General features: G+C 42.0%; 1 protein-coding gene across 1 annotated transcript in view; it reads left to right on the forward strand.

Annotated features, from left to right (window-relative positions):
- Positions 1–137,234: 137,234 nt before the first annotated feature.
- LOC145405103 (uncharacterized protein KIAA2013 homolog) overlaps positions 137,235–144,179 on the forward strand; it is a 458,993-nt gene continuing 452,048 nt past the window's right edge. Inside the window, exon 1 of the mRNA XM_080276618.1 lies at positions 137,235–137,305. Coding sequence (XP_080132744.1) covers positions 137,250–137,305 — 56 coding nt within the window. The 5' untranslated portion in view covers positions 137,235–137,249. The remainder of the gene's footprint in view (positions 137,306–144,179) is intronic.

Genomic DNA, 144,179 nt, shown 5'->3' on the forward strand with positions numbered 1-144,179 from the left:
CAGTCAACCCAGACACACCTGCTGCCTTCCCCACCTTCATCCTGCCTATTGCCTCACTCACACTAGCAGCGTCAATCAAAGGCCAAGGTCCAAACACTCAGTACACCCAGACACACCTGCTGCCTTCCCCACCTGCATCCTGCCTATTGCCTCATTCACACTAGCAGCGTCAATCAAAGGCCAAGGTCCAAACATTGGATCTGCTGGCTCCAAAACTTTCCCTGTCCCAGTCAAACTCCTCATTCAACAACTAGCTATAATGCTTTCTCCATGCATCTTTAATATCCCCATCGTTCACCACTACCCTTCCTTCATCATTCTTCACACACTGCTCACCTATAATATCTCGATTATCCCTCTTCATCTGATTTGCCACCTTAAATATGATATTTTTCCTTTCCCCATGATTTAGGTTATCAAGTAAAAGTCTCTGTGACTCAGACCCCACCCTGTATACCGTACCTCTCTTCTAGCACTACACTTGGCAGCCAAGTATTCCTCCTTGTTACCACCCTTCTTCCATTCCCAGAAAAGCCTTCTTTTCTTAACTGCAGCTTCGACACCCTCATCCCACCACCAAGTTACTTTATGTCTTGGTGGGCCTCTCGTCCGACCGCATATTACATCAGTAGCTCTCAAGAGGTTGTTCTTGAGGGCTCTGTACTGTTCATTAATGCCTCTGTCTACGGTTCCGTGTTCAGCCACCACTCTCCTCATCTCGCTATAGAAGGCATCCCTTATTGCTTGGTTTTCCAGCTTCCATATTTTCCTCCTAGGTACATAAGTCCTCTTTTTCACTTGTTCTTTAAGCACCATATCACAAATCAATAGTTTGTGCTGCTGCACACACTCCTCGCTTCCTATAACTTTAACATCCGTCGCTGACCTATCAGCCCTCCTGACCAGAAAATATTCTATCTGACTGCTATTTCCCCCAGACTTGTACGTAATTAACCTACTCTCTCTCTTTTCTTAAATTGTGTGTTGCACACAATCATGTTCCTTGCCTCCCCAAACTCGAGTATCCTTTCCCTTCCGCATTTCTTATGCTGTATGCACATCCCCCATGTACTCCTTCATAACTTTGAGCTGCTTCACCTGCATGGCCACTTAGGTCCCCTCCCAAAACCACTATCTCATCCCGCATACCACCTACTACACGTATTGTCATACTACGTGTATTAAGTCATAGTGGTGATAATAATGAAGGTGGCCTTGATCATGAAGGGCGGAGGGAAGTTTATCACTTCGCGTCACACTCTCCTCACCCCAGTCACCCAGTCTTTGTGTCCTCCTCACTTTCAATTTGACTGAATAAATATTTCAGGCACTCCTCCTTGAATAACCCTTTCCCTGCCGTCGTGGTTACTTTCAGTATTGAAAGGGAATGGTCATGATTGGTTATGGATTTCAAATTTTGATTTCTCTGAAAATATATAAAAAACACTTATACACCTTCTTTGCTGGTACACTGCACTGTATATAACATTATCACTATAATACACATGAGGTACAGACGGTGACGTAATAGAAAATGAGGAATAAGATGGCCAGCCATGCGCTAACACACCCTCCTAGTCTGACTGCCAAGAGGACACTGAGCTATAAGCTGTTTGTCCTTGTGACAGGCTTGTGAGTGTTGCCATATATTTCCCTCAGACCTGGCCACCCTCATCTTTGACTCACCAAAATTTGACACATGTTCAACTAGCCTACAGCAAAAGTTTCTGTGATCATGTACAGGGAAGTTGCATCATAGTGCATCATCGGGTACTCTTCAGGTTGAAAGGACTTTGACTCGTTCTGCGTCATTGTGCGCGAGGGGGTTGTCACTTCACTAGCACCCTTGTCATCATTGTTAATAATACTTTAACCCGCGCCGTCCCGGCAACATGAATTAACGAGGCAACATTGCAAGGTCCCTAATTTGCACAATTTTCAATTTTCGCGAGTGATTTTTGGCACGTATACACGGGACACCTTCCTCTATTCCTCTACAAGATGCCAAGCAGGAACAATGCATTACACCGCATAACTTCTCCCCCCCCACCCCTGCACGCCATTGTCTCGGCAATTCACCTGTTACCAGTGACCTGGCCAATAAAGACGTTCAGGGCCAGAGTGATTCCCCAATCCATGACAATGTGGAGGACAAAGTTAACAGAGCATTAGAGGAAGAAACAGAAATGATGATCAGGTAATGTGGGAAAAAAAAAGGTCATGAATGGTGATGAGTTAGTGAGTGAAACAATGCTTATAATGCCTATATTACTGTTTGAAAACCAATATATTCTTGTACTACATATAAATTCATACCAAGTAAATAAATAAATACTGTTTATGAGTGGATAAAATAGTTACCCTCCCATAGAACTCGTTTTCTTTGGTGCCAGCCTGTTAGAAAACCCAGTCAGGTAAGGAAGTACTCACACCTAAATCCGGTATTTTAAACCTCAGGTGAGCGATTTCTGTATGAATTTTCAATGTTTCTCACCAAAAGCGGATATTTGAGCCAAAAAAAAAAAAGGTAAAAAAGCGTCGGGATGGGGCAGGTTAAGTATCCATGATCACTAATAATTTCATATTACTCATGATAATTATGAACCCTTTAACCGCAGGCATTGTTTTGACCTGACTGCCCCCCCCCCATGGGGGTTCCAACCAAAATGTAAACAATCTTTAAACCTTTATAACTTTGCACAGAATAAAGCTAGACCGAAAAATAAGGTACCATTAGAAAGTACTAACCTTCAGCTTTGCAATGATGTAGGTTTCATGATTTCGTTGACTTTCACTGGACGGGCAGTGCCATTAGAAGTGAGCGATCTAAAATCACTATTTTTCGCCCAACACACCATTACCAAATGCCAACCACACTCTGATAATAATACTATAAACATATATGAACACTGCACATACGATAAACACCCACTCTATGTTCGCTGAGGCAGGTAAAAGGCACTGTAATTGCCCGCACTTCACTGCCACATCAGCGCCATTGTCACTTACAAAGCTGGACAGATACTGATGTGTGTTTGGGCAGGGGTGGGGGGGGCCCTGGGGGGGAGGAGGGGGCCCCGGGGGGTGAGAGGAGGGAGGTGGGGGTCGGCTGGAGTGAAAGAACTTAATAGCTACTCTCCCTTGAAACAATTGGCGCTTGGAAAAAACACGCGGTATTCAAAATATTCACAAACATTCCAGAATAACACCCGCGGTTTGGTCCAGTTTTTGCAATGTCATTCTGTAATGACACCCGCAGTTAAGGGGTTAATAATGGCAGAACATAGGAGGAGATTATTCCGGGTAATGATATTTTTGTTTTAGTTTTAGGCATGAGTGTTCAACCCTGTCAGTCCTGGCATGGTTTCCTGTCACACTGCACCATGATTGGCTCTAGGCTGGGTTGGGATGGGTTGGGTTGGGCACAAAGTGATTCCTTTCCTCTTGGCAGCCTTCTCAAGTGCTCAGGGCACCTCACGTGACATATAATTATGATACTGATGGTTTTTGCTCTTTTTCAAGCACGTCTCTGTCATGTGGACCCCAGCAGTTCTGGTAGTGGTTGTACTGCTAACACATGTAGAATTGATGGTCTTAGGGATACAGAGAGTACTTCCAGCTGTGCTGTAAGCCTACTGTCCCTGACAAGTGGTCCATAAAGGTGATGTGTGCGTGGCAGGTCATGGCATCTTCACTCTTCACCTGAAGACACTCAGTGATGTCATCTGTCAATGTGCCTGCATTACTTCCAGAGGAAAGTCAAAGGAAGACAGTTTTTGAACACCTCTCTCAAGTTCATGAAGCTGCAGCTGAAATAATGCATCCCAGATCTCAGGCAGCACACTTAGCTGACCTGCAGATTCATCATTCCTTGGGGATTATGATGTAATCTTTAGGGTCAGGCCAGGTGCTCAGCCAGAGACCTGGGTTGGCTTCAGTGCAGAAATTATTTGGTATTTTGTGGCCCTTGGCAGCCGGTAGTTTAAGCTTAAGCCATGCCATGCTGTCTTGATCTCTGTGGAGTCTCTTGCTCCCAACTTCAGCCAACAGACCTCAGTTCACTAGCCGTCCTGGTCCTCATTCTTATGTTGATCTAAACTTTCACCAAGGTTCAACGGCTGGAGGTTCAGCATTCTGTCCAGATCAACGTTGATGATGAAGGCAGTGTTCCTGAGGGGAGGAGACAGTTGAGAGACTCAGTCCACTCTTGGCGAACATAGTGGTGGCTGCCTGCATGCAGGTGGCTTGCATTTATGTGGTTTAGTCAGACATGGTCAGATAGAGCAGGCAGAATCAAGTTGCCTTGACACTTTAGATTCCCGTGATGTTGTACATCTCTAACTGTTGCCTCCAGACTATTGGTGATGCTGCTGCTGATGTGCAGCCTTGCTGACTGCTGATCTTCTTGCTTCATGAAATGTTTCTTTGCCTTATCCATCTTGCTTGTTTGGTCAGATTCTGTTGGAGAGCCATTTCCTTGGACTGTACTTAGTCCAGCAATGGCTACAGTAATTTATAAGATCGGTCCCCTTGATTTTCTCAAGGGCAGGGTTGTTTGGCTGTTTCTTTTAAATTTGGGCAGCAGATGAAAGCAATGTTTTATATTTAAGAACTTCGTTTCATTCGTTTTCTGACTGTGTAATATGAGAAAAGCAAATAAGACCATGGGTAGATGAGAGATAGTGTTAAAAAAAAAGGTCAAAAGGTGGCATAACAGCTGCTTTGTTAAAAATTATAAACAGAAGAAAGCTAAAACCTAGATCTGTTCTTTTTGAATGCCTAGACACATTGTATAAGACTGGGGGTCACAGGCAGAGAGAAATACAGACTGAGGAATAAAGTTTCAAAGTTGGCTTGTTGCTTAAGTGAATGACTAAAAGTAACGGTTAACTCTTGCATTAAAGAGATGGGCAGAAAAAGGATGAGAGTGTGTTCTCAGATGGGTGCTATGCACCTGTAATTGAAAAGGAATGCAAACAGACTGTTCAGAAAAGCAGTGGCCATCAGTGGCCTTACTGACTCCAGTGGGAGTCAGCAAGAGGAGGGGAGTTGGTGACATGAAAAGTATGTGACTCCACCCTTTGTAGAAGAGCCTTATGTGGGAAGCCCCCCACCCACCCACCAAGCCACACACACACACACACACACACACACACACACACACACACACACACACACACACGAGTGTTGTGCTTCACACAGAGGGAAGAAGATCCTTGTACAAAGTCAACAGCTGTGCAGGGGTAAAGAGGTAAAGAATGCACGGACTTAAGAACTTAACCCGCCCCGTCCCAACCACTTTTTGACCACTGGTACCCCCCAATCCCGACCATTTTTCGACCCTTTTTTTTTTTTTGCTAAAACTTTCGTTTTTGGTGAAACATCGAAAATTCATAGAGAAATCGCTTACCTGAGGTTTAAAATACTCATTACAGGTAGGAGAGCCTGCTTACCTTACTGGGTTTTCTATCAGGCTGGCACCAAAGAAAACGAGTTCTATGGGAGGATAACTATTTCACACCACTCATAAACGGTATTTATTTATTTACTGTTACGAATTTATATGTAGTACAAGAGTATATTGGTTTTCAAGCAGTAATATAGGCATTATAAGCATTGTTTCACTCACTAATACCTGACCTTTTTTTGCCACATTTTGAAGTGGGGCATGTGTCATCTGTGACTCAACCTGAATATGAACTGGTAACTGAGGACAGCTGTGTGATGTCCTGATCCAAGCCTATGTATGTGTACTAAATCAGCTTTGTTCAAGGGTACCTCTGATAGGTTAATGTAGGGGGGAGGGGCTTGTATTACAGTGTTCTGATCGAGGTGTTGTATTGCTCTGCACGCTCTTTCATTGTTAGGTGTTGAAATATCTGGAGGTGGGATGCCACTGAAGAGGGTCTAGTAATGTTTGTATGGTGATTGTTTTGTGGGCCTAATTGTACTGTGAGGCTGTTATGTAATGAAAGGGATGTTGTGTGTTAACACGGGCTGCCACATAGTATTGTGTGCCTGTCACATTGAGAGAATCCTTAACAGTGAGGAATTTAAATTATACTGTACTTACTACAGGAATAGTATTGGTGTAACCGGTTATGAGAAATTTAGGACATTGTTTTGTATTGTCTACAAAGATTTGTAATGGGTGTTACATAGGATGAAGGATCTTGCCTGGGAGGCATAGGACATCACTGATGTAATACCGTATATTCTTTGTTTCTTTTTGTTGCCCAAATTCTGTCCCTGTAAGTGACCAGCATACGTTGAGTTAGGGTGTGCACTGCCTCTTCATGCCTTGTACATGGTCCTTGACGGTTGGTCCAGTCATATGTCACTCCAAGGATCGGCTTGGAGGGTTTGTGTGTGTTCGTACCTAATTGTTCTAAGTCTTACCTAATTGTATCTTTACAGGAATGAGTCATGCTCGTACTGTCCCGTTTCTTAACCCGCCCCGTCCCGACGACGTATGGGTACGTCACCACGATTTGCATTTGCCAGTCCCGGCGACGTACCAGTACGTCGTGCAATTGCAAGGTACCTAATTTGCACAATTTTCAATTTTCGCACGTGATTTTTCGTATGTATACACGGGACACCTTCCTCTATTCCTGTACAAGATACCAAGCAGGGACAATGCCTTACACTGCATAACCTCCCCCCTCCCCCCCTCACGCCATTGTCTTGGCAAAGGACCTGTTACCAGTGACCTGGCTAGTAAAGTTATTCAGGGCCAGAGTGATTCCCCAATCGATGACAATGTGGAGGACAATGTTTACATAGCATTAGAAGAAGAAACAGCCAGAAATAATGATCAGGTAGTGTGGCAAAAATAGGTCAGGTATGGTGATTAGTTAGTGAGTGAAACAATGCTTATAATGCCTTTATTACTGCTTGAAAACCAATATACTGTCATACTACATATACATTCGTACCAAGTAAATAAATAAATACCGTTTATGAGTGGATAAAATAGTTACCCTCCCATAGAACTCGTTTTCTTTGGTGCCAACATGTTAGAAAACCCACTCAGGTAAGGAGGAACTCCTACCTGGATTGGGCACTTTAAACCTCAGGTGAGCGATTTCTCTATGAATTTTCGATGTTTCTCACCAAAAGCGAAGGTTTTAGCCAAAAAAAAAAAAATCGAAAATACCTCGGGACTGGGGGATGTCAGAGGTGCGGAAAACCTCGGGACGTGACGGGTTAAACCATATTTATTGTACATATCCTTAAATTTATGAATTGTTTTGACACACACTATTTCATTCGGTAGTGCATTCCACTGATCAGTTACTCTATTTGGGAAACTAAATTTCCTTACGTCTTTATCGCCTCTCTTTTCATGCAGTCTTTTGCAGTGTCCTCATGCTGATGTATCCCCATAGGTTATGTAATCATTTATGATTATTTTCTCCTTCTCTGATATGCATTTACATATCATAATCATGTTTTCTCTTGTCCATCTCTTCAGTAGTGTAGGCAGATTCAGTTTTTCTAGTCTTTCCTCATAGCTTAGATCCCTTAAGCTTGGTAGCCTACCCATCTTGTAGCGGCCCTTTGAACTTTTTCAATCTTGTCTATGTGTTTTTTGAGATGAGGACTCCAGACTACTGATGCACATACTCCAGGGTTGGTCTGATGAATGATGTTATATCTTTTCTTAGCATGTCTTCATTTATGTATGTGAATGCTATTCTCATATTTGCAAGCAGTGTATACATGTTCCGTACATTCTCACTGATGTGTTCAGCCGGAGATAGTCTGTTATTAATAATCACACCTCGGCCCCTCTCTCTTTCTGATGTGTGTAGGGTTTTATTTCCTAACTTATAATCCCAATCAGGTCTTTTTCCACTTTTACCAAACTTGATTACGTACATGACACTTGTCCACATTGAATTCCATTTGCGATGTATTGCTCCATTCATGTGTGTGTGTGTGTGTGTGTGTGTGTGTGTGTGTGTGAGTATGCTTGGAAGAAGGAACCAAAGGCCATGAGCCCGCAATAACTGTTCCTTCCAAGAGAAAAACAAAATACAAGAGAGAGCCAAATTCAAGATCCGATCATTTCGAGATGCCTGGACACACTGCTTTTGAAAGACTGGAGATCATAGGAAATATGAAATAAAGACAGAGGGAGACAGTTCCAGAGTTGACCTGTTGCTTAAATGAAGGACTGGGAGTAACGGTTAACTCTTGCATTAGAGAGTTGGACAGAAAGGGGATGAGAGTTTGCTTCTAGACGGGTACTATGCGCCCATCGTAGAGGTGGAGGAATGCAAGCAGACAGTTCAGAGGAGCAGTGACCATTGAAGTAGCGATAGAAAAGAGATAAAGAGGCAGCAGTGCAGCGAAGAAGTAAGGGGAGCCAGTAAGAGGAGGAGAGTTAATGAGACGAAAAGCCTTTGACTCCATCCTATTGAGAAGAGCTGTATGTGGGGAACCTCCCTGAGTTGTACTCCACACATGGGCGAATAAAACCCGTGTATAGAGTCAACAATTGTGCAGAGGTCAGGAAGGAACGGAGTCGGCTTAGCATACCTAATCTCTTGGAAGCAGATTTTACAAGAGATGTAATATGATCTTTCCAAGCTAAGTCCCGGGTGAATGAAACCCCGAACATGTTCAAGAATGACGCAGGATTGAGCTGAATATTATTAAACGTTAGTGGATACACCTGTGGAGGATTTTGTCGGGTTGATAGGTATCAGACTTAAAAACAACAAGATTATTTTTTACCTTAGTCAGAGATACGAGCTATGTCAGACATTAGGTATGCCACAGTCTCATCCCTCGTTGGCTGAAGTAACTGCTGAGATGGACATTACGGGAACCGAATGGAAGGGTGAAGGGTGGAGTCATCAGCGTATGAGTGATTAGGGTTAAATGTGCAGTAGAAGGTCATTAATGAATAAAAGGAAGAGAGTTGGTGATAGGACAGAGCCCTGAGGAACAGCAATGTTGATAGATCTAGGAGAAGAACGATGGCCGTCTACAACAGCGGCTATAGAACGACCAGAAAAGAAGCTATAGATGAAGGCACAGATAGAAGGATAGAAACCATAAGAGGGCAGTTTGGAAATTAAAGATTTATACCAGACTCGATCGAAAGCCTTTGAGGTGTCAAGTGCAATGGCAAAGTTTTCGCCAAAGTCCCGAAAGAAGGATGACCAGAAGTCTGAAAGGTAGGTGAGGGACTCCATCAGGCCCATATGCCTTGTTAGTATTGAGGCCTGTGATGGCAGAAAATACATCAGCTGAAGAAATTTTAATGTCAGCCATGAGGAAGTCAGAGGGGGGAAGTGATGGAGGAACAGCACCAGAATCGTCTAAGGTGGAATTGGAGGAGAAAGTCAGAGCGAAGAGATCTGCTTTATCAGTAGAAGAAATAGCTACAGAACCATCAAAGTAGAAAAGAGGAGGGAAGGATGATGAGGTAAAGTTGTTAGAAAGGTTTTTGGCAAGGTGCCAGAAGGAGCGGGAAGAATTCGAGTTGGAGAGTTGAGAGCATTTAGTATGGATGAAATTATTTTTAGCAGAGCAAAGGACAGACTTAGCACGATTCTGGGTGGAAATGTAAAGATTATGTGATTCAGGGGTGGGTTGGCTCCGGTACCTTTTATAGGCCCTCTCCTTGTTGCGGACAGCATTAGAACAAGCGTGATTAAACCAAGGCTTTCTTGCTTTAGACAGAGGATATGAGAAAGGAATGTATGCTTCCATGCCCGAGAGAACAACCTCCATAATGCGCAAGGCACACTCAGATGGCTCCCGGCCATGGAAGCAATAATCATTCCAGGGAAAATCAAAGAAGTACTGCCTAAGGGCCTCCCAATCCGCAGCTCCAGAGTGCCACAGACGACGTTTCATTGGATGGTCCACAGGCCGTACCGGAGTGATAGGACAGGTTAAGGTGATAACGTTGTAATCGGAGGAGCCCAACGGAGAGAAAAGATTAACAGTGTAAGCAGAAAGATTAGTTGTAAGGAAGAAGTCAAGTGTGTGTGGGGGGGGGGGCACGGGTATATTAAGTGTGAAGTTAGGGGAGTATTTATGCTCATGCTTGCTACTGGTGATGAGTGTGGTGTAGATATGGCTAAAGTGATTTTCAGCCTCTTGTCCTTGACCCATGCCTTAGTGTGTTGATGTAGTCTTGTTGCAGTGTGCAGGCTGCCTGCAGTGTGGTGTGAGGTTGTTATAGTAACATCAGCTACATACAAGGCACCGGCAATGTTTCTGAGCAGTTGGGGTGTGGGAATGCCGTGGTTATTTAAGTTTAAGAACGTAGGTGAAAGAAAGGAACCCTGTAGGACTCTGTTAGAATAGTTTCCTGTTTGTGATCACTTGCCTTGAAGCATAGCATCTGCCTGTCTACCAGATAAGTAGTTGGCAAGACAGTGTTTGCTGTTACTGTATTCACCATAATTGTGTTGTAGATTTTGGTGATCAGGTTGCCTTCGGATGGCATGAAAGGTTTGCCTAATGTCTGTTATTGTAAGAAGTATACATTTTGTGAATTGCCTAGAGTTGATGCCATCAGGTGCTTGTTGTGTGAGGTTGGGTAATTAGGTGTTTGTGGAGTGGAATGCTCTAAAGCCACGTTATGGGAGAACAAAGGGGACATGAGGTGTGACCTAGTTAAGTAGATATTCGGTTATAATGGATGATATGCTGAGTATTGTTACGGGTCTGTACGAAGAAGAGGGGGTTGAATCCTTGTTTAGTTTAAGTTTGGTGATTATTGATCCATGCTTCCAGATGTTGGGAATATTTCTCTATGTGTATGAGTAATTGTTGATGATTTTGATGGCCTGCATGCCACGTGGTCCTAAATGTTCCTGGGGTCGGTACTGTAGTGTCAGTGTGTTGTATTCTCATCACCTTAGCAGGCTTTCTAAAACCACTTCTTGAGCGATTTATTTTTTTTTTTTACCACGTTTTACTATTGCCATGTATATCATCTATGCATTTCGAAAACTGACATAGGTGGCAGGATATTTTACATGAGAAACATTTCCCTTAACTCCTGGAACTGTATAAGTTTGCCTTTCCTCTCATACTTTTTTTTTTTTTTTTTTTGGGGGGGGGGTACTCGACATTGTCCGCACCATTTTTTCACGGGTGACTAAACGATCACAATGTACACTAAATCCCATTCACTGAGTGTTGAGCTCTGGTGGCGCGGGTTGCACCGAAACAAGGATGTAACAATGTCGCTGATCATAACTCTTTTGTCCGTCGGTGGAAACTTTCTTCACTGAACTACTTATCTCTGTTCTTTTGCTTGTAACTCACCCATTAAATGCTCGTTTCTCATTTAGGGCCTACTTCTTTTTTATAACACTCGAAATTGTAGCTGTAATCAGAAATTGGTAAAGGAATAAGTTATTATTATTATTATTTTTTTTTACTAATGCCTTGCTGAAATCAGGATATTAAATCTTCGCACAAACCATTTATTCTCTCACTTGTATCCGATTGTATCTGACTACAGTAGTCATAGTCAGGAGAAGCCGAACAAGAATATATACTTTATTACAAGACTGATTCCATCACTGCAGCATTATTCAATCACATGTAACATTTCAAAACCAGGCTTTGCTTTATAATCATGGTAATTATTAGCAGGGGCACCCGGCGTTGCTGGGCCAAAAAAAAGGCGAACACGCAAATCCTAGTTGTTGTAGTCACTCTTTCATTTTATTCCAGAAAGACCATGTACTATCACGATCCAAAGTTTCTTTACCCCCCTGAGTGGAGGACGGTCGAAGCCAAGGTTGAAGAAATGACGGGCCACCGAACACAGGCCAGTTCATGATGGAGGGGTTCACTAACCTGAAGCTTAGGATAATAAGAATCACCCGGATGAAACACACGAGCCTATTTATGAATCACGGTATCATGAACCATTATTAGTCTTGTATACTGGCAGTGTCCGATCATCTGGTCTTGCTACAACCTTGGCTTCGACCTTCTTCCACTCAGGGGGGGGTAAAGAAACTTTGGATCGTGATAGTACCTCTCATGCTTTTGAAGTGGGATTATAAGAGGTCCAGGAACTATTTCAGCTTTCGCAGACTAACGCACAGTATTTATGCGCACTTGTTGACTGTTACCAGTGACCCCAAATGACATCTGGTGGCCTCAAATGATCTCGGTTGCCTGTGTCCGAACTGGAGGTCATGTGAGTCTCCATGCCAAAAATTGGGCAGGTGGGTCCAGTCGTTCGAGTGTGTATTAACAGTGACCTCAAATGACGTCAGAGGTCAATCTTACGTAGCTCATGTCCGAACTGGAGGCCATGTGAGTTTCCATACCAAAATTGGGCTGCAGGGGTACTCGGCATTGCCCGGGCCAAAAAGGGGAACACTCTACTGGTGACCTCGAATGACCCAGATCTGAATTTTGACCGCCCTAAAACCATCCTTGGGTCACCCTGATTCAGAATATGTATGAGTCACAGGGTCTCTGGCCCATGGTTTGGGCGTGAGTGAAGGACAAACAAACAAAAATGTCGCACACATATATATATATATATATATATATATATATATATAATTTTTTTACTGTATTTTGGAAAACGTGATTTTGTTCCTCAGTCATTGCAGAGCTGTACTGTAACAAAATTTGTGTATACCATCTAACAGAGGAACTAATAGCATAAGAGCATGTAGTAAGGAAAGTTTACTTTGCAGAAGAGTTGTGGTGTTATTATCACCAGCCAATATGCAATGGCGATATATCCTCTTCTCGGTGCCACCCATGCCACCAGAGCTCAACGTTCAGTGAATGAAGCTTAGTTTAAGGTGTACTTTGGAATAATATAGCAATATTTGTTCTAGAATAATCTCAAAACACACTTTAAGCATGTGGATTTTAATGTTTCATAATGTTTGGACACTTCAGAGGGTTTCTAGGCCATTACATTGTTGAGTTATGGCTGTGGCAGCCATTTTTAAAGGGCTTCATTTCTTCACAGAAACTCGTTTTGCACAGGTGCCCGTGTCATGTAATCCCATGCGAAAGGCATAGATTTTCCGAGTACTAAAAAAAAAAAAAAAAGCTTCTTCTTTGTGAAATGGTATAACGCATCACACCGAGGAAAGTGCACATACTTTGCACAGGTGTATTTCTGGTACTGACATCACAATTAACTGTGGAAAGCAGCAAAAGGGATGCAAAATAGGTTCTGCGAGGTGACAATATGGCCATTTTAGCGAACATTGCAAAATGACTTACCAAATGCAGTACATCATCGTTTTGGAAATTGTATTATACACCCATGAACTATTTTAACTCAGCTCACCATAGTTACGGAGTTACTGTGGTCTGAAAATTCATAGCAAGAAACCGGCAACTATTTTGCTCAGTAAGCCATAACTTGAGCGTGACGTGCTACTTTCGATAATTTATTTCGTCTTTCCCTCTTCCATATGTCACTGTTGACATTGCATGCGATTTTATCATTAAAAAAAAAAGGGGGGGGGAGTTTCTAGTCATTTGAGCATCGGATGCTTACGCCATGATAAATGGATCAGAAAATGTATGAATTTTGTTCAGAGTTGCTAGTGTTCTTTGTTTCTGGATTTAACCAAGGATAAAAACTTCATGACGCTGCTCCCACGAGAAACTTTGTGGTGCATTGTTAAAAACCCCAGTCATATTTGATAGGTCACATGCCACCAGAGTTGACTGATACGGCGTAAGTCGCACGCCCTGAGTTAACATTTTTTTTTTTCTTTGAGTTTGATAAAACTGGTAATTCAAGCAAGACTTCAGTATTGATTTCATATACTCAGTCCATAATAATTGTGTATTAATTACCGAGACACCATTAAGAACTCCATGTAATATTTCCAAGTGATTTTCTTTCAGAAGAGACATGTAAATTAACTTATGTTACATAATTATTTTGTCATGTTTTCACCAGTTACAACACACTTTTATTTTATGTTGACTATTTACCTTAAATATTATATATAAATACAAATTATAACAACGTTCTGTGAATGCTCTTGCTTCACTCATATTTCACATTTCTTTTAAGTTTCCCCATATGCCATACCAATAGCACACAAAGTGTAATGAACAAAGTCAGCAGACGCTATATGTACCCTCTCAGAGTGCTTGTGGGTGAATGGAGACATCTGGTGAGACATGGGAACTTGAAAGGGAGAGTCCAGCAAGATTCAGTGATGCAAAACCTCTAAACATATATCTATAAATTGGACAGCTCCTTCCCATCCCAAATGTACAATACCGTATAGTACAATATGATACAGTCCCTGGTGTCGAGGGGTTAACTTAGCCATATGCAGAAATAAATGAACCGGTAAGGAAGCGGTACATGGAGGACCTTAACCAACCTGAATATGGCCGGTATAAAGGTGGGCACTTACTGAGATGCTGTAGTTGTGGCATATTGTGAAGGCAAGTGATGAGTGCGGAGGCCTCGGGGTCTGTGGTCACAGCCAAATTGATATCAATCAGGGTTGAGGATAGTTGTGACACCATACCTGCACTCAGTTGTCCTCGGAACACCTCCAAACCATCCCTAGTAACAGACATTGTGGTTTAGTTCAGTATCCTTTAATTTATTTTTTCTCAGTTTGTTTTGAAAGAACCTCCATTGACCTCTTTGCAGAAATTATGACTTATAGATTGATTCTGGTTACAGTACAGTCTCATTTACAGTAGCTTAGCGTTTAAGTTTTGTAGTAACTGCTGGTCGTAGAGCACCAGGCTATCCCTACTGAGGCCGCAAATTAATTTTCTGCGTCTCTTAAACTCCTTTACCACGGGATCTCTGTTAAGCAGAATATAAAATCTTCAGGCAGCAACAAAAAGCAGTTTGAATTAGCTTATCAGAGAATGAGATTTGCTGTACCATAGATGACAGAAAACCTGGATTTGACACGAAAATGGCCCCTTTGCGGTATGGGACCCAAAGCCGGAAAACGGTCCATTAAGTTGAAACCTCGAGATCTCGACTCGTAGTCGGCATAAATCGATGAAACTCATTGTGAAGCAGCCAATGGTGTCAAATTCAATGGTTTCGGTCTGTTACTGCAGCTGCCGGTCGGTTTCGCCGGCCCGTGTCAAATCCAGTCAGTGGCTATACTAATTACAGTTCCTGGAGGAAAAATTTTTATATTTTCTCTCTCTCTCTCTCTCTGTTCTTACCTAATTGTTCTTACCAAATTTTATTATGGAGGAAATAGTCAAGCTCGTACTGTCCCGTGAATTAAACCATTTTTATGATACATATCCTTAAATTTATGAATAGTTTTGGCACACACTATTTCATTCGGTAATGCTTTCCACTGATCAATTGCCCTATTTGGGAAACTGAATTTCCTTACGTCTTTATCGCCTCTCCTTATATGTAGTTTTTTGCAGTGTCCTCTTGCTGATGCTTCCCCATAGGTTATATATTTATTTATGTCTATTTTCTCTTTCCCTGAGATGTATTTTTATACAGCACCATAATCATGTGTTCTCATTTTCTTCTCTCCTGTAGTGTTTGTGGGTTCATTTCTTCTAGTCTTTCCGTAGCTTAGGTCCCTTAAACTTATTACCCATCTTGTAGCTGCCCTTTGTACTTTTTCAGTCTTATCTATGTGTTTTTTGAGATGAGGATTCCAGACTACTGATGCATATTCCAGGGTTGGTCTTATGAGTGATGTTATTATCTTTCTTAGCATGTCTTGATTTTTATGTGAATTTTATTCTCATATTTGCAAACAGTTTATACAAGTTACGTACCTTCTCACTGGTGTGGTTAGCTAGAGATAGTCTCGTTTTCTTTTTTCGTTTTTAAAGGCTCCAACATGCTTGCATGTGTCGGCCTTGGTCACCTAATGGCGGCTGTCCACGCTGCACGATCCATTGCAGCCTCCCTGTTCAGTCCCTTAACCCTGAGGTCACACTTAATGACCTCGTCCCATGTCTTTCTCGGTCTACCCCTCATAACCCCACCCCCAGTAGTAACACTTCTCACCTTCCTCACTCAGTTATCATCCCCCATCCTCTCCACAAGTCCAAACCATCTCAGTCTACCTCTCCTCATCACAACACCAATACACTCCAGTCCCATCCTACCTCTCAACTCTTCCATCGTAAACCCAGCCCCTCCAGGCCTTGGATGCAGGGACGCACTGCACATCCACCTAATCATTGTCATTTCTGTACGTCTGAGCCGGCGTATATCTTCCTCCTTCACTGCCCAGGTCTCACTACCATATAGCATTGCACTCCCAACACATGCTGCATACAAAGACCCCTTAGCACGTAGAGAGAGTCCTCTCAATGTCAGGAGAGGCAAGAGCTCCCTGAACTTCTTCCAACCACTTCTCACCCTAGCCACAGAGCTAGCTCCAGCCCCACCTCCAGCACACAATATGTCTCCCAAATAACAAAACTCTTCGACACACTCAAGAGATTCACCAACAAGTTCAATCCTTTCACGTCTGACAAGCTCCACCTGCTCACCCCGACACTCCGTACACATAAAATCAGCATTATCTCGCAGTCTACCTCTGATACCACTACATCTCTTATACACCCATTTATCACAAACACCGCACAAGATGGAATTACTTCCCATGCCCTTGTGGCAAACTGCACATGGCCACTTTCCCTCGTCTTTGACAGTACAGCCACCAGCCCTAGATATCATCACTTTTGTTTTATCTGCATTTACCCTTAAGCCCTTGTGCCCCATACCATCTCTCCACTTCTTAAACCTTTCCTCCGCCTCCCTTTCGTTCTCTGCAATCAACATCAAATCATCAGCATACAACAACTCCCACGGGAGTCCGTTTCTAAAGTCACATAAGAGGGCTTCAAGTACCATGATAAACAACATGGGACTCAAGACTGACCCCTGATGCACACCAACATTCATGGAAAACTCATCACACAAATCTCCATTCACTCTTACCTGGGTGTGAGCACCCACATACATAGCCATAACCACCCTAACCAGCCACGCCTCCAAGCCAAGCTTTCTCATTGCCCACTTCACCACCTCTCTAGGGACTCTGTCAAAGGCCTTTTCCAAATCAACAAAAACAAAATAAAGATCCCTTCTCCTACCAATATATTTTTCCTGCAGCTGTCGAACAATGAATATAGCATCAGTGGTCCCCCTGCCTGGCATAAACCCAAACTGCATCTCATCAGTATTCACTCTTTCTCTAATCATACCTTCTAAAACTCTCTCCATTACCTTCATTATCTGATCTAAAAGCTTTATGCCTCTATAATTTCCTCTTTCCAGAGAATCACCCTTCCCTTTATACACATTTACAATTACACTCTTCAGCCAATCATCTGGGACAACACACTCATATATAATCCTATTTATCAGGTCAGTGACTAACCTCACCCCTATATCGCCTGAGGCCTTCAACATTTCGGCAGTCAACCCAGACACACCTGCTGCCTTCTCCACCTTCATCTTGCCTATTGCCTCACTCACAGTAGCAGCATCAATCAAAGGCCAAGGGCCAGACACTGGATCTGCTGGCTCCAAACCTTCCCTGTCCCAGTCAAACTCCTCATTCAACAACCGATTATAATGCTCTCTCCATGCATCTTTAATATCCTCACTGTTCACCACTACCCTTCCTTCATCATTCTTCACACACTGCTCACCTGTAATATCCCGATTATCCCTCTTCATCTGACCTGCCACCCTAAATATCATATTTTCCTTTCCCCATGATTTAAGTTATCAAGTAATAGTCTCTGTGACTCAGACTTTGCCCATAACCTCTCTTCTAGCCCTCCGCTTGGCAGCCAAATATTCCTCTTTGCTACCACCCTTCTTCCATTCCCGGAAAAGCCTTCTTTTCTCCTTAACTGCAGCTTCTACACCCTCACCCCACCACCAAGTTACTTTATGTCTTCGTGGTCCTCTTGTCCAACTGCATGTTACATCAGTAACTCTCAAGAAATTGTTCTTGAGGGCTCTGTACTGTTCATTAATTCCTCTGTCTACAGCTTCCTGTTCAGCCACCACTCTCCTCAACTCGCTATAGAAGGCATCCCTTACTACTTGGTTTTTCAGCTTCCATATTTCCTCCTAGGTACTATTGCGGCCAGGAGTTCTTAGCCACCCGCGTCCAGCCAACCCGTGTATGTGGCAGTGTCGCATTCACGAGCACAGAAGTTGTCTTCGATGTATTTCTGTCGAAACATATTCCTTCAGCTTTGGGCTTGTGCTAATGAATGAAGCAGTTGTAATATTTACTTTGAAGGTTTGACTCATAACACGAATATATCATTCTGATTATTTAATAACTTGTTTCTCATATAGAGCCAAGCAAGTGACAAATATGTATATTTGGTTCCACTCCACGACTTCCTGTTGGTTTGAACCAGCGAACACAGAGTGAACAAGTTCGATGCATTCGTTTGTTAACAGAAGAGAGAGAGAGAGAGAGAGAGAGAGCTTGTATGGTGGGCGCCTGTGATTTCTGGAATAATGAGGTGGAGGCAGACTGACGAGCAATGGATGAGAAACCCTGGATTCCTGTGATCCATTGAAAACAGGCCACAGTGTGAATATTTCTTCCATCAGTCACTAGAACTTGCCTTGCTCTGTGATACATACATACATACATATATATATATATATATATATATATATATATATATATATATATATATATAGGATTGCTTTCGTTGGAGTAATGAATTAGGAGATAAATGCTGTTGATTTAACAAAAAGATGTGCTTAAGAAAGTAATTTGCCTGTCTGTCCAGAGAGAGATATCCAGTTAATGAGAAAAATACTCATGAGTGCCAAAAATCTCCAGGTGCCAACCACAAGAGAGAGAAAAAAATGCGAACATAAGGCATTTAACAGAAGTTACACAGCCTGCTAAATTTTTTGACAGAGTCAACTGGCGTTACCCAGAATAAAACCCATCTTTCATTTTGTCCGACGAGACGTTATCCTGGGATAAATAAACTACTTCGTCATCAGCCAAAGGAAAAATTCCCTGTTTAGCTCGAGCACCTTATTTACTCATATCGCATAAAATCACGTGTCTGTAGCCGGAACGAAGCCCCTTATCTACATGCTTGGCAACCTCCCTGTAAAGAGTACCCGGTACTATTTTCTACCGACAGACTGAGTTAAGCGGTGAGACTCATCTTTTGTGTAAGGAAATCCACCCCGCCTCTGTGTGTGTGTGTGTGTGTGTGTGTGTGTGTGTGTGTGTGTGTGTGTGTGTGTGTGTGTGTGTGTGTGTTGAATTGAGAATCATCTGACTTGTGGAGCATGGTATACTGGTTGGTAGGTTGGTGACTGGGTGGGTGGATTGGTTAGTGTAGGCTGGTGGTTTCACAGGCGGATTAGGTGGAGTGGGTGGGCGAGAGGGAGGGAAAGGGTTGTTGGGCTGGTTAAGTGGGGTGGAGTGGGGTTCGTGCATTGTTCAAGTGGGGTGGGTGGTGGGGCTACCTGTAGGACAAGGCAAGAGACGGGTTTGTGTCGTCCTGCTTTAGAGACATACTGTATTGAGTAAGGTTGTGGGTATGTGCGTTGATGGGTTGGTGTGTAGGTGGATGGATGGACTGTGGGAAAACAGGCCACTGGGGTTAGGTGATTTGAGTTAATGTATGAGTCGGGAAAATCGGCCCACAGGTGATATTATTCTGGAATCATGCTTAAGTAGGTATATATATCCAGTGGGTTACAACAGGTCCATCGTGCAATACGTCTGTTGGTTAAGAGGTCTGTGTTTCAACTGCACGCATCAGTGGGTGATATAACCACGTTGGATAACAGGTTTATGGGGAAAATAGGTTCATTGTGAAAAATACATCCATGGGTATACGTCCATGTAGGAAACCTGCATCCATGGAGAGATTCAAGGTCGATGGAGAAATTGGTCCGTGAGGAGAAAATACATCAATGGGGAAAATTAGTTCGTGGGGAAATAGGTTACTTAGAAAAGTAGGCGTTTTTGAAAAAAAAAAAAAAAAAAAAAAAAAGGCATTAAGGAAAATAGGCCCATGGGGGATTGTGCTCCGAGTGGTGAAAATATCCATTGATAAAAATATGGGATGAAAATAGGTCCATAGAGGCATACACGTACTGTAAACATCTATCTATCTATCTATCTATTGCCAGACGCCTCAATCCCGTTTGGGGTGGCCACAAACAAATCGCCTCCAAGTCGCCCTGTCCCCCGCCATTTCACTCCCCTGCTCCCAACTCACACCCCCCTCTCTCATATACCTCTCCACCCCATCTCTCCATCTCATCCTCGGCCTCCCCCTCCCTCTTTCCCCCTCCACCTCACTCACATACACTCTCTTCGTCAGTCTTTGACCCTCCATCCTCTCCACATGGCCAAACCACCTCAGTGTGTTCCTCATAACGCTTCCTATCACATCCACATCAACACCACAACGCTCCTTTATATCCTCATTCGTCAGCCTGTCTCTCCATGTGACTCCACAGGCTCCTCTTAAATAACTCATTTCCACTGCTCTCACTCTTGACTTGTGTCCTTCCAACAACGTCCAAGCTTCACTTCCGTACGTTAGAGTTGGTATCACAATACTGTCATGTAGTAACTTTTTCACTTCCATGCTCACTTCCCTGTTTCTCATCACTGCTTTCAAAGAACCAGCAACCTTTCTTCCCTGCTGTACCCTTTCAAGCACTTCACCCTCCAAACCTCCATCCTTACTCATCACACTACCCAAGTACTTAAACGTACTGACATTTTCCAATTCCTCACCATCCAACCTCGCTGTACATTCACTGACTTCACCTCTCTCAAAGACCATCACTTTACTCTTCCCTACATTCACCTTTAGATTCCGTTTCTTACACACTCTCTCAAACTCATCCACCAAGCCTTGCAGCTCCCCTTCGTCTTCACTCAACAACACGGTATCATCTGCAAACAACAGTACAGGGAGTTTCCAAACACTATCCTCTCTCACCAGGGCCACTCCAACATCCACTGCCCTACCTTGTACCTCTTTTATTACCCCATCCATGTACAGATTGAACAACCATGGAGACATGACACATCCCTGTTTCAACCCAACTTTCAAAGAGAAAAATTCACTTAGTTCACCATCCACACGCACTGCAGCCTTCGCACCATCGTACATACTCTTCACAGCATTCAACAACTTCCCATCTATTCCATATATTCTTAACACTTTCCACAATCCTAGTCTATCCACCCTGTCATATGCTTTCTCCAAATCCATGAAAGCTGCATACAACTTCTTTCCCTTCTCTAGAAACTTTTCCACTAAAGATCTGAGAATGAATATCTGATCTACACAACCTCTTCCCTTCCTAAAGCCTCCCTGTTCTTCTCCAACTAATTTCTCTGTTCTTTCTCTAACTCTGTCAATAAGTATCCTACCATATACTTTTCCTATTATACTAAGAAGACAAATGCCCCTATGATTACCACACACTTCTTTTTCCCCTTTTCCTTTGTACAAGGGAATAATTATACCTGACTTCCAATCCTCCGGGACTCTACCTTCCTCCCAAGCCAATCTGCACATCTTCCACATCCATTCTACTACTATCTCTCCCCCATGCTTTAGCATTTCACCACACACTCCATCAATTCCTGGAGCTTTCCCCAATTTAACTTTCTTCATTGCTTCCACAACTTCTACCCTACTGATTTCTTCCTGTCTTCTCACCTCCCTTCTTCTTCCAGCCACTTATACTCGCATAACTTCCATCCTCCACGTTCAACAATTCCTTAAAGTGTTCTCTCCATCTGCTCACTTTTTCTCCCTTCTCCACTAGTAATCTACCATTTTTATCTTTCACTCCCCTGCTAACTTCACTTCCACCTTGTCTTACTCTTTTCACCTCTTTCCAGAACATTTTCTTACAGTCCCTTCACTTTACACTCAAATTCCTTCCAAATTCCTCATCCACTCTCTTCTTACTCTCTCTTACTAATCTTTTCACCTCTCTCTTTCTTTCTACATATAACTCTCTCTTCTGCCTCTCAACTTCTTCCACGCCCCTATTTCTCATCCATTCATTGTATGCTTTCTTCTTTTGTGCCACAGCCCGTTTCACCTCTTCAGTCCACCACGCTGTTCCTTGCACCCCCCCTCCGTCTTCTCTTCCTTCCACACACCACATCACATGCTGCACATATTTCTTCTGTAAATATTCTGCACACACCTTCCACGTCCCCCATCTGCTCCAACTCATATTTGCCCAATCGTTTCTCCACTTCTCTCTCATACTCTGCCTTTTTCTCATCCTCTTGTAACCTTTCCACTCTCCTTGCAACTACTCCTTCCTCTCGTCTTTCCCTTCTTCTATTCCTCCATCTTACTTGAACTTTAACTCTGGCCACCACCAAGTAGTGGTCAGAAAGTCCACTCCCCCAACCTCTATAAACTCTTGCATCCAATATACATCTTCGCATCCTTTCATCCACACACACATAATCAATCATTGCCTTCCTTTCACTCAATTCACCACCCACCCTTCTCATCACTTGCCATGTATACCTGTGGATCATTTTATGCCTGAAGAGGGTATTGGCTATCACCAACCCCCTCCCAGCACAAATGTCCACTAACGCACTCCCATTCTCATCAATCTCAGCAGGCACACCCCACTCACCAACTATTCCATCCACCTTCACATTCCCAACTTTACCATTCATATCACCAATCAAAAACACTCTATCATTCCTTCCAAACTTTTCCATGCACACTTCTACATTTGTCCAGAACTCTTCTCTCACTCTTCTAGCACGATCTTGCGTTGGCGCATACACACACACAATCGCCCACATTTGTATTCCAACTTTCAACTTTACCCACACAATCCTTGATCCAACTGATCCATACTGTCTTATGCTCCTCTTCCATCTTTTACTCACAACTATACATACTCCTTCCTTTGAGATATTTACAATAAATGGAACCTAAAATATCCAACTTTTAACAGCGATCATTGCCTGGAATTAGGCTTACCACTGCACACCTTGGACCAAACAACCATTAGCCAGACCCTATTACCACTTCGTCATCCAGTCATTATATTTCATAATTTACCTTCATTTAGTCATTTAGGCATAGAAAGCCAACCGAAAAGAAAGGAAAAATCCCTGTTTAACCCCTTAACCGCTGGGCGTCACTTTTGCGACGCTCGGCCACAATGGATCATACCGCGGGGCGTCACTTTTGTGATTCTGTGTTATTTTGAATTATCCCGGGCTCTCAAGTGGTGGCTTGTATCATCTATCAGTACTGCCAATGTCCAGCACTAGTCAGCACTCCAAATCTCATCTGTACTCCCATCCATTGTTGACAATTTAGCGATTTTACCCCCTTTGTGACTCCCCTCCCTACCTGCCCTCCATTACCCTGTCCTCTCACCTCCCACGCCGCGCTGCGCTACGGAAATTTCCCCTGGATTTTTCCACAGATTTCATCCATTGAAATAAGCCCTATGCCCTATACTTATACAAAATAATATATACCAAAAAGAAAAAGGTAAGTGATAGTGTTATACACCAGAAATTGGCTAATTATCACCTGACAAAACCTCACGTGCATTCATTCGCTACATTACCACAGTAATTTCCCCTTTGATTTATGCCTTGTAATCGATGTCTGTAATAAAAATATATATCAGAAAGGAAGGGAGAATCCTAATTGGCATTTACATTCACCTGGAACTACCTATTTGTTTATGTATTGCCGAGATTTTCTATCTATAAAAAATTAGCCTGTAAGTTAGCAGCAGTCAGCCTAAAGTGTCATTGTCAACCCTTCCCTTCTCAGATAAGCCGCAGCATTTAGTTCCTTGTCCTCCGCTGTAGAGAAACGATGTCGCACTCGCGCCCTGCCATTCCTGCCATTTCTGCGCCCATTGCAAAGGGCCCCGTGACCTCTACTCCTAAGAAAAGTATAGAGGCAAGCAGGAAAGGCCTTAGTGACTCTGCAGTGGCACATGAACTGGCAGAATTGTCCATGATTATGATGGACAGTGACTATGACGATTCGGGTGAATCGTGTGATGAGCCGGGTGAGGTTATCTTGCCAGAAACAGCAACAACGAGTGCTACAGTAAGTGAATCAGTGTCTAGCTCCAAGGGAAAGGAGCCTTTAGTGCAGCAAGTACAGGAATTTGGGAAGGGAATGAAAAGGCGGCGTGTTAGCCCCAGAACAATGCCCCCACGTGACCCAGCCCGCCATGAGTCACGAGTGCATTCATCTCCCCGTTCCCCAAGCCCCACTTCACTCATTTCTTCATCATCGTCGGCTTAGTTATCTCCGGAGTCTTCGTCTTCGGAGTCACCACCAGCATCAACAGTGAAGGCAGGCCGTAGAGGTAGAGGTAAATCAAGGAGAGTGAAAAGTAGTGTAGCTAGTAGGGTAAGGGCTTCTAGTGCTGTACGGCAACCAAGGGTCAGTGCGAGTGACCTTGACCGAGATAAACCTCCCTCACAGCCAACCTCCACCACCACCACCACCACCCGCCCTACACCACTACAACAGGGAATCCTGGACGCCTTCGCGTGGACGGAAGGGTCAGATTTTGTGCCAGAAAATCTAGTTTTTGATGAGAGCTCCTCAGGAGTTCAGCCTGCCTTCACTATGGACGAAAATGCTGAGTGTGTCGACTACCTTTTGGCATTCCTAGATGACAAAGTCATGCAGCACATATGTGATGAGACCAACAGGTATGAATCACAACGTGCTGCAAGTGGTACAGGTGCAGCCAAGATGCAACAGTGGTCCATGCTGGGAGTGCAGGAGCTGTATGTGTTCTTTGCCCTCATGCTTCTCATGCCACACTCCAAGAAGCATGAGTTGGAAGAATACTGGTCCATGGACCCCTTACTACCCTCACCCACCTTCAATAAGTACATGGCCAGAGATCACTTCCGGAACATCATGGGAAACCTGCACTTTGCCGACAACGATGTACCTTCCCAAACCGACCCACTCTGGAAGATCCGGGAGATTCTGAGCAGAATGAAGGATAAGTTTATGTCATTCTTCCACCCCTTTCAGAAGGTTGTCATTGACGAATCCATGGTTTTGTTCAGAGGACGTCTTCGGTTTGTTCAGTACATTCCAAGCAAACGCCATCGCTTTGGAATTAAGTTCTTTGTACTGTGCGACTGTAAGACGGGGTACATCCTTGACTTTGTCATATATTCAGCCAGCACTGTCGATCTGGATAAAACGCACCCCCTTGGCTTCTCAGGCTGTGTAGTGAAAGTGCTCCTAGAAAAGTATTTTGGTGGGAATCATGTGCTGTATACAGACAACTACTATACAGCACCGAAACTTGCCAAATACCTTTCTGAGCACGGCATTGGCTCCTGCGGCACTGTGAAAAGTAATCGTGCCCACTTCCCCAAATTCCCAGAGGCGGGAACCTCGCAGCGAGGAGACGTGCACCTACGCAAGTGTGAGAAGATGCTGGCAATACGGTGGCATGACAAGAGGGTCGTGCACATGCTCACCACCGTACATAAAGGGGAGATGAGAGACAGTGGGAAGGTCGACCGTAGGACAGGTGAACCTGTGATGAAACCTGATGCTGTGTTGGACTATAATATCAACATGCGGCTGGTGGACAAGTCCGACATGATTGGTGAGATCGACTGCCTCAGGAAGAATACTAGGTGGTACAGGAAAGTTTTTCTGCATCTGATAGATATGACGATGCTGAACGCCTTCATCCTGTACAAGATGAAGGTCAAGCCACCAAAGTCCTTCTCCCTGAGGTTGTTCGCCAGGACTTGTGTCCAGCAGCTGCTGGAAAGATATGGTAGGGTGACAGCAGCAACTCCAAGGCGCCATCCAGTAACACTTCCCGACCGACTTGAGCAGAGGGCGTATATGGATCGGCACAGACTTGAGCTTATGCCTGCCACAGGGAAAAGGAAGGCTGCGATTCGCAGGTGTCAGGTATGTGCGCATACCACCTGCCGCACACCTGAGCATAAACGCACCTCTTGGCAGTGCGCTGAGTGCCAGGTTCCCCTCTGTGTTACCTGCTTCTTCGATTACCACAGCCAGAAGCAGTTCTAACAGTGCAAGTGTGGAAGCAGAATGATTTGGAAATAATGTGTAAATAATGTGTAAATAGCAGGTGAAAGCAATGGATGTTCAGTTCATATGATTGAACAGTGTATTATAGTTTTATCTTACTGAAAGTGACAGTGAATAACATAGTGTAAGTAAAATAGAAGGGTAAATATTGAAAATAGAATAGAAAATGTAAATAGTAATGTAAGTAATTATGATGTTTTGATCTGCGTTGCAGACTTTAATGCAGTAATGGGCTGTTCAAATGAGGGATTTGAGGCATGTATGGGTAAGATGGGAGTTGGTAGTAGGATGAGTGAAAACGGAGTGAGGTTTGGAAGCTTCTGTCTAGCAAATGACTTAGTCATTGGGGGCACACTCTTTCAGCATTGCAATATACACAAGACAACTTGGGTGTCGCCGTGTGGAAAATATAAAAATCAGATTGATCACATCGCTGTCAGTAGGAGGCATAGAAGTTCTCTGCTAGATGTTCATGTTAAACGGGGAGCGGATATTGGTAGTGACCATCAACTCAGCATTGCAAAAATAAGGTTTAAACTTAAAAATCAGAAGAAGGAAAAATCTGGTGTTGGTAGATACGATATTGTTAAGCTTAGAAGGGAAGGAGAAGAAAAGGAGGAATTCAGATTAGAATGCAGAAATAGGTTTTTGGTGTTGGAAACGTTGGAAGAGGGGGAGAGAAGTGTAGATGAGATGTGGGAGGATGTGAACAAAGTTTTGCATGAGACTGCTGAATGTACGATTGGAAGGAGACATAGATTCAGGAGAAAGAAATGGATATCAGAGGAAACGTGGGATATGATAAAAAAGAGAGGTGAGGCTAAATTGAGGAGTGAGATGCAATGCGTTGATGAACGAGAGATTGAATTAGCAAGAGCTGCGTACTGGAGTTTGAATTCAGAAGTAAGAAGGTTAGCTAGGAGAGATAAAAGAAGATGTGTGGATGAAAAGGTTGCAGAGACTGAAATCTTAATAAACAAAAATGATAGACAGAGTCAAAGAATAGCATATGAATCGATTAGAGAACTGAGTGGTAATGCAGGTAAACGCAAGGAAATACCAGTTAGAGACAGGGAAGGAAATTTATTGACCAAAGATGGAGATATTAAAAATAGATGGAAAGAGCATTTTGAGACAGTTCTTAATAGACCAATACCACCAGAAGAGGATATACCGTCTGCTCAGGAAGATTTAAATATAGAAACAGGAGAGTTGAGGCTTGCAGAAGTGGAGAAAGCAGTAAAACAGTTAAAGAATAATAAGGCACCAGGGGAGGATGGTTTATTTCCGGAAATGTTTAAAGTGGAGGGGGATAGATTAATAATGATCTTGACCAAGCTATTCAATAAGGTATGGGTGACGAGGTTACTACCATCAGTTTGGAAGAATGGTGTAATTGTTAAAGTTCCGAAGAAGGGAGACCTGAGTGAATGTGGTAATTGGAGGGGAATCTCTTTGTCACCGATAGCTTTGAAAGTTTTCAGTAGAGTGTTGTTAAATAGGTTGGAGCCGGTGGTTAAGGGTATTCTGAGGGATGAACAGGCTGGTTTTAGAAAGGGACGTGGTTGCAATGATCAGATCTTTATAGTTAGGCATTTGATGCAGCAAGTTAATGAAATGAGAGTACCGTTAAGTCTTTGTTTTGTTGATTTTGAAAAGGCTTTTGATAGTGTTTCGAGAGAGACTATGGGGAAGATCATGAGACATTATGGAATACCAGAGGAGTTTGTGAGGGTCATTGTGAACATGCATGAGGCCACATTTTGTAAAACGATGGTCGATGGTTGTCTGAGTGATTCGTTTGAAGTCAAGTCCGGAGTAATTCAAGGTGGTGTTCTATCGCCTTTACTATTTAAATTGGTCATTGATTACATTATGAAACACGTTGGAACAGAAACCGGTGCAGGTATACTTTGGGGAGAGAACAGGAAACTTTTGGATTTAGATTATGCAGATGATATAGTTTTGATTTGTGATGGGCCAGAAGAGATGCAGAGAGTGTTAGACTGTTTGGTGAGTGAAGGTCGCAAGGTGGATTTGGTTATTAATTGTGGAAAAACTGAAATAATCAGTATGAATATGGAAAATGCGCAGGAATGTGTAATTGGAGGTATGGTTGTAAAGCAAGTTGATAGGTTTAAATATTTAGGTACTTACTTAGCCAAGGATGGTTCTTTGAACTTTGAATTCGAGGAAAGGTTAAAGAAGGCTAATCAGGCAATGGGAATGCTTAAAAATATTTGGAATAATAACAATTTTTCTGTGCATACAAAAATAAAACTTTATAAGGTAATGTTAGGAGTATCTTAATTTATGGACACGAGTCTTGGTACAGCACAGTGACTATGGAAAATAAATTCTTGGTGTTTGAAAAAAAAGCACTTAGAAGAATATTAGGAGTTAAGTGGTGGGAAAGGATACCAAATAGTAGAATTAGAGAAATAACGGGAGTGCAGCCGGTCGATGAATATGTTAGGTTCTCACGATGGAAGTGGCTAGGACATGTGTATAGGAGACAGGGAATAGTACGAGGTACACCAGGGTGGGTGGCACTTGGTAGGAGAGGTAGAGGAAGGCCAAAAGAGACGTGGGTGAGGACAATGAGACGGGAAGCTGGAGATGAGTGTTGGGGAGATCTTGAGGAGTTAGCACAAGATAGGATGTGGTGGTGTGAGTTCATCGAGGCCCTATGCATCCCCGAGGGTGCCACAGGAAATGATTGATTGATTGATTGAAGTAATTAGTAATATAAGAATATGAGTACAAATAATTTATGTTGTAACAGTGAAAGTGAATCCGTGGCTCTCTACGTATTTTACTGAATGAAAAATTGAATGACTTCAGTGACTACTGAAGGAAACTTATGGAGAAAGACTCCAGATATATATAAGTGTGATATAGTAATAGAAATATAAAGTGTGAGGGGTTTTATGAATAATAAATGACAGAGTGCCTAGAGCGAACTAGCGCAAGTGCGACGATCAGACGCGCTCATAATTTCCATTGCTTTCACAGTTTTTTTTTTTTTTTTTGAGTATGGATCCCAAACTACTTGAAAATTATAGAATAGTGTTTATAGTGTTTGTATCTGGCTGTGGTAATCATATTACGGGTTGTCGGGAAGAGTAAAGTGGAGACTTCGTTACCCTACTTCAGAGGTCTCCACAAGTCCTACGGTAACCGACGAAGGCTCAACAAACATTCCAGGAGAAAGCTGAAGGTATGTGCCAGAAGCATATGTAATTTTATTATTCTAGGACTAATAACTGATTTTTGGCAAATATTTTTTGAGAGCCTGTCGGAGCCCGAATAACCCTCCGGGACACGCAAAACATTGGTAAACAAGCCCGCGGTGTAGGGGTTAACTTTGTTGAGCACCTCATTTCTCCACCTCATTCCTCTAAAATTCACGGGTACCCGCTACTCTCTCTCTCTCTCTCTCTCTCTCTCTCTCTCTCTCTCTCTCTCCTGGTAACAAATGAATGCTTCGAACTTGTTCACTCTGTGTTCGCAGGTTCAACCCAAAAGGAAGTCGTGGAGTGGAACCAAATATACATATTTGTCACTTGCTTGGCTCTATACGAGAAACAGTTATTAAATAATCAGTATGATATATTCGTGTTATGAGTCAAACCTTCAAAGTAAATATTACAGTCGCTTTATCCATTAGCACAAGCCCAAAGCTGAAGGAATATTTTTCGACAGAAATACATCGAAGGCAACTTCTTTGCTCGTGAATGCGACTCTGCCACATACACGGGTTGGCTGGACGAGGGTGGCTAAGAACTCCTGGCCGCAATAGTACATAAGTTCTCTTTTTCATCACTTGTTCTTTAAGCACCATATCACAAATCAGTAGTTTGCGCTGCTGCACACACTCCTCACTTCCTATAACTTTAACATCCCTCATTAACCTCCTATCGGCCCTCCTAACCAGAAAATAATCTATCTGACTGCTATTTCCCCCAGACTCGTACGTAATTAACCTACTGTCTCTTTTCCTAAAATATGTGTTACACACAGTCATGTCCGTTGCCTCCCCAAACTCGAGTATCCTTTTCCCTTCTGCATTCCTTATACCATATGCACATCCCCCATGCACTCCTTCATAACCTTGTGCTGCATCACCTACATGACCATTTAAGTCCCCTCCCAAAATCACTATCTCATCATCCCGCATACCACCCACTACACGTATTAAACGATCCCAAAATCTGTCTTTTTCTGCTTCATCCAATCCTGCCTGTGGAGCATATGCCGATGTAATCGCAGCTATCTTTCTACCCAGCAGAATTTTCACTACTAATATCCTATCGCTTACTCTCAAAACATTCATAACATATTCCACCCATTTCTCCGCAACCATCACACCAATACCTCCATATCCGTCTGCCCCCCCCCCCCTGCCAAAACAACTTATAGCAACAGTCCTTCCCAACAATCTTCCTGGCTGATCCAACCCTGTACCGGACTTCCTGCAAACACGCCACATCCACCCACCTCCTACTGAATGCCTCAACGACTTCCCCCGCTCTTCCCCTCAAACTTCCCACATTCCATGAACCCACCCTCATCCCCTTGGGTGATTTACTGTCCTCAGGCTTGCTTTGAAACTGTTATTGATAATCACACCTAGGTCCTTTTCCCTTTCCAATATGTGTAGGGTTGAACTTCCTAACTTATAAACCTAAGCTGGTCTTTTTTTTCACTTTTACCAAACTTAATTACATGACACTTGTCCACATTAAATTCCATATGCCATGTATTGCTCCATTCATGGTTTATTTAATTCTTCTAGTAGCTCTCTGCAAGAATCTAAAATTTTCCTTTGTATTTTTGCTTCATCAGCAAACATATTTAGATAGCTTCCATTTCCAGTGTTACTGTGTCATTTATATATACCGGTACGTTACTAAAAACGTAATTGGTGCCAGCACTGAGTTCTGTGGAACTCCGCTAGTCACTTCTGTCCATAATGGGTAATTTCCCCTTAGTACTGTTGTCATTTCCCTTTTTCTAAGAAAATCATGCATCCAACAGTACAGGTTGCCCTGGATTCCTCTTTGATGGTACAGTTTCCATAAAAGTCTTTGGTGCGGTACTTTGTCAAATGCTTTCTTGAAATCTAAATAGATACTGTCCACCCATCCTTCTCTTTTGTGTAATGTTTCTGCTACTCTGTCATAGTAGCTTAATAGATTAGTAACATGATTTTCCCTTTCTAAAACTGAACTGTCTTTCTGTTATCATATTGTGTTTTTCTAGATGGTTTACTCAAACTTTTCTTACCAGCTTTTCTAGAATCTTACTTACAACACTGGTCAGTGACACTGGTCGGTAGTTGAGTGGATTCTGCCTATTCCCTTTCATGAATAGGGGAACAATGTTTGCTTTCTTCCAAATATCATGTAGTTTACCTTGGCTTATGGATTCCTTGAGTATTAAATATACTGGTCTATTTAACTCTTCTGCACATTCATGGAGTACCAAACCTGAAATTTCGTCAGGACCATATGCTTTTCCTTTGACTAATTTACATAACTCTTCCTGTACAGCTTTATCTGATATTTGTATATCTGGCAATATGTGTGGGCATGCATATTCCATATCATCTCTTTCAAAACTATTTTCTTCTGTAAAATTTGATTGGAAGTTTTTATTTACTGCTTCACAAATATCTTTCTCTTGTGTATAGCCTAGATGATCCCCTCGTCTGTAATGGACTGTATTTTATCTTTAACTTTGGTTTTGCTTCAGATGTAGCTGTAAAGTAGCGTAGGTTGATCACTACTATTATTTATAATGTCTTCCCCACAGAGAGAGAGAGAGAGAGAGAGAGAGAGAGAGAGCAGGTGTGTGATGGGAGGAGGAAGAGAAAGGGAAAAGAAATAAAAGGAGAAGCGGGAGAGGAAGAAATTAAAAGAAAGGAAGAGAAGGGAGGGTATCAGTAAAGAGGCAGCAAAAATAACCTTTAAATCACAGTAGCACAAAGGTCATTGTAAAGGTGAGTATGGAAGTTAAGAAGTCACTGCATGATAGTATTGTGATCCCTACCATGATGTATGGCAGCGAGGCATGGATCTTGCTAGAGGGGAACAAGTCAAGAGTGAGAGCAGTGGAAATGAGTTACTTTGAGAGGAGCATGTGGAGTGACATGGAGGGACAGGTTGACGAATGAAGAAGTGAAGGAACGTTGTGGGGTGGGTGTGGATGTGGTTGAGAAGATTAGGAGAAATACACTGAGGTGGTTTGGACATGTGGAGAGAATGGAGAATGAAAGACTCACTAAGAGGGTGTATGTAAGTGAAGAGGAGGGAGGGAGAAGGAGAGGAAGACCGAGGATGAGGTGGAGAGATAGAGTTGAGAGGTATATGAGGGAGTGGTGAGTGAGTTGAGGGGGGTAGTCAAATGGTGGGTGACAGAGCGACTTGGAGGCCTTTTTTCTGCGACCACCCTTTGCAGGATTAGGGCGTCGGGCTATATATATATATATATATATATATATATATATATATATATATAGTTAAGAAGTGAGATTTGCCAATTAGGTAGCCAAGATGTTTTCCACGTTTCCTGTACCGTAGCTTCGGTACGAGTCAGAGTTGCCAGTTTGCCTGCTGTTTGTGAGCGTAGTTGTTTCGTAAGTTATGCATTAATTTTTGTGCTCTTTTTCTCTATAATGTTTGTTATGTGAGTGCTTGTTAAATTATGTAATTTAATTAAAGTTTGTATGATAAATAATTTACAGTGTTTTGTAATGTAAGAAAACTCTGGCATGTTTTGGATATCTCTCAGTTGGCAACTGTTGTTCTCGTAGAATGTAGAAAACACCAGAATATAGGAAGCTTATATAAGCATGAGGAAGAGACTAGAGCAAGTTCAGTCGGTTTTCAGTTCAGTTTGAGTGTTGGTGCAGAGTCAGAGTAGTTTGTATATTTTCAGTACATGTGAAAACAGTGAAATGTTGTTGGCAAATAGTGAGGAGTTATTGAAGTTTGTATATCATCGGAACTTCTGAAAATAGCGAAGTGTCGTCAAGCATTAAGTATAACTGCAGTTAGTAAAGTTTGTATAGCTCCAGTGCTTGTGAGAATAGTGAAGTGAAGTTAGAAAGCATTAAGTGTAATTATTTGAAAAATAGAGTGAACTTAAAAAGCCTCAGCTGATCTTTTGTACTGTACTTGGCAAACCATAGAAGAACAACTCACTGGGCAACATCCTTCCTATACTGAACTACTGCTGTTGGAACCTGTGGCAGTGTGAGATGGGAACGTAACACTGGTGTCAGGAGTGGGATTATGTAGGGCTGCAGTGAGTCTAACTTTCCACATGGAAGCAGAAGGTGTGCAGACAAAGTCTTGAGCTGGGCAGCGGGAGGAAATGTCCCTGGCAATAATTGTGAAACTATTACAGGCCCAAAGTAAAGAACAGAAAGAGCTCAGGAACGAAGTCAAAGAACAATTACAGGCACAGTGAAGGACAGAAAGAACTCCAAGAACAATTACAGGCCCAAAGTGAAGAACAGAAAGAGCTCAGGAACGTAACCAAAGAACAATTGCAACCTCAGAGTGAACAACGTCAAGAGGCATTACAGGAGCAAAAGGGGGAATTACAACTGAGCATGCAAGGACCGCTAGATACTTTCATGAAGGAAATGAAGGAAGAACTGGAACAATTGAAGAAGGAGGTATACGCTGAGCTATGGCAGCAGAAGTATGAGGTAAGCAATAATGTGACTGAGTGCAAACAGCATGTAGATGATCAGTTGAGGTCAATTAGTGAGGAAATAGTGACGGAGTGCAGACAGCATGTAGATAACCAGATGAAGCATGTATAGTTGACCATGTGACAGACATGGACATGATTATAAAAATGATTATGATTTGATTTTGATTATCGTCTGGAATAGTTTTTGATTGTGATTGTGGGGTGGTGCACTGCTAAGCTTTTAAACCATACTTGGACCTGGAACATGTATGTAACTGGCTAATTTACTTGAAAGAAAACTGCTCCATGGAAAATACAAAGAAATAATCACAATAATCACATTTTAATCATTGATTATTGTCAGGAAAAATATGATTATGATTTGATTATGATTAATGCTGCAGTGTAATTTTTGATTATGATTTGATTATGATTACACTGCTTGCCTAATTTTTTATTAAGATTTGATTATGATTACATAATCAGAGCCCTGGATTATGATTTTTTTTTTATTTATAATCATAACCATGCCCATGCCTGCCATGTGTAGATAATTAGTGAGAAAATTAAGGCTGTAGAGAAATATTGCACTGCTGAGCCCCAGGTTTGTGTACAGGGGGCATATGAAAGTAATGGACAGTGTATGGTGAATCTTGACTGATCCCAGGCATCTAAAGGTAACATCACGGGGCTGAATAATCATAATGCAGAAGTTTTATGTCCTGGCCTTAATTATGATGCCCCAGTTTTTAGGCCCCAAATCAGTGAAGTGCTTGGCTATAATGGGGGTCCCAGTTAAAAAGAAACCTCAGGAATTTGATGTTAGAGTATCTTGGGAAGCTTATCGTGCACAGTTGGAGTTACTTGCGGATCAGAATGGTTGGGATGATAGGCAGAGGGTAGTGCAGCTTGCTACTAGCCTTAAGGGTGCCTCAATGGAGATTCTGGGCCAGATGTCAGTGATGGAGGGGAACAGTTATCAGTCCCTAGTAGAAGAGCTGGAGCGCAGATATGGAACCATGTACCAGACTGAGGTTTACAAAGCAAGATTCCGGAGCTGTGTACAGGCTCGAGGAGAATCCCTACAGCAGCTTGCTTATGACCTGGAGAGTATGGCATACAAGGCATACCCTGAAGCAGCACCTAACCTGTTGGCTATTCTACTGAGGTACCAGTTCATCGATGCTGTTGATGCGCAGAGTTGAAAGTGCAAGTGAAGCAGGCACAACCAAGAGGCATGCAAGAAACACTAGCCAGGGCTCTAGAATTTGTGTCCTATGTCAGGTTCAGTACATCCACTTTTCAGGCAGGTCGTAGTGCAGGATTCAAGGCAAGAAAGGCGCAGGTACGGGAAGTGGAAAATTTTGAAGGACAGTGCCGGTACTGTGAAAAGCCAGGACATCGGAAAGTGGATTGCAACAAGTGGAAGAGAGAACAGGAGAAGACCGGAAGAGGTTGCTGGTTCTGCGGGAAGCTGGGACACAAGAAGATGGATTGTTACAAATGGAAGTAGAAGCAAGAATAGAACAGTGCAAGGAAACCCATGATTGCAACAAACGGGTGTGGGACATTTCAGCTATGAGTGTCCAAATGAGAAGGATGAGGATAAATTAGTGAAGGCTGGAGACAAGAAGCAACAACCAGCCTGTTTTTCTCTAGAAGCCCCACCACTGAGGAAATGTAGAACCTTTATGAATAGTGTGCAAGAGGATGGAAGAACAAATGGCAAGCAATGTATTAGGAATGGGACTCTTGGCAAGAAATGCTGTCATACTGTTGTGACAGGACTGGCGTCAATGCAGTAGACCTGAAGAGGATGCAGATTGACAACCAGTGCTAGAGTGGTACAGCAGAATACAGTGCGACCATCTTGGGAAGAAGTTTCCAGGTTAAGCCCTGCAACCAAGAGCTACTGGAGTCAGTGGGACCTTCTTCGTTTGAACAGCGGACTACTGGAGCGTCAGTGGGAGACACCCGATGTCCTCAGCAAGTATTGACAACTGGTGGATCCGAAGAAGACAAGGTCCGAGATCTTGGATGAGTCCCATAACCAGATCACTAGTGGGCACCTGGGAGTGAAGAAAACTCTAAGCCGGCTGCAACAGAGGTTCTACTGGATTGGTATGTGCCAGGATGTTGAAGAGTGGTGTTGGTCCTGTGATATGTGTTGTGCCAAGAAGGAACCCAAGAAATGTTGTTGTGCCCCTCTTCAGCTGTACCGAGAGGGTGCACCAATTGAAAGAGTTGCAGTGGATATTGCTGGACATCTGCCGCTAACTGAAAGAGGGAACTGGTATATATGTGTTGCCATGGACTACGTCACAAAGTGGCCAGAAGCCTATGCTATCTCTGATCAAGAGGCTGCCACTGTTGCTTAGGTGTTGGTTGATCAATTTTTCTGTCGTTTTGGAATCCCACAAGAGCTATATTCAGACCAGGTTAGAAACTTTGAATCTGCTGTGTTCCGTGAATGCTGCAAGTTATTGGGGATCAAGAAGACCAAGACGACCCCACTAAGGCCACAGTCAGATGGGATGGTGGAGAAATTCATCTGGATCCTGGGACAAGAACTTACCAAGTATTGCATAGAGGGACAAACAGAATGGGACCAGAAAATACGTGCGTTGCTGATGCATATCGGTCTGCATTCCATGAGTCTACCAGCTACACACCTGCAAAACTTATGTAGGGCCACGAGTTACACTTACCCTTTGACTTGTTAGTGGGAAGACAACCTAGTGAAGAGCTGTCTACAGACACCTCCAGCTATGCAGAGCACCTTCAGGAAAGGCTGGCTGAGGTACGTCATCAAGTGCAAAGAGCCCTGAAGTTTTCAGTAGTGGTGATGAAGTGCAAGTAAATGATGCCAAGGCAAGGAAGGTGAGCTTCAAGGATGTTGACCAAGTTTGGTTATACAATCCTCAGTGAAAGAAGAGAAAGTCACCGAAGCTACAGAGCCTGTGGAACGGGCCTTACTCTGTGTTGGATCGCCTATCAGACGTAGCATATCGGATTCGGGGAGGCAGGAAGTCTCGACCAAAGGCGGTACACGTGAATCATCTGTAGCAGTACCATGGCCCAGGACAGTAACAGCTGGGACGTCTCCAAGGATTCATGCTCTCCCGCAAGCGAGGATGTTGAAGAGGACCATGGAGCTGAGGTGCAAGAGGATGGTGACAGTTTCCCAAAGGGAAGAAGTGAATCAGGAAGAGGACCAAGACCTTCCAGGTGGAGTGGACTGTGTGGAGGAGCAAGGGCATCATCGGAAACAGCATAAAAGACCTGATAAGTTGAAGGATTTTTTTGTGTATAATTAGATGTTTTATTATGATTAAATATGTTTGTATATATTGTGTAGTTTTGTCGGGACAACAAAGAACTAGAGAGGGGGTAGTGTTAAGAAGCGAGATTTGCCAGTTAGCCGAGATGTTTCTCGACGTTTCCTGTACCGTAGCTCTGGCACGAGTCAGAGTTGCCAGATTGCCTCCTGTTTGCGAGCATAGTTGTTTTGTAAGTTATGCATTAACTTTTGTGCTCTTTCCATAATGTTTTAGTTATGTGATTACTTGTTAAATTATGTAATTTAAAGTTTGTATGCTAAATAATTTACAATGTTATGTAATGTAAGAAAACTCTGGCATGTTTTGGATATCTCTCAGTTGGCAACTCTTGTTTTTGTAGAATGTAGAAAACACCAGAATATAGGAAGCTTATATAAGCATGAGGAAGAGACTAGAGCAGGTTCAGTCGGTTTTTAGTTCAGTTTGAGTGTTGGTGCAGTGTCAGTGTAGTTTGTATATTTTCGGTACTTGTGAAAACAGTGAAGTGTTCTTGGCAAATAGTGAAGAGTTACTGAAGTTTGTATATCATCAAAACTTGTGAAAATAGTGAAATGTCGTCAAGCATTAAGTGTAACTGCAGTGAGTAAAGTTTGTTTAGCTCCAGTTCTTGTCAGAATAGTGAAGTTAGAAAGCATTAAGTGTACTTATTTGAAAAATAAAGAGAGTGAACTTAAGAAGCCAGTGTTTATTTACTACTCATCAGCTGATCTTGTGTACTGTACACCTAAAGGCTGACCATAGAAGAACAACTCACTGGGCAATGCCCTTCCTATACTGAACTACTGCTGTTGGAGCCTGTGGCAGTGTGGGACGGGGACGTAACAATATATATCGTCATCATCATAAAGAAACTATCTATCTGCCTATCTATATCTATAGCCCGACGCCCTAATCCCGCAAAGGGTGGCCGCATACAAAACGCCTCCAGTAGCCCTGTCACCCACCATTTGCCTACCCTCCCCCCAACTCACTCCCCCCTCCCTCATATACCTCTCAACTGCATCCCTCCACCTCATCCTAGGTCTTCCCATCCCTCTGCCTCCCTCCTACGTACACCCTCTTAGTCAGTCTTTCATTCTTCATTCTCTCCACATGTCCAAACCACCTCAGTGTATTTCTCCTAATCTTCTCAACCACATCAACTTCCACCCCACAACGTTCCTTCACTTCTTCATTCGTCAACCTTTCCCTTCATGTCACTCCACATGCTCCTCTCAAGTAACTCATTTCCACTGCTCTCATTCTTGACTTTTTCCCCTCTAGCAAGGTCCATTCCTCGCTTCCATACATCAGGGTAGGGATCACAATACTGTCATGCAGTGGCTTCTTAACTTCCATACTCACCTCCCGATTTCTCATCACTGCTTTCAGTGAACCAACAACCTTCCTTCCCTGCTGTACCCTTTCAAGCACTTCATCCCCCAAAGTTCCATCCTTACTCATCACACTACCCAAGTACTTGAATGCACTCATTCTCCATATCCTCACCATCCAACCTCACTGTGCATTCTGCGACTTCATTCCTCTCAAACACCATAACTTTACTCTTGCTTACATTAACTTTCAGCTTCCTCCTCCTACACACTCTCCCAAATTCATTCATCAAACCTTGCAACTCCCATTTATCTTCACTCAGCAATACTGTATCAAAAGCAAGCAGCAACACCGGAATCTTCCACATCTCACCCTCATTCATTAGAGCCACCCCCACATCCACTGCCCTACCCTGCACCTCCTTTACAACCCTATCCATGTATATATTAAACAGCCATGGAGACATCACACAACCCTGTTTCAGTCCCACATTGAGATCAAAGAACTCACTCAGCTCACCATCCACTCGCACCGTAGCCCTAGCTCCTTCGTACATACTCTCCACCACACTTAACAATTTCCCCTCCACTCCATATATGCCTAATACCTTCCACATACCTTGCCTATCTGTTCTGCCATAAGCCTTCTCCAAGTCCATGAAGGCAGCATACACTTTCTGTCCCGTCTCTATATACTTCTCCACTAAACATCTTAGAACAAATATCTGATCTACACACCCTCTTCCCTTCCTAAATCCCCCTTATTCTTCTCCAACTAGCTCCTCCGTTACATGCCTAACCCTATCAATGAGTATTCTACCATATATTTTTCCAGTTACAGTAAGAAGGCAAATACCCCTATGGTTATCACACACTTCTCTTTCCCCTTTTCCTTTGTATAAAGGAACAATTATATCTGATTTCCAGTCCTCTGGAACCCTTCCCTCTTCCCAAGCCAATCTACACAACTTCCATATCCACTCCATTACAGTCTCACCCCCATACTTCAGCATTTCACCACACACTCCATCAATTCCTGGGGCCTTTCCCATCTTGATCTTCGTCATTGCTTCCACTACTTCCGCCCTACTGATCTCTTCCTTCTCTCACCTCTTCTCCCAGCCCCCCCAACCACTTATACTCGCACTGCTCTCACTCTCTTCATTCAACAAATCCTCAAAGTGCTCCTTCCTTCTCCTCAATTTCTCTCTCCTCTCCACCAACAATCTATTATGCCTATCTTTCACTCCCCTACTATTTCCACTTTCACACTGCCTTACTTTCTTTACTCCTTCCAAAACAATTTCTTACTCTCCCACCATTTCACACTCAGATTCTTCCCAAACTCTTCATCCACTTTCTTCTTACTCTCCTTCACCAATCTCTTCACCTCCCTTCTCATGCTCACATATACCTCTCTTCTCGCTCTCATCTTCTCCCCTACATCTACTCGCTAGCCATTCACTATATGCCTTCTTCTTTTATTTCACAGCTCGTTTCACCTCATCATTCCACCATGCTGTCCCTTGCACACCCCTGCATCTCCTCACTCCACAAACCACCTCACACGCTGCACCTATCTCTCCGTGAATATCTTACATACGTCATCCACCCCTTCCATCTGCTCTAACTCATACCTTCCCAATCTTTCTTCCACTATGCTCTTATACTCTGCCATTTTCTCACTATCTTGCAATTTCTCCACTCATCTCACTGGAGGTGTTTCCTCCTGTCATCCCCTTCGTCTCCTCACCCACTTTCCTTGCAGCCTTACCTTGGTCATCACTAAGTGATAGCCTGAGATTCCATTTCCCTTTACTCCTTCCACACTCTTGCATCCAACACTTGTCTTCTCATTCGCTCATCCACACACACGTAGTCTATCACTGCTTTTCGTTCGGCGATTTCTGGGTTTTTGCCTAAATAAATTCTTCATCACATGGCGCACCTATTGGTATAGCTGCCTTTGCCAGGTCTAGGGTGTGAGTGGTCTAAAATGCTCCTCAAGTTTCTGCCTGAGTCATTGAAACTTAAGAAAATGAGACAGGTATTTTTTTCGATTTTGCGAAAAGTAGAAAAAAATGACAGGCAGTTTATTTGAGGGGTACGATATAATATATATATATATATATATATATAGATTACCATAATACTTTTCTTCCCGATGAGTAATACAGGAAATATAACTGTTCCTTGTTGCCCCCTCAGACCCTCCAAAGCAATTACAGTACCTTACTTTATCTAACCTAACCAGACCACAAGTAGTCTCATTTGTATTATTTTAAGCATTAGTCCTCGTGCGTTTGCTTTGAAAACAAACCTCTTGTGGAAAAAAAATTAAACGCGGGACTGTCTTGTGCGCATGCGTGAAGGGAGTGAACAAAATGTTGAGACCCAGTATTTACTCAAAATTAAATTTCTGCCCACATAGAGACTGAGTGAGTGAAGATACCTAGTAGGCGTAATTTACAGTCTGAACAAACTGTGTATTAAGAACCTAACTAGCACTCAATGTAGAGGACCAATGAAATAGCGGGTTGCCATCATATGCCAGCAGTGATATTTTAATTTCCGTTTATGATAAATATAAACAATTCACGCTACTTTATATATACGTGTTCTATTTGTATTATGTATATTACGGTATACGACATTACCATGATTCACAGTTTCACAGAACAGTGTAGATATTTAACGATGAAAAATATGCTGTTTAGACAGCGCGGGAACTGTTTGTCCCAATGGTGGTGACATCTACCGGAATACTAGCTTTGCATACATTGCCAGATTGAGGGACTTTCAGGGTGTCGTCTGCTACCTAGCTGGTGAGCCCTATTTCGGTCCTAGACCTGGAAAAGTAACATAACTATTCTGACTATTCTATATGTCTGGATAAACTTACAAGAGTTAGCAACGCTATAGACCATTCAAGTCTCTCAAATACTCGTTGATAAAAAAATATCACGCCCATGAATGAATACTTTTGACTGGCCACTATGCATATGCGTACATTGGGCATCCATCCGGCAATCCCTTACACACAGTCATTTCGTTGTGTTACTGATGAGTTCAGTGCAATTGGATTTCTTATCTACATTCGTATCGTCTTTTTGAGTAAGAATAGTGCTTTCTTGAAGCTTGTCATAGCCTTAGTTTTCTTAAATATATTATTTGCCAAATACCGCCACTTGACATCTGTTTCCATACGTCATACGCGACCGTCCCCATCAGTGCTCCCACTTTTAGGGAATTACCCTAGATTTGGAACTTTTGAGGTATTTGGGGAATAATCTGGGGATTTCGAAAAAATTAGGGAATTCTTGGGATATTTATAAAAACCATGGATAATATAGGGAATATGTCCATATGCACTTAAACTGCACTGGTGCCAATAAAAAATACTAAAATCAAACATTTAATATCTCGCCTAACCTGTCAACCGTCCAGCGCCCACGTAGAAGGCACTTACTGGCCGACAGAACCCCACTCCTCAATTTGTAATCTCTGCCAGTGAAAACGCAGGAGTCACGATGGATCTGTTGTTAGCGGTGATTTGCCTTAGGCTCATTTCCACTGAATGCCCTCAGCTAAGCAGCTCGGCCTCATTGTCAGTGTTGTATAATGTGTGTGGGTCACGTGGTAAGTGAGCTTAACGTCTTTTCATTTTTTCATGATAATCTAAGATCCAGGTAATAATGGATTAGGCATAGAAGCTGGAACCTCTGCTAATTTTCAGACAGTAGACTGTAGAGTAAGGAGTTTGGGGCCCATGTGTTTTTTACTATTATTAGTAAGTTAATAGTCAAGCTAAGAACCGTGCGGAACAATCGTTTTATTCATTAACCCCTACACCGCGGGCATGTTTACCGATGTTTTGAGTGTGCCGCGGGGTTATTCGGGCTCCGACAGACTCTCAAAAAATATTTGCCAAAGATCAGTTATTAGTCCTAGAATATTAAAATTACATATGCTTATGCCACATACCTTCAGCTTTCTCCTGGAATGTTTGTTGAGCCTTCGTCAGTTACCGTAGGACTTGTGGAGACCTCTGAAGTAGGGTAACGAAGTCTCCACTTTACACTTCCCGACAACCCGTAATATGATTACCACAGCCAGATATTAACACTATAAACACTACTCTATGATTTTCAAGTAGTTTGGGATCCATACTCCCCAAAAAAAAACCAATGTGAAAGCAATGAAAATTACGAGCGCATCTGACCGTCGCACTGGCACTAGTTCGCTCTTGGTACTCTGTCATTAATTATTCATAAAACCCCTCACACTTTATATTTCTATTACTATATAACACTTATATATATCTGCAGTCTTTATCCATAAGTTTCCTTCAGTAGTATTAGTTTATTGTCACTGTAGGGATTCAATTTCTTTCAGTAAAATACGTAGCATTCACTTTCTCGTCCTGTATACTAGCATTGAGAGTGAATGTCACTTTCATCTTCACTCTCATAACCCATAGCATTCAGACATGCTAGAGTGAAACTTTCACTTTCATTACTCCTAGAGTATATACTCGTATTCTTATAATACTACTCATTTACATTTCTATTTACGTTCTCTATTTTATTTACGTTATTTACATTTCTATTTTATTTACACTGTTATGCACTGTCACTTGAAGTAACTTATAAAACTATTTTCCATTGTTCACGTATATTTACATTCATTACTTTCACTTGCTGTTTACACATTATTTACAATTCCACTTGCACTGTTTTACTCAATAGAAAGATCGTAGTCACTCTCTTATCAATTGTCAGCCCTTTACCTCTTTCCACACGAGGTTTAGTAGGGGGTAAAGGTCACAGGGCACTTTGCATGGGGGTGAAAAAGGCCGTGAAGTCAGCAAGAAGAAACATACGTACCCCCACTTCGGAAGATGAGAGTAAACTGATAACGGAGGTCCGGGGTAGAGGCCTACTTAGGGGATATTCAGTGCTACCAATGTTAGCTCTTGAAACAGCTATGTCTAGCACTGAACTGATTGGCAGGAAATCTAGACAATACATTATAAATTAGGTAGTTCCAGGTGAATGTAAATATCACTTAGACTTCTCCCTTCCCTCCTTACATGTATATTTATTACGAAAATAGATTATACGGCATATTTCAAGGGAAAAAAAACAGCGAAAATTAGCGAACGAGTGCACGTGAGGTGTTGTCAGGTGATAATTAGCCAATTCCAGGTGTATGGCACTCTCACTTACCTTATTTCTTTCTTGTATATATTATTTGGTATAAGAATAGGACATAGGGCTTATTTCAATGGATGAAATCAGTGAAAAATTCCAGGGAAGATTTACTTAGCGTAGCACAGCTGGGCAGGCGAGAGGATAGGGTAATGGAGGGGGGGTAGGGAGGGGAGTCAAGAACGGGGAGAAATGGCTAAATTGTCAACAATGGATGGGAGTACAGATGAGATTAGGAGTGCTGACTAGTGTTGGACATTGGCAGTACTGATAGATGATACAAGCCCCCACTTGGAAGCCTGGGTGAATTCAAAATAACACAGAATCACAAAAGCGACGCCCCACGGTATGATCCCTTGCTCCCAAGCGTCACGAAAGTGACGCCCCGCTGTTAAGGGGTTAAACCAGCTTAGGATTTATTCTTTCATGATAGTGGGCAGGGAAAAGAGAATTAGCCTAATATAATTTCTGGCAAACAAGTAAACGAATATTAGAATTTTTCAGTAGGCTGCTGAAACTGAACGCCACTTGACAGCCATAATCAATGAGTACTTGACCTAGACACTGTGTAGAAGTGAAGTGAAACCTTTTCTAGCATTATGCAATGACAAAGCTATTGAAAACTATGTGGGGAATTTTTGACCAAATCTTGGGAAATCTAAGCAGCTATCTGGGGAAATATGACAATGGTAAAGTCTGGTCCCCATGGCGGGATAAAACATAGCTCACATTTCGCTAGCTCTCGGTGAAGGCGGTTGTGTATACGGTTCATTTACTAGACCAATATGGCGATTAACCAAGGTTTTGAAGTCTGATATTTGCATGATTCGTATGATGTACCTTGATTTATACAATGAGGATACAAAAAAGACAGTTACAAGTTAGCCTAGTGCTGCTACATAAGCGTGATTACTTCCTTCACTATCTATCTATCTACTGCCAGACGCCATAATCCCGTAAGGGGTGGCCATTTGACTTTGAGTTAGTTGTTTTATGGGAGGGGCACTAACCCTCCACCAACCCACTTGTTGACACGTAGGGAGCACGTATGGTTTGGTTATATGGTTACCACCCAGCGTTGTGAATGGTTTCTTGGCTTGCAGGAAACCATTTGGCTTGTCACTCAATGTAAAGGCACCTGTAAAGGACAGAATACCAATAAGAAGTGTCAGGAAAGATGGGAAAAATAGGAAGAGAGGAGAGTAGACACAGAGAAAGAATGATAAAGGCTAATGAAGAAGTAGGCAGCACCACATTCTTTCATTATGCGGACGTAATTTTATTTATTCCGACGAATTTGTTCATCTCAGGAGAGACTGAACTGGATGATACGGCTTCATTAACCCCTTTCAGTATGAGTATTCTAAATGGTAAAATCGTTTGGCAGCAAGAATAAAACTGTATATCATCGGACTGAAAAAGTTAGGCTTCTGACATCACTTTCTCTTTCAGAGGCTCAGAGGCTTACCTGATCATCATTTGGTACATGTTTTATGATTTATTTTACCATCCTCCCCCAAAATTGAAGGAACATGATTCTAAATGGCACTGGAGACTTGGTACGACTTATTCTAAGTGGCACTGGAGACTTGGTACGACTTCTGTCTATACTACACATACCACCGGAAAAGCAGTTTGTTGCGGTCTGAATGTTGATTTTCTTGGGAGTATGCACTTACAGGTTAACAAGTAGCTAGGAATAAGAAATGTAGAAACTTGCAACTGCAAAATAATTGTGTAGTCACAATGGTAAGAGTTTATGAAAAAAGAAATGGGTAAGAAAACACTTATCACAGAAAACAATATTCAACATTTATTAGGTTACAGCATGTAGTGCTGTAACCTAATAAATGTAGTATGGATGGGGTATATGTGCAGGAGTAGGTGAGAATGAGAGGGCAAAGGAAGGAGTATGTATAGTTGTGAGTAAAAGATGGAAGAGGAGCATAAGACAGTATGGATCAGTTGGGTCAAGGATTGTGTGGGTAAAGTTGAAAGTTGGAATGCAAATGTGGGCGATTGGGTGTGTGTATGCGCCAACGCAAGATCGTGCTAGAAGAGTGAGAGAAGAGTTCTGGACAAATGTAGAAGTGTGCATGGAAAAGTTTGGAAGGAATGATAGAGTGTTTTTGATTGGTGATATGAATGGTAAAGTTGGGAATGTGAAGGTGGATGGAATAGTTGGTGAGTGGGGTGTGCCTGCTGAGGTAGATGAGAATGGGAGTCCGTTAGTGGACATTTGTGCTGGGAGGGGGTTGGTGATAGCTAATACCCTCTTCAGGCATAAAATGATCCACAGGTATACATGGCGAGTGATGAGAAGGGTGGGTGGTGAACTGAATGAAAAGAAGGCAATGATTGATTATGTGTGTGTGGATGAAAGGATGCGAGGATGTGTAATGGATGCAAGAGTTTATAGAGGTTGGTGGAGTGGACTTTCTGACCACTACTTGGTGGTGGCCAGAATTAAAATTCAAGTAAGATGGAGGAATAGAAGAAGGGAAAGACGAGAGGAAGGAGTAGTTGCAAGTAGAGTGGAAAGGTTACAAGAGGATGAGAAAAAGGCTGAGTATAAGAGAGAAGTGGAGGAACGATTGGGCAAATATGAATTGGAGCAGATGGGAGACGTGGAAGGTGTGTGTAGGATATTTTCAGAAGAAATATGTGCAGCATGTGATGTGGTGTGTGGAAGGAAGAGAAGACGGAGGGGGGTGCAAGGAACAGCGTGGTGGACTGAAGAGGTGAAACAGGCTGTGGCACAATAGAAGAAAGCATACAATGAATGGATGAGAAATAGGGGCGTGGAAGAAGTTGAGAGGCGGAAGAGAGAGTTATATGTAGAAAGAAAGAGAGAGGTGAAAAGATTAGTAAGAGAGAGTAAGAAGAGAGTGGATGAGGAATTTGGAAGGAATTTGAGTGTAAAGTGGAGGGACTGTAAGAAAATGTTCTGGAGAGAGGTGAAAAGAGTAAGACAGGGTGGAAGTGAAGTTAGCAGGGGAGTGAAAGATAAAAATGGTAGATTACTAGTGGAGAAGGGAGAAAAAGTGAGCAGATGGAAAGAACACTTTAAGGAATTGTTGAACGTAGAGGATGGAAGTAATGCGAGTATAAGTGGCTGGGGAATGGCTGGAAGAAGAAGGGAGGTGAGAAGACAGGAAGAAATCAGTAGGATAGAAGTTGTGGAAGTAATGAAGAAAGTTAAATCGGGGAAAGCCCCAGGAATTGATGGAGTGTGTGGTGAAATGCTGAAGCATGGGGGAGAGATAGTAGTAGAATGGATGTGGAAGATGTGCAGATTGGCCTAGGAGGAAGGTAGAGTCCCGGAGGATTGGAAGTCAGGTATAATTATTCCTTTGTACAAAGGAAAATGGGAAAAAGAAGTGTGTGGTAATCATAGGGGCATTTGTCTTCTTAGTATAATAGGAAAAGTGTATGGTAGGATACTTATTGACAGAGTTAGAGAAAGAACAGAGAAATTAGTTGGAGAAGAACAGGGAGGCTTTAGGAAGGGAAGAGGTTGTGTAGATCAGATATTCATTCTTAGATCTTTAGTGGAAAAGTTTCTAAAGAAGGGAAAGAAGTTGTATGCGGCTTTCATGGAATTGGAGAAAGCATATGACAGGGTGGATAGACAAAGATTGTGGAAAGTGTTAAGAATATATGGAGTAGATGGGAAGTTGTTGAATGCTGTGAAGAGTATGTACGATGGTGCGAAGGCTGCAGTGCGTGTGGATGGTGAACTAAGTGAATTTTTCTCTTTGAAAGTTGGTTTGAAACAGGGATGTGTCATGTCTCCATGGTTGTTCAATCTGTACATGGATGGGGTAATAAAAGAGGTACAAGGTAGGGTAGTGGATGTTGGAGTGGCCCTGGTGAGAGAGGATAGTGTTTGGAAACTCCCTGTACTGTTGTTTGCAGATGATACTGTGTTGTTGAGTGAAGACGAAGGGGAGCTGCAAGGCTTGGTGGATGAGTTTGGGAGAGTGTGTAAGAAACGGAATCTAAAGGTGAATGTAGGGAAGAGTAAAGTGATGGTCTTTGAGAGAGGTGAAGTCAGTGAATGTACAGCGAGGTTGGATGGTGAGGAATTGGAAAATGTGAGTACGTTTAAGTACTTGAGTAGTGTGATGAGTAAGGATGAAGGTTTGGAGGGTGAAGTGCTTGAAAGGGTACAGCAGGGAAGAAAGGTTGCTGGTTCTTTGAAAGCAGTGATAAGAAACAGGGAAGTGAGCATGGAAGTGAAAAAGTTACTACATGACAGTATTGTGATACCAACTCTAACGTACGGAAGTGAAGCTTGGACGCTGTTGGAAGGACACAAGTCAAGAATGAGAGCAATGGAAATGAGTTATTTAAGAGGAGCCTGTGGAGTCACATGGAGAGACAGGCTGACGAATGAGGATATAAAGGAGCGTTGTGGTGATGTGGATGTGATAGGAAGCGTTATGAAGAACACACTGAGGTGGTTTGGCCATGTGGAGAGGATGGAGGGTGAAAGACTGACGAAGAGAGTGTATGTGAGTGAGGTGGAGGGAGGAAGAGGGAGGGGGAGGCCGAGGATGAGATGGAGAGATGGGGTGGAGAGGTATATGAGAGAGGGGGGTGTGAGTTGGGAGCAGGGGAGTGAAATGGCGGGGGACAGGGCGACTTAGAGGCGATTTGTTTGTGGCCACCCCAAACGGGGTTGAGGCGTCTGGCAATAGATAGATAGATGTAGTGCTGCTCTCGGGTGTCTGTCCTTTCCTTTCGTCCTTCCTTCATTCCCTCCTCTTCTGTCGTTCTTTACTTCATTGCTTCCTCGTTCATTTGTCTACGGGTGACTTTACACTCCCTCTTCGATCTGTCCTTTTCCTTTTGTCTATGGGTGACTTTACACTGAGTGACATGCCAAATGGTTTCCTGTACACCTTAGGTAGCAGCACATTATGAACCTGACCCTTCGCCAACCACATTCTTCTTCTCCAGCCATGTTTAGCCTCGTGCCTTCGTCTTTTTTTTTTTAAACACTCTAAAGTGGCCTTAACTCAAATCCGGGACTGTCCCTGTGGTGAGCATGAGCGAGTGTATTGGAGAAATGTTAAGAGGTAAAATTTACAAACTAATAAATTACAGGTAAGACAATGACTGTCATGTTGAAAATCGGTGTTAAGAATTAATAATGATCGGGACTTCATATATGTATGGGATCAGCTACAATATCCAACAATCAAAATAGCATGTATGCAAAGAGAATTTATGAAGTACTAACATTTTAGGAGCGAGTCTACCATCGTAACTCATGAAATTGCACAAGTTAAAAATATCATTCATATTGGTTATGAGCTTTCTAAGTAGTATTTTATTATTCTCAATGATATATGCCATTACTGTATCTCACAGTTCGACAAGGGAGTAAAAATAATCCACAAATATTACATGCATGGTAACTGGGAAAGAGCTGCCGTAGGACCGAATTAGGTAGCAGACGACGCGCTGAATTTTTTGGGTTAGGCATGTTGTTCATAAACAACAACATGGAAAGACTGAACTGAGTTTCATTTGTAAATATGATCACTCAGATTGCAAATATGCATAAGTCATCACACTGAGGGTTTAAGCTCTTCTCCACAATAGATCTTCCCAAATAAATAATTTGGCGGTACGAAAATAAAACGGAAATGATCTTCATCCTGAAAGGCTTATTATACTCATTTTGAATATGTATAGTAAAACTGCCTGGCTAGGCGTATACCAACCACTACAAATACGTGTTACATGCTGACAACCATTCTACACCACTGAATGATAGCGTTGTGCCTGAGATAAATCCGATGGTAGCACATAAATTGATCAGTGTCTGCGAAGATGGTTGACATTTCTACCTGTGCAACGGATGGATTGTTTGGTATTCCAAAAATCAAAAACTAGCATTCATATGTGCCTTTCTTTCACAAAATGTCATCAGTGAATGGTTATTATGAAATTTGCATGTAGAGATGTTTTTCACTGTATAACTGTATTCATTCAACACATCATACAAAGCATTAAATGGTTGGGCTGAACATAATGATCTGAAGGCACGGAGAAAAGACGAACTGCCAGCATCAAAAGTGTGGGTGTGATTTAACAAATAAGAGAGTGATTTCAACAAATATGAGAGACATAGATGACTGAAACCAGTAGAGCTTTTTGTTACGGCACGTGACGATCAAACAGTTCCTCACACTTTCAGACTCAAACAGTCATCTGACTACAAATACAGTACTAGGAAACAGTCAGGATTAGAGAGCTTTCTAAGCTCAGCAAGTATTAATAAGTCATAAAAGAACGACTATCAGGTTCTCCTGAAGAATCCCACAAGTCCTATGATGTATACAGCCAAAGATCCATTAACATGTGAAAATGAGACTGCTTAAAATCTATACTGTGAGGGTTTGACCGTATCTTGGTAGTACAGAATAATATGCACTCGTAAATAAATGTGGGTATTTACAAGTTAAAACTAAATGTCCAAACAGGCCTTTTGTAATTAGCTTGTTATAAAATAATTCATAATTTTTCTTTGGCTCATTGTTTGCTCTTTGTGAATTATATTTCTTAACCTTGAGCCTGTGGTATTTTCTTGGTATTTATTATCCCTTAAGAAATTTTATCTTGTAAGGGCTATGGGTTCCTTGAATTGAGGTCCTTTAAAAAATTAAAAATAAACTTTTATACAACATCATGGCTTTGATTCGTGCCATGTAATGAGTGTGCTGAAAGAATAAAGCAGTTATACACCGAAAAATATACGTTTATTAATGGACAAATAACACTTTAACCATTCACTGGTGATGGTGACTTAAAAAGCATTGACATACATGAGTTGTTAATTGTTGGAAAACCAATTGATCCATCCATGACACAGGTAGATGCTGTCTATCATACACACAGGCATTGATTATTTGTGTGCTAGTGATGGATCTATTGTATATTGTCATATATTGTGGCCTCATGTTTCTTGTTTCATTCAAACTCTGCATGAGAATTAGAGCTTCTCCCACTTACCCAGCACCACGTTTAATTTATTCAAATGTATGTCACCTTTCTTGTGTCTTTATCAGAAACTGCATCATATTGACAATAAACGTCAGGATTTGCAATCTTCCACACACCAAATCAAACTTCACATTGAATTGTTATAGCCTTTCTGCATCACACATATTACATACCTTGAGGAAAGTCGCTGCAAGATGTTGTCAGAAGTTGGAATGGTTGGATGAGGGTGGTAAAAGTCACGTTCCAGTATTAGCTCCTTGCAGGTATGTTGGGACAGGGCAGGAAGTAGTGGATCCAAACAAGCATTGTGATCTTTGATGGTAATATCCACTTTCGTCGGCCGCAGGTATGGCAGGAGTGCTGCATAGCTTCTTACACGACCATCAACCACATGAATTTTATCTTCTATGTCTATTCCATCCGAATCATCGATTTCAATGTCCTCCTCCTCCTCCTCCTCCTCGTCTTCTTCCCTTACACTGCTCTCTTCATCTGTATTCTCTTCACTGTCATCTGTATTCCTGTCTATGAATGATGGTATTGCCCGTTCATTACACTCTGGGGAAGGAAGGGGAAAGTAGGCTGCAATAGAAATGAGTACAGAAGGATTGGCCTTTGTATCTTCTAGAATGTCAAGCCACTGATCTCTTGTCCTGACTCCAGCCTTGTGGAGCAGATCCACCACCTCCTTTGCTACTGTGTCAGGCACAGGATCCATATGAAGAAGAAGCAGACCTGCAACCTGCTGCAACATGTTTTGGTATTTAGGCAATACCAGCTGGCTGGTACCAAGTGTTGCTTCCATAACATTCAAGATGGTGCACGGTCCCTGCTGACCTTTGAGAGTGTTAACAACATGCAAGGCGCTGTAGTGCTCCTGCAGCCCCTTGTGTGGCGTTGAATATTGTTCAGTGACTCCTCGATGCGTCCAAGTGGTTCTCATGCTTAGAAAGGCTCCTAAAACTTCACCTTCTGGAAGATCAAGTGCCATACAAGCATCTCTGAGATGATCAACAACATGTTGCAAAAGAGTGATTTGATCCTTTGATAAAGCCTCTAATTCTTTTATGTACATTTTGAGCAACCACTTCCTCACTTTGCTTCGCCTTGCCCTCTCGTTCAGCATCTTCATCCGTTCATTGTTTGCCAGTCTTTCATCCAACTTATCTTGACATAGTTGGTGTGTGTGGTGGTAGAGTTCTGTCTGTGTTGTGGTCTTATCTACAATGCTGGGCTCATAAAAGAATAACCATGCCAGTATCACAAGGTTCAGTGGCAATCTGTAGTGTTCTTTGTATTTTTCTCTTTCCACTTTTTTTACCAGTTCATTAATATCATATTCACTTGCATTCATATTATAAGAAACACTTGTTGAAATCTGTGAACTTTTTGTCTCCCTTACTATCTCCTCATAGTAGCAGCGAACAAACTGTGCTCTTCGTTCGTCAGGAATGCCCCCAAGCTCAACAACACTAACACTATACTTTTTGGGAACGCTAAGCAAAAAATCATGCAAAGCTTCAGGACGAGTAGTACAGATAATTGTGCAGTCTGCAGCTCGCTGCATTTCATCTAAGAGATTGCAGACAAGCTTACAAGAGCTTTCATTTCTTTCATCAAGGCCATCAATTATGATTAAGAGTCGACATCGTTTGACAAGGCAAGGGAGGAGACTCCTGTACTTAAGTGAAGCCGGCTGTAGGAGATCTTCCAGCAGGCCTTTGAAAGATTTGAGATGAGATTCCCGGCACTGTACACGTAGCATCAACTGATAGTAATCCAGACCTTTAATGGTGCCCTGACCACCTTCCAGCCACTCTCCTGTCAACAGTGTCACCAGAGTGGTCTTACCACTTCCAGCCAGACCCTCCACAACCAGCAGCCGGGGCCGAGAGGGTTTGTTCTGGACTATTGTAAAAAGATCCTCATATTCCACCTCAGATGGTCTTCCCTCAGGCTTACCCTTTATAACCTTGACCCTGGTGAATATACGTTGAACACGAAGGTGTACTCTGTTGCCGCCGAGAAAGGACATAGGATCCATTAGCACATCATCTTTAATTATTTCCTTCAGGTGGGTAGTGGCTTCTCCAATGAGATCTTGCTGCAGGTCATTGCCACATTGTTTCAGTAAGTCATCTGTACCAACTGGCTCGTCCCTGATGTTGTCAGAGTCATTGTTGATCATCGTGATCTCATCAGCCACCTGAGTTGGAGTTAAGCACTGATACTTCTTTTGTGCTGCATGGATTGTGTCAATAAGAACTTGACGCAAAGCTTTCTCTTTATCCAGATACTGCTGTTCAGTCATTTCCAGCTTCTCATGCATTGCAGCATTTCGATATTGTTTTATAGTATACACACAGTTCTCTAGTTCAGGGCCGTATGTTGACCAAGCTTGGCTGTCAAGTTTTGCCACACCTTCACAGGCCAGTCTGATGCAGGAAAACAAGAGAGTGATATCAAACTTGTCCCCTGAGGGATTATTTTTTATTTGCTTCTCTTGGGTGTCATTAAACTTGCGCTGCTTACTAGTTACCTCTAGGTAATTTGCAGTTGAGGGTGGTTGGATGGTCTTAAGGTTGTCAAAGTAAGCAAAAAGATTTTGCTGAGGCGTTTTATTACGTGTACCCCATAGAAAAACTTTGTACATCACTTGACGCCCACAAATATACAGACACTTGATGTACTTCCATCCATAGTTCATGCTGGTAAGCTTTGATGTGGCTGTGGTGATGGTGGTAGTGGTGGTGGACGGTCCTGGTGTGGGTCTGATGGTGGTGGTGGAGGGTCTTGGTGTGGTGGTGGTGGTGGTGCAAGATCTTGGTATGGTGGTGGAGGGTCCTGGTGTGGTTGTGGTAGAGGAAGATCCTGGTGTGGTTCTGGTGGTGGTGGAGAATCCTAATGTTGGTGTGGTAGTGGAGGGTCCTGGTGTTGGTGTCGTGGTCGTGGAGGATCCTGGTGTGACTGTGGTGATGGAGGGCTCAGGCTTGACTGTGATAGTGGTGGATGGTCCTGGTGTGGCAGTGATAGTGGTGGAGGGTCCTGGTGTGGCAGTGATAGTGGTGGTGGAGAGTCCTGGTGTAGCTGTGGTGGTGGCGGAGGGTCCTGGTGTGGTGGTGGTGGTGATGGTGGTGGTGACAGTTGAAAGTCCTGCAGATGCAGCGGTGGTGGTAAAGTTGGAGAGTCCACTTTTGACTGTGGTGGTGATGGTGAGAGCAGTGGAAGATCCTGCACTGGCGCTAGTGGTGGTGGTGGACATTACTAATTTGGTGGAAGTGGAATGTGCTGGAGTTGCAGTGGTGGTGGTGGTGGTGAAGAATCCTAGTGTGGTTGTGTTTGAGAGTCTTGGTGCTGCTGTAGTGGAGGGGGTGGTGGAAAAGAAACTTAAATCAACAGGGTCAGTAGTAATTCGCCGTAGCTCCTCATCAACCTTCTGGACCTCTGTCATTAGATCAGGACTTGCATGATTGTACCTTCGATGTGCCACGTTGAGGGTGTTGACGAGGAGCTGATGCAGTGCTCGTTTCGTGTCTTCAAACTCTGTTTCTGTCATTTCTGGTTCCTGCAATGCTTTGTTCCAATACTGATTGATTTGATGTAGACAGTTTTCCAGTTCAGGCCCACTGGTCTGCCATATTGGGTCTTCGAACTTTGCAACATTCTCGCAGGCCAACTTGATAGATAAGAAGAGCAATGGGATATCGAAATCCTCGCATGATGGACTATTTCTGATTTCATTCTGTTCCTTGGGTCCAAAAATATATTTCCATTTATCATCACCCATTAGCTTTCGCCGCTTGGCTTTGGCTTTGTGAGAGTCAGCATAAAGGGTGATGTTGCAGTAGTTGGCGGTAGATTGTGGCTGAAGGTTGCTGAGGTAGGTGATAAGGTCTGTGTGATGGTCCTTTTCGTGTGCACCCCAACAGAACACTGTGTACATCACTCGCCTCCCACTGGTGAACAAGTATTTGGTAAATTTCCACCCACAGTTTATATTGGGACATCCTAAGCTGGTGATGGCGGACCCTTGGGCTGTAGTGCAGAGGCTAACTGCAGATGTGGTGGAAGATCTTGTGGTTATGGTGAAGATATTATCTGCAGTTGTGTTGGAAAACCGTGCGAATGTGGTGGAGGGCCTTGCGATTGTGATAGAGTCCCCTGTGCTTGTGGTGGAGAGGTTAGGTGCAATTTTGGTAGAGGCCTCTGCGATTGTAGTGAAATTGGCTGCAGTTGTGATAGAGGGCTGTAGGATAGAAACGGAGGGTCCTAGGACTGTGAAGGCCTTTTCTGTGGTGGGTGCCTGGTTGGTGATAACTGTGGTAGCAATGGTGGTACTTGTGTTGCAAGAGGTAGTCGTGCTCGCCATTGTTGTGCTTTGTATTTTATCCACTTTTGAAGGCCTACTATGCTACACTTCTGAACAAACTTCCTCTTATAAAGTAACAAGCAAAGGGAGTGTAGAAATACTGAGAGATCAAGCTACTGTTGTTCACAAATGCAAGTCTCTTCGTCCTGCACTGACAAAGAACTCTGATCATCTTATGTTGAATTCATTCGTGCATGTTGCTTGCCTAAGACTGTCCACATATGATTTCTCAGAGTGACGCAAGCCACAGTAATTGAGTTGAATATCTAATTGTTTTTTCTTGAATATTTCAAGGTGTGTGTGTGTGTGTGTGTGTGTGTGTGTGTGTGTGTGTGTGAGTGTGTGTGTGTGTGTGTTACAGTTTGATATATTATTTTATTGATCCAATATTTCAGTTTTAGTCTTCACTGGTCATAATTTTTTTTTTTTTTTTTTTAGATTCGTCAGCAACATTGACTGTAGCTTTTCTAGTTAATATTACCAGGATTTTTTTTTTTTTTTTTTTTTTTTTTTTTTTTACTTCCATGGCAACGTACACCCTTCTTTCACCATTTCTTCAGTTTCCTTTTTCACCTGCAAAATCATTATTGTTGCACTAGTTTCAAGCAGCGGCAAATTATTTTTAGTCATCCATAATTAACATTTTTTCTACCGTTTTTTTCCTTCAGAAGGATTTTTTTTTTCTTAATATTTTCGCCAAACGCGATCATATTTGTTTATATTCGACAGTGACACTTTTTTCATTTGTATCCGTCATTTTTCATTTATCGATTTTGTTGGCCACTTTTTCCTTATATAAATATATTTTTCATTAGTCATTCACTAATCATGATACTCCGTTTCTATTTATTTATATGCTGAATTTCCCCTTTCACAAGTTCGTTCATAATTTTTATCCTCATTTTCATCAGTCACAAAGCAGCTCCCTGCTCCTGTAAGAATGTTCATATGGAGGAGGTAAGCAGTAAAATATGGCAGAAAGGGTGTCAGTTGACACCAGCCTAACCTGCACACATACCTAGTGAAACCTGCCCTTACACGTGTTTACCCCCTGCCCACACACATGTTGACACCTACCCACACACCTGTTGACATCTGAACACACCTGTCGATACTTGCACACACCTGACAGCACTGCCCACACACTTGTTGACACCTCTCCTCACTTGCTGACACCTCTTTTCACATGTTGATACACACCTATTGACACATCTAATATTGCCATAAAGTCGATCCCCTTCGAAGCAGAATGAAATCGTCTGGCGTTAGCTGGAATGAAATGCTTGAGTTGTCTCCCCTATGAGAGGGGTTAATGACGATTGTACTGTTTCTCGCAGTTTCTAGGGCTCACTCTTAACTAAATAACATCGTCCAGCGTTGGTTGAGGTAGAATAGTAGAGTTGTCCCGGTCATGCAACGGTTTGTGTCACTGTACTTTCCATCCAGTGCATTTTCACGCCACGCTTTTAGGCACAACACACAGAAGCATTGATTTTCCTGCGTTCTGTTTCCTCCACTTTTATTTTCTTCTATGGAGAGCGAACCTGGTAGCGCCCTTTGTAACAATCGTCCAGGCCCTTTCCTAGCGCCTGCCAACTGAACTACTTTATCTTCCGCGTCAAAGCGATGTGCTAACTGATATGAGATTATTACAATTATCTACTATGAGAGAGGGAGAGAGAGAGAGAGAGAGAGAGAGAGAGGTGGAGATAAGACAGAGGAGGCACGAAGAACTGAGAGCGGGCTAGCAGGAGAGAGAGAGAGAGAGAGAGAGAGAGAGAGAGAGAGAGAGAGAGAGGAGGTGCAAAGAACTAAGAGCGGGATAGCAGAAGGAAAGTTGAGAAACGTTTGAGAGAGAGAGAGAGAGAGAGAGAGAGAGAGAGAGAGAGAGAGAGAGCACGGAAAGGGAGAGAGGAAGGAATATGGAAGTGGGAAAAAAAGCAGAAAACACACACACACACAACTCTCGCTTGCCAACTGGTGGACAGGAGTTCGCGCCTCGCTCAGGTTGCGAAAAGTTTCCCTGACGAAGTGGGTGGTTACTGTCCCCCTTGAGCAAGGGGACGGGTGTGTGCGTGTGTGAAGGTCACAGCCTTGCCCTTAGATCGGACTATATGAGCTCTCAGCTCCCTTCCGGGAGGGTAATAGCTGACGATCACGACCATCAAAGTGATCCTGACCGACCCGGTGAATTACACACACTCTTTCTCTCTCTCTCTCTCTCTCCCTCTCTCTCATACAATATACAGTACATAATAGCCCAATATAACCACTATATTCTGCATTAATATAAAAGTGTAAACACACACACACACACGGCATCGTCGGAGGTGGACGTCTGTACCGGCGCTCCATACCAGCTCAACACGGCCAGAGGCATTACCTAAATAAGTATCTTTGAATGAGTCAAGCTCTGTACCAGGTTAGACTCAATGATTTTTCATTATTAGAAGGAAAAGAAATAATAAGTTTAAATAAGACTTGTTCAAACAACAAAGAACCACGATGCGTTGAGTCAGCTGGGTTTGTTTATACTACAGCAAGACGGGGCAAGCGTGCATACTTTGTAAATACACACTCTGTTCATTTAGTTTTACAAAATGGATACATACTTCAGTAAAACAAATTTGGAAAAGAAAAGGGATAAAAATAAAAAGCAAAATGATGATTTCTACCAAGAACTGGTTGAAGTGGAGACTCACAATAGACTGGTTGAACGTGTACACAAACTAGAAATGGCTTTCAAAAATGAAATTGATGAAATAAAGAAGCAAATGCACTTGCAAAAGGAAGAGATAGAAAAACTGGGAAGGGAGGCCAATAAAAAAGACACAACCATCAGTGAACTAACAGTGGAACTGAATACCCTTAGGAAGAAAGTGAGTGAAATGGGAAGTACAGTAGTTAATCACGAGAGTGTTATGGAAGAGTTTAAAAATGACACAGGGACAGACAAGCAAGCAGTCTTATGGACCAGAGCAGTGATATTGAGGAGAAGATAACACAGGTGAATGAAGCTGTGCAAAGCTACAAAAATGATGTAGAAATCACGTATGCTGAAATGGTGAAAGTAAAGAAAGACTTAGAAACAAGGGTGGAGGAAAAAAACATTAAAAAGGAAGTGAAAAGAATAATCCAAAACAATCCAAAGTTAGTCATAGATTCAGTAGAAATAAATAAATCAATAGTAATCACTGGTATAGAAGAGGAAGAAATTAAAAACAAAATCACTAGAGACAAAAAGGAGATGACAAATGTAATGAGCTTACTGAAAGAAGTATCAGAGGAAATCTGTAGTAAAGACATAGAGGAACACAAAAGGTTAGGGAAATACGAGAAAAGCAAGACAAGACCTCTAAAGGTGACTTTCCAGAGTGTAAACACTGTGGAAGAGATACTAAAAAATGCAAAGAATCTTAATGAAAAAGAGGAGTTCAAAAATGTATGGATAAAAAGATGTCTAACACAAGAGGAACTGGAATTACTGAAAGAGAAAAGGGAGGAAGCAAAAACAAAAAATGAGGGAAGATCAGAAGAGGACAAGAAGAAATTTTTTTACAAAGTAATAGGATTGCAGGTACGAAAGTGGTACACAAACAGGATGGAAGAAAAAGGAGGAAGTTAGTAGAACCATGTCATGACAAGTATATAAACAAGACGATAAAGTTGATGTACTCAAATGTGGATGGAATGGTATCTAAATTACTAGAGATGAATGATTATGTCAGAGAAAATGAACCACAAATAATATGCCTAACTGAGACAAAATTAACACCAAGGATATCCAATGACATACTAAACTTAGAGGAATACAATATATGAAGATGAGACAGAAATTTAAAAAAAGGAGGAGGAATTATAATATTAACTAAGAAAAATCTAAAAGTCAAGGAAATAAACCTAGATATACCATCACAAGTAGAACTGATTGCAGTAGAGATCGACACATCTAAAGGTAAAGTAATTGTAGCCAATTTGTATATGCCACCCAGATCAAACACATGGGAAAGAGACGAATATGAGGACCTGGCAGAGAGTACAATTCAGAGTATAAGATCCTTGCTACATAAAATGGAAGAGAAATCGGAAAGAATTATACTAACTGGGGATTTCAGTACAAATATAAATTGGAATACTCTAGATATAAATAGCCAAGAAAGCTGTTGGGACCAAAAGCTCCTGGATCTCGTACAAGAGTTTTTCTTAACGCAACATGTGAGGGAAACCACTAGAAAAAGAGGACTTGATGTACCTTCAGTGCTAGATCTAATATTTACTAGGCAAGAAAATGATATTGACAGTTTAATATATCACCCTCCACTCGGCAAAATCGATCATGCAGTACTAAATTATAACTTCAGGATAGCATATGACATAGTAAACAGCAATGACAGTTACAAAAAGAGACAAAACAATAAAAAGGGAAATTATCAAGACCTAAAGAAGTATTTCTTAGAAGTTGATTGGGAAAATGAGCTTAGAGGACAAGATTTAAATGCTGTATATAAAAAATTTTGTGAATTTTATGAAATAGGAGTCCAGAAGTACATCCCACAGCACAAAGAAGCAGATAAGAAAATACAGAAATGGTTCAATACAGAATGTAAAAAATCAAAAGAAAGAAGAGATTTGTTGTGGAATAGATACAGAAGACACAATAGTGAAAGGGCGTATAAAAATTACAAACAGGCAAGAAACGACTATACAAGAATAAGGAGGGAAGCCCAAAAACAGTTTGAGGAGGATATAATAAATAAAAGTAGTGATCAACCAAAGCTGTTTTACAGCTATATCAGAAGCAAAACCAAAGTAAAAGATATAATACAATCCATCACGGACGAGGGAATCACTTATACACAAGAGAAAGATATTTGTGAAGCACTAAATAAGAATTTCCAATTAGTTTTTACAGAAGAAAAAAATTTTGAGAGGGAATATGTGGAACACGCATGTCCACACATACTACCAGAAATACAAATAGCAGAAAAAGTAATACAAGCGGAGTTAAGTAAATTAGATAGAGAAAAAGCAAGTGGTCCTGATGAAATTTCATGTTGGGTGTTACAAGAATGTGCAAAGGAGTTAAGTAAACCATTATTTTTAATTTTCAAGAAATCCTTGAGTCAAGGGAAACTACCTGATATTTGGAAAAAAGCAAATATTGTCCCCTTATTCAAGAAAAGAAATAGACAAAATCCTCTCAACTACCGACCAGTATCACTGACCAGTGTTGTAAGCAAGGTATTAGAAAAACTTATAAGAAAAGCTTGGGTAAATCATCTAGAAGAACACAGTATGATAACAGAAAGACAGTTTGGTTTCAGAAAAGGAAAATCATGTGTTACTAATCTGTTGAGCTACTATGACAGAGTAACAAACACAATACAGGAAAGGGAAGGATGGGTGGACAGTATCTATTTAGATTTCAAGAAAGCTTTTGACACAGTACCACACCAAAGACTTTTATGGAAGCTGTACCATCAAGAGGAATTCGAGGCAAACTGTTTTGTTGGATGCAAGACTTTCTCATAAAAAGAGAAATGAGGACAGTACTAAGAGGAAACTACTCATCATGGAAAGAAGTGACTAGTGGAGTACCACAGGGTTCGGTGCTGGCACCAATCATGTTTCTAGTGTACATAAATTATATAAACAGTAACACTGGAAATGAGAGCTATCTGAATATGTTTGCTGATGATGCAAAAATACAAAGGAGAATTACTAGCACAGACTCTTGTAGGGAGCTACAAGAAGAATTAAATAAACTTCATGAATGGAGTAGTACATGGCAAATGGAATTCAATGTGGACAAGTGTCATGTAATCAAGTTTGGTAAAAGTGGAAAAAGACCTGATGGGGATTATAAGTTAGGAAATAAAACCCTATACACATCAGAAAGAGAGAAAGACCTAGCTGTGATTATCAACAACAGACTATCTCCGGCTGACCACATCAGCGAGAAGGTACGGAACATGTATACACTGCTTGCAAATATGAGAATAGCATTCACATACATAAATGAAGACATGCTAAGAAGGATAATAGCATCATTCATTAGACCAACCCTGGAATATGCATCAGTAGTCTGGAGTCCTCATCTCAAAAAGCATATAGACAAGATTGAAAAAGTTCAAAGGGCCGCTACAAGATGGATACCAAGCTTAAGGGACCTAAGCTACGAAGAAAGACTAAATAAACTGAATCTACCAACACTACAGGAGAGAAGGAAAAGAGGTGACATGATAATGCTATATAAGTGCATATCAGGAAAGGAGAAAATAGACATAAATGATTACTTAACATATGGAGAAGCATCAGCAAGAGGACACTGCAAAAAACTGCATGAGGAGAGGTGATAAAGACGTAAGGAAATTCAGTTTCCCAAACAGAGCAATTGATCAATGGAATGCACTACCGAATGAAATAGTGTGTGCCAAAACAATTCACAAATTTAAGGATATGTACGATAAATATGGTCTAAGACACGAGACAATACGAGCTTGACTCATTCCTGTAAAGATACAATTAGGTAAGAACAATTAGGTAAGAACAGAGGGATTCAAGCTAGGTGGACGTGTGACACCGGCGCTCCGTACCAAATCATCACGGCCAGTGGCATTACCTAAATAGTATCTTTGTATGAGTCAAGCTCAGTACCAGGTTAGACTAAATGACTGTTCATTATAAAAAGGAAAAAAATAATAAGTTTCAATAAGACTTGTAAAAACAGGAAATAGAACCAAGACGGAAGAAAACGCTGAGTCATCTCTGAGGTTTGTTTACAACAAGACGGAGATTGTAAGTATATGCTTTGCACTTTAAGTATTGCAAAATGGATACATACTTCAGTAAAACAAATTTGGAAAAGAAAAGGGATAAAGGTAAAAAGCAAAATGATGATTTCTACCAAGAACTGGTTGAAGTAGAGACCCAAAATAGACTGGTTGAACGTGTAAACAAACTAGAAATGGCTTTCAAAAATGAAATTGATGAAATAAAGAAGCAGATGCACTTGCAAAAGGAAGAAATAGAAAAACTAGGAAGGGAGGCCAATGTCACGGGGTTTTTATAATATCACTGTTTTTTTAAATAAATGGTTAAATGTTATTTAAATTGATATTAATATTCAATAATATTAAAGAGCAGGGACAATGATTGTCTTGCTGCATCAAGCAACGATTACTTTACGCTGACTTGCTACGATTCTCTAAGAACGAGAATTTATAAACTTTCTCAACAGTACACAGCAGAGACTAATTACTCACAAATGCTGAAGTAGTACTGTTAGCCTCTGGAGAAAGTTACTTCACCCCTGACAATAAACTAATACTAACATCAGGTTCTTGCCGATGCTTAACTCCTATGGCACAACGGATTTTAAGTTATTACAACAAGACTGGTATAAGTACCAGTTATGAATAGTAAAACGTTTATGCAAGCTAGGAGCTATATGGAAAATAAGCTTAATTTGGAGAAATGAAACAAGATTTTACTTTACATTGAGCTCAAGAAAGGAACTGTTAAATTTATTGATTACAAAAAATAAATTTAACCCGTACAGCGTCGCGGTGGTATATATACCACCTGAGCTCCCAGTGACTAGAGCGTCGCGGTGGTATATATACCACCTCATATTCGGGCACTTGTAGTAAGTCTTTACATGTCGTGACAGTGTGAACGCGACCTTCTATGAACACCATTGTTTCATTCCACTGTCTCACTGTACAATCTGACCCCTCCAGGCCTCCCTTACCCCCTCCTTGGCCTACCTAGGCCATCACTCTGAGTTGAGCTTTTACGCTGTCAAGATGTCTCAAGCTCGTCGTTCCGGTCTCTCCCAAGAAGAAATAGACAAAGCTCTAGACGATACTGTATCGTCTAAGATGAGTGAAAGTGTGGTATATGCTGATAGCGATGCATCATTAGTGGATAGTGATAGTGAGGATGAGTATTTACCTCCTAATAACGAAAGTGAAACATCTGAATCTAGTGGTACTGGCAAACGAGTAGAACTGATGAAAGGTGAAATAACTTTACCAACAGTAACAGGGGTTGTTTATGTAAGCATTGAATACGAAAATGTAAGCCTAGAATTGTCATAACTGCATTTTTATTTTCCCCCACCAAATATACGTAAAATCTCTGAAGTCTACGGGATGGGAATGAAAAGTAAGCATTCTTATATACGAAAAAAAAAAGTATTTCCTTGTGGATTTGAGTGACTTGATCTGTGAAACTCATGTTTTTTTTTTTTACCTATTTATTAGTATTCCTTTTTTCAAAATACCTTGCTTTTCTGTTACAGTAACTTTTCTCTAATTTCTATACCTTTCATCTGCATTTTATGTTACATTTTTATGCCTACAATATATAATATATCAAGATATCTATATTTTGTGAATAGTTTAGTCTATTGTAAGTATTTTGGTATCTTAGACATGTGTAGTAAATGGATAAGGCTTACGAAAATCGTTGTTGACTAGCCGCGACCAAATTACGTAAGGGCTGTAAAACTCTATGGGAGGAAAAACGTAATTTTCGGCAATGCCCGACATGGGGAAAAAAAACAATCTTCGAGTTGAAAACGAACGTTTTCATGAATGAAACTCATGTTTTTTCAGCATTTCTGACCCATCTAGCCAATAAAAATTTTTTCCATAGTCCCGACGCTGGGCGTGTACAGTCACGCGTACTAATTTCTGCTCAGGGGTTACCCCTTCCTTCCCCCCTCTACCCTGGACAGAGGGAAGGGGGGAATCGCGAACAAGTCTACCCCGCCTTCTGCCCCCAACTCCCCCACCCTCCACCTCCAGCTGCCAGTTACTGATTAGACGCAAATTTTCTCATGTCCTGTAAACATGACTAAACTGTCGTCGTACACGCTTTCAACGGCCAAGATTTGGACTATATTTTTAGAATAAATTATTACCGTATTGAACTGCATTCTCAAAATGAAAATATTCATCATTGTAATCCAGTGTCGTCCGCTGCACAATTCTGGGTTCCAGTGGTTACCTTTTCACTTCCCCCAGCTGTCTCTGTCTCTCTCTGAATTTACTTTTCCCACTCTTTCTTTTTAAATTTATATAACTTTCTCTTTGCTTCTCTCCCCCTCTCCCCCTTCTCTCTCGTTCTTTGTCTTAAGTCTTCCTCGCCTCTCACCCCTCCCCTCCCCCCACCTTAGGCCTGATCAGCAGTCAGTTATACCGTCACCGCTCCTTCGTATATCGTGTGCAGGCAACATTTATCATACACACTTAGGTCAGATGTATGGAAAGCTAATTATATATATATATAATTGTATTTCTCATTATGTGCCAAGTTCAAATAGAGAACACCAGACCAATATTCGTAATTTTTATTAGAGTGACCGTTCCACTTCACATAGTTGGGTAGCTGGGCTTATAAACTGCACACACACACACACACACACACACACACACACACACACACACACACACACGACTTAAATTTTGCACTGACAGCGTGGCTACTACAGATATAGTCATTCTAACAACTGGATCTGCTGGCTCCAAATGTCCCAGTCAAACTCCTCATTCAATAACCGGTTATTGAATGAGGAGTTTGACTGGGACAGGGAAGGTTTGGAGCCAGCAGATCCAGTTGTTAGAATGACTATATTTGTAGTCGCCACGCTCAGTGCAAAATTTAAGTCGTGTGTAATTCACCGGGTCGGTCAGGATCACTTGATGGTCGTGATCGTCTGCATTTTACCCTCCCGGAAGGGAGCTGAGAGCTCATATAGTCCGATCTAAGGGCAAGGCTGTGACCTTCACACACTCACACACCCGTCCCCTTGCTCAAGGGGGACAGTAACCACCCACTTCGTCAGTGAAACTTTTCGCAACCTGAGCGAGGTGCGAACTCCCGTCTACCAGATGGCAAGCGAGAGCGTTACCACTGCACCAGCGAGCTTTCACTCTGTCTAACCGATATCAGTTATACAAACATCCATCAACTCCCTCCATATCCCCGCGAAAACGAGGATGGTAAACTGCAGAAGTGAATATTTCATCCTGCAGACCACTGAAACCACGTTCAAGGAAGCCTGGGGCAATAACAACAAAAACAACAGCAGAAGCAGCGTCAGCAGCAGGAGCAGGAGCAACATAACTCTTCTCAGCATGACAAAGGTGTGTTTGTGTGTGTGTGTGTGTAATTCACCGGGTCGGTCAGGATCTCTTGATGGTCGTGATCGTCAGCTTTTACCCTCCCGGAAGGGAGCTGAAAGCTCATATAGTCCGATCTAAGGGCAAGGCTGTGACCTTCACACACGCACACACCCGTCCCCTTGCTCAAGGGGGACAGTAACCACCCACTTCGTCAGTGAAACTCTTCGCAACCTGAGCGAGGCGCGAACTCCCGTCCACCAGTTGGCAAGCGGGAACGTTACCACTGCACCAGCGAGCGGTGTGTGTGTGTGTGTGTGTGTGTGTGTGTGTGTGTGCAGTTTATAAGCCCAGCTACCCAGCTATGTGAAGTGGAACGGTCACTCTAATAAAAATTACGAATATTGGTCTGGTGTTCTCTATTTGAACTTGGCACATAATGAGAAATACAATTATATATATATATATATATATATATATATATATATATATATATATATAAAATTTGCTTTCCATACATCTGACATAAGTGTGTGTGATAAATTTTGCGTGCACACTATATACTAAGGAGCGGTGACTGTATAACTGACTGTTGATCAGGCCTAAGGTGGGGGGAGGGGGGGTGAGAGGCGGGGAAGACTTAAGACAAAGAACGAGAGAGAGAAGGGGGAGAGGGGGAGAGAAGCAAAGAGAAAGTTATATAAATTTAAAAAGAAAGAGTGGGAAAGGTAAATTCAAAGAGACAGACAGACAGAGAGAGACAGAGACAGCTGGGGGAAGTGAAAAGGTAACCACTGGAACCCAGAATTGTGCAGCGGACGACACTGGATTACAATGATGGTGAATAATTTCATTTTGAGAATGCAGTTCAATACGGTAATAATTTATTCTAAAAATATAGTCCAAATCTTGGCCGTTGAAAGCGTGTACGACGACAGTTTAGTCATGTTTACAGGACATGAGAAAATTTGCGTCTAATCAGTAACTGGCAGCTGGAGGTGGAGGGTGGGGGAGTTGGGGGCAGAAGGCGGGGTAGACTTGTTCGCGATTCCCCCCTTCCCTCTGCCCAGGGTAGAGGGGGGAAGGAAGGGGTAACCCCTGAGCAGAAATTAGTACGCGTGACTGTACATATAAGCCAAATCGGCCGACGCTGTACGGGTTAACGTTACAATTCAAATCAAATTAATGAGACGCACTCACTCACTCACACAGAAGCTAAATACTTACGCCTAGGAAAAAAACACCTTAACTAAACTCTTAAAACTAGGATTATACAAAAAGGAAATACCAGTCGATGAATGCTATGTATCACCCGGGGGGTGGGAGGACTGGATTAACTGTCTCAGTGGAGCTTGGGTGCTAGCGACCTCTCACACTTCTGGAGCGCAGGACCCTCTTCCGTCACAACAAACACTCGACTGAATTCAAATACTGTATAGGCAGGATGCACAAGCCACCGGAAGAAGGCGTGGCTAACGGTTGAGGCGAGCAGAGGCGAACAATAAAAAAAACAATAGTATCGCTCAGTAGCGCACTTAGTGACGTGCATTAAATCGGTCACTTTTAAACAGTGACGAATGTTTTGAAAAGTATACTCCGAAATGGAGAGAGAAACGGTTAACTGAGCGATACACAGTGAGTTTTCCACTAATAGTTCGTGGCTTCTCACAAAAGGGAAATGTCGCGAATTGATTCGTGACATTACGCCCCTACAAAATTAAATTTTTTCCTTATGGGAAAAAATTTGTGGATATATATATATATATATATTTATATATATATATATATATATATATATATATATGTACACATCCTAACTCAGTCACACAAGATTCACACTGTGGTGTGTGTGCTATCCTGCTACAGGAGAAAGTCACAGTCGCCAGTGAGCGAAAAAAACCTCGTATTTACGTTAATAGAAGCAAGCTTGAGGAAAAAACTCCGTGACGATGGTGAAAATCCTGTACTCAGGTCAAACTGAGCGAAAAGTCGCTACATTTACACTGACAACTAATTGTTGTGTAGCGTGGTGTATGTAATACATGGTGTAGGTGTGACAGTTGTAGTGTAACTGTACCTACGTGTAAAATGACACAGTAAATAATAATATGGCGACGACGAAGGCAGAGGAGAAGAGGCGGCAGCGTGCGGCAGACAATCAGCTGGCCCGCACAGCAAAACTGCTACACCCATTGCTGAACCTGCAAAACCAATTAAGGTGGAGCATCAAAAGTGTCAGTGAGACAAAATTCTTATTAAGTTACAATTACTCTCTCTGCCTAGCAGTCAGTGCTACGACGTACATTCGAGGTCGCCATTAATTATAGCACATGATTAGTGTCGGCAAGTTGAGAATCCTTGTGCAAACTCGGGTCTTCCATAGCCTCGAACTGCACATGGGTCCTCAACCTGTGCCTTAACTTACAGTTCTTATATTAGTATCGGAGAGCTGAGAATCCTTGCAAACTTGGGTCTTCCATAGCCTCAAGTCGCCTCTGCGGAATTCTCACTTCCCCTTAACCTACAGTACTTATATTAGTATCGGGGAGCTGAGAATCCTTATGCAAACTTGGGTCTTCCATAGCCTCAAGTCGCCTCTGCGGAGTTCTCTCTCGAACTTCCCCCTTAACCTACAATACAATACTTATATTAGTACCGGGAAGCTGAGAATCCTTGTGCAAACTTGGGTCTTCCATAGCCTCAAGTCGCCTCTGCGGAGTTCTCTCTCGAACTTCCCCCTTAACCTACAGTACAATATTAGTATCGGGAAGCTGAGAATCCTTGTGCAAACTTGGGTCTTCCATAGCCTCAAGTCGCCTCTCAACTTCCCCCTTAACTTACGGTACATAATATGTATGTACAGGCCCTGGACATAATGTGTCCTGTGGGGCCAAAGGGCGAGACGTCAGGTCTGCACCCACTTCACCACTACCCTGTCTCTCAACTGACTCAGAGATTACAGGTGTAGTTACAAATGGCACAGGAAGGGCATGTCCCTGATTAGTGGTGATACTTTGGCACACACTGCAGGAACGGACAAAACTATCTATGTCTCGTCCCATCCCTGGCCAGAAAAAGTCAGCTCGGATACGGCCCTGGGTCTTCCTTTTGCCCACGTGACCTCCTGAGGCTGAACAATGACCCCATTGTAACACTGCTAGGCGGTACTTGGCGGGAACGACAAACTGCAGTCGAACCTCGCCCTCGGGTGTTTGTGACTCACGGTAGAGCCGTCCTTGTTTACGAAGGAACTTGGCTCGACCTCCCCGTGAATACTTTATCACTCGACCCTTTTGTTTGTTCCGCACGGTAGCAAGTGTCGGGTCAGAATGTTGTTCTTGCACAACAAGTTGACTACACATCAGATCTTGCGGCGATTCAATGATCACTGGGGTGACACAGTCTGGAGCCTCAGTCATGGCTCGTGTTACCGCAGCAGCCGAAGTCTGAGTAGCGTCATCGGAGCAACTATCCTTGACTCCATTAATATTGCCTACTATAAAGTCAAATAGAGGCTCTGGCATGACAACCGCAAGTGTCGTACCAGTATAAAATGGAGATGCCACCTGGATACATGCCTCAGGGAACAATCTCACTGATCCATCAATAAGCTTTGCATGGATCTGTCGACCTGTATACTGCTCAGGCCGAACTAAACTCTGCTTAACAGAGCAACCTGAGGAACCATTGTCTCTCAGGACCTTCACAGGAATGTCTCCCACAAACCCTTGCTGAACAAGGAAGGTACTGTCACCTGTGGGAGGGCCTGTGGAGGAAGCAGCTAGCCACTCATGAGGCTGCTGAACTGATGCGGCGAACATTGTGCCTTGAGGATTATATTGGGAAGATGGAACATTGGCCATCTGTGGAGGGGGATTCACTGTCACTGTGGGACTAGTGAACTGTGGGGGAGTACCCACACTGGTAGGGACGTGACCACCGTGCTGCTGCTGAGGAATGAAGGCTGCATTCGCTTCCTGCCTCTTTTGAGCTGGTGGTGAAAAAGTTTGTCCCGACGGTCGGTTGCGTGGCTGATACTGCTGCTGGTTAGGGTACTTGTTGTACCGCTTCCACTCAGGTTTCTGAGTGTTTTGCCCCTGGTCCTTCCACTGCGATTTTGGACCTTGGCCATTATTCTGAGAATGGCCTTGTTGCTGGGGTTCAATCTGAGACGGTTTCCCAGATTTATCAGGTTTTCTGTTCCAGGTGTTTTGCTGCTTACGAGTTTGATACCCGTATGCAGTAAAGAATGCGTCAGCCTTCTCTGCCATTTGGCTGGCATCTTTCACCTGGCAGATCTTAAGCTGTGCTATGAGCTCAGCAGGCCACGACCTCTCTAGCTGTGTACGCAGCATAAGGTCAATTATCCCCTCACGCGTGGAAGGAGTTTCATCTTTCTCCATCCACTCATTTAAGTAAGCTGTGAGACGATCAAGGAACTGAACAGCTGTCTCCTTGTCTTGGAGACGAGCTCGCATGAACTGAACTTTGGCGTCGTCTACTGTGAGACCATACGCCTTAATGAGTGCAGCTTTCATCATCTCATATGTGAGATTGTCTCCATGAATTCTGTGGAGAATATCGAGGGCAGGGCCCTCAAATAGGCTAAGAAACTGAAGCCGCTTAGCTGCCTCATCCAGTTGATACATGTCTGCCATGTCCTCAAAACGAGCTATGTACGGCTCGATTCGCTCGCTTTCCTTGTATGGAGGAAGCTTGATGCGTGGGGTCGCCAGGACATGTGCAGGGAGAACGCTCGTGGAGCTTGGACCAACTGCACCAGACGTGTCTGAAGCCAAGGAATCTCGCTTGAGCTTCAGCACTTCAAGTTCATGTTCTTGTTCTTTGTCTCATTGTTCACGCTCGTATTCGCGCTGTTCTCGCTCTTGTACTAGCTCGTGTTCACGGGCGTCTTTCTCACGTTCTTGCTCGTAATTGAACCGTGAGAGAACGTAACTCTGTATTTTCTCTGGGTCAGTGAGACCCATATCTTTGGCTTCCTGTACATAAGCACTGGCTGCCATGGCGCCAATTTATTAAGCAAACGAAACTGAGCACTGACTGCTTCGCAAACGAATGCTAATAATACAAATAAAGAATACAGACACAAGCTAGTGGTGACCAGTCTTATCTAGTTAACTGGCAAAGAATGAATAAAAAATGTAAATGACTGGGAAGACTCAATAATAAACACAATGGGTACGCCGACTTCCCAGGAGCGAATAAAATCGTCTGGCGTTACCAAGAATAAACTAGAGTTAAGTACTCTATTGATTAATAAAGCAAAAATTCACTTGCTAAATCAACGGTAACCACCAGTAAACTTGTGTCTATAAACTTTAATTATAAATACCTAAATATGAATGAGTGAGCACTATCTTGTGAATAGCTTTATAGCTAGGAGTTAATATCCTGGAATGAGGTCGCCAATTGTCACGGGTTTTTTATAATATCACTGTGTTTTTTGAAATAAATGGTTAAATGTTATTTAAATTGATATTAATATTCAATAATATTAAAGAGCAGGGACAATGATTGTCTTGCTACATCAAGCAACGATTACTTTACGCTGACTTGCTACGATTCTCTAAGAACGAGAATTTATAAACTTTCTCAACAGTACACAGCAGAGACTAATTACTCACAAATGCTGAATTAGTACTGTTAGCCTCTGGAGAAAGTTACTTCACCCCTGACAATAAATAACTAATACTAACATCAGGTTCTTGCCGATGCTTAACTCCTATGGCACAACGGATTTTAAGTTATTACAACAAGACTGGTCTAAGTACCAGTTATGAATAGTAAAACGTTTATGCAAGCTAGGAGCTATATGGAAAATAAGCTTAATTTGGAGAAATGAAACAAGATTTTACTTTACATTGAGCTCAAGAAAGGAACTGTTAAATTTATTGATTACAAAAAATAAATTTAACGTTACAATTCAAATCAAATTAATGAGACGCACTCACTCACTCACACAGAAGCTAAATACTTACGCCTAGAAAAAAAACACCTTAACTAAACTCTTAAAACTAGGATTATACAAAAAGGAAATACCAGTCGATGAATGCTATGTATCACCCGGGGGGTGGGAGGACTGGATTAACTGTCTCAGTGGAGCTTGGGTGCTAGCGACCTCTCACACTTCTGGAGCGCAGGACCCTCTTCCGTCACAACAAACACTCGACTGAATTCAAATAATGTATAGGCAGGATGCACAAGCCACCGGAAGAAGGCGTGGCTAACGGTTGAGGCGAGCAGAGGCGAACAATAAAAAAAACAATAGTATCGCTCAGTAGCGCACTGAGTGACGTGCATTAAAACGGTCACTTTTAAACAGTGACGAATGTTTTGAAAAGTATACTCCGAAATGGAGAGAGAAACGGTTAACTGAGCGATACACAGTGAGTTTTCCACTAATAGTTCGTGGCTTCTCACAAAAGGGAAATGTCGCGAATTGATTCGTGACAGCCAATAAGAAAGACACAACTATCAGTGAACTAACCATGGAATTGAGTACACTTAGGAAGAAAATTAGTGAAAAGGCAAGTGCAGTAGTCAATCACGAGAGTGTTATGGAAGAGTTCAAAAATGACACAGAGACAATTAGGCAAGTTAGCAGTCTTATTGACCAGAGCAGTGATATTGAGGAGAAGATAACACAGGTGAATGAAGCTGTGCAAAGCTACAAAAATGATGTAGAAACCACCTATGCAGAAATGGTGACAGTAAAGAAAGACTTAGAAACAAGGGTGGAGGAAAAAAGCATTAAAAAGGAGGTGAAAAGAATAATCCAAAACAATCCAAAGTTAGTCAGAGATTCAGTAGAGATAAACAAATCAATAGTAATCACTGGTATAGAAGAGGATGAAGTTAAAAACCAGATCACAAGAGACAAAAAGGAGATGGCAAATGTAATGAGCTTACTGAAAGAAGTATCAGAGGAAATCTGTAGTAAAGACATAGAGGAACACAAAAGGTTAGGGAAATACGAGAAAAGCAAGACAAGACCTCTAAAGGTGACTTTCCAGAGTTTAAACACTGTGGAAGAGATACTAAAAAATGCAAAGAATCTTATGGAAAAAGAGGAGTTCAAAAATGTATGGATAAAAAGATGCCTAACACAAGAGGAAATGGAATTACTGAAAGAGAAAAGGGAAGAAGCAAAAACAAAAAATGAGGGAAGATCAGAAGAGGAGAAGAAGAATTTTTTTTTACAAAGTAATAGGATTGCAGGTACGAAAGTGGTACACAAACAGGATGGAAGAAAAAGGAAGAAGGTAGTAGAACCATGTCAGGACAAGTATATAAACAAGATGATAAAGTTGATGTACTGAAATGTGGATGGAATGGTATCTAAATTACTAGAGATGAATGATTGTCAGAGAAAATGAACCACAAATAATATGCCTAACTGAAACAAAATTAATACCAAGGATATCAAATGACATACTAAACTTAGAGGAATACAATATATGGAGAAGAGACAGATATTTAAAAAAAGGAGGAGGAATTATAATATTAACTAAGAAAAATCTAAAAGTCAAGGAAATAAAACTAGATATACCATCACAAGTAGAACTGATTGCAGTAGAGATCGACACATCTGAAGGTAAAGTAATTGTAGCCAATTTGTACATGCCACCCAGATCAAACACATGGGAAAGAGACGAATATGAAGACCTGGCAGAGAGTACAATTCAGAGTGTAAGATCATTGCTACATAAAATGGAAAAGAAATCGGAAAGAATTATACTAACTGGGGACTTCAATACAAATATAAATTGGAAATACTCTAGATATAAATAGTCAAGAAAGCTGTTGGGACCAAAAGCTCCTGGATCTCGTACAAGAGTTTTTCTTAACGCAACATGTGAGGGAAACCACCAGAAAAAGAGGACTTGATGTACCTTCAGTGCTAGATCTAATATTTACAAGGCAAGAAAATGATATTGACAGTTTAATATATCACCCTCCACTCGGCAAAAGCGATCATGCAGTACTAAACTATAACTTCAGGATAGCATATGACATAGTAAACAGCAATGATAGTTACAAAAAGAGCCTAAACTATAAAAAGGGAAATTATCAAGACCTAAAGAAGTATTTCTTAGAAGTTGATTGGGAAAATGAGCTTAGAGGACAAGATTTAAATGCTGTATATAAAAATTTTTGTGAATTTTATGAAATAGGAGTCCAGAAGTACATCCCACAGCACAAAGAAGCGGATAAGAAAATACAGAAATGGTTCAATACAGAATGTAAAAAATCAAAAGAAAGAAGAGATTTGTTGTGGAATAGATACAGAAGACACAATAGTGAAAGGGCGTATAATAATTACAAACAGGCAAGAAACGACTATACAAGAATAAGGAGGGAAGCCCAAAAACAGTTTGAGGAGGATATAATAAATAAAAGTAGTGATCAACCAAAGCTGTTTTACAGCTATATCAGAAGCAAAACTAAAGTAAAAGATATAATACAATCCATTACGGACGAGGGAATCACTTATACACAAGAGAAAGATATTTGTGAAGCACTAAATAAGAATTTCCAATTAGTTTTTACAGAAGAAAAAAATTTTGAGAGGGACTATGTGGAACACGCATGTCCACACATACTACCAGATATACAAATAGCAGAAAAAGTAATACAGGGGGAGTTAAGTAGATTAGACAGAAGAAAAGTAAGTGGTCCTGATGAAATTTCATGTTGGGTATTACGAGAATGTGCAAAGGAGTTATGTAAACCATTATTTTTAATTTTCAAGAAATCCTTGAGTCAAGGTAAACTACCAGATATTTGGAAAAAAGCAAATATTGTCCCCTTATTCAAGAAAGGAAATAGACAAAATCCACTCAACTACCGACCAGTATCACTGACCAGTGTTGTAAGGAAGGTATTAGAAAAACTTATAAGAAAAGCTTGGGTAAATCATCTAGAAGAACACAGTATGATAACAGAAAGACAGTTTGGTTTCAGAAAGGGAATATCATGTGTTACTAATCTGTTGAGCTACTATGACAGAGTAACAAACACAATACAGGAAAGGGAAGGATGGGTGGACAGTATCTATTTAGATTTCAAGAAAGCTTTTGACACAGTACCACACCAAAGACTTTTATGGAAACTGTACCATCAAGGAGGAATTCGAGGCAAACTGTTTTGTTGGATGCAAGACTTTCTCATAAAAAGAGAAATGAGGACAGTACTAAGAGGAAACTACTCATCATGGAAAGAAGTGACTAGTGGAGTACCACAGGGTTCAGTGCTGGCACCAATCATATTTTTAGTGTATATAAATGATATAAACAGTAACACTGGAAATGAGAGCTATCTGAATATGTTTGCAGATGATGCAAAAATACAAAGGAGAATTACTAGCACAGACTCTTGTAGGGAGCTACAAGAAGAATTAAATAAACTTCATGAATGGAGTAGTACATGGCAAATGGAATTCAATGTGGACAAGTGTCATGTAATCAAGTTTGGTAAAAGTGGAAAAAGACCTGATTGGGATTATAAGTTAGGAAATAAAACCCTAGATACATCAGAAAGAGAGAAAGACCTAGGTGTGATTATCAATAACAGACTATCTTTGGCTGACCACATCAGCGAGAAGGTACGGAACATGTATACACTGCTTGCAAATATGAGAATAGCATTCACATACATAAATGAAGACATGCTAAGAAGGATAATAACATCATTCATTAGACCAACCCTGGAATATGCATCAGTAGTCTGGAGTCCTCATCTCAAAAAGCACATAAACAAGATTGAAAAAGTTCAAAGGGCCGCTACAAGATGGATACCAAGCTTAAGGGACCTAAGCTACGAAGAAAGACTAAATAAACTGAATCTACCAACACTACAGGAGAGAAGGAAAAGAGGTGACATGATAATGCTATATAAATGCATATCAGGAAAGGAGAAAATAGACATAAATGATTACTTAACATATGGAGAAGCATCAGCAAGAGGACACTGCAAAAAACTGTATAAGAAGAGAGGTGATAAAGACGTAAGGAAATTCAGTTTCCCAAACAGAGCAATTGATCAATGGAATGCACTACCGAATGAAATAGTGTGTGCCAAAACATTTCACAAATTTAAGGGTATGTACGATAAATATGGTTTAAGACACGGGACAGTACGAGCTTGACTCATTCCTGTAAAGATACAATTAGGTAAGAACAATTAGGTAAGAGCACACAGGGAATCATCGGATATAGACGTCCGGCACCGGCGCTCCATACCAGACCAACACGGCCAGTGGCAATACCTAAATTAGTATCTTTGAATGAGTCAAGCTCTGTACCAGGTTAGACTAAATGATTTTTCATTATTAAAAGGTAAAGAAATAATAAGTTTAAATAAGACTGGTTCAAACAACAAAGAACCACAATACGTTGAGTCAGCTGGGTTTGTTTATACTACAGCAACAAGGGGAAAGTGTAAGTACATACTCTGTTCATTTAGTATTAGAAAATGGATACATACTTCAGTAAAACAAATTTGGAAAAGAAAAGGGATAAAAGTAAAAAGCAAAATGATGATTTCTACGAAGAACTGGTTGAAGTGGAGACTCACAATAGACTGGTTGAACGTGTACACAAACTAGAAATGGCTTTCAAAAATGAAATTGATGAAATAGAGAAGCAAATGCACTTGGAAAATGAAGAGATAGAAAAACTAGGAAGGGAGGCCAATAAGAAAGACACAACCATAAGTGAACTAACAGTGGAATTGAGTACGCTTAGGAAGAAAGTGAGTGAAATGGGAAGTACAGTAGTCAATCACGAGAGTGTTATGGAAGAGTTAAAAAATGACACAGAGACAATTAGACAAGCAAGCAGTCTTATGGACCAGAGCAGTGATATTGAGGAGAATATAACACAGGTGAATGAAGCTGTGCAAAGCTACAAAAATGATGTAGAAACCACGTATGCTGAAATGGTGAAAATAAAGAAAGACTTAGAAACAAGGGTGGAGGAAAAAAGCATTAAAAAGGAAGTGAAAAGAATAATCCAAAACAATCCAAAGTTAGTCAGAGATTCAGTAGAAATAAATAAATCAATAGTAATCACTGGTATAGAAGAGGAAGAAATTAAAAACAAGATCACTAGAGACAAAAAGGAGATGGCAAATGTAATGAGCTTACTGAAAGAAGTATCAGAGGAAATCTGTAGTAAAGACATAGAGGAACAGAAAATGTTAGGGAAATACGAGAAAAGCAAGACAAGACCTCTAAAGGTGACTTTCCAGAGTTTAAACACTGTGGAAGAGATACTAAAAAATGCAAAGATCTTATGGTAAAAGAGGAGTTCAAAAATGTATGGATAAAAAGATGCCTAACACAAGAGGAACTGGAATTACTGAAAGAGAAAAGGGAGGAAGCAAAAACAAAAAATGAGGGAAGATCAGAAGAGGAGAAGAAGAAATTTTTTTTACAAAGTAATAGGATTGCAGGTACGAAAGTGGTACACAAACAGGATGGAAGAAAAAGGAGGAAGTTAGTAGAACCATGTCATGACAAGTATATAAACAAGATAAAATTGATGTACTCAAATGTGGATGGAATGGTATCTAAATTACTAGAGATGAATGATTATGTCAGAGAAAATGAACCACAAATAATATGCCTGAGACAAAATTAACGCCAAGGATATCCAATGACATACTAAACTTAGAGGAATACAATATATGGAGAAGAGATAGAAATTTAAAAAAAGGAGGAGGAATTATAATATTAACTAAGAGAAATCTAAAAGTCAAGGAAATAAACCTAGATATACCATCACAAGTAGAACTGATTGCAGTAGAGATCGACACATCTGAAGGTAAAGTAATTGTAGCCAATTTGTACATGCCACCCAGATCAAACACATGGGAAAGAGACGAATATGAGGACCTGGCAGAGAGTACAATTCAGAGTATAAGATCCTTGCTACATAAAATGGAAGAGAAATCGGAAAGAATTATACTAACTGGGGACTTCAATACAAATATAAATTGGAATACTCTAGATATAAATAGCCAAGAAAGCTGTTGGGACCAAAAGCTCCTGGATCTCGTCAGTGTTGCCACCTGCGGTACAATTGTTCTAAAACGGTACATTTTGAGGCTGATGGTACTGTGGTCCTACATTTTAAAATAAGGCCATTTTTGGTACAATTTGCATTGAGCGGTACAATTATCCTTGTTAACGGTACAATTTGAAGTTTAACTTGAATAACATATTCAGAAATATAATTTTCTGAAATAATTTACTACAAAAAGGGTAAAAGAAAAAATATATACTTTCTGAAACTCAAGCACAAGTATTAATTGATTTTGAGCCTTATATACGAGTGGCGTAATGACAGAGCACTACGCTACGTAGGTGGATACGGACCGTACGGGTGCAGTTCCTTCCTGTATGAATCCTGTCTGGCTGTGCCGCCTGGGGCTGGGACCCGATTAGCTCGAAAGCCACGAATAGTGAGCGGTTGGCAGTTGTCGCACTTGGACGTAGTGTTAGTCACGGTGTTTTTTTTTTAAGATGTCAATCCGAGACTGGCTTGCGAAAGGGAAACGTAAGTGTAAGAGTGTCTTATATTGAAGTATGTTCTTACTAAAATGTATAATTTAACTAGGACTGTTGCTTATAAAGCTAATATTTGGAATTTTAGGTATAATTATAATCCACCGGATAGCGAAAATTCTAACGTTACGTTGTGTATCAGACATGAGTAATAAGAAATAAGCTAATTCTTGGTAATTACTAACTAAAAATGGTGTTAGGTTGCCTGATCATCTGCAGAACCAGAGTGCGGGTAGGCTACTGTTAAGTTATTTTTTTTTTCTTTTTTAGAAGTGGTTTGAACGTTTCTAATATTCAAAATTGATATCAAAATCGTTCAAAGCACATGAAACACTAAAAATTAAAATTCATTATAGAAGCTAATTAGAAACTATTGTACTCTGTCTTATATTGAATATTTTCCAAGAGATTACAAGTAGTAGGCCTTTTTTGTAGTAATACCATTGCCTCCCCATATTAGGTACAGAGGCAGACCGTAAAGCTGCAAGTAGGAGACCAGGGCAAGATTTGAATGATAAAGGGAACACTGCATCTGAGGATGAGGACGATCCTCCAGTCTCTGTGGTTAAAGATGATCAGAATCTTGGTACAAGTGCTAGGCCTGGGTGTTCAAGCAGTGGGACTACAAGGAGAGTTAGTACGGGTAGGCCTACCAAGACCGAATTGGTTCTTTTTTTTTTTCCAGTTATTGTAATTTATAATGTGTGAAGGCAGTGTTAAGATGATAAAATGTAATGCCAGGCCACTGAGTGTTTTGCGTGAGTCCATAAGTTTGTTGAGTTACCCCTTGAAATCGACTCGCGCGACCATTCTTGCAGCTGGTGCGAGAGTGGAGTACAGTTGTCGAATATGCCCCAGGGACAAGGCGAGGCAAGCGCTTCCCACGGCCGAGCAGTAGACGCTCAAGTACGAAAGATATTTTCAAGGTTAGGAAATAAGAAAAATATATAAACAACTGGATTTAGGCTCTTACTTTTTTTTTTTTAAAGCTTATTGGCCTGTCATGTTCCTTTCCATATATAATATACACTTCCTGCAGATGAGCTTATTAGGGGATGAATACTGAGCTTTTGAAGTACGTAATGGGAACACGTCAACCAGTGCAGAGGAATTATTATTACTTGTGCTATTCGATGTTTGTGATACATAGCCATATATTTCAGGTAGCCCTACTCCACGTAAGAGTATCAAGAAGAAAAACGTGCCTCAAGCTCAGGGGTCAAAATCAGCTGAAGACTTGGAGACTCCTCCAGTAAAAAGAAAGAAATATGATTCAAGGAAATTTAAATCAGAGTGGCAGAAAGATCCCAAATTACGATGCTTTGAAAGTCATGATGATAAAACATTTTGTTCAGTTTGTTCTAAAGTTATTGAAGGTGGCGTGTCACATCTCTACAGGCATCTAAACTCAATTTATCATAGGACAAGAGCTTCTGCAGTGACAACATGTTCTGATATTAAAGAACAGTTAAGTAAAGGTTCATCTATGAAAGGGCAGTGTGAAAAAAGTAGATTGTTATGGTTAAAATTCCTGTGTGAGCATACTCTCCCATTCAGTTTGATGGATCATTTAACAAAGACAGCAGCGAAAGCATACCCTGACTCAAAAATTGCACCAAATATACATTCTGGCAGGACTGTATCTAGAGGTTTAATTGTAAATTGTATTGGTAAAGAAAGCTTGCACATGATTGTAGAGAAACTTAGAACCCAAAGGTTTTCCTTGTTGGTTGATGAAAGCACAGATATATCAACTACAAAGCAACTCGCTTTTGTTGCTAGGGTTCTAGATGATGACAAAGAGGCTGTACAAGACATTTTTCTCCAGCTGATTGATGTGTGTGATGCTACTGCAGATTCTTTGTTTAGTGCCATTCATTCATTTTTTGAAAAGCATCAAATTCCATTTGAGAACATGATTGGTTTTGCAGGCGACAATGCAGCAGTTATGATGGGTGACTATAATGGTCTAAAATCAAAACTCCAGCAGGTGTCCCCTAATTTATTTGTTCTTGGCTGCATTTGTCACTCCTTGCATCTTTGTTGTTCATCTGCTTGTTTGAAGCTCCCTAAAGTTGCTGAAGACTTGTGCAGAGATATATATAATTATCTTTGTCATAGTCCTAAGCGTATGAATGAATTCAAACAGTTCCAAGAATTCGCGAACATACAGCCGCACAGAATTTTACGTCCAAGTCAGACTCGCTGGTTGTCTCTTCAGGTGTGGTGGACAGAATTCTGGAGCAGTGGAATGCTCTTGTTTTGTATTTTCAAGGTGCTGCTCTGGAAGATCACTTAGAGTCAGCTGAGAAGATATATGGGGCACTGATGAATCCAGTGTATAAAATGTATTTTAATTTTCTAAGTTATATTCTACCTGTTGTTACCAAAATGAACAAGGAATTTCAGAGTGAAGGTGTTCAGATTCACCATGCATTTGAAAAAGTGTGTGCTTTATACAGATCAGTTCTTTCAAATTACATGAAGAGAGAGGTACTGCACACCCAAGACATATTTGCAGTGAGTCCTCATGACCCACGTAACTTTCTGAGTGAAAAAGATATGAATTATGGTATTAAGGTTCAGCGAATGCTTCTAGAGGGTGGTTCCACTATTAAGACCTCTTGTTTCTGGATTTAGAGTCAAGTGCCTTAATTTCTATGTTGAACTAGCAACCCAAATTCGTAAAAGGTTCATGGGAATGAGTAAAGTAATGCCTTATCTTAGTGCACTGGATCCTAAGACTGCTGTCAAACAAACAATGAGAGATTTAACTGAGTTATTGCATATATTCCCTAACCTTGTTTCTGAACCCCTACACGATGCTGTAAATGATGAGTGGAGAAATCTTCCTTTTCACACAACCAAGATACAAGAGATATCTGATCCTGTACAGTTTTGGCATAAAGTCAGAGCCTTAGAGTATGCTGACAAATCTCAGGTATTTCCTCACCTGTCTGACTTTATGCTATCATTACTTGTGCTACCTCACTCTACAGCAACTGTTGAACGGATATTTTCCCAAGTAAATTTGATCAAGACTGAAATGAGAAACCGTCTCAATGCAGAGTCAGTTAATGGGATAATGTTAACAAAAATGGTTGGGGGATCCAAGCCATGTTACGAATGGGTACCAAGCCTGAAAATGCTACAGTCTGCATCTAAATTCAAGAGTGATGATGAAGAGAAAACCGATTAGGATATATATATATATATATATATATATATATATATATATAAGTAGTTAGCAATGAGATAAATGAAAAAACTTTTTTTTTAAGTTCCACTAAAAATAGTTTTGAAAAAAAGTAATAAATCATCAATTCATTGGTATCCTAGTTCTTTCTTTTATGGTATTCCTGAAGAACATACATGTTTTAGATGATTTTGTTCCAACCACAAGAAAAGGATAGCTAATAATCATGATCTTCACCCATTTTTAGATGTTAACGGATTTGTCATTTCAGCACATGTGCAAATTATTTCTTAATATCAAATAAACTGAATTGAATAACTGATGTTTTCCCTTGACGCATTGATTTTCAAGGATTCTTTGTATATTAGCTTATTAACCATCACATTTTCATAAAATAGAAAGTGGTACATGTTGTGGTACATTTTCTAATATTTAGTGGTACGAATGGTACATTTTCAGTGAAGTTTATGGTACAAAATTATTTCCCTAGGTGGCAACACTGGATCTCGTACAAGAGTTTTTCTTAACGCAACATGTGAGGGAAACCACTAGAAAAAGAGGACTTGATGTACCTTCAGTGCTAGATCTAATATTTACTAGGCAAGAAAATGACATTGACAGTTTAATATATCACCCTCCACTCGGCAAAAGCGATCATGCAGTACTAAATTATAACTTCAGGATAGCATATGACATAGTAAACAGCAATGACAGTTACAAAAAGAGCCTAAACTATAAAAAGGGAAATTATCAAGACCTAAAGAAGTATTTCTTAGAAGTTGATTGGGAAAATGAGCTTAGAGGACAAGATTTAAATGCTGTATATAAAAAATTTTGTGAATTTTATGAAATAGGAGTCCAGAAGTACATCCCACAGCACAAAGAAGCAGATAAGAAAATACAGAAATGGTTCAATACAGAATGTAAAAAATCAAAAGAAAGAAGAGATTTGTTGTGGAATAGATACAGAAGACACAATAGTGAAAGGGCGTATAATAATTACAAACAGGCAAGAAACGACTATGCAAGAAAAAGGAGGGAAGCCCAAAAACAGTTTGAGGAGGATATAATAAATAAAAGTAGTGATCAACCAAAGCTGTTTTACAGCTATATCAGAAGCAAAACCAAAGTAAAAGATATAATACAATCCATTACGGACGAGGGAATCACTTATACACAAGAGAAAGATATTTGTGAAGCACTAAATAAGAATTTCCAATTAGTTTTTACAGAAGAAAAAATTTTTGAGAGGGACTATGTGGAACACGCATGTCCACACGTACTACCAGATATACAAATAGCAGAAAAAGTAATACAGGAGGAGTTAAGTAGATTAGACAGAGGAAAAGCAAGTGGTCCTGATGAAATTTCATGTTGGGTGTTACGAGAATGTGCAAAGGAGTTAAATAAACCATTATTTTTAATTTTCAAGAAATCCTTGAGTCAAGGGAAACTACCTGATATTTGGAAAAAAGCAAATATAGTCCCCTTATTCAAGAAAGGAAATAGACAAAATCCTCTCAACTACCGACCAATATCACTGACCAGTGTTGTAAGCAAGGTATTAGAAAAACTTATAAGAAAAGCTTGGGTAAATCATCTAGAGGAACACAGTATGATAACAGAAAGACAGTTTGATTTCAGAAAAGGAAAATCATGTGTTACTAATCTGTTGAGCTACGATGACAGAGTAACAAACACAATACAGGAAAGGGAAGGATGGGTGGACAGTATCTATTTAGATTTCAAGAAAGCTTTTGACACAGTACCACACCAAAGACTTTTATGGAAGCTGTACCATCAAGGAGGAATTCGAGGCAAACTGTTTTGTTGGATGCAAGACTTTCTCATAAAAAGAGAAATGAGGACAGTACTAAGAGGAAACTACTCATCATGGAAAGAAGTGACTAGTGGAGTACCACAGAGTTCGGTGCTGGCACCAATCATGTTTTTAGTGTATATAAATGATATAAACAGTAACACTGGAAATGAGAGCTATCTGAATATGTTTGCAGATGATGCAAAAATACAAAGGAGAATTACTAGCACAGACTCTTGTAGGGAGCTACAAGAAGAATTAAATAAACTTCATGAATGGAGTAGTACATGGCAAATGGAATTCAATGTGGACAAGTGTCATGTAATCAAGTTTGATAAAAGTGGAAAAAGACCTGATTGGGATTATAAGTTAGGAAATAAAACCCTATACACATCAGAAAGAAAGACCTAGGTGTGATTATCAATAACAGACTATCTCCGGCTGACCACATCAGCGAGAAGGTACGGAACATGTATACACTGCTTGCAAATATGAGAACAGCATTCACATACATAAATGAAGACATGCTAAGAAGGATAATAACATCATTCATTAGACCAACCCTGGAATATGCATCAACAGTCTGGAGTCCTCATCTCAAAAAGCATATAGACAAGATTGAAAAAGTTCAAAGGGCCGCTACAAGATGGATACCAAGCTTAAGCTACGAAGAAAGACTAAATAAACTGAATCTACCAACACTACAGGAGAGAAGGAAAAGAGGTGACATGATAATGCTATATAAGTGCATATCAGGAAAGGAGAAAATAGACATAAATGATTACTTAACATAGGGAGAAGCATCAACAAGAGGACACTGCAAAAAAACTGCATAAGAAGAGAGGTGATAAAGACGTAAGGAAATTCAGTTTCCCAAACAGAGCAATTGATCAATGGAATGCACTACCGAATGAAATAGTGTGTGCCAAAACAATTCACAAATTTAAGGATATGTATGATAAATTTGGTTTAAGACACTGGACAGTACGAGCTTGACTCATTCCTGTAAAGATACAATTAGGTAAGAACACACACACACACACACACACACACACACACACGCACACACACACACACACACACACCACTTTGGATGTACACACAGCAAAAAAAACTTTCGTTACATGGGGGTCCGATGAAAAACTTTCGTTACAGGGGGGTCCGATGTGTTTCATACTAAACAACGTGGCTGTCTCGCAAGGGTTGGTAAGCCTGACAGTGGGTGAGTTGCCAAATAGGACGAGGTAAAAATATGCATGGGAGAAGAATGGATATACAGTAGCTTATAATAAATACGCAACAAACACACGCAGGGATACCAGTGGAGGAGGCTGTTATCAAAAACCTTCATTCGTAGTGTCATTTTATATCGCGCAGAAGGTGTAACGATAGTTTTTGTTGTTGTGTGTACCCACCGTCCTTGAGTGTGGTTGTTTCAACTCCTTCACCACGAGAGGTCTCTCCTCGGCTGAATATAATGTGTGTTGAATTGATAGAATGAGCCAGCTGCTAATTTTTCTGGTTTTAGTTTGCTATACTGTGTGGCAGTCATTTTGACTCAAATACAACCACACTGTCTCAGTTACCATCAGAGAATTCAAGCTTAGTGTGAAATTTGGGGATTAATAAGAGCATTTGTGACACTGATCACCATTTTATTCAGTAGGAAGGAGATTACCTAAACATTGTAGAAGCAACTGAGATCTGCGTCAACGAACGAGTTCGCAGGCACGGAGTACAGCTAACAGCTGGGTACTGGTTTGTCTCACCCCTTGAGATATGCGAGATACGGTATGTGCCCATTTTACTCTAATGTTACCCAGCTTTTCTTCCTTTTGCAGCTTATTTCGGTAGCTTAGTGGTAGAAAAAGACAACATTACGGCTCTGCATCTTTGATATCGCACTTCTTCGTGACTTGCATCGTACTCTAGTGTTAAGCTACTGTTACAACTCAGAACTGAAGATGGAAGGATGGCAATTTTGGGCCAGGTTTGGGTATTGTGTTTTGGACAGACACTCATCGACCAGACACCATCCTGACTAGGAGTTTGATGCTATGTACCACCGGTCATTTCATAGCAGCTAAATTTATTGGTATCATTTTTAGGGCTTAGGATATTTCTGTTATTGTTTTTGAATGTTCGTTTTACCTTCATGAAAGCCACCCATTTGGGTCCTCTTCCTCCGTTGATTTGCAAATCCATATGCTTGTAAACAGTGTACTGTAAAGATTCATAGTGTTGAGGTAACCTATATCCAATCATACTTATTTTTTAGAATATTGGAATATTAGCACCTCCAAGGGCCTAGACTGTCGTTCGTTAACAAATCATCCGACATTAGCCAACTTACCACACTGTGGGCTAACTCACGGAACACTGCTAAGCAGTGTCAGCCTAATGTAACATAAAATCACGTACGGTACAACCCTCTCTGACCATTATCCTCAACGTAGGATCTGTATTTATTTTTTATGAAAAATGATGGTAGTTGACGAATTGATGATGATGGTGGTGATGATGATGACTTGTGATGATGGATGAGCGATGATACTTTCCAGAGCAATTTTTTTTTTTTTTTTTTTTTTTTTTTTTAGAACCCGTTTCTGAACGCCCCGTGGGAGTGAAGACTAGCTTCGAACACGAAGTACTGTAGTAACAGGTTTTTCAGTCATGTAACTGAGGTAGGCTGGCCATCTACCATTAAATGTGCGGTCTACGGTAGCCTGGCTTGGTACCCATACTCCTCAAATGGGATGAGATTTTTATCATTAATTTCTAACGAATGTGGTAATGATACTGAATCCAGTAATATTTTCGTGGACGTCTTTTACATTTACTTATCTCCTCCGACAGACGATTTCTTTCAGCTTTGGAGAGAGCTTTCATAGTGAAGGAATGAAAAGAAAATATCATCTTTCAGGACAAGGTGTCTCGTAACCCCTTCGATCCGAGGACGCCCTTCTCGTATTGTTCTTGACATCCCCAGATTTTTATTTCGTTATGAGATATTCTGAATTTGAGAAGTTAGGTATAGCCTTCGTCAACCTCTTTCACCGTTGTGACGCCCTCAGAAGCATAACAGAGTCGTCAGGAAATAGGAATAAAATAGGTACGTTCTCGGACTACAGGGGTTAGGCTCACTAAAATCGTTTGGTGGTAACAAAAAAAATACAAATGGCATCCTCGACGTAAAGTGATGAGGTCACTACCAAATGGGCTATGAGTTGCCTTTCAAGGTTTAACAACTAGCCTACTCACAAGCTTGATCCGGGGAAGTGACCAGAGGTTTACCAAGGAAGTCAAGGAAGCATAGGCTGGTCATCTACCCTTAAATGCTGTGGACTACATTAACCTAGCCTCGGTCCCTTACACCTCGAATAGGAGGGGGCAATATGGGATTTTTTTTTTTTTTCACGATTTTCCACAGTCTGCTTTCTCCGCTACGTGGGATATGGGTTTATCATTATGATAAGTCCTGCGATGCTTTTCCACTGCAGTTCGTTCACTGAAACATGACAGACATTATCGTCTTTACAGCTTATATCACGTACCTCAGGGGCAGAATAAGATAATACTTCGAGTCTGTATCCTTTCCATAGTATTTTTTCATGACTAGTGCCATATTCTGTTAATACTCTCATTTTACAGCTCTCTACATAAGATAGGGAGTTAACAGTATTAGGCAAAGTAAACACTCGGGTTCCTACGACTTGCTCTTAAATGAACACAACCGTTTGGCGTTAGCTGAAGCCTGAAAGGGAACACTGTCGATCATGAGAGATTGAGAGTACGAGTATGGCAGTTTTAGGCCAAGTTAACACTCAGGTTTCTGTTCCTCATTCTTAGCTAAATAACCGTCTAATGTTAGTTGAATGAGAACGCTAGAGTTGTCCCGGTCACCAGAGGATTAGGAGAACTAAGAGATATCTGGCACTACCACCTTTATCATGAGCGGGGAGTGCAGCGTTGCCACTTCTTAAAGAGAATTTCTATTTAGTCCACCCACATTCTTGCAAAATCCTTCAGAATTCCCCCTCCCCTTAAAAAAAAAAAAAAAAAAAAAAAAAAAAGTTCCCTTAACTCCTCTCATGCAATCCAGTCTCTCACAAATTTGTGAGAAATTCCTATGACGTGGCAAACTAAGAATGCTAGGATTGGCACTGAGGTTACTGCCAGTTGTTTATCTCTTCAGTGTTTATCTTCACTTCCAGAATGGCTGTTGGTTGAAGGTGAACGCTCTCACTACAAGCCTCTACACTCACGCGCACATATCGAGCCTTACCATTCTGCTTGATTAGGAGCGCACTGCGCGCTTACACACACACACACACACTTAAAAAAATAGATGGATGGATAGACAGATAGATAGATATACATAAAATGTTTTTTATTAGTAAGGTATGGCAACTGGGCGTTATAGCTGTCCTTGAAATATCTGCCTAAAGCACAGTGTTCTCAGAATTTTAAGTTGTTTATCTGGGTAGTTTAACCTGTCTTTGGTTTCGGTAAATATTACCTGCCGGTATTTATAAAATGCCCGCGACCGGACCTTCCGCCCCGCCACATCCCACACCACCACCGGGCCACCACCACCCCACCACCCGAGGAGGAGATAACGGTCAGATTAGTGACCCGGGACAAGAGGGTCATCCGACCACCTCTGACCTGGGCCCCTTCTCCCCGCAACTACCTCAACACCAGGTGAGCCCAGACCCGCAACAAGTTATACGGCGGGTTAACCCTCGACAGCAGTGGGGTGGGACTGATACGTCAGTCCCTCGTAGTCTTGTGGTGACGACCACAACTTCACCCCAACGGGACAGGAGGTCCCTAGGTGAGCCACGGGGTGTTTCCACCTACTGCCACCGCGAGCCACGAGGAAGTCCCTTCCTCTGCCGCAGTAACCCACGTGAGCCACGAGGGGCTTGTCTCCTCTGCCACAGTGAGCCACGAGGGCGTAATACCCTCTGCCACTATCAGGACAGGAGGTCCTTTGACGAGGGAAGAGAGCCCTCTATAACAAATAGGGCAGGAGGCCCAATAGTGGATTGTACGGGGCTCACGCCCCTAGCCACTCAAAGGGTAAGAGACCCTCACACACCGCCACAAGTGGGTCCCAGTACCGATCAACCTGGTGCCACGGCAATTATAAAGACAAGAGAGAGAGTCGCCTCTGTGCTACCCTCCATAAGTGTAAGACAGACCACGGCCTCCGTGTGTCCTCTAGAGCCAGCTAACTCCTGCAGGAGTAGCCGGACACCACCGGGGGAGTTACCCCTAAAGTGTCACCTGAACAGAGGCCTGGTCCCAGTCGGGACCTACCTCCTACCCCCGGGAAATTCTTGTCTTCCCCAGGTACCAGCGGGAGACGAGGCCGCAGCCCACACCTGACGGCGCGTTCCCCGGTAGACTTCCGCAGTCCTCGGACCCCTAGGCGAGCCCGGCAACCCGTCAACGCCGACCTCCCCCTGCCGCAGACCCTACGACGTCAGGCCCGTCTGCTACACCTGTTTGGCCCCAGTCCCTAGGGCCAACACAGACAGGCCTCCCTTCACAGTGACCAGAGGAGGGCCTATAACAGGTCGAGACCCCAGGCAAGAGGGTCTCCCTGCACCGTGACCAGAGGAGGACCTACAACAGGTCGAGACCCCAGGCAAGAGGGTCTCCCTGCACCGTGACCAGAGTGGGGACCTACACCTTACAGTGACAAAGTGATATCGCCCCAGAAACTCGGGCAAGAATAGTGACTTCCCCTTCCCTGTACTGATCCAGTGACAGAGTGAACCAGCGGGAATACACCAAAAAGTGTCCGTAAATACCTTCCCCTAACAAAGACTATAAGTTCTGGGTTCATCCGAACAGTGCTATCCCAAAGTCCAATCTAGAGTAGTCCCCCCCCATTGTCAGTGTACGCACGGGCGAGAGTTGCCGCGCCGAGCCTAAACAGTGAACTCTAGTGCTCTACCTCCCTTGCTAACTTATAGTAATAATCCCTCCTCGGCTCATCAAGCCCAGACATCTCCATTGCCCCGACACGCTAAGACCTTTTGGACTTTGATACAAGTGAATCCCATCCACTTACGGACTCTTAACCTATTATAAAGCATAATTAAGGAGTGTGTGAATATCCCATATTACATTAACGTAACTCTGTATGTCTGTATCCTCTGTTTATAATACCATCCTATGTGATATTGTTAAGGTGTTGTAATTAAGGTAATAGATGTGTTAAAGGTGGACTGCCTAGTTTTTGTCCTGTTCCCTTGTTAGTGCATTACTTCCGGTCCGGAAAAAGGACCCCGTTCAGTAGCTAGTGTCTTTAGTACGAGGAGTCGGCCTAAAAACACTCAGCATAACAATTTATACTTTATTCTCATTATACTCGTAGAATGTTATTATCCACCTTTTCTCGTATCATCTTGTTATACCGTATAAATTTTAGATGGTTACCGATACCAACTTTTATAATTTTAACTGCTTCCCTTGTTACTACCGCGCCCGCAAAGCAAGAGTGGGTGTTGTTTTTGCTGAACGTGCGTGTTCTTACCTAATTGTTCTTACCTAATTGTATCTTTACAGGAATGAGTCAAGCTCGTACTGTCCAGTGTCTTAGACCATATTTATCGTACATATCCTTAAATTTGTGAATTGTTTTGGCACACACTATTTCATTCGGTAGTGCATTCCATTGATCAATCGCTCTGTTTGGGAAACTGAATTTCTTTACGTCTTTATCACCTCTCCTTATGCAGTTTTTTGCAGTGTCCTCTTGCTGATGCTTCTCCATATGTTAAGTAATCATTTATGTCTATTTTCTCCTTTCCTGATATGCACTTATATAGCATTATCATGTCACCTCTTTTCCTTCTCTCCTGTAGTGTTGGTAGATTCAGTTTATTTAGTCTTTCTTTGTAGCTTAGGTCCCTTAAGCTTGGTATCCATCTTGTAGCGGCCCTTTGAACTTTTTCAATCTTGTCTATATGCTTTTTGAGATGAGGACTCCAGACTGTTGATGCATATTCCAGGGTTGGTCTAATGAATGTTGGTATTATCCTTCCTAGCATGTCTTCATTTATGTATGTGAATGCTATTCTTATATTTGCAAGCAGTGTATACATGTTCCGTACCTTCTCGCTGATGTGGTCAGCCGGAGATAGTCTGTTATTGATAATCACACCTAGGTCTTTCTCTCTTTCTGATGTGTATAGGGTTTTATTTCCTAACTTATAATCCCAATCAGGTCTTTTTCCACTTTTACCAAACTTGATTACATGACACTTGTCCACATTGAATTCCATTTGCCATGTACTACTCCATTCATGAAGTTTATTTAATTCTTCTTGTAGCTCCCTACAAGAGTCTGTGCTAGTAATTCTCCTTTGTATTTTTGCATCATCTGCAAACATATTCAGATAGCTCTCATTTCCAGTGTTACTGTTTATATCATTTATGTACACTAAAAACATGATTGGTGCCAGCACCGAACCCTGTGGTACTCCACTAGTCACTTCTTTCCATGATGAGTAGTTTCCTCTTAGTACTGTCCTCATTTCTCTTTTTATGAGAAAGTCTTGCATCCAACAAAACAGTTTGCCTCGAATTCCTCCTTGATGGTACAGCTTCCATAAAAGTCTTTGGTGTGGTACTGTGTCAAAAGCTTTCTTGAAATCTAAATAGATACTGTCCACCCATCCTTCTCTTTCCTGTATTGTGTTTGTTACTCTGTCATAGTAGCTCAACAGATTAGTAACACATGATTTTCCTTTTCTGAAACCAAACTGTCTTTCTGTTATCATACTGTGTTCTTCTAGATGATTTACCCAAGCTTTTCTTATAAGTTTTTCTAATACCTTGCTTACAACACTGGTCAGTGATACTGGTCGGTAGTTGAGAGGATTTTGTCTATTTCCTTTCTTGAATAAGGGGACTATATTTGCTTTTTTCCAAATATCAGGTAGTTTCCCTTGACTCAAGGAGTTCTTGAAAATTAAAAATAATGGTTTACATAACTCCTTTGCACATTCTCGTAACACCCAACATGAAATTTCATCAGGACTACTTGCTATTCCTCTGTCTAATCTACTTAACTCCTCCTGTATTACTTTTTCTGCTATTTGTATATCTGGTAGTATGTGTGGACATGCGTGTTCCACATAGTCCCTCTCAAAATTTTTTTCTTCTGTAAAAACTAATTGGAAATTCTTATTTAGTGCTTCACAAATATCTTTCTCTTGTGTATAAGTGATTCCCTCGTCCGTAATGGATTGTATTATATCTTTTACGTTGGTTTTGCTTCTGATATAGCTGTAAAACAGCTTTGGTTGATCACTACTTTTATTTATTATATCCTCCTCAAACTGTTTTTGGGCTTCCCTCCTTATTCTTGTATAGTCATTTCTTGCCTGTTTGTAATTATTATACGCCCTTTCACTATTGTGTCTTCTGTATCTATTCCACAAGAAATCTCTTCTTTCTTTTGATTTTTTACATTCTGTATTGAACCATTTCTGTATTTTCTTATCTGCTTCTTTGTGCTGTGGGATGTACTTCTGGACTCCTATTTCATAAAATTCACAAAAATTTTTATATACAGCATTTAAATCTTGTCCTCTAAGCTCATTTTCCCAATCAACTTCTAAGAAATACATCTTTAGGTCTTGATAATTTCCCTTTTTATAGTTTAGTCTCTTTTTGTAACTGTCATTGCTGTTTACTATGTCATATGCTATCCTGAAGTTATAATTTAGTACTGCATGATCGCTTTTGCCGAGTGGAGGGTGATATATTAAACTGTCAATGTCATTTTCTTGCCTAGTAAATATTAGATCTAGCACTGAAGGTACATTAAGTCCTCTTTTTCTAGTGGTTTCCCTCACATGTTGCGTTAAGAAAAACTCTTGTACGAGATCCAGGAGCTTTTGGTCCCAACAGCTTTCTTGGCTATTTATATCTAGAGTATTCCAATTTATATGTGTATTGAAGTCCCCAGTTAGTATAATTCTTTCCGATTTCTCTTCCATTTTATGTAGCAAGGATCTTATACTTTGAATTGTACTCTCTTCCAGGTCCTCATATTCGTCTCTTTCCCATGTGTTTGACCTGGGTGGCATATACAAATTGGCTACAATTACTTTACCTTCAGATGTGTCGATCTCTACTGCAATCAGTTCTACTTGTGATGGTATATCTAGGTTTATTTCCTTGACTTTTAGATTTCTCTTAGTTAATATTATAATTCCTCCTCCTTTTTTTAAATTTCTGTCTCTTCTCCATATATTGTATTCCTCTAAGTTTAGTATGTCATTGGATATCCTTGGTATTAATTTTGTCTCAGTTAGGCATATTATTTGTGGTTCATTTTCTCTGACATAATCATTCATCTCTAGTAATTTAGATACCATTCCATCCACATTTGAGTACATCAATTTTATCATCTTGTTTATATACTTGTCATGACATGGTTCTACTAACTTCCTCCTTTTTCTTCCATCCTGTTTGTGTACCACTTTCGTACCTGCAATCCTATTACTTTGTAAAAAAAATTTCTTCTTCTCCTCTTCTGATCTTCCCTCATTTTTTGTTTTTGCTTCCTCCCTTTTCTCTTTCAGTAATTCCAGTTCCTCTTGTGTTAGGCATCTTTTTATCCATACATTTTTGAACTCCTCTTTTTCCATAAGATTCTTTGCATTTTAAAGTATCTCTTCCACAGTGTTTACACTCTGGAAAGTCACCTTTAGAGGTCTTGTCTTGCTTTTCTCGTATTTCCCTAACCTTTTGTGTTCCTCTATGTCTTTACTACAGATTTCCTCTGATACTTCTTTCAGTAAGCTCATTACATTTGCCATCTCCTTTTTGTCTCTAGTGATCTTGTTTTTAATTTCTTCCTCTTCTATACCAGTGATTACTATTGATTTATTTATTTCTACTGAATCTCTGACTAACTTTGGATTGTTTTGGATTATTCTTTTCACTTCCGTTTTAATGCTTTTTTCCTCCACCCTTGTTTCTAAGTCTTTCTTTATTTTCACCATTTCAGCATACGTGGTTTCTACATCATTTTTGTAGCTTTGCACAGCTTCATTCACCTGTGTTATTTTCTCCTCAATATCACTGCTCTGGTCCATAAGACTGCTTGCTTGTCTAATCGTCTCTGTGTCATTTTTTAACTCTTCCATAACACTCTTGTGATTGACTACTGTACTTCCCATTTCACTCACTTTCTTCCTAAGCGTATTCAATTCCACTGTTAGTTCACTGATGGTTGTGTCTTTCTTATTGGCCTCCCTTCCTAGTTTTTCTATCTCTTCCTTTTGCAAGTGCATTTGCTTCTTTATTTCATCAATTTCATTTTTGAAAGCCATTTCTAGTTTGTGTACACGTTCAACCAGTCTATTGTGAGTCTCCACTTCAACCAGTTCTTGGTAGAAATCATCATTTTGCTTTTGACTTTTATCCCTTTTCTTTTCCAAATTTGTTTTACTGAAGTATGTATCCATTTTGTAATACTAAATGAACAGAGTAAATACTTACAGAGTGTGCACGCTTTTCCCGTGTTGTTGTAGTATAAACAAACCCAGCTGACTCAACGCATCGTGGTTCTTTGTTGTTTTAACGAGTCTTATTTAAACTTATTATTTCTTTACTTTTTAATAATGAAAAATCATTTAGTCTAATCTGGTACAGAGCTTGACTCATTCAAAGATACTAATTTAGGTAATTGCCACTGTTTTTATACGGAGCGCCGATGTCCGACGTCTGCATCTGATGACTCCCTGACTGTGTGTGTGTGTACTTCCCACTTCGTCCTTTCATCAAAATCAGAAGACTAATGGCAACACGATAGGGTGACAGTGATAGGTCATGGATGTGACTGTAAGTCGCTAGCTCAAGTCCTGCACATAGGCGGCATTGCCCCAATGATTGCTGACATGATGGCATAGGAGCAGATCATGCCTTCAGCCGCATTCATTGTGACTAAGCAGCCGGAAATGGACGCCCAGCTGCTTACCCCTGATGGGGAGCGGTTTAGAAAAAGTAATAGCCTAAACATTTGCAGCTTCGCACCACCTGAGCAGATAACAGCACCTGTCAAGGCATCCCACACTATGCTTGAAAAAGAATCCCTCTGGCTCTTGCTACCTGGAATATATGAACCTTGCTTGATACTGACCACGTCATAGACTGCCCTTATTGCCCATGAACTGAAAAGATAGAGTTTGACATTGCTGCCTTGTCTGAGTCTCACCTGTCAGGAGAGGACAACGTAACAGAAACAGGTTATACCTATTTCTGAAAGGGATGCCCAGACAATGTAAGCAGAAACCATGGTATTGGATTTGCAGTCCGAAACAACCTACTACAGATTATCCAACAAACATCTGTGGGTATATCAGAGAGGCTGATGCCCTGGTGCATACCACTCTCTAAAGACCAGGATGCACCACTCACCAGTACCTGTGCTCCAACATTTGATTCTGAGGACACTGTCAAAGCTTCCTTTTATGACTCTGGATGCTATCATTCACTTAGTATCATCTAATGACAAACTAATTCTGCTTGGAGATTTTAATGCCAGGGTAGGAAGAGGCAGTCACCTCTGGCATGACATAGGCTGCCATGGTAATGGTATCGTGAACAACAATGACCTTAGAGTGCTTCCCTCATGCTTGGAACAGAGTCTGGTCATCACCAACACTATGTTTCAACTTAAGAATAAACACAAGCCCACTTGGATGCACCCACAGTCTAGGCACTGGCACCTAATTGTTTCTGATTGTAAGGCAGCAAGATTGAAGTTCATATAACCCAAGCTATGAGAAATGCTGATTGCTGAACAGACCATAACCTTACAGTCACCCAGCTGCAACTAATCATATGCAGTACCCTCGCATCCAAGACGGGTTTGTCCAAGACTGAGACCATAAATAATAATCCAATATATTGCTGTAATACGGTTGCTTACGTCCAATATGGAACCAGTGGTTCATAACGGCCCAAATCCGAGGAGAATACAGCTATGACAGTCTCACCCGGTCCAGCACAGTTCCTTCGCCCGAGAGAGTGACGTGGTTGTGATGTAGTCCAATCAAGTATTGGCATTGGTCACATGATGTGCAGGCAGGGCTTGCTCTTGTCTCCCTCACCACTTACCAGAGCGTCGTGGACACACCGCGTGTTTCACTCAGCGTTTGCTCCTAGGTTATTGCCTTTCCTAATTAGCCATGCTTAGGAAACCATCTGCTAACCCCTTGAAGTGCGGCCATCTACCTCAGGCTACTACGCTGGAGATACTTGAGCTACTAAGCTGGAGATAACAAGCTCAGAAACACACTTTCAAGGTGAGGAAATTTATTTTGGTGAAAAAATAGGGTTAGGTTGATGATTTTAGGGGCACATTTCGAAGATTATGTGACAATATTAATTTTTTCCATAAGGTCTTGTGTTGGTCCAAGACGTTTTTCGTCCAAGACGGGACCCTCAGGCGACAATATTACCATTATTGGAGGACAGGGTACTATACAAATGTGCCGCAGACCGTCCACCAAGAAACTAAACTTTAGTAGTTTAAAGGATGTGGCAACTTGTAACACCTTCTGCAGCACTGTTACAGAAACTCTCAATGCCCACCACTTGACCCAGACAACAGTGCAACAAACCTAGACACAGAGTGACTGAACATTAAGAAACTACTTCAAAGCACTGCAGAAGAAACCCTAGGCTCATCCACTCACCACCATAAAGACTGGTTTAATGAAAATGCTGAGTGCACAAGTGACCTTGCGATGAATAATAGAACATATAACAACTATCTGGCCCATCCTAACTCCTTAATTCTAAAAACTGAATTCCAGAAACTCAGGAGTGAAACCCAGAGAAAACTGCATGACATGGAGAACAAGCTGTGGACTGAGCAAGCAAAAGAACCGGAAAGACTGGCTGATATTAACGACCAACATGGGTTCTACAAGTCCATTAAAACCATCAATGCGTCAACCAAACACAGCATAAACCCTGTTCAATCAGCTGAAGGAGAGCTCCTGAAAGATAAGCAAGCAATCTCTACTAAATCAAAGAAACCTGGTGGAGCACAGTACCCTTGATAACATTCCAAATGCTCCTCAAGCAGCAGATCTTCACCAGATCTCGATGTCCCACCTACACTTGCAGAAACTGCTCAGGCCATCTGATCTCTAAAAAATAACAAAAGCCTTGGCATACTATCTGAGCTGATCAAAGAAGGCTGCCAGTTACTTTCATCAGTGCCTCCATAATCTCATACTGGAACCAAGAACAAATTCCATTTTAATGGCTTACTTCTAATATTTTAACCATCTACAAGAACAAAGCGAACTGCTCAAATTGTGGAGGGATCTCCTCCCTTGTGAATGCTAGCAAAATACTAGCCAAGATAATGTTATCCAAACTGACAAAACATTTGACTGAGTCAACACTTCCTGAAACATAATGTGGATTTTGGAAGGAACGAAGCACCTGTGATATGATCTTTGTTGCCTGACAGATACAAGAGATATACTATGAGCAGAACCGTGACTTGTATATTGCATTCATCGATCTTTCAAAAGCATATGACACTGTCAACAGGGAACTTCAAAGGAATGCTCTTTCAAAATTTGGAGTTCCAGACAAATTTCTTACCGTTCTGAAGAACCTACATGAACAACATAAATGCCTGTATGTCCATAGGTGGGAGCAAATCAAAACCCTTCAATGTGGATATAGGCGAAAAGCCAGGATGTGTCCTGGCCCGTGTCATTTTTAACATCTGTCTCACTGCAATTACCTTTTTAAGTCACTAACAAATGAACCCTGATGATGGAGTAAAAATTCAGTTCCGTCTAGATGGTAACTAATTTAATCTCTGACGTTTTCAAGTACAATCAAAGCATGAAACATCTCCTTTCCTAGAGTTACAGTACGCTGATGACTGTGCTGTCCTTGCACATACCCCAGAAGCCCTACAAGAGACTCTCATTGTCATTTCCAACATATACCATGCACTGAGGCTCCAAATGAATGTCAGTATAGCAGATATAATATCTCAGAGAAATAATGCAGCAGAGCCTCTTGCATTTCAGATAAATGGCAAAAATGTTAAACAGGTGGAGAATTTTACCTATCTTGGAAGCGTGCTTACAGATAATCATAACATTGATGCAGAAGTCCTTGCACAAATCAGCCATGCCTCTGCCTCTTTTGGGCGTATCGGATTCAGAGTCTTTCAAAACACCAACTTGAGAATTAAGACGAAGGTATCAGTATATACAGTTGTATACCTCTCCACCCTCTTATATGGTGATGAATCCTGCATGGACTACTTACCTGGGTCGCATCAAACAGCATGAGTCTCTTCACATCCGATGCATATCCTAGGACTCACATGGGAGGATAAAGTCCTTCACTCACGAATTCTCCAGCAAGCAAAGTCAACCAGGATAGAAACCACCATGGCTAAAAAGCAGCATAGATGGGTAGGACACGTGTTCCACATGCCTGAGCACCACCTTCCCCACCAAGCTCTGTATGCCCAAGTCCCTGCAGCATGTTGCAACCCAAGGGCACAGAAGAAGAGAAATAAAGATAATAAGGACGACTGTGAAGAAATGCATCATCATACCAAAAGATCTTGAAACCAATGCCTCTGACAGAAAACAATGGTGAGCCCTCTGCAGCGAATGAACCATTCATCTCCAAGAAGCTTGGAACCTGGCCATGGAAGAGCGTAGACAGCGGAGACACAACCAAAACAGAGTTCTCCCAGCAAACCCAGACTTTACATGCCAACCGTGGCAAAGTTTGGCAGATCCAGAACTGGCTTGCACAGTCACACACGTTGGTACCAGACATCTTAGTGAGTATAGTAGCCTTCGTCTTCTATAATAGGACAGTATTAACTTAAGTGTGTGTGATCAAAATAACTCAGACAGTTTATCTTATTTTTAACAAACTTGGTGGGAGGGTTAAGGGTTAGCCAGGGTGTTGACCTGTTGTTCTTTAGAACAGTAGGTCACAAGATTAGGTCAAAGTTTGACCAAGCAAGGCCGAGATTACAGGGACTTTCTTTGATCCGATATGAGCAAAACTTGGTGAAAGGGTTAAGGTTCAGCCAAGATTAATTTTGAAAACAGTTGGTCGAAGGTCAAGGTCACAGAACAGTGTCATGTTTAAACCTTAGACGAATTGGTGGGCGCTGCTGTTGCAAGCTTCGAATGATCCGTCTTGCTGATGTTGTGGCCAAGACTCATTGAACGTGAACCAGGTGGAATACATGCTGAAACTAACTTTCTGCAATCCGTTGTCCTGCTTTCATGGGATAGGGAGAGAAGCTGGGGACATTTGTATAACCAGGCAGCGGAATCTTCTGGTTATGTCGCACAGAAGTATGTCACTGTACTGTAGCTCTGTGGAGAGCATCCTGTAGTCCATTGGGAATGTTGGAAGGCTTTATTTAGCTGTTGTTTCTTCTCTTGTGTACTTATTTTCAATTTTTTTGTGTGTGTACCTGTTAAGTCCATTCACTTGATCACATACCATTTTTTTTTTTTCACTCCCACGGCCTCATTCATTTCTTTTATTTATTTATTTTTAACAGAGAATGGATGTGAAAAAAATGTGGTAAAATGGTGTCCCTGAATGGGTTCGAAGGTGGGAGCAAGCGTGATAGGCCAGGAAGGTGGAAAGATATGATAAATGAGTGTATGAGAAAGAGGAGTATGGAAGCTGTTGATGATAACGAACTGACAAGAGATCGAGCTGGCTGGATAAATTTTGTGCGGAGGAATGTAGGACCAAGGTCGGATTGACTGTGTCGGATAGGTAAATGTGAAGCTTCTTGCGGATTGTTTGTTTTTTCTTTTTACATATCAGGTGAAGCCAAGATTCCGGTGACTTGAATAGTGAATGAATGGGAGTGTGGCACATACAGCTAGGGAAACATTAATTAGTCTCTCTCTCTCTCTCTCTCTCTCTCTCTTGGGATTTGTACTGAATAGCAAATAATCTAAATCATGACTAATATCATCCAGATCTCCCTTCCCACCATAGGGTGGGATGAGGTACGGTCAAGAGAGAGAGAGAGAGGGGGGGGGGACTTTTCATGCCGACTGTACATTATAGCCCAGGCATAAATTGATGCCGAAATTAATATGATCATTATATCGTAACGGTGGTATCTTATAATATCTAATATAGTTTCGGTGTAATGATAGGCCATTCTTGCCGTTGCATAACTTTATTAAGATAGCAATCATCCCTGGTCCCTGGCCCTATTACAACTGTCACAAGGTGTGTATTCTAGAGCTTGTATTCTAGTCACGGGATAGATACTGGTGTTGTAATCTGGGTCTTATATTCTAGAGTCACAGGGGAGGTGCTAGTGTTGCATGCCTGGGCTTGTATTCTAGAGTCACAGGGTAGATGCTAGTGTTGTACGCTAGGTTTTATATTCTGCAGTCACAGGGTAGATGAGTGTGTTGTACGCTAGGTTTTATATTCTAAAGTCACAGGGTAGATACTGGTGTCGTATTCTAGTGTTTATATTCCAGAGTCACAGGGTAGGTACTGGGTTTGTATTTTAGTGTTCACAGAAAACTACACGCGACAAGTGAATTTACATTCAGGTCCCACCTGTACTGCGGAGTGATCAGGGACAAGGAGAAATTTAACTTCATCCATGATTCTAACTGTCTACGGATGTGTTCAAAGGAAAGCTTTTACCTCCACGGGGAAACAGCGGAGATGGCCAAGTTGAACGTAATCGTTGAATCATCATCGTCATCCAATCCCTTTTTGTCTCATTAGGAGCATAAGGACATTGGGCTAAGTTACTCAGTCCAGACATTTAAGGCAAACATGACTCGTCGCTTTCCTTTTGAGTGACATTATGTAAGCCACCAACTCCATCCACTCCCTGGAAATAAATCGCTAAGTGAAACTGTTCCATCTTCACCTGCATGTGGGTATAATTCTACCGTCTGTGGTAGAGTTGGTGTTACAAAATCGCCGATCCCAGATTCACAAACAAAATTGCAATCACCTGCCTCTCGTAAGTAAGACTGAATTTTGTAGAGAGAACAAAGGTCTTACTCTGGTCGAGTAAGGAGGCTTCCTAGCACTTCTTCCTAGGCGAATATATTGTATATTACACCTTGATATTTTCATTTATATTACTAATGCCTCAAAATCGAAGTAGATTGCAAAATGGAATGAAAGAAATGAAAGAATATACTAAGATGATATTTCATCATTGTTACTGACGCCTCATTTACGTCGACATTGATTACGTAAAGAGAATGAAAGCATATGCAAGTGATATTCTCAATTATGATATTAATGCCTATTTTAAGCCGACATAGATGGCAGACAGAGGATGAAAGATTATATTAAAGTGCCAGATACAAAAATAAGGTCCTGGACCGTATGTATAAAGGGTGTTATACAATTTCTACAATAATTAAGTCTCCGCAATAAATTCATTAGAGGTAGATTGGGTGTGCTAAGCCGACTCCGCTCTTTCTTTACCCCTGCTCAATTGTTGATTCTGTACAGGGGTTTTATCCGCCCCTGTGTGGAGTACAACTCTCATGTGTGGGGAGGCTCCCCACATACAGCTCTTCTCAATAGGGTGGAGTCAAAGGCTTTTCGTCTCATTAACTCTCCTCCTCTTACTGACTCCCTTCAACCTCTGTCTCTTCGCCGCACTGTTGCATCTTTATCTCTTTTCTATCGCTACTTTAATGGTCACTGCTCCTCTGAACTGTCTGCTTGCATTACTCCACCTCTACGACGGGCGCGTAGCACCCGTCTGGCAGCAAACTCTCATCCCTTTTCTGTCCAACTCTTTAATGCAAGAGTTAACCGTTACTCCCAGTCTTTCATTTATGCAACAGGTCAGCTCTGGAACTGTCTCCCTCTCTCTGTATTTCCTGCTGCCTATGATCTCCAGTCTTTCAAACGCAGTGTCCAGGCATCTCAAAATGATCGGATCTTGAATTTGGCTCTCTATTGTATTTTGTTTTTCTCTTGGAGGGAACTGTTACTGCGGGCTCATGGCCTTTGGTTCCTTCTTCCTCGCATAAAAAAAAAAAAAGATGGTGACGACCATCATCCACTCACTTGATGTAGTGCTGCCCACTTCTTCCTTAGCCTTTATCATTCTTTTTCTGTGTCTGCCCTCCTTTCTTCCTATTTCTCCCATCTTTCCTGTCACTTCCTATTGCTTTTCTTTCCTTTACAGGTGGGATTACATTGAGTGACAAGCCAAATGGTTTCCTGTAAGCCAAGAAACCATTTACAACGCTGGGTGGTAACCATATAACCAAACCATACGTGCTCCCTACGTGTCAACAAGTGGGTTGGTGGAGGGTTAGTGCCCCTCCCCGTAAAAAAAAAAATAACTCAAAGTCAAGTGGCCACCCCTTACGGGATTATGGTGTCTGGCAATAGATAGATAGATAAAATAAATTCATTCAGAAACTGTTTTGGTTTGTCATATTATTCAATTTAATATTCACCCTTGTTAGGTTCTGAAGCTTTTGGTAACTAGGAGTGAAGATCAGAGTAACGACAAAGCATCTAGTAATCGACTTTGACGAGTTTCTGGTCAACAAATTTTTGAAGTTAGATACTTGTATCGGTAAAAGATACTCAGAAAATAACTATGTCAACCATTATTTCCAATAAAAAGGTGCAGAAACATGAAAAAATAATAAAGTAGCCGAAAAATCACGTGACACTGAAACGGCCTGTGATTGGTCGTGACGTCACTACTCACTGAGGCAGCATAGTCTGCTTTGTTAACGTTTAGCCAGGATACACTGTGCTTATTTCTGACCTCTAAGAATGTCCAGTGAAAAGAGGAATAATTACCAATGTTTCGTTCCAATGTGTAAGTGCACTGACAAAAGCACAGTAGGGAAATTATTCCTCTGTATACTAGCCAATAACAATAAACGAAAACAGTGGTGGCTGGCTGCTCGTCGGAAGTTCCCAGTGCTGGAATGCAGTCTTTACTGTTGTGAAAATATTATATTCTTCACCACATACGTTCATACACACCTAATTATCTGAAATTCAGTAAAAAAAAATATGCTTTATTTAATTATTAATAGAATATTAGGAGTCAGAGCGAAAACGTTCTAAGGTTAGCGGGTATTTCTACTTTAGACCGCCAACATGCCTTGACAGACTTCTGTTTCGCTCAGATACTGATTTAAAGTGCAAATAAGTGCATTTGTATGTTAAATTAACAATTATACAAAGCAGAAGTCTGCCAAGGCAAGCTGTTCAGCTAAAGGAGAAACACTTCCGCTAATTTTAGCCCTTTTTCGCTGTGAATCCGGATTTTTTAAAAGGTAAAATTAAATACAAAAATTTGACCGGATTTCGAATAATTAGGTATGAACCTCTATGGTGATAAAATCTATAACACTTACTAATTAAAAAGTGCTAATTCGGTGTTGATTCGGTAAATGACCGCCGATTCGGTATTTCGTCACATTCCCCTGAAGTACTGTAGTTGAGTCACTGAAACTTTTTTTTTTTCTTCAGAAAACTAATAATGAAGAGGTCAAATATTAAATATGAGCATAATACCATCATAAACTCATATAACTGATACTGTACTGCATACATTTAACACTTCCCACCTCATGAGGTACGAGCACCGCTCGGGAATAGTGTAGCTGTAAGCTATTTCTGGTCGATTTCACCACAATTTACGTACCCAACAGGTACCACCCATTTACACCATGAAAAATATTCCTTCACAACATACCTGAAGGGGGTAGTTTGGATCTACGGTGGCCATATAGGTACAACTATCATCTCTGTTACTGGTAAAGTATTGTGTGATGGATTGGAGCGTCGTCTGCAGTGTGAATGCTGACGTCATCGCCAACATGGCGGCTCCTTCCCTCCAGCCGCAAAGAATTAAAGTTATCACGTCTTGTTCAGTGCAAATGATAAATTAAATTAAAAGATACATATACCGTAAGTTTTTAAGTACATGGCAGAGAGCACTGGCCATGTTTACCCACAACCGGCAACACGTCTAATAGACGGTCCTTGGTCTTGTATACTCTCTTCAGTTTAACTCGGCGGATGTTTTCGATCTATGATAGCTTATTTTCCATAATTCAATGGCAGCATGTGGCAATACTATGATTCTACATTCTTTCTATAGTACTTCATCATGACTAGCATCATACTCTCGGGGAAGTAAATTTTTGCAACTCGGAAGTCAAGATGGAGAGATGGTAAGTTTTCGCCAAGTTAATGTGAATAAAATGTTGTTAGACAACTTTGTTGCACCTCTCCCTGGACTATGGATTTCTCACATATCACTATCATACTCTCTTTTACGGAACTAATAACGTTAACGTAACGAGACTCTTTACAGTAATAAAAACGAGATTATCAAATTGGCACACGCAAAAACAGTCCGGTAAGGAAGAGATAAAACAGGAAATATCTTGATTTGGCACCAATGCACTCTTATCCCTTCAACATGATGTCTTTGTATGTTACTCTCACTACAACGAGACGACTTTATTCAATTTGGGAAGTATCTCCAGCAGCGAAAGGCTTTTTGAAGGCTATGTATCTAACCCTACCAGTTCAAAAGTGTCTGTCATAAAGTTACTAATGTCGCTGGGAGTTATATATATATATATATATATATATATATATATATATATATATATATATATATAAAAGGAAGTCACATTAAAGAGGTCTGGGCCGCGGACACACCTGCCCGAAACACATGATCTCCAGTAAAAAAAAAAAAAGAAAAAAAAAAAGAATCACACTATTGTCAGGGAAGTGATGGTCAGTTTGTGATTTTATATCCGGGTGTCTACTTTTCACATCTTTCTACGTGATTATGATAATTCGTCCAGATATTTACTTTTCATATCATTTACGTGCTTGTGACTCTATGTCCGGGTATTTACTTTTCATTTCTCCAACGTGTTTGTATTTAAGGTTGCTTGTTCCTTGAAAGCAGTGATAAGAAGCAGGGAAGTGAGCATGGAAGTGAAAAAGTTACTACATGACAGTATTGTGATACCAACTCCAACGTATGGAAGTGAAGCTTGGACGTTGTTGGAAGGACACAAGTCAAGAGTGAGAACAGTGGAAATGAGTTATTTAAGAGGAGCCTGTGGAGTCACATGGAGGGACAGGCAGACAAATGAGGATATAAAGGAGCGTTGTGGTGTGGATGTGGATGTGATAGGAAGCGTTAAGAGGAATACACTGAGATGGTTTGGCCATGTGGAGAGGATGGAGGGTGAAAGACTGACGAAGAGAGTGTATTTGAGTGAGGTGGAGGGGGGAAGAGGGAGGGCGAGGCCGAGGATGAGATGGAGGGATGGGGTGGAGAGGTATATGAGAGAGGGGGGTGTGAGTTGGGAGCGGGGCAATGAAATGGCGGGGGACAGGGCGACATGGAGGCAATTTGATTATGGCCACCCCGAACGGGATTGAGGCGTTTGGCAATAGATAGATAGATAGATTGATTCTGCGTCCACGGATCTATTTATCATATATTCTCCGTGTTTATGATTCTACGTCCAGGTATCTACTTTTCAGATCATGACTGTAGACTCGTTCATGATTCTGACCTCCCCCAACATGATGGATACCTTCTACAGCACAACAACCCTCTACTGCGAGTACCGCATTGTCGTAAGTGTTTATTCCTGCGGCCAGTACCGTAGGATGTTATACTCTCTGCCTTCCTGTACCACGCTATGGTTGTTTTAGTGTGTGTGTGTGTGTGTGTGTGTGTGTGAGTGATTTTCACTTCCAGTACGATGACTTACAGGTGTTAAATCTTTTTACCACTGCCAAAACTTTTTAACCCCTCCACTACAAGTAAGGCACATGTGTGTTAGTAGTGCTATCTCCAGGCAGTATTATTTAATATTGTTGTTAAGGCAGGGACAAACCTAGTGTTTTATTCCACCTAACAGCAGACGATCATACACAGTTGAAAGTGAGCCAAGAGATCCTAACAGCATTAATAATGATACCCATTAACTCTCTTGTGGTGAGGACGCTGATAGTATTCCAGTTAACGCTAGACAGTTTTATATAGCAAAAGGGTGAATCTTTAGAATCTGGCATAAAAATGCTATCTTCGTATTGAAGGCTGTGTGGTAATATGAAATTAACACTTGAACGGCGCTAGTCATGAAGTATTTTGGATATAATCTTATATTATCAAGGAGATTCTGCAAGTACTGTATGTTGTGAAAGGACGAAAATTTCGACAAGTCATGGTGGTCGAACTGTATGCGTATTTACTATACAGTTGCAGTTAGAAAGATTGATCCACTTCATTCCGATAAGAAGGAACACTCTGCGGGTGACATCCGTTCCCCACAAGCGATCTAAGGCCGAACCTTTGACTCTGCCCTATTACCTTGACCTCTGATCGACTGTTCTCATAATCGAATTACGTCATCCCTACCCTACCTTCAACCCTTCCACGAAGTTTGGTCCTAATTGGATGTAATGTGTTTAAAATGACTTTGCCCTGTGAGAGAGAGGAAAAATAGAATGATTTCATTCACTGCTGACCATCCTCGTACACCCTTCAACCAAAGTTGGTCCAAAGTGAATCAAAACAAGTTAAAGGGCTAATCGTTTCACCTGTCTTGTGACCTTCACTTTTGCCTGATTGTTCTCAAATTTTAATCCCTTCAGCCATTTCTGACCATCAGTCCTTTCACCAACTTTCATCTAAATTGGATCAATATTTATTGAGTTAGCATGCCCTTGGCCTATGATCATTTTCGTCCTTAATTTAATAATTTAGTCCTATGATATTCCACAATCATTATTTCAAATTGGATATACTGTAATTGCATACAAGAGTTTTTCCATAATCTTGCTAACAGACGGAGTGAAAGACAGACACGATAAAACCCAACGAAGCACATACCCCTTGCACTACGCGCATGGACGTACAGAATACAAAGACAGACTGCGATGGCATTCGAAACCAAGTGATACGATCCTCGGAGCCAAACAAGCTTCTCAGAATATCATGGATGAGTGTCAAGTGATCTGCTAAGAAGTGAAGTGATATGACTGTCTGCAACTGTACAGTCAGGGACATAAGTTCGCCTTCCGTTCCACTGAATCTACTTCACACATAGGGCATATCCGTAACTTTCATTCCTGATGCATTATATAAAAAAGAATTGCCTATGGTCAGAGAAACATATCAGGCCTCTCTCAGCTTAGGAATGTTAGCCAGCAGAGGAATGCGGAAATACTAGTGATTAAATACTGGGTGAACTTCTGTGCCCGACTGTACCAGCTAGAAATGATAATTAACGTGAGGGATCCTGTACTAACAGAGTCCTCTGCTTTCGTTTCAGGCAACAACTTCGATGAGAGTGAACATGAACACTAGAGGATCTTGTACAAGGACATGACTAAAACATTCCACAGTTTTCGTTCTAGGCACCAGCTAGAATGCGAGAGACGGATATGAAGGTGAAAGTGGGGATTCTGTACACGGACATGACTGAAAGATTCCACTGTTTTCGTTCCAGGCACCAGCTAGAATGAAAAAGAAGGACATGAAAGTGAACGTGAGGGGTCTTGTTCTGTACTACGACATGACTAAAAGATTTCTCCGTTTTCGTTCCAGGCACCAAATAAAAACAACAGAATATGGGTGATGTCTTTGTACACGGACATGAAGGACAGCCCCGCCTGCACCCAAGAGTTCATGCTTCTGAATGGGATGCAGCAGAAACAGTACCCAGCCGCCACGTCCCAGATACACTGCGGAACACAAACGATGCTTTTCCCAATGACCACCGCCACCAACGAGCTCTACGTGGCCTACCAGAAAGATTATAGCCCCTATGTCAAAATGTCACAAGGCTTCCACATGACTCTCTTTGTGTTCTAGACTCCCTGATCCACTGTGGAAAGAAACTGAAGAACGAACTGAACAAAACTGGAAAAAATGGAAAATGAAAAAAAAAAAAATGATAAGCGGAAGTAACCTCTAAAAACTGGAAATCATCTGAGGAAAAATTTAAAAAAATTGAATGGGAAAACGGAAGAAAATGGAAAACAAAGAAATAAAAGGGAGATATCCAAGAATATGAAGAGGACAGTAATGAAGCAATGGTATTAAGAAAATTGTGAAACTCATGCAATGCCATCTTAATTCTTTATACCAGTCTTTTATAGGAGTATGAAAAGGATTGCGCTGTCAGTCAGAAAGCCTAGGCAAAACTAGAGTTCATCAACTGAACATAGCCATATTTTGAATACAAAACGTTAACTAGATAAGCCTACGAGATTATGTCTTTAAAAAAATATGGATAGTTCATTTTAGCCTGACAAAACCTGGTCAAACTCCAACTTCAAATGTTGAGCCGTGACTGAGTGAATCTTGAGGTGTACCAGGTGAAGGTAGTGCCTGAATTCAGATTCTTGGTAACGCTAACTACTGAGTGTATAGCTGCTGTGTGGTATGATCTTCTGTCAGTATAAATTCACAGTATTTGAACATGAGCATATCAGTATATCAATATGCACTTTACCGATCATTCGGTATTATTTACTTCGTCACTGTCACCGGGTTTACCAAATAATGTTGTTTGGTGTTAGACTGACCGAAATATTTACAGTATGTGAGCCTGTGATATTAAAAAGATAGTTTTTAACCGCAGGCCTGCCTATTTTTCCCTCAGCTGAATATAATATTTTAATTTTAGTCCAAATAAGAACTAAAAAAGTTTCTAGGGATGACAGCGTTAAGGCTATATCAAAAAACTTCCCATCTTTATTTTAAATGCATAGTCAACTAGGCATACTTGTTTCCGTAATGTTATACCGAGGTTATTATGTAACACTTATCGGTGACAAGACGTTAAAGCCAGGTCTGGTGACTGAGCTGTCTGTCTTGAACTCCATGTCGAAGTTGTAGGAAGGGGACCGGAAAATGACTGCCTGTTCTTGTTGCCACACCACCTGTAGGGAGGGGAGGCGAGGGGGAGAGGGAGGAGACGGAAGAGGAGGGTGGCAGAAGGAGGGAGGGGGAGGAAGAGAAGAAAAAGGAAAAGGAGGAGGAGGAAGAGGAGAAGAAGGGGGAAGGGGAGGGGGAGAGGGAGGAGAAAAAGAAAGAGGGGGACGAGGATGATAAAGAGGAGGAGGAAAGAGGGAAGAGGAGGAGAAATTGAAAAAGGAAGAGGGAGAGGAGGGAGGAAAGACGAGGGGGAGAAGAAGCAGGGGAGTGGGAGGAGAGGGGGAGAAGATGGGGAGCGAGAGGAGAAGAAAAGGGAAGAGGAGGAGGAGTAGGTATGATATGTCAGTTAACCCCTTCATTCAGAGAACGTCGTTTCATACTTGCAGCATTCTGACGATTTTATTAAGCTTAGGCAATATTTCGTCAACTGTTGAGTTAGATATAGCCTTAATTTATTGTTTTCCTCCTAGATACCCTTGCTGAGTTGAATAAAATCGTCTGAGGGTTGCAAGAATGATATACCTGACTGAAGTGATTAGCCCCTTTACGATCTAGTTACTTCATATCCCTCGCCCAGTCATTCCATTGCCATCATCCAGTCATTCCAGCACCCATCCAGACATTCCAGCACCCATCCAGTCATTCCAGAGTCCTTGTAATAACTTTTTCCTCACTCCAAGAGGCACCAAATATTGTAATAATTTATAGTATGGAGAAATGGTAATAACTGTGTATGGCAAATCCTACCTCTTTTAACTACTCCCGAACCTAGCTAATTCATTCTTATTTTTTGGCCAATAAATATTGAGATGACTCAGCTCTAGAATAGAGTGGTGCTTAGTGGAGTCAATATCTATACGACGATGGATGACCCACGGAGTGCTTTGTGCCTTGTGGTTCCGCACAGACTTTGCAAGAGAAAATAAGTGGAGGCAGATTCGAGTCGTCGGAGTTGCCACTTATTACTTTAACCACTAATCCAGAACTACAGTTTATTATTTTATGAAATTAACAATAAAACATAATTTCATGAACTTACCTTACTTTTATATAAAAACTACTTCCATTATCAATATTAAAGTTATTGGACTTCTTCCCATTGTCTTACTGGAAAGTTCCATGTCCATGCATGCGAACCCGTGAATGTTGATGCATGGATTTTACTTCCACACATTATATTCATTATTTCATCCCACTTTACACTAATTATATACAGTACATCTTATTTACAATGCAACTGTTTACGACATTAGACGAAGTAGCATTTCCTTTTATGGTATTCATAAGGGACCATAACCAGCAAAACAACCAGCTCCCAGGCTTAAAAACCGCTTAGTAAAAACCGCTTAGAACCATCGTTTTGCGGTTATATCTTCTGCTTCTAACTTATGACAATTATATCTATGAGGTACGCATTTACCGCTTAATGTGGAAAAAATTTCCCCAGCCTTCATCTATTCACTCTAGCGCCCAATCAGTCATTCCATTGCCCTTATCCAGCCATTCCATTGTCCTCATTGAGACATTGCAGCACCCATCCGGTCATTCTATTGCCCTTATCCCGTCATTCCAGCTCACTTTTCACTCCTGTTGTAGAGGTGGTTGAGCCTCACGTAGTCCGTGCAAGTGCCGTTTGGCGAAGGACCTTGGAGGCTGAACATGACGATTTCGACGGTGACTATGCTCATTGCCTGCGGAAGGGAGGATGGTTAGGAGAGGGCAGATAAGAGGAAAAGAGAGAGAGTGGGATTATTACAAAAATTAGAAAAAGAAGAGGAAAGAGGAAAGGCAGAGTCAGATCGTTACAAAAATAAGAAAAAGAAACGGGAAGGGGATAGGGAAAGTGGAACTTTAAAAAGGGGGGGAGGGAAGGGAAGAGGGAGAGTAGGACTGTTACAAAAATCAAAAAGAAAAGGATAGGGGGAAATGAGGTTAGGTAAGAAGGGAAAGAAGACCATAGTGTGCTTGTTTATACCTGGAAAATATCCCTTCCCTCTTTCAACACAGCTGATGGCCAAGAGTGGTCAAACTGAAGAGTTGATTTGACTGGTAACCAAGGAGACTCTTCCTACCTCATAACTAAGGCTATTCGAATTTCATACAACCGCCACTAACAATTCAGGCAATGTGAGTGGCCTAGTTCCGTCAGATGAAAGCAAGCGGACTTCAGTAAGAAACAAAAGGAGGAGGGAGCTTGCTAACAAATGGACAATGAGAGAGAGAGAGAGATTTTGCTCAGGTTAGGGAAGTTAATTCTCGTTGTGAAAGTTGAAAAATCACTATTAACCCTTTCAGAACAATGATGTCTCGTATTTCATTTTTGTTACTGCGAAACTATCTTATGTTCAGGTAGAATAGGGTTAGACCGTAAGGGGTAATGATGATGATGATGATGATGACTTGTCCAGTATGTTAGTGAAAATTAGGATGATGATGATGATGATGATGATGACCTTTCGAATTAAGTTGTGGTAAGTAGTGTAAGGTCGACGACGATGATGATGATGATGATTTACAATTACAGGCGTGTTTGAAAGAATATACGGTAGGTTCGTGGCGATGATCATGATATTTATGACGATGACTTACCAAGTTACCGAAAAAGCGACAAATCAAGTTGTTGGGGTAGTTTGCAACACCATTGTAAGGAGAGGCCCAGTAGAACACGCTGCCTTGCTTCCACAGCTTGCACAGCGCTAGCGACAGGGAGAGGGTCGTGGTGGTCATGGTGGTGGTTGGAGTTGTGTTGCTTGATGTGGAGGAAGGAAATACTGACTGTTATTCATTACTATTGATAATATTTTCATATATATTAAGTGTATGGCAGTATTAGTTGCTACTAATTTTTTTCAAATTTTGAAAAAAAAAATGTACCTTGCAAGGATATTTAAATATATTCATGTTCCCAAACTTTTATCGATTTTAACGTCTTCATCCCTTCAGTTTGGCTATGTCCTTTGTATTTTGTTTCTGCAATGTTCAGACTTCTTCTTTTTTTTTTTTTTAGTTTATTTACCATTCAGCACAAGCCCCATCACTCTGGGGAAGGTTGTCGCTGAAGGCCAAACAGGAAGGGAACAGAAGAGCAAAGGGATACATACTATGCACAAACACAATAACGAAACCAAAGACTATTTCGCTTAACAGACATTTCGAAGTTCTCCCTCTTTCATTTTTTTCTCCCTACCTCACTCTCATTGGGTGGGAATAAAGGACGGGATGGTGATGATGATGATTTTTCACCCTGGAAGGGTTAAATGTAGCGTTATATAACCTTCATTATCCCCTACCCATCGCTGCTGTGGGTCCTTCGTGAAATGGATATAATCATATGATGGAAGCGAGAAGCAGATACGAAACACTTCACCATAATCTGCCTCGTTATTTTTACCTTCAGTTTACAGCGCATTCGGATTTGATACGGAAAACCTTCTTAGAACCACATATTCAAGCGTAACTTATGAGTATATAAAATCATCGTAGTGTCGGGAACATCTTGAAGCATTTAAAACTTTGGGAGCATCCGAAGTGCATTTATATTTGTGGAGAAAACTTGATTGGAGATTTTTAAAATTTCAGTTTCCATACACTATATTTTTTTTAGATGAAACTAACCCCCATCAGTACGGTGATTACTTTTTTGTGGTTCACATTTGCAAATACCAAACAATTTTATTCAGTTAGGACAACCCCCTCGTACAAAAGGAGTTGATGTATGTCTAACCTCCTCCGTTTAGAAAGTCTTCCTTTAACTAAATACACCCATCAGGCAATAAGAATACTAAAATGAAGACGACTTCCTCATACTGAAAGGATTGATGATGATGATGATGATGATGACGGTGCATACTGACTCAAGAAAATAGAGTCAACACGAGCTCTATAGTCAGGGACAAAAAGTTCGCCTTCTGTTCTGCCGCGTCTACTTTGTACATAAAGCACGTCAGTTACCAACATCCCTAAAGCATCAGGTTAAAGAGATTCATCTATGGGCAGAGAAAGATACCAAGGCTCTCTCAGCTTCGGAAAATCAAGCAAAAGATAGTGGGAAGCAGAAGACGTGGAATAATTTACAACAGGAACATACCAAGCCTCCTTCAGCTTAGGAATGTTAGCCGGCAGAGGAGAGTAGGAAGCAGAAAGGATGAAATATGAACAGAGAGATATATTAAATCTCACTCAGTTTAGGACTATAACCCAGCAGCGGAACGTGAGAAGCAGAAGAGGTGAAATATAAAACGAACATTTGTACCCAATATTATGACAAGAGTGGTGCGTGGCAAGACCGTCTGTTGGCGTGTGTGGAAGAGTCCAAGCTTCTGAGATCGTATTTTTTGAGGATCGTAGGCAGTGTTCGAATGAAGTCAGTGTATTTGGTGGGGGGGGGGCATCACCGTCGACAGTGATGTCCCTCCTAGTGGAGGGTGGGGGGGGAGCGGAACGAACCCTTTACGGCTGAGTGCTGGAAGACACCTCTGGTAAATAGTCCTGAAATTAGGCCAATATGTGGTCACATGAAGTAGGAAATGGATACAATTGATACTAGATCAATGTTCATAGGTTCAGGATGTAGTATTCCCAATATCATAAGACATTTCTTTAAAACTCTCTCTCTCTCTCTCTCTCTCTCTCTCTCTCTCTCTCTCTATCTATCTATCTATATATATATATAATAGGTGGGGAGCTCAACATCCGACGGACTTTGATGGATGGTCGTGGAGAGCGCAGACGTGTATTCGCTGATCTCTCCTCTAGCGTTCTAGGGCTGCCTCACCGGCATTAGTTTTGTACATAGCGTCAATAAAAGATAGGTTAGTTAGTTCTCATGTTCCTCCCTACCCTTGATAGAGATATAGTAGGTTTCTATATCTATTTTCTAAGATTACCTTTGCTTACTCGCCCACGGAGGGTCCCCCCCACTGATCGCTCTGAGGCGTGAAGCAACACGGTCGGGCCTCCCTGGAATGGTTTGCCTTAGGTGTTTTGCCCCGGGTACTTTTGCCCCTTGTTTGTTTTTTCTCCTTCTTCCCACTTCCCCTTAGGGGGAAGTGGTCACTATGGCGGACACCTCTGCTGCCTGCCCCCCTTCAGGGGGGGAGGTAGTCCTGACCGACCCCCGACTGCTGCATGGACAGACTGTCCCAAGACTGAACGGCCCCAGACGCGTACCCGTCTTGACATCAGTGTACATAACGCCTCATTCGTCCTCATTCATGCGGTTGGTTCTACTCCCCTGTCCAGCCTCAATCCCTTCATCATTTAGAAGGTGATTGATGGGTGTGGAGGTGAAGTAGAACAGGTAAAAAAAACTTGCAAGTGGAGATCTCTTGGTACAGACTATAAATTCTGCTCAGGTAAAGGATTTGCTGGAACTGAGGAAGTTCCACAGTTACGATGTCCGGACAACGATCCCGCACACCATGAATTCCTGCAAGGGTGTTATCACCTTCAGGGATCTTGTGCTTATGGAGGAGGAAGAAATCGTACAGGAACTTGCTCAGCAAGATGTAATAGAGGCGAGATTTATTAAAAGATTTTCGGAAGGCAGGAGGACGAAGACTGCAACAGTTGTCTTAACTTTTGGAAAGGTATCTCTTCCAGCCAATGTGAAAGTTGGATACGAAATTGTAAATGTCAGACCATACATCCCGAACCCCCTTCGTTGTGCAAAATGTCAGATCTATGGACATCACGAAAAGACTTGTTGAGCTTTGAACGTGGTGTGTGACAAGTGTGCGACTGTAGGCCACTCTGCTAACAACTGTACATCAGAGACTGAATGTTGCTTTCACTGCCAGGATGCTCACTCCACTTCCTCGAGGGTTTGTCCCAAGTGGAAGGAGGAGAAGGAGGTCTGCACAGTGAAGGCAACTGAGGGCATTTCCTTTTACGATGCAAGGAAGAAGGTGAAGGAGTTGCATGCAACTCCCAAGCCTAATATCTCCTATGCATCGGCGGTTGTGTCCCGTCCCGTGATGTGCACCGTGGAAACGCAGACTGACCTAATATTCACTCCTCATGCTCCACGCCCTACCTCACAGTCTAAGCCTCCTGTATGCTCCAACTCTCTGACGGACATCCCTGTTGCTACTTCATACTCTCAGGCTGCTGCTGCTCCTTTGTAGTCAGTGCGGCCAAAGCAGAAGTCTGACAAGTCAGATAAAATTAATTTGACCACCCTCACCAAGCCAGCACGTCCTCATGTCCTTCCCGCTCCTGGTCCAGCGAGGGAGAGAAAGAATAGCTCTTCCTCGGTGGAGTCGGGGAGCCTTGTTATTGACGAGAATATGGAGATCTCCACGAGCAAGCACCGGGAAAGGTCCCCCGGTAGTTGCTCGCCTGCTGGCGGGCGACAAAAAAAGACAAAGCACACTGGCCCCCAACGTAAATCTTAAACCGCCACATTCACTGTGTTACAGTGGAATTGTAGGGGTCTTAGGAATAAATTACACAACCTAGCAATCTTGTTTTCCTTACACAAGCCAGACGTTGTTTGTTTACAGGAGACGTGCCTGGAGGATCATCCTGATCCTCCACAGTTCAGACACTACCACTCGTATAGAAGATATGAAGGTCACGGAGTTGCCATATACACACACAAATCACACCCACAAACAGAAGTGATTCTAAATTCTACTCTGGAAGCTGTCGTGTGCAGAGTAAAATTTAATAACACGTATCTGTCTACTTGCTCTCTGTACTGTCCTCCACATGGCCCCATTGATAGTGATGCTTTAAATTCACTATTTGACCATCTTCCTGGCAATAAGTTAGTGTTGGGCGATTTTAACGCCCATCACTATCAATGGGGTAGCTTGAGGATCGATGGTTGTGGGGAGCAAGTAGCCGACCTTATACTACAGTCCAACTTCTGTCTTCTGAACGATGGTAGAGCGACTCATGTAATGATCGTACTGGTAACGTTTCGGCCACTGACTTATCTTTGGCCTTCCCTGGTATACATCAAGATTTCTCATGGGACCCTTATGACGACTCCTTGGGAAGTGATCATTTACCCATCTGTCTTTCTTATACAAGCGACATCGTTTCGGACCCTCCACCTCCAAAAGTTAACTATAAGAAAGCAGATTGGGGATCCTTCTCAAGGATCTCCAATTTAGATATATCTGGGGAGACCATAGATGTTAAGGTCGAAAATGTAATTACTTCCATATTACACGCAGCTGAGGCTGCTATTCCCAAGACTTCTACAGTTCATGCGAAGCATAGAGCACATTGGTGGACGCCGGATTGCCGACAAGCATTAAGAAATAGGAGATACAGGATTTTTGATAGTCAGCCCACAGAGGAAAGTTTTATTGCATACAAACAGGCACGGGCTGAGGCAAGGAGAATAATAAGAAGGGCCAAACGTGCCTCCTGGCGGTCCTTTGTGTCCACGGTGACTCGTACAACACCATTAAGTAAAGTCTGGTCCACTATAAGAATATTAAATAATAAAGGCCCATACTTCCTTATCACCCCCCTGCAGGTGAATAATACCATCTATGACGAGCCTGTGGACGTTGCTAACATCTTCGCCAGGAGTTTTTCCCATGTAAGTAGCTCACCCAATTATGACCAGCATTTCCAACATCATAAACGCACGGCTGAGCTACAATTAATAGACTTTGCCACAGAAGACGTAGACTCCCCGTACAACCAAGAGTTAACGCTAGATGAACTGCTCCTTGCCCTTAAATCCTGTAAAGACACCAGCCCTGGACCAGACACCATCATGTACGGTATGATCCAGCATCTTAATCAGGACAACCTGATTAAGATGTTAGCATTGTACAATGAGATTTGGGCATCTCGAACGTTCCCAAACTCATGGCACTTTGTGCACGTCATACTGATACCCAAAGAGGCTGGTCGTCTTATGAATCCCACTTCATTTCGTCCTATTGTGTTGACTTATTGTCTGTGTAAGGTCAAGGAACGCATGGTTAATAATAGACTCCTTTTTTGTTTTAGAGTCGAAGAATTTGTTAAATGATCAACAGTGTGGGGTCCGTAAATACAGAAGTTCACTAGATCATTTAATGAATTTGGAGCATTGTATTTCAGAGGCATTTGCCAATAAAGAATTCATGATAGGGGTGTTCTTGGACATCCATAAAGCCTATGACATGATATGGCGGCAAGGTATACTAATGAAGCTCTGTGCTTATGGTTTAAGAGGAAATTTGCGTATTTTTATTTCAAATTTCTTAAGGGACAGGACTTTCTCTGTCAAATTGTCCCGTAACGTAACATCGTATATATTTATCCAGGAAAACGGGGTGCCGCAGGGGAGTGTGCTTAGTCCTACTATTTAGCATTATGATCAATGATATTCTGTCATCAGCTCCCATCCTGAAGAATCTTAATTACTTGCTCTATGCTGACGATTGTGCAATGTGGCACTTTTCCCATAATGCACAATTTTTGGCTGGGCAGATTCAAGCAAACCTTGACTCCGTCTACCAGTGGGCCTTACAGTGGGGATTTAAGTTTTCCGTCCCTAAGTGTGCCACTGTGGTTTTTACGACTCGTAACGTACCTAATTTGTGCATAACTTTGGATAATCAGGCAGTACCTTTTCAAAATTCTGTAAAATTTTTCGGAATACATTTTGATCGTTGGTTGAACTTCAAAAGTCATGTTAATAATTTGCTTGCTCGTTGTGATAAATCAGTAAATGTCCTCAAGTATCTAGCAGGTACTACATGGGGTGCCGACAGAAAATCTTTATTAATGGTGTGTAAGTCCCTTATTCGGTCAAAGCTAGACTATGGCGCACAGATGTATGGCTCGGCATCCGATGCCACGCTGAAAGGATTGGATGTATTGCAGAATAAATGTTTGTGAATGTGTCTTGGAGCCGTCTGGTGTACCCGTGTAGCTCATGTGGAAGTGGAGGCGAATGTGCGTCCCCTCCGTATTCTTCGTGACCACCTGGTCTTGTGCTATGGACAACGAACATTTAGGAAAAGTAATATCGGCAATGTGGCCTGTACCTCCCTGTGTCAATACCACCACTTTCTGTGGAGGGTGCATTGGCCACTTGCCGTTCGCCTCCACTTACTGACTCAGGAGCTTGGTGTGGACCTCAGCGACTGTGACAAGTTGGTGTTAAAAAATATACCGCCTTGGGAGCCACCTGGCTTTACCATTGACGTATCATGGCTTCCAGCACCAAAGGCCAAGGCGCCCGAGGCGGAGGTCCACCACTTGTTTCGTAACATCATCGTGCGTCACGTGGGGTCCCACCAATTGAACACTGACGGTTCCAAGTCGAGTGAATGTGTGGGTGCAAGTGTATGGTCGACCGAATGTGTCCCCAGGTATCTGTCGCCGACTCATACATCTGTGTTTACCTCCGAACTTTTTGCTTTTGACAAAGCCATAGACTATGCTCTCAAATCTAGGCATGACTCATTTGTCATATTTTCAGATTCAAAATCAGCCCTTCAGGCAATTGCATATTGTACTACGGACTCTCACGAGATCCAGGGCCTCATCGTTAATAAGTCATATTCATGCAACAAGTCATTCACGCTGATCTGGGTGCCTGGTCATTGTCGCATCTACGGCAATAAGCAGGCTGAGTTACTTGCAAAGTCGGCTGTAGAGCTTGAGGAGACTTGGGACGTTCCTCGTGATCTACGGTCGAGTCTCTCTCTCGGAAAGAAATCAATTAAATCTTCTGTGGCAAGGTCAGTGGACCAGACTAAATATTCGAACGTGTAAGCCGTACCTGGGCGACTGGGCCACTGCCAACCGTCCCAGTCGCCTGGAAGAAAAAGTGTTGGCGCGCTTACGGCTTAATGTCACCATGCTTACGCACATGAAACCTTATATGGAAAAACGATTCCCACCGCACTGTGACATCTGTGATGCGGTGTTATCTATCAGTCATATCATCTTGCGCTGTCGGCGATTTATTCGTGAACGTGCTTCACTTATAAATTACTGCGGCGCAGCAGACGTCCCCTTCACCCTTTCCACCATCCTGGGTGATGGGGACATTGTTATGACTGATAAATTGATGGCTTTCTTGAGAGAGACCGAACTGATCAGGGTGATGTGACTTTTTTACTATATGGTTTTGTTTTTTATCGACTGTAATTATGTATATATTGTACTATTAATTAGGGTTGACAGTTGACATATTTGAAATAGTTCCTCCTTGCCACTGATCTGTTTCTAATATTGATGTACCCTACATTAAACCCCGTTCCTCGACTGACAGTCACCAGCTGATGAGTGTAAGTGTGCAATATAGAAAGGTGTTGGGCAGTTGCAGTCAATGGTGGTCTGTTGGGCGAGGTCCTTCACTTTTTGTACATGTTATGTAAATACCTTATACCACCTTGTTTAAGTTGTTCTAATTAGGGCCGACAGCTGACGTATATGGAAATGTTCCTGACTTGTCTGGTTACCTTTCATATATTGATGTCACCTATATTAGGTTGTGCCTCGACTGACAGTCACCAGGTGATGAGTGCAGGTATATAATGTAGAAAGGTATTACATATCTGCAATCGATGGTGTTCTGTTAGTCGAGGTATTTTTACCATTAGTGTAGGTCTAGCTATTTGTCTCTGTAGGATTTAGTATAGTTTAGCGATTTGTCTGTTAGGTGATTAGTTTTAGGGTCTTTAGATTAGGTTTTTCTTTATAATATAAGGTATAAAAAATATAAAACCAAGAAAAAAAATAAAAATAAAAATACAAAAAATTAGAAATAATATATATATATATATATATATATATATATATATATATATATATATATATATATATATATATATATACGTGTGCATGAAAGTGTGTCTGTATATATGCATGGAAGTGTGTGTGTGTGTGTGTACGTATGTACTATATATATATATATATATATATATATATATATATATATATATATATATATATATATATACGGCCTTAAGCCAGTATCCTGCGAGAAACTAATATCCTAGTTAAGGTTTTATTTCTTTGTCATATATTGTGTTGTAATATCTGCCTAAAATGGCAGCCGCCGGACCGGCCCCCCCGCCACCCCCCACCCCACCAACGGGCCACCGCCACACCACCACCCCAGGAAGACACAACGGGGGGCTAGTGACCCAGGGCAAGAGGGTCACCCATCCACTACTAACCTGCGCCCCTTTTCCCCGCAACTGCCCCGACACCAGGTGAACTAGGATCGGTAACGACCTTGCAGGCGGGACAACCATCGCCAGCAGTGGGGTGGGACTGAACAGGATTCAGTCCCAAGTAACGTTTTGGCGACGGCCATAGTTACCCCCTCAAGGGCAGGAGGCCCTTCAGTGCGCCACGAGGTGACAATACCCTCCGCCACGTCTAGGGCAAGAGGCCCTTCAGTGCGCCACGAGGTGTTATTACCCTCCGCCACGTCTAGGGCAAGAAGCCCTTTAGTGCGCCACGAGGTGTCAGTACCCTCCGCCACGTCTAGGGCAAGAGGCCCTTTAGTGCGCCATGAGATGTCAGTACCCTCCGCCACGTCTAGGGCAAGAGGCCCTTTACTGCACCACAAGGTTCCAGTACCCTCCGCCACTCCAAGGGCAGGAGGCCCTAGTAGACAGCTAAAAGTGGGTCCCAGGGTAAAAAGACCTGGAGCCACGGCTGTGACAGACCCAGGAGAGAGAGTCACCTCTGTGCTTCCCTCCATGTATGTAGGAGAGGACACGGTCTCTGTGTACACTCCACCTACCGCGTTCCCCTGTGGGAATTGCTCGACACCACCTGGGAGTGTTGCCCTGGAGGTGTCACCAGAGTGGAGGCAACGTCCGAGACCGGATCTGCCTCCCACTCCTGGGAAATCTCTGTCTTTCACAGGCACCAGCAGGAGATGAGGCTGCAGCCCAACCCTGACGGCACGTCCCCTGGCAGACGACCGCACCCCCAGGACCCCCAGGCGAGCCCAGCAGACTACAGCCGAGGGCAACCCCGACTCCCTCACCCCGCGGAGCCACCGACGTCAGGCCCGCCTCCTCCAGCTGTTTGGCCCTAGTCCCGAGGGCCACCTCTCAGGTCGAGGTCCCCAGACAGGAGGGCCTTCCTGCACCCCACTGATGAGACCCTGAGGTAAGGGTCTCCCTTCAGGTTGAGGCCCCCAGACAGGAGGGCCTCCCTGCGACTCACCGACAGCCAGGACCCGGGCAGTGACTCCCCTGCGGGTAGTGCGTTGCCCGTTACAGGCAGAGTCCCCCTGAGGTCCTCCCCCTCGAACAGTGACAGAGTGAATCAACCCAGGAAACACGGGTAAATTAGTGACGCCCCTTAGACTGAAAATAAGCCCGAGGAAGAGGAACAGTGAACAGTGACAGAGTGTGATCCATATAAAACCAGTGGCTATTGTTATTAACCCAACAGACTGGCATACCCAATAGAGTAGAAAATATTCAATAATAATAAGTAGAGTAATATCACCTGCCCGGAATAAAGCAGCTTCCTGTAATTGTGAATGACGATTAGGGTGCGTGGGAGAACCAAAAACCTGTGTAAAGTGTCGCCGCGACTAGGTAACTGAGCCGAGTGTCGTGATCCGCACCCTGACTTCATTATAGTAATATTCCTCCCCCAGACTCTTAACCTTGTGTATTCCCCTTGTTATCGTGTGTATATATATTTTGGGTTTGAATGAAAGACGGATATCTACACATATATAACTAAAGACATTGGTATACATGCATCATATCGTGTGTTAAGTACAACTGTATTTTGTGCTATCAAAGCCTAACTGTGTCCCTGTATCCTGTATCTCAAATATCACTCTGTATCATATTGTAACGGTTTTAGAATTAAGGCAATAGATGTGTTAAGGTATACTGCCTAGTTTTTATGTCCTGTTCCTTTGTTGGTGCTTTACTTCCGGTCTGGAAAGAGGACCCCTCTCAGTCGCTAGTGTTTTTAGGACGAGGAGTCGACCTAAAAACACTCAGCATAACACTGGTGGCAAGCGGTGGTTCTGGATCCGAGTAAAAGCACGGAGGAACGAAAAAGGAAACTTGCACAATGGCAGCCAAACCACACATTCAATTGCCGACATTCAACCCGGACCAATGTGTTGTTGATGTGTATTTAGATATGATTAAACCCCTTTTAGACACAGGGTTTGACTCGGACAAGGAAAAAATTGCGGTCACATTACCTAACCTGGGAAAAATAATCGCCACTGTCATTCCGAAAATCGTCCCAAGACTGAAATGGGATCATTTCATACAAATTGTGAAACAGGCAGTGACGCCATCTCTGGGCACAGTTGTAGCCTTATCGCAACTAGACGCCCTCACATACGACGGAAGCCTCGATAACACCTTCATCCAGGCTAGGCGGCTCGTCACCGCTGCGTACCCGGGCACAGACGCAAAAACCCGGGAACAACTCATATTCCACAAACTCCTCAGGACCCTCCCCGGTTTCATTAAAGACCACTTCACAATACATGAACCGACGGGAGACCTGGATAAAGAAATCAACCAAATAAGGCGCCTTCTAGCCGTCCACTCCTCCCCCAAACGCATCGGTGACATCAAACAATGCCCCACGGATCTCATCCCCGTAAATCCATAGGAATTTTCTCCTTGCTGCCCTGAGTGCCCGATCCACGACATTTGTGAACAGCTAAAAGCTGCCCGGCGCAGCAGAGCAACACAAGAGCGCCTACAGGCCTCCCCACCATGCGCCGATTGCCCCAAGCCTCAAAGCAGGAAAGCGGGACGAGGAAAGCACAGAAGGCGCCCCCCCACTGCCCCCACGTCCCGACGTAATGACGGGGGCCACCTCACATCTCCCCCAGTCTACGACAGGGGGAAACTTCATCTTTCCTTTTCCTCTTCTCTCACTGTCTCTTCTATTTTGCCCTCCCCTATTCCTACCCCTATTCCTAACCTTCCCACCTCACACACCACTTTCTCCACTACTACTGCCTCCCCCCTGCCTATTCCTCCCCAACACAAAGCCTGCCTCCCCCTTCACAGACCTCCTAGAACCCTTACCTCATCTTCTCCTAACCTACTTCCCAAAACCGCCTCCTCCTGTCTACTCCCTCCCACCTACCACCCCGCACCACCATCACTTCCCCACCACTCATTTTCCCCGCCAACACAGCCAACTCATTCGCCTTCCCTATCACACCATCCTCCTCCTCACTCTCACCCGCCTCTCTTTCCTCGCTCACCTCCCCCACCCCACCCTCAACCTCACCTCTGCCTGCATCTCCTCTGGCTACCCCACCTCCTCCAACCCTCCACTCCCAATCACCGCCCGCTACGCCCACCACCAACACCGCACCACACCACCCATCACCAACTCCCACCTTCACCGCCGCGGAAACAACCACCACCACCGTACCACCACAACTCCCACCACACCCCACCCGCACCCCACCACGCACCGCCCCACGCAACACATCACCCACCAACTCTCCACGCGCCCAACCACCATCACCGCCGACGCCCACCCTCACCACCATGACCACCAGATCACGACGCATCTTCCGCCCACCATCTACATACACCCCCACACCTCCATCTCCCCCCCATCCTGCTCCCCATTCCCCAACACATGCCACCCACACCCCAAACACCACCCCCATTACCCTCCCCCTTCATCAGGCATCATGGAAACTTCCAGCGATGAAAATTGAGAGCTTGCTATGGCGCCTCCACGACCGCCCACCCATCAGGATCCGGGGGACACCCCACCTTCTCCGCCTCCTACGCCAGACCAAACATCCATCCTCCATCCGTCTCTCTCTCAACCCCCATCGGGAGCCGAACAACATATCCCACCACTGGGCAAACCTCCTACAACACCTCACCCCAGCCCACAAGACGTCCACCTCCACCACCTACCACCTGCAGTCACGAGATCTTGACTTTTTCGACACAGACGGTGGTAAAACGCCCGCTGCCGGACCACCCACCCCGCCACCCCCCACCCCACCACCGGACCACCGCCACACCACCACCCCAGGAAGACATAACGGGGGGGCTAGTGACCCAGGGCAAGAGGGTCACCCATCCACTACTGACCTGCGCCCCTTTTCCCCGCAACTGCCCCGACACCAGGTGAACAAGGATCGGCAACGACCTTGCAGGCGGGACAACCATCGCCAGCAGTGGGATGGGACTGAACAGGATTCAGTCCCAGGTAAGGTTTTGGCGACAGCCATAGTTACCCCCTCAAGGGCAGGAGGCCCTTCAGTGCTCCACGAGGTGACAATACCCTCCGCCACGTCTATGGCAAGAGGCCCTTCAGTGCGCCATGAGGTGTTATTACCCTCTGCCACGTCTAGGGCAAGAGGCCCTTCAGTGCGCCACGAGGTGACAGTACCCTCCGCCACGTCTAGGGCAGGAGGCCCTTTACTGTGCCATGAGGTTCCAGTACCCTTCGCCACTCCAAGGGCAGGAGGCCCTAGTAGACAGCTAAAAGTGGGTCCCAGGGTAAAAAGACCTGGAGCCATGGCTGTGACAGACCCAGGAGAGAGAGTCGCTTCTGTGCTTCCCTCCCTGTATATAGGAGAGGACACGGTCTCCATGTACACTCCACCTACCGCGTTCCCCTGTGGGAATTGCTCGACACCACCCGGGAGTGTTCCCCCGGAGGTGTCACCAGAGCGGAGGCAATGTCTGAGACCGGATCTGCCTACCACTCCTGGGAAATCTCTGTCTTTCACAGGCACCAGCAGGAGACGAGGCTGCAGCCCAACCCTGACGGCACGTCCCCTGGCAGACGACCGCACCCCCAGGACCCCCAGGCGAGCACAGCAGACTACAGGCGAGGGTAACCCCGACTCCCTCACCCCGTGGAGCCACCGACGTCAGGCCCGCCTCCTCCAGCTGTTTGGCCCTAGTCCCGAGGGCCACCTCTCAGGTCGAGGCCCCCAGACAGGAGGGCCTCCCTGCACCCCACCGACGAGACCCTGAGGTAAGGGTCTCCCTTCATGTCGAGGCCTCCAGACAGGAGGGCCTCCCTGCGACTCACCGACGGCCAGGACCCGGGCAGTGACTCCCCTGCGGGTAGTGCGTTGCCCGTTACAGGCAGAGTCCTCCTGAGGTCCTCCCCCTCGAACAGTGACAGAGTGAATCAACCCAGGAAACACAGGTAAATTAGTGACGCCCCTTAGACCGAAAATAAGCCCAAGGAAGAGGAACAGTGAACAGTGACAGAGTGTGATCCATATAAAACCAGTGGCTATTGTTATTAACTCAACAGACTGGCATACCCAATAGAGTAGAAAATATTCAGTAATAATAAGTAGAGTAATATCACCTGCCCAGAATAAAGGAACTTCCCGTAATTGTGAATGACGATCAGGATGCGCGGGAGAACCAAAAACCTGTGCAAAGTGTCGCCGCGACTAGGTAACTGAGCTGAGTGTCTTGATCCGCACCCTGACTTCATTATAGTAATATTCCTCCCCCAGACTCTTAATCTTGTGTATTCCCTTTGTTATCGTGTGTATATATATTTTGGGTTTGAATGAAAGACGGATATCTACACATATATAACTAAAGACATTGGTATACATGCATCATATCGTGTGTTAAGTACAACTGTATTTTGTGCTATCAAAGCCTAACTCTGTGTCCCTGTATCCTGTATCTCAAATATCACTCTGTATCATATTGTAACGGTTTTAGAATTAAGGCAATAGATGTGTTAAGGTATACTGCCTAGTTTTTATGTCCTGTTCCTTTGTTGGTGCTTTACTTCCGGTCCGGAAAGAGGACCCCGTTCAGTCGCTAGTGTTTTTAGGACGAGGAGTCGACCTAAAAACACTCAGCATAACACTGCTGTTTTTGTCCTGTGTCTGACTGTGGTAATGTACGTGTAATGGTTATTGCCTGAAGTTTTTGTGTCCTGCCTTTCTTCATTGCACTAAGCTCCGGTCTCGAAAGAGGACCCCGCTACACATTAGGTGCTTTAGGGCCGAGGAGTCGGGCCTTTTGCACCTAGCATTACATTCGCAATGGGGTGCTTCTGAAAAGCCTAGTATTCCGTCAGATGGCTCCACTGTAGCAGTAAACACATTCCTGCGCTGTATAAAAAGCATAATTTTATTTGTTAAATATTTACACTGTTGTGTGAAATTGTGAATCATGGTAATGTCATATGCCGTAATATAAATAATACAAATAGAACACGTATATATAACGTATCATGAATTGTTTATATTTATCATAAACTGAAATTAAAATATCACTGATGGTATGTGATGGCAATCCGCCATTTCAGTGGTCCTATATTATTTAATTTCTGCTACATTTAGTGCAAGTTAGATTCTGAATACATAGTTTATTCACAGTGTAAAGTACGCCTAGTGGGTATCTTGACTCATCCAGTCTCTATGTGGGCAGAAATTTAATATTGAGTAAATACTGGCATTCACCATCATAAATCATCCGGTCTCAGGAACCGTCCCAAAACCAAGATCGTTTACGCGTCATTCTTTGCCTGGTCTCACCGAGGACAGACGACTGTGGAAGGTACACAAGCCAAGACATCGCCTCCAAGTGATCCACAAGATTCACACGGAGTCAAGTTCAGTATTCACGATTTTATGTATATATATATATATATATATATATATATATATATATATATATATATATATATATATATATATATATGCAAACGTGAGAACACATGACGAGTAAATACTACTGCATCCTCTTAAATGTCTACCCCCAGTGAGATTGCATCCAGGTCAAGAGGACTGGTATGTGCACAAGCTACTGACTCAATCAATGGAAGATATTACAAACATATGTGTGTGGACAGGTGGGCTGGAGACAGTTCTCACATGACCATACCTTTAGGGACTTGCCAAGAGGGGGCAATGTGTGTGAGATATTGATGATAAGATGATCTTAAGGTATTTATTTGGTAGGCACTTGATGAAATGTAAAAATTAAAATAACCACTAGTTCTCAACAGAAAAAGACAAAACTTCACTGTAACACTTTATTTACACAAAGCTACAATGATACATATGAATATGACTCACTCGTGGTGCAAGGAAGCTGCAGGGGAAGGTCTCTCTCTCTCTCAGCTCAACAGTCAGAAACTCACATTACTGAACTATATGTGTTTGTGGGTGTGTCCATTTACGACAGTAATGTAACCAACGTAGGGTACAGGGACATGAGAAATGGGCGTAGCTTAGTTAACAGCTAGAGAGGCAAGATGTGGGAATGACAATCACACAAAGATATCGCTCAGTGAAACACACTGCCTGTACATAGTCACTTATGAACCAATGACGAATGTTATGAATTTAGCCTGTTTCTACTCTGAGTGAATCCGTGACATTACACGCCATCAAAATAAAATTTTTCATGGAAACTTGACATCCCTCGTGAAAAAACTTAAACACGGGACTGTCTTGTGGTGCGCATGCGTGAAGGAAGCGAGCAAAATGTTGAATGCCAGTATTTACTCAACATTAAATTTCTGCCCACATAGAAACTGGATGAGTCTAGATACCCACTAGGCGTACTTTACAGTCTGAACAGACAATGTATTAAGAACCAAATTTGCACTAAATGTAGCAGAAATTAAATAATATAGGGTCACTGGAAGGACGGGTTGCCATCACATGCCATCAGTGATATTTTAATTTCCCTTTATGGTAAATATAAACACTTCACGATACGTTATATATACGTGTTCTATTTGTATTATTTATATTTCGGCATATGACATTACCATGATCCACATTTTCACACAACAGTATAGATATTTAACAAAGAAAAATATGCTTTTTAAACAGTGCGGGGAATGTGTTTACTGCAACAGTGGAGCCATCTAGCGGAATACTAGCTTTGAAAGCACCCCATATGTCTTACATTCATTATCTATAGGTCCTGAGCTTTTATTAACTTTTTTATTGCATTTCTTATTAAAACTACTAATATCGTGCTCAGTACATCTGTTTGTTGAAGGAAGCTTTTATCAAGACCCGCTACCTAATATTGTTTATGTACTTTGTATATTTTTACAAATAACAATAAATATTTGAATTCAACCCAATACCTTATTGCGAATATAGGAATGTCCCCCCAACACTATCAGCTTGAAATGCCGCGAACATGCAGGTATGAGTAGGAAACATGAAAATCTTCACGTCTACTTCCCCTCGTCTCACCGTGCGGCTCTTATCCCAGGCTGTTGATTTCTTGCCACACCAACAGCAAAGTTCACAGTAACAATTCGAACAGATGGAAACTATATTACCGATATTAGGCATTAGGCCACAGTATGACACTAATTCTTTTAGGAGTAGTTTTTAACAAGATTAGTAATCCATGTCCTTGCACAAATATATTCTGATATAATTATTCCAATGTCATTTATTGTAACTCGTAACAGTCGTGCTGACAAAGAAAGATGCAAATAAATTAAATAATTACCAGTACTAGAAATAACTCTCACATTTTATTTATATTTTAGTGAAGAGGAAGTCGAGATGCAAGTGTTCGAACACACCTTGTGACGGAGTGCCAAGTGTGCAGGTCAAAACACTGAGTGATAATGACGGTCCTCGCCTCTGTTTCCTAGGTAATTTAGTACAGTTGAATTATCATTCTCCCTGAATCTTATTGAAGACATGTAGTTACGTTGAAGAACGTTAGATATCCATACCTACCATTAAAATTCATATTTTAGTCTTAGTGCAGTCAGCAGGGGTATTTTTCTGTATCCCAATTTTTTTACATTGCTTATGTGTTTTTTAAAAACAGCTGGTAGCTTTGATGTATTTGTGAAGTAATTTGTTAGTATAGGTACACCAGAATTCCAGAATTGAAATGTTTAAGGTGCATTGTGCGATTTATCAGCATTTTCCAGAAGAACTTTTCATTATCAGTAGTGATGGAAACTGCAGGATGAAAGTATCTCTTGCCCTCAGTATCATCCTGCCAGGTAGCTGTCTGGTATGTAAACTAGGGGAAAAAAAAAAGAAAAGTTTTTACAGTGATTGACACCACCGTTATTAATCTTAATAGCAAATCTTGCTTCTGCTGCTGCAACTTTTGCTTATGCACCTGTCCATTCCTTGCCTATTCTCATTTAAGAGTCTTGGAGAAGTGGGTGAAACTGCAGGAGAGCTCCCGTGCATAAAATTTACAATTGTATTTTCTTTCTAAATAAATTATAACATAATTATCATTGATTGCTAGATAAAGTTGCAGAAATTATAATTTTTGAAGATGTCAACTATAAAACCACTATGGTAGTTTTGTATGCAAACTGTGGCAAGCATCCACCCACCAAATCGGATTTTTAGGTTGGTTTGGCTCCAATGTCAATCTGTCACTAATAGTTCATCCGTCAACCTAACCTAGTATGATTTAACCTAACCTAATTTATCTGAAACTAACTTTATTTAACCTGACCTGAAGAATTTTCGGTCAGTTTTCAGTAGTTCATATCACTCAATCCAGGAAATCTGACACAACCACATTATTTTGAATCTGTTACACTGTAAACTTTTTGGAAATTTATATATAAAGTGAAAACCCTGTATTTACAGTAATGGCCTTGGATATCCCTTAGATTTGTAACTTACACAATGCTCTTTCCCATCTGCTATGGTTTGCTCCCAGGCGTGATGTCACATGACTACTGCCCATGCTCGGACCTCATAGCCAGTGAGATTAAAAATGGCCCAATCAAATCACTGACACCGTTTGCACATCTTCAAATATCCCTTACTTTAATCAGTTGCACGATGGCTCCCTCGTAGTGGGTGTACCCTGATGGAGTACGAGGTAAGGTTAGGTTAGGTTGGATTGGGTTATTTTAGGTTAGGTTAGAAATGTGATTTTCTGGTTGTTTTAGCATGATTTGAGTTTTTTTTTTGTTTTTATCATTTTTTTAGTTGGAATTCTCTTGTTTTGGAGGTAGCCTTTGGGTAGGCCTGTCTCCAAAACGAGTGATTTCTGACAAAAATGAAGCTCAAATTAATTCAAATCACACTAAAATTAACCAGAAAAAGTGTTTTTTGTTTTGAAATTGAGTGATGTGAACCACCAAAGATTGACCAGATTTTCTGACGAATGAGGTTCGAGTTCAGATTAATGCATTGTCTTCTGTTGGATGTTACTGTTGGTCACCAAACTTAACTTTTTGCTTTTGAGTGTTGATAGCATGTTATTTCCACATTATTTGGGTATCATGAATGACTTATAAAGTCTTTAATATCATACCTGGTAAATTGTTCCTTTATACAAAGGAAAAAGGGAGAGAGAAGTATGTGGTAACCATAGGGGTATTTGCCTTCTTAAGCCTCGTACACGCCAAGATACAAAGTCGCGCAACATTGTCTCGCATCTGTCTCAGAAAAATCTAAATTTGTCTCGTAGCAGCCGCTAGACACTGTCTCTGGGTGACGTACACACCAAGATACTTTATCCAGCAAAAGTCGCGCAACAGTGTCACTCGACTGTTGCGCGTTCTGAATCTGTCGCGCGACAGTCCAGAGACAAGATTTCGCTTGTATCTTGTCTTTACTAGATATGGGAGACGAGATACAAGTTGCTCGGTGCGGAGGGATTTGGCGGCAGATAATGTAGTCTTCTTCTTCTTCTTTTTTTTTTTTTTTTTTTTTTTTTTTTTTTTTTAAAGTTCACATTTAAAAATGCACACCTCCTGCTATGAGGAGTCAGTGTTCACATATTTTTACATTATTTGTGCATAACAGTTGTACATACATTGAACAATTATATGTATATGGTTCTCTCCTAAATAATTACAGAGTATATTTATATACCCTAATTTTGCGTAAAAGTTATACATCATCGTTGAAAGATTATCCTGTATGTATACGGGTCTAATAATAATTATGGTATATTTACACGTTTTACATCCATCCATCCATTGCCATACGCCATGTATCCCAAACGGGGTGGTCAAGGGCTTAGAGTTAATTGTTTTACAGGGAGGGGCACTAATCCTTCACCAACCCCACTTGACACGTAGGGATGCCAACAGCATCTGGTGTTCCCAGGCGGTCACCCATCCAAGTACTAACCAGACCCAACGTTGCTTAGTACTTGGATGGGTGACCGCCTGGGAACACCAATCAAAGTACTAAGCAACGTTGGGTCTGGTTAGTACTTGGATACATCGTTGAAAAATTATGTGTGCGTATATGGGTCAGTCATGACAATTATTAGCTTTAGTGATTCCACTGTTGGTTTTGGCAATTATTCATATATATATATATATATATATATATATATATATATACTGTATATAAGTGGCTGGGAGAAGGAGGGATGTGAGAAGAGAGGAAGAAATCAGTAGGATGGAAGTTGTGGAAACAGTGAAGAGAGTTAAAATTGGGAAAGCCCCAGGAATTGATGAAGTGTGTGGTGAAATGCTGAAGCATGTCAGAGAGATGATAGTAGAATGGATGTGGAAGATGTGCAGATTGGCCTGGGAGGAAGGTAGAGTCCCGGAGGATTGGAAGTCAGGTATAATTATTCCCCTGTACAAAGGAAAAGGGGAAAAAGAAGTGTGTGATAATCATAGGAGCATTTGTCTTCTTAGTGTAATAGGAAAAGTATATGGTAGGATACTTACTGACAGGGAAATAACAGAGGAATCAGTTGGAGAAGAACGGGGAGGTTTTAGGAAGGGAAGAGGTTGTGTAGATCAGATATTCTTTCTTATATCTTCAGTGGAAAAGTTTCTAGAGAAGGGAAAGAAGTTGTATGCGGTCTTCATGGATTTGAATAAAGCATATGACAGGGTTTATGGACAAGGATTGTGGAAAGTATTAAGAATATATGGAGTAGATGGGAAGTTGTTGAAGGCTGTGAAGAGTATGTATGATGGTGCTAAGGCTGCAGTGTGTGTGGATAGTGAACTGAGTGAATTTTTCTATTTGAAGGTTGGATTGAAACGGGGATGGGAGACCCTCAGGCAGTACTTCTTTGATTTTCTGTGGAATGATTATATGGAGTAGATGGGAAGTTGTTGAAGGCTGTGAAGAGTATGTATGAGGGTGCTAAGGCTGCAGTGTGTGTGGATAGTGAACTGAGTGAATTTTTCTATTTGGAGGTTGGATTGAAACGAGGATGGGAGACCCTCAGGCAGTGCTTCTTTGATTTTCCATGGAATGATTATTGCCTCCATGGCCGGGGGCCATCTGAGTGTTCATTGCGCATTACAAAGGTTATTCTCTCGGGCTTGGAAGCATACATTCCATTCTCATATCCTTTGACTAATGCAAGAAAGCCTTGGTTTAATAACGCTTGTTTTAATGCTGTCCACATCAAGGAGAGGGCTTATAAAAGGTACCAGAGCCAACCCACCCCTGAATCACATCTTGTTTATGTTTCTGCCCGGAATCATGCTAAGTCCGTTCTTCGCTCTGCTAAAAATAATTTCCATCATCCATCATCCAATTCTACGTTGCCCCATGAGAAGCGTAGAAGCTTGGGGCTAGGCAATTTGGTCCTGACACATAAGATGAGAGTGACCAGCCCCACTCATCCCTGAGTGGCATTACGTGAGCAATAACCCCAACCACCCCCTGGATATAAACCTTCACCAGCTCAATCCGATTGGAGTGCTGTAATTACCCACTAAACCACCAGGTGCCAAAATTTGGTTATATGGTTACCACCCAGCATAGTAAATGGTTTCCTGGTGTACAGGAAACCAATAGGCTTGTCTTTCAGTGTAGAGTCACCCACAGGCAGAAGGAAGAGGAAAGAATGAAAGACAGAAAGACAAAAAAGGGAATGTAAAGTCACCCATAGGCAGAAGGATGAGGAAAGAATGAAGTAAAGAAAGACAGAAGAGGAAGGAAGGAATGGAGAGGAGAGGAAAGGGCAGACACCCAAGAGCAGCACGACATCGTGTGAGTGGATGGTGAGCGCCCCCACCTAAAAATAATTTGTATCTATCAATCTATCTATTGCCAGACGCCTCAGTCCCATCCGGGGTGGCCACAAACAAATTGCCTGCACGTCGCCCTGTCCCCCTCCATTTCACTGCCCCGCTTCCAACTCACACCCCCCTCTTTCATATACCTCTCCACCCCATCCCTCCATCTCATCCTCGGCCTCCTCCTCCCTCTTCCCCCCTCCACCTCACTCACATACACTCTCTTTGTCAGTATCTCACCCTCCATCCTCTCCACATGGCCAAACCACGTCAGTGTATTCCTCCTAACGTTTTCTATCACATCCACATCCACACCACAACGCTCCTTTATATTCTCATTTGTCAGCCTGTCTCTCCATGTGACTCCACAGGCTCCCCTTAAATAACTCATTTCCACTGCTCTCACTCTTGACTTGTGTCCTTCCAGCAGCATCCAAGCTTCACTTCCATACTTTAGAGTTGGTATCACAATACTGTCATGTAGTAACTTTTTCACTTCCCTGCTTCTTATCACTGCTTTCAAGGAACCAGCAACCTTTCTTCCCTGCTGTACCCTTTCAAGCAAGTCACCCTCCAAACCTCCATCCTTACTCATCACACTACCCAAGTACTTAAATGTACTCACATTTTCCAATTCCTCACCATTCAACCTTGCTGTACATTCACTGACTTCACCTCTCTCAAAGACCATCACTTTACTCTTCCCTACATTCACCTTTAGATTCCATTTCTTACACACTCTCCCAAACTCATCCACCAAGCCTTGCAGCTCTCCTTCGACTTCACTCAACAACACAGTATCATCTGCAAACAACAGTACAGGGAGTTTCCAAACACTACCCTCTTTCACCAGGGCCACTCCAACATCCACTACCCTACCTTGTACCTCTTTTATTACCCCATCCATGTACAGATTGTACAACCATGGAGACATGACACATCCCTGTTTCAACCCAACCTTCAAAGAGAAAAATTCACTCAGTTCACCATCCACACGCACTGCAGCCATAGCACCATCATACATACTCTTCACAGCATTCAACAACTTCCCGTCTACTCCATATATTCTTAATACTTTCCATAATCCTTGTCTATCCACCCTGTCATATGCTTTCTCCAAATCCATGAAAGCCGCATACAACTTCTTTCCCTTCTCTAGAAACTTTTCCACTAAAGATCTAAGAATGAATAGCTGATCTACACAACCTCTTCCCTTCTTAAAGCCTCCCTGTTCTTTTCCAACTATTGTAATTCTTTCTCTAACTCTGTCAATAAGTATCCTACCATACACTTTTCCTATTATACGAAGAAGACAGATGCCCCTACGATTACCACACACTTCTTTTTCCCCTTTTCCTTAGTACAAGGGAATAATTATACCTGATTTCCAATCCTCCGGGACTCTACCTTCCTCCCAGGCCAATCTGCACATTTTCCACATCCATTCTACTACTATCTCTCCCCCATACTTCAGCATTTCACCACACAGTCCATCAATTCCTGGGGCTTTCCCCAATTTAACTTTCTTCATTGCTTCCACAACTTCTATCCCACTGATTCCTTCCTGTCTTCTCACCTCCCTCCTCCTCCCAGCCATTCCTCAGCCACTTATACTCGCATTGCTTCCATCTTCTATGTTCAACAATTCCTTAAAGTGTTCTCTCCATCTGCTCACTTTTTCTCCCTTCTCCACTATTAATCTACCATTTTTATCTTTCACTCCCCTGCTAACTTCACTTCCATCCTGTCTTACTCTTTTCACCTCTTTCCAGAACATTTTCTTACAGTCCCTCCACTTTACACTCAAGTTCCTGCCAAATTCCTCATCCGCTCTCTTCTTACTCTGTCTTACTAATCTTTTCACCTCTCTCTTCCTTTCTACATATAACTCTCTCTTCCGCCTCTCATCTTCTTCTACGCCCCTATTTCTCATCCATTCGTTGTATGCTTTCTTCTTTTGTGCCACAGCCTGTCTTACCTCTTCATTCCACCATGCCGTTCCTTGCACACCCCTCCGTCTTCTCTTCATCCCACACACCACATCACATGCTGCACATATTTCTTCTGTAAATATCCTGCACACACCTTCTATGTCCTCCATCTGCCCCAATTCATATTTGCCCACTCGTTCCTCCACTTCTCTCTTATACTGCCTTTTTCTCATCCTCTTGTAACCTTTCCACTCTCCTTACAAATACTCCTTCTTCCCGTTCCTCCCTTCTCCTATTTCTCCATCCTAATTGGACCTTGAGTCTGGCCACCACCAAGTAGTAGTCAGAAAGTCCACTCCCCCAACCTCTATAAGCTCTTGCATCCATTACACATTTTCGCATCCTATCATCCACACACACATAATCAATCATTGCCTTCCTTTCATTCAGTTCACCACCCACCCTTCTCATCCATACTAAATGTTCTCAACTCTCCAACTCGAATTCTTCCCGCTCCTTCTGGCACTTTGCCAAAAACCTTTCTAACAACTCTACTTCATCATCATTCCCTCCTCTTTTCTATTTTGGTGGCTTTGTAGCTATTTTTTCTACTGATAAAGCAGATCTCTTTGCTCGGACTTTCTCCTCCAGTTCCACCTTAGACGATTCTGGTGCTATTCCTCCATCACTTCCCCCCCCCCCCTGACTTCCTCATGGCTGACATCAAAATTTCTTTAGCTGATGTATTTTCTGCCATCACTGGCCTCAATACTAACAAGGCATATGGGCCTGATGGAGTCCCTCTTGTTGTCCTCAAGAACTGTGCTTCTGTTTGTATACCCTGCCTAGATGAACTCTTTTGCCTTGTCTTTCAACCTGTACCTTTCCTTCTTGCTGGAAGTTTGCTCTCATACAGCCAGTCCCAAAGAAGGATGACCATTCCCTACCCTCTAACTATCGTCCAATTGCTTTAACATCCTTTGTCTGAAAAAGTTTTTGAATCAGTTGTTTACAGAAAAATTTTGAAGCATCTTTCCTATCACAACCTTCTTTCTGATCGTCAGTGTGGGTTCCATCAGGACGCTCCACTGGCGATCTTCTCACCTACCTTTCAGACTCCTGGTCATCCTCCTTTCAGGACTTTGGCAAAAACTTTGCCATTGCACTAGACATCTCAAAGGCTTTCAATCAAGTCTGGCATAAATCTTTAATTTCCTAACTGCCCTCCTACGGTTTCTATCTTTCTATCTGTGCCTTCATGTATAGCTTCCTTTCTGGTCATTCTGTAGCCGCTGTTGTACACAGCCATTGTTCTTCTCCTTGATCTATCAACAGTGGTGTTCCTCAGGGCTCTGGCCTATCACCAACTCTCTTCCTTTTATTCATCAGTGACCTTCTAAGCTGTTCATCTAACCCTATCCACTCGTACGCTGATGATTCCACCCTTAACCTTTCCATTCGGTTCCCACAACGTTCATCTCAGCGGTTACTTCAACAAACAAGGGATGAGGCTATGGCACACCTAATATCTGACTTGGCTTGTATCTCTGACTGGCATAAAAATAATCTTGTTTTTAATACGGTACATCAAAAACTCAGTTTTACACTTATCAACCCAACACAGTCTTCCACAGGAGTACCCACTACTGTTTAATAATATCCTGCTGAATCCTGCATCATTCTTGAACATGCATGAGGTTTCATTCACTCTGGACTTATCTTGGAAAGATCATATTGCATCTCTTGTAAAATCTGCTTCCAAGAGATTAGATGTGCTAAGCTGACTCCATACCTTCTTTACCCCATGCACAGTTGTTGGCTTTATACATGGGTTTTATTCGCCTGTGTGTAGAGTACAACTCTTATGTGTGGGGAGGCTCCCCACCTACAGCTCTTCTCAATAGGGTGGAGTCAAAGGCTTTTTGTCTCATCACCTCTCCTTGTCTTTCTGGCTCCCTTCAACCTCTGTGTCTGCGCCGCACTGTTGCATCTTTGTCTCTTTTCTATCGCTACTTCAGTGGTCACTGCTACACTGAACTGTCTGCTTGCATCCCTCCACATCTATTACGGGTACATAGCACCCGTCTAGCAATGAATTCTCATCCCTTTTCTGTCCAACTCTCTAATGCAAGAGTTAACCGTTACTCCTAGTTCCAGGACAACTCTGGAACTGTCTTCCTGTGTCTGTATTTCCTACCTCCTATGATCTCCAGTCTTTCAAACTCAGTGTGTCCAGGCATCTTGAAATGAACAGATCTTGAATTTGGCTCTCTTTTGTATTGTCTTTGTTTTTTCTCTGAAGGAACGGTTTGTGGGCTCATGGCCTTTGGTGCCTTCTTTCTTACATAAAAAAAATATATATATATCTTCATGGTTGTTCAGTCTGTATATGGATGGGGTTATAAAAGAGATACAGTACAAGGTAGGGCTGTGGATGTTGGAGCGGTCCTGGTGAGAGAGGGCAGTATTTGGAAACTCCCTGTACTGTTGTTTGCAGATGATTTTTAGTTAAGTGAAGATGAAGAGGAGCTGCAAGGCTTGGTGGATGAGTTTGGGAGAGGTGTGTAAGAAATGGAATCTGAAGGTGAATGTAGGGAGGAGTAAAGTTATGGTCTTCGAGAGAAGTGAAGTTAGTGAATGTACAATGAGGTTTGATGAGGAGGAAATGGAACATGTGAGTGCGTTTAAGTACTTGGGTAGTGTGATGAGTAAGGATGGAAGTTTAGAGGGTGAAGTGCTTGGCAGGGTACAACAGGGAAGAAAGGTTGGTGGTTCCTTGAAAGCAGTGATAAGAAACAGGGAAGTGAGCATGGAAATGAAAAAGTTCCTATATGACAGTATCGTGATACCAACTCTAACGTATGGAAGTGAAGCTTGGACCTTGTTGGAGGGACACAAGTCAAGAGTGAGAGCAGTGGAAATGAGTTGTTTGAGAGGAGCATGTGGAGTCACATGGAGAGACAAACTGACAAATGAGGATGTGAAGGAGCATTGTGGTGTGGATGTGGATGTGATCGGAAGCGTTAGGAGAAACACATTGAGGTGGTTTGGCCATGTAGAGACAATGGAGAGTGAGAGTCTGATGAGGAGAGTGTATGTGAGTGAGGAGGAGGGGGGGAGAGGGAAGGGGAGGCTAAGGATGAAATGGGGGGATGGAGTGGAGGGGTATATGAGAGAAGGGGGTGTGAACTGGGAGCAGGGCAATGAAATGGTGTAGAACAGGGCGACATGGAGGCGATTTGTTTGTGGTCTCCCCTTACGGGATTAAGGCATCTGGCAATAGATAGATAGATAGACTATTAGCCATCAAGTTGATACTTACATAGGGTGTATCTGCTGCATATGTGGTGAATTAATATCATACATAATCATATCCCTGTGCAGGTACAATACAAGGTGTGGGAGTTTCTGGATAAGAGAAAGAGATAAGGTATATCTGATAAAATTCACACACACACACACACACACACACACACACACACACACACACACATAATGGTGCTGGTTCTAAAGAATATTGTATAGGCTGTATAATGTTATATTGTATTTCCTTGTGTTTCAGTGATAATAGATTGGTCATAATGGACACTAATGAGGTGATCAAGAGAGCCAAGCGTGCCCTGGATGGTTACATATCGTAAGTCATCTCTTTTTTTACGCTCACTGTTTTCTTATATCAACATATACACAGTAGAAAGTAAGTCTTGTTACAAGTCATCCGTCTTGATGTTCTTTGTTTTCCGATAAATTTACAACACATAGAATTACAGAAAAATTATGTACAGATGGCTCTCGATCTTCAATCAGTTTTGTGACCAAAAGAAAAAAAGATCGAAATGCGATTTATCGAAGTGCGAATTGATAAACTTACAGGAAAAAAATAAATGGGACCGGAGTGTTGCCGACAAACCTACATCAACTTTTACGTATACACTTACACCCACCCAAAATCACAACACAGCCATATATTAGCTTATATTTAGTACCTATTTACTTACTATTAGCAATAAAAGCAAGAGATACAGGCTGCACACACTTTAATATAGAAAGAATGAAGCTTATGTGGTGAGTGTTGGGTTCCGAGACTTCACCGTCAATTCACCGTCAAAACATGGACGATTCCCCCTCAGGACAATTTGCACCCTGGACGATTCCCCGTCATTCTATAAATATACGTATTATTAATTAATCAATACTTAAATTACTATATTTCAGGGGGATCCATCAGAGTCTGTGTTCAGTAGCGTAGGCTTTGGATACTACAGTATTTATTAGTTGCACCCGTAGTCAATAATCAACTCTTTTCTTCCTCGCTGTAGTCGCCCTTGAATTATATTCTAGCATCACTCATAGCTGTTTTCATTAATGATGGCAAACTGTATTGTTATTGTTATGATGGCGAATTGACTTGACAGCGAATTGTCCCGACCGGTTCCGAGGCGGTGATTGAGTCACTTGCCAGCTACCACTGCCACCCTTGCTGCCATCACTCACTCTCGCCCCAACCCCGCTTGAGTGAACACCTGCTTCTTTACCCTTGTCCCAGTCACCATGGCCACTGCTGTTAATGCTTTCACTGCCTCCATCATCACAAAAAAGATATCAAACGTTTGAATGAGGGCAAGCTTCACCAAGTGGCCGGTATGTGGCATGACAGATGAACAGATGAGCTTTGACTTGTGCTTGCACCCCAGCTTGAGTGATCGAAGCACGAATTTTGGACGAGCAGGCAAGTCTGATTGAAGTACGAAATATCAAAGTAAGATTAATCAAAGATCGAGAGCCTGCTGTATTAGAACTTCCATGGTTTCCCCTGTTTTGCAGTACCAGCTGTCAGGAAATACTTGTGATATTTCATAACACTCCCCTGACTTATTGGGGTATTACTGTCTACTACAGTACCTTGATGTTATTCATTGTTCTTTACTTAAAAAAATATATATGTATTAAATATCCCTTTAGTGTTTAGATAATTGGTTCCTTCCTTTAAAAATCAAAAAATTATTTTGACTTGTCATTTTAATAAAGAAAGGAAAATTATCATGCACATAACTGAGTGAAGGTAGGATTGATTTATGCATGCCATTAATGGTGGTTAATGTAGATTATCATCTTGTTTGAATTTACCCCTAACCCATTCAGTCCAGTGACTTACTTTATATTCTGTTTATGCCTTGCCAGACAGTATTGTTTAGTATAGGGAAAACTTCTTGCTGTGAAAGGGTTAATTTAGGTTACATCAGACCCCTCCAGTTCACAGTCTCTTGTAACCTGAATAAAGTTGTCTGGTGACAGCAAGAGTAAAATTTTTTAATATAAAAAAACTGAAGGAATTGCAGTGAGTCGTTCCTTTATCTGATCTCTTTATAGCGAACTTCAAACATAACAATCCCCTTGACCCTACTGGACAGCTTTTGTTACATACCGAACTAAGGTCCAGTTTAGGGAGTGCATTTGGTGACCTACCGAACAAATTTGTTGAATACTGAACTTAGACCTGGTATTTCCTCTTGTTTTCATTAGTATCTGTTGAAATGAGGGCCACCATTAGTTCTTTATTGCTTGTTGATCTATTACACGTCAAGGAACACAGGCCAAACTCAAATAATACTGATTTATTCATGTCTTGTAACTTGTCCTGCATGGGGTATTGACTGGATCATTTTTCACATGCAGTATACCAACCCTAGGTTTGATATAGCAGGTCCATATTGGACGTTTTATGGAATGCAGTATCGGATATACCATCAGCCTTTTCCACCAAATAGTTCATTAGGTCTTGATGTAACCTATTTTTCCTTTAGAAAAACTTAGCCCTGTTTAAACTAACTGATCAAGAATCTAAAATAATTGTGCATAAACATCTTTTAAAGCCTCTCATAACCCCTTGCCGTCGGGCTTCCTGCATCATATCCCCTTCCCACATTTTTTTTTTTTTTTTTTTTTTTTTTTTTTAAATCGAAAGTGATACAAACATACTAAAATGACATATGCTTACTCTCTGCTGCCATTGTAGAGGTTGTGGGGTACAAATTTCTCTATCTATCTTCACCAGACTACATGCACAGTACACACTGCACTTCCTATTCAAAATTACCAAAATGGCGTCAATTCACTTAGCCTCGGAGTCCCCAGGGGGGGGGACCATAAATGCCCCCGCCATCTGCCCCTCTCCCGGTGACGACTCGAGGTGCCTGGAACCACTGTCTGACTCTCTTCTTCTTCATTTCTGCAACATTCGTGGCCTTTCATCTAACTTTCGCTCTGTTGAGCACCACCTCTCCTCCTCTAAACCTCACCTTCTTTTTCTAACGGAGACTCAGCTGTCTGAGGCAACTGACAGCAAACCCTTTTCTGTATCCTCCTACTTTCTCTATACTCATTTCAAAGCCAAAGGTGGCTGTTGTGTATACATACGCAACGACTTATCTTGCTCTCGTGTTCCTGAACTTGATTCTTCTGAATTCTCCACTCTCTGGCTTCGGCTTTCCTGTCATTCTCTGACTAAATATATCTGTGCTGTTTACTTATCCCCTAATTCTACTGACTATAAAAAATTCTTCGACTATCTTACTTCTACGATGGAACACATTCTGTCCATTTCTCCTTTCTCTGAAATCTCCATTCTTGGAGATTTCAATGTTCACCACCACCTTTGGCTCTCCTCTCCTTTCACGGATCCACCTGGTGAACAAGCCTACATCTTTTCTATCCTTAATGACCTAGAGCAGCTTGTACAGCACCCTACCCGTATCCCTGACCGCCTTGGAGAGAGCTCCAACATACTTGACCTCTTCCTCACAACTAATCCTTCTGCTTACTCTGTTAATCTTTTCTCTCCGTTGGGCTCCTCCGATCACAACCTTATTACCTTAACCTGTCCTATTGCTCCAGTACGGCCTGCGGACCCTCCAGGGAAACGTCGTCTCTGGCATTTTGGAGCTGCGGACTGGGAGGCCCTCAGGCAGTACTTCTTTGATTTTCCCTGGAATGATTATTGCTTCCATGGCCGTGAGCCATCTGAGTGTGCCTTGCGCATTACGGAGGTTATTCTCGGGCATGGAAGCATACATTCCTTTCTCATATCCTTTGACTAACGCAAGAAAGCCTTGGTTTAATCACGCTTGTTCTAATGCTGTCCGCAACAAGGAGAAGGCCTACAAAAGGTACCGGAGCCAACCCACCCCTGAATCACATAATCTTTACGTTTCTGCCCGGAATCGTGCTAAGTCTGTTCTTCGCTCTACTAAAAATAATTTCATCCATACTAAATGCTCTCAACTCTCCAACTCGAATTCTTCCCGCTCCTTCTGGCACCTTGCCAAAAATCTTTCTAACAACTTTACCTCATCATCCTTCCCTCCTCTTTTCTACTCTGATGGTTCTGTAGCTATTTCTTCTACTGATAAAGCAGATCTCTTCGCACAGACTTTCTCCTCCAATTCCACCTTAGACGATTCCGGTGCTGTTCCTCCATCACTTCCCCCTCTGACTTCCTCATGGCTGACATTAAAATTTCTTCAGTTGATGTATTTTCTGCCTTTACTGGCCTCAGTACTAACAAGGCATATGGGCCTGATGGGGTCCCTCCTGTTGTTCTCAAAAACTGTGCTTCTGTGCTTACACACCCTGCCTAGGCAAACTATTTCGCCTTTGTCTGTCAACTTGTACCTTTCCTTCTTGCTGGAAGTTTGCTCTCATTCAGCCAGTCCCAAAGAAGGGTGACCACTCCCCAACCCTCCAACTATCGTCCAATTGCTTTAACGTCCTGTATTTCAAAAGTTTTCGAGTAAATTCTTAATAAAAAATTTTAAGGCATCTTTCCTATCACAACCTTCTTTCCGATCGTCAGTATGGGTTCCGTCAGGGACGCTCCACTGGCGATCTTCTCACCTACCTTTCAGACTCCTGGTCATCCTCCTTTTGGGACTTTGGCGAAAGCTTTGCCATTGCACTTGACATCTCAAAGGCTTTCGATCGAGTCTGGCATAAATCTTTAATTTCCAAACTGCCCTCCTACGGTTTCTATCCTTCTATCTGTACCTTCATCGCTAGCTTCCTTTCTGGTCGTTCTATAGCTGCTGTCGTAGACGGCCATCGTTCTTCTCCTAGATCTATCAACAGTGGTGTTCCTCAGGGCTCTGTCCTATCACCAACTCTCTTCCTTTTATTCATCAATGATCTTCTAAGCTGTACATCTAACCCTATCCACTCATACGCTGATGACTCCACCCTTCACCTTTCCATTCGGTTCCCGCAACGCCCATCTCAACAGTTACTTCAAGAAACAAGGGATGAGGCTATGGCACACCTAATGTCTGACTTGGCTCATATCTCTGACTGGGGTAAAATAATATGGTTGTCTTTAAATGCTTCTAAGACTCAGTTCTTACACCTATCAACCCGACAAAATCTTCCACAGGTATACCCACTAATGTTTAATAATATTCAGATTAATCCTGCATCATCCTTGAACATGCTTGGGGTTTCATTTACTCGGGACTTATCTTGGAAAGATCATATTACATCTCTTGTAAAATCTGCTTCCAAGAGATTGGGTGTGCTAAGCCGACTCCGCTCTTTCTTTACCCCTGCACAATTGTTGACTCTATACAGGGTTTTATCCGCCCCTGTGTGGAGTACAACTCTCATGTGTGGGGAGGCTCCCCACATACAGCTCTTCTCAATAGGGTGGAGTCAAAGGCTTTTCGTCTCATTAACTCTCCTCCTCTTACTGACTCCCTTCAACCTCTGTCTCTTCGCCGCACTGTTGCATCTTTATCTCTTTTCTATCGCTACTTTAATGGTCACTGCTCCTCTGAACTGTCTGCTTGCATTCCTCCACCTCTACGACGGGCGCGTAGCACCCGTCTGGCAGCAAACTCTCATCCCTTTTCTGTCCAACTCTCTAATGCAAGAGTTAACCGTTACTCCCAGTCTTTCATTCATGCAACAGGTCAGCTCTGGAACTGTCTCCCTCTGTCTGTATTTCCTCCTGCCTATGATCTCCAGTCTTTCAAACGCAGTGTGTCCAGGCATCTCAAAATGATCGGATCTTGAATTTGGCTCTCTATTGTATTTTGTTTTTCTCTTGGAGGGAACTGTTACTGCGGGCTCATGGCCTTTGGTTCCTTCTTCCTCGCATTAAAAAAAAAAAAAAAAAAAAAAAAAAAAAAAAAAAAAATGGCTGGTGTACTGTTATATGCAGTATATACAGTATGTACAGGCATGCACCAGTTTATTGATGCAATTAGTTAGGTAAAACCCCATCGTTAGGCGGGGTGTCATATAGCGGGGTACTTTTAACATGTAAAGCAATGTGGAGCATTTACCAGCCTTGGGTTTCCCCCTAAACCAAGCCCAAAACCCACCCAGATGATCCCAAAAACAACTTTAAAGCCAATCTAAATGGCCTAACATCTGTCAAGGAACCTAACCTAAGCCTAACACCTGTAAATAACTCATTAAAACCAACAAATTAAAAAAAAAAATCTGAAAATCGTCAAATATAAGTCTGGAAAAAATCAAACTTAGTAACTGTACCCCAAAATGGCAATGTTCACCCCACCTGTGGCTAAAACAGATTAATATAAGTCTAAAAACAGTTAGTAAATCAACCTAAACACGCAATTTTAGAGTATCATCAAAATTGGGGGGAAAAAAAAACATCGTTAAACCGGGGTTCGGCCATCGTTAGGTGGGGTATGGTGGTATTTCTACCCCCATCATTAAGCCAGGGTATCGCCTATAGTGGTATTGTACAAAGGTATCACTGTATACATATATATATATATATATATATATATATATATATATATATACCTCATCTCATCTCATCAGCCATTTAAGTGTCCACTGCAGGATTGGCCTATCCTGCCTGAAGTGGGGACAATACAGCCAATGTATCTCTACCAAGTGGCTTAGGCTGTCTGGTAGAGATTGTATGTAGGGTGAGAAGTGCCTGTAAGTGTAATTGTTATGTTGGAATGGCTTTGGATGTGTGTGTAGTCTGTGAACCAAGTGTAATCGGCCTGCGCAAGCCGACTGGGTGCAAGCATACTTTACAGCATGCGACACTGGTTCATCCACAGCACCCCTTGTGACTACCAATGCAGCACGTGGCGTGAAGAACGCTCCCAAAGTTTATTACCCTGGCGGGGCACGAACCCTCGTTCTTCAGTGCACGAAAATGCACACTTTACCACTGTACCACAGAGGCTCCATATATATATATATATACAGTACAATCCCAGTTAACCGGGTGGCTTGGGGAATTTACCTTCCCGGTTACAGATTTTTCCTTCCCGGTTACAGATTTTTCCTTCCCGGTTACAGATTTTTCCAGTATTTCTGATTTTCAAGTCAAATCTATACAAAGGCTGTCACATCAGTAAATACAGTTCAGGTACTCACCAGTCACATTAGGGGTTACACTAAGAGATTCCGCCTGAAAAACTGCCTTATAAACACACACCATGATCATAACGCACGTGTGTGCAATGTCTAGTAAT

This window comes from Coenobita brevimanus, chromosome 65 (genome assembly GCF_032717465.1).
Source record: "Coenobita brevimanus isolate Jiangsu-jjx chromosome 65, ASM3271746v2, whole genome shotgun sequence".
NCBI lineage: Eukaryota > Metazoa > Arthropoda > Malacostraca > Decapoda > Coenobitidae > Coenobita > Coenobita brevimanus.